The 139,063-nt window shown below is 44.6% G+C and overlaps 5 protein-coding genes and 2 pseudogenes across 7 annotated transcripts; 2 read left to right on the top strand and 5 right to left on the bottom strand.

Annotated features, from left to right (window-relative positions):
• Positions 1 to 1,046: 1,046 nt before the first annotated feature.
• On the bottom strand, positions 1,047 to 14,126 carry LOC311116861 (26S proteasome regulatory subunit 6B). Its single transcript, XM_084157459.1, has 10 exons — positions 14,075 to 14,126; positions 9,288 to 9,386; positions 7,606 to 7,792; positions 5,214 to 5,360; positions 4,803 to 5,006; positions 4,470 to 4,637; positions 2,576 to 2,652; positions 2,221 to 2,389; positions 1,756 to 1,811; positions 1,047 to 1,541 (listed from the first exon to the last, which is right to left on the bottom strand). Exons 1-10 carry the CDS (start codon positions 14,108 to 14,110, stop codon positions 1,428 to 1,430), a joined length of 1,257 nt encoding a protein of 418 aa, XP_084013585.1. The 5' UTR covers positions 14,111 to 14,126; the 3' UTR covers positions 1,047 to 1,427.
• A 49,103-nt stretch (positions 14,127 to 63,229) lies between these two features.
• LOC311123813 (sodium channel regulatory subunit beta-1-like) lies at positions 63,230 to 86,346 on the top strand (the record flags this gene model as incomplete). Its single annotated transcript, XM_084158221.1, has 5 exons — positions 63,230 to 63,281; positions 71,478 to 71,644; positions 83,108 to 83,345; positions 85,870 to 86,011; positions 86,280 to 86,346. The coding sequence occupies 5 exons, from the start codon at positions 63,230 to 63,232 to the stop codon at positions 86,344 to 86,346; spliced, it is 666 nt and encodes a 221-aa protein (XP_084014347.1).
• A 6,208-nt stretch (positions 86,347 to 92,554) lies between these two features.
• LOC311115886 (protein Aster-A-like) lies at positions 92,555 to 120,715 on the bottom strand. Its single transcript, XM_084157351.1, has 19 exons — positions 120,183 to 120,715; positions 109,039 to 109,261; positions 107,397 to 107,417; positions 106,435 to 106,519; positions 106,184 to 106,287; positions 105,766 to 105,861; positions 102,123 to 102,203; positions 101,659 to 101,777; positions 100,917 to 101,229; positions 100,112 to 100,268; positions 98,964 to 99,110; positions 96,602 to 96,723; positions 96,072 to 96,214; positions 95,349 to 95,452; positions 94,837 to 95,055; positions 94,389 to 94,467; positions 93,385 to 93,492; positions 92,957 to 93,077; positions 92,555 to 92,776 (listed from the first exon to the last, which is right to left on the bottom strand). Exons 1-19 carry the CDS (start codon positions 120,299 to 120,301, stop codon positions 92,675 to 92,677), a joined length of 2,463 nt encoding a protein of 820 aa, XP_084013477.1. The 5' UTR covers positions 120,302 to 120,715; the 3' UTR covers positions 92,555 to 92,674.
• On the bottom strand, positions 117,055 to 117,711 carry LOC311118163 (uncharacterized protein; the record flags this gene model as incomplete). The annotated part of the gene is made up of 1 exon (XM_084157599.1): positions 117,055 to 117,711. Exon 1 carries the CDS (start codon positions 117,643 to 117,645, stop codon positions 117,055 to 117,057), a length of 591 nt encoding a protein of 196 aa, XP_084013725.1. The 5' UTR covers positions 117,646 to 117,711.
• Positions 120,716 to 124,950: 4,235 nt separating the features above from the next.
• On the top strand, positions 124,951 to 127,671 carry LOC311112961 (sodium channel regulatory subunit beta-1-like; annotated as a pseudogene). The gene is made up of 6 exons: positions 124,951 to 124,996; positions 125,355 to 125,521; positions 125,732 to 125,957; positions 126,910 to 127,097; positions 127,328 to 127,385; positions 127,594 to 127,671. The product of its transcript is annotated as a sodium channel regulatory subunit beta-1-like (transcript).
• A 3,211-nt stretch (positions 127,672 to 130,882) lies between these two features.
• LOC311109036 (dnaJ homolog subfamily C member 28-like) lies at positions 130,883 to 133,643 on the bottom strand (annotated as a pseudogene). The gene is made up of 2 exons: positions 132,541 to 133,643; positions 130,883 to 130,948 (listed from the first exon to the last, which is right to left on the bottom strand). The product of its transcript is annotated as a dnaJ homolog subfamily C member 28-like (transcript).
• Positions 133,644 to 136,705: 3,062 nt separating this feature from the next.
• Positions 136,706 to 138,401, bottom strand: LOC311116856 (apoptosis-associated speck-like protein containing a CARD). Its single transcript, XM_084157458.1, has 3 exons — positions 138,002 to 138,401; positions 137,521 to 137,589; positions 136,706 to 137,102 (listed from the first exon to the last, which is right to left on the bottom strand). The coding sequence occupies exons 1-3, from the start codon at positions 138,264 to 138,266 to the stop codon at positions 136,840 to 136,842; spliced, it is 597 nt and encodes a 198-aa protein (XP_084013584.1). The 5' UTR covers positions 138,267 to 138,401; the 3' UTR covers positions 136,706 to 136,839.
• Between the last annotated feature and the right edge of the window lie 662 nt (positions 138,402 to 139,063).

The raw sequence follows: 139,063 nt of genomic DNA, 5'->3' as shown, positions 1-139,063 counted from the left end.
CTTTCTTCAGAATGTCCCAACTTCGACCTCACCTTCCTCCGTTCCACCCCTGGAAGACCCATTCCACCCTGGATGCTGTAGTGTCAGCAATGTGGCGCAGTCTCTGCCCTGGTCAAAGGATGCTACCAAACCATGACCTGGGACCAATCTTTGCCAAGATGTCACAGGACCTGGAGTCTGCAACCATGCCCCTCTACACCAACTACTTTGACCCCATCACTGACCACCTGCCCAACAGTTTCCCATTGGGACACAAGTAGGTACCATTCCAATAGATATACCATAAGAGGGGCCTTTTACTTTCTAAACCACAATCTTGCCCTTGATAGTAAATGTCTATCTCCAGAGAGCTTGACTGACTAACAGAAAGCCTTTCTCCCCCTTGTGGTGTAAGGCTGAACTTCAACCTGAGGTTGAACTGCTTTGACTCATGGGCAGACCAAGAGAGGGAAAGAGGGAGGGAGAGGGAAAGAGGGAGGGAGAGGGAAAGAGGGAGGGAGAGGGAAAGAGGGAGGGAGAGGGAAAGAGGGAGGGAGAGGGAAAGAGGGAGGGAGAGAGAGAGAGGGAAAGAGGGAGGGAGAGAGAGAGAGGGAAAGAGGGAGGGAGAGAGAGAGAGGGAAAGAGGGAGGGAGAGAGAGAGGGAAAGAGGGAGGGAGAGAGGGAAAGAGGGAGGGAGAGAGGGAAAGAGGGAGGGAGAGGGGGAAAGAGGGAGGGAGAGGGGGAAAGAGGGAGGGAGAGGGAAAGAGGGAGGGAGAGAGAGAGAGGGAAAGAGGGAGGGAGAGAGAGAGGGAAAGAGGGAGGGAGAGACGCCGCCATGTCCCCTCTTACGGAGGACCCCGCATCAGTGGTGCCTGCCTGTCTAGACTGACTAGGAACGGAACGCCAAGCGAGAGTAGAGGATCTATGACCAACAGTCAGTTTATCTATCAAATGTATGGATACCACTGCAGATGACCCTGGGCATGTTAGTGTGTTTGTCTTGTCACATCACTAGATTTTAAACCAATATATTTCAGTCCACGTGAAAAATAAAGACAGACTATGCATACTTTTCTTACATTTTTATGGAAAACTTCTTTAATGTTTTTTAGAGTACTGTTTTATCAGTGAGTACATTACAGGTACAAACTCTGCCATTATACTAGCTACAGTCAAGTAAAACATACTTAAGAACCTGCAGAGCACATCAAAAGACACTCCATTCACTATGTGTGTGTGTGTGTGTTCAAGGTTGGAATCACAGCCCCTGAGTTGACGATGGGCCTTTAGTAAATTAAGCAAAATTCAGTCCAAGGTCAATGTTAGTCAGAGTCTGGCAAACCACAAATCGACACGGTAGTAGACACAAACGCACATTAATCAAACAAAACTTGTGTCTGAATGCCTTTTCTTTTTTCAGGGAGAGGGGGGGGGAGAGAGGTTACTTTCTACTTGTAGAACTCATGCTCCTGCTCGTCCTTCTTGATAACAGTCTTGTAGGCCTTCTCAAAGTCCTTGGCCAGGACGATGTACCTATTTTCACGGACAGCCAGCATGCCAGCCTGAGTGAGAGGAATTAAAGAATTATAAGCACATCTATCAGAGAGAGTTTCCAGTTCTCACACCGACAACAGGTGATGTAACAGAGGATATTTAGTTATCTTTGGAACAAGAGTTAGCGAACGCAATAACTTGCTACTCTTTGACATTGAGTCTTTTGAGTAGTTTGACCCCCCATGGTAGAATCCCATCTGAACAGCCCGGGGTCACACTCACCTCCTGGCAGATAGAGTTGATGTCTGCTCCGGAGATCTTGTCTGGTCTGGCAACATCTACACACTGGTTAAGGACAACTGCAAATAAAAACTCATACGACACTGAACAATTTAGTGTTCTTTCGGTTACTTAGCAACCAAAGAAAGGTATGGGGAAGTGCATTAGACTTTACAAAGGCATTCAGTTGGAGTACTAAAGTCATGGTTCATTTGACCTTTAATGAGACTATTGTACTAGATCAGAGCGGTATTTAAGGAGGTAAATATTTGATGAAGCACACTCAATGAACCGGACACAGAATAGGATTAGTGCTCCTGTGCTTTGTTCTGAGCAGGAAAAGATTGCATGATGCTGCTTTTTTCTTGAGACACATTGATAAAAAGTGAATCCAATACAGACCTGCACCAATTAACACAAACACACACGTCATGAGACACTGTTGTAGGTAGGGTATAATAAGGATACAGTCCTCTAGATCCACCTCCTCAGAGAGGTTCATCTTGCTGGTGATGGTGGAGAAGACCAGGCGTTTCTGCCGGCGGTCAGGCAGGGGGAACTCAATCTTTCTGTCCAGACGGCCCGGACGCAGGAGGGCGGGGTCCAGGGTGTCGGCCCTGTTGGTGGCCATGATCACCTGACGAGGGAACAAACAGGTGGGTCAGAGAGGCAGGAAGTCACATGACAAAGGCTTTTTTTTACCTATTCTTTTTTTACCTATTCTCAATGTGACACACAAAGTTACAGGTTAGCTGCCTACAATAAGCCCTAGAGACAGTATGTCACAGAGGCGAAGCCCACAGCGCTCTCACACTTCGCTCACCTTGACGTTGACGGTCTGGTCAAAGCCATCCATTTGGTTGAGAAGCTCCAGCAGAATCCTCTGAACCTCCCTGTCAGCTGTTTGGGAAGGGAAGGAGAGAATACAATGAGGGATTACCAATGTCAGGGTTCAACCACAGTAATAACAGCTTAGTCTTATTTTCAGTCCTAATAATCAATCCCACTCAAGATACTACGGTCACAATTAAGTTGGTCTCTATTGTGGATATCTATGAATCTGTTCGCCTGGACGCTTTAAACAATGAAATTAACCGACATCTTTACAAGTAGTTCTGTTTTGTGGGCAACTTCCGATTCCTGATATCTGTCGTAGCCGGCCACGACCGGGAGACCCATGGGGCGGCGCACAATTGGCCCAGCGTCGTCCAGGGTAGGGGAGGGAATGGCCGGCAGGGATGTAGCTCAGTTGATAGAGCATGGCGTTTGCAACGCAAGGGTTGTGGGTTTGATTTCCACGGGGGGGGGGGGGGGGGGGGGAGTATTAAAAAAAATAATGTATTCACTAACTGTAAGTCGCTCTGGATAAGAGCGTCTGCTAAATGACTCAAATGTAAAAAAAATGTTAACTGCAACTACCCTGACCTTAAACTTATCCAACTCTATGGTGGTGGCAGTCAAAACAAAATGTGATAGTTATTTATTTTCCCATTGCTTTAGAGAAGCTGACAGACCAGGGAGCTGTTGTGTCCTTGTGTCTCCATCTGGGCCAAGGATAAATCATATCCTAGCTAACACTCACAGCAACTAGGGGGCCATTACGGAAACATGTTTCACCTGCTTAGTTGAGGCTGATTTTAAACATTGTTTGATTGAAATACTGCAATGTAAACAGCTCAAATGTGTGTTGGCATGACAAGACCCAGGGTTCGTACAGACAGTGGCAAGTCAAATTCAAGGACTTTCAAGTACTTTTTCAAGCACAAAAATATATTTTCAAGGTCCAGTTCATTTTATGTAATTGTTTCTAGTCGCCGCCAGATGGCAGTATATCGCCACAACCTCATAAAAAAGTAATAATTACTTAGCACTCATCAATAATACATTGTTTCACTACATAAGTGGTAAGTCAGTACTGATGATTTTGTAATTTGAGTAGTGATGAGGAGAGTTTTGGGAGATGCCTACTGGTGAACACACATTTCCTATTCACATTACTACCAATTGGTAGAGCATGGCGCTTGCAACGCCAGGGTTGTGGGTTTGTTTCCCACGGGGGGGCAGTATGAAAATGTATGCACTCACTAACTGTAAGTCACTCTGGATAAGAGCGTCTGCTAAATGACAAAAATGTAAAATGTACACAATTCCAGCTTAATGACGGTTTTTATTGGGCATTTGGGAATCTACTACTTAATAGCTACGATAAGTCAGCTTTAGTGTCGCCAGTCGGGAGAAGGGCGGGTGGGCTGTGTGAGGAAAACGGCACTTGAACGGCCACCAGAACGGCAACCACAGTGCGAAACACGTGAGGAAATAAAACTCTGTAGTCTGCCTGGAAATTAATTCGCAAGACCAATAAATTTTTTAAATATTTATCATAAACATATTTGATTATCTGTTCTCCTCTAATTTTAATTCAAGTACTTTTCAAGTACCAACTTGAGAAAATGTCTGATTTTCAGGGCATTCCAGTACTTGAACTTCAGAGTGCCAAATTCAAGTACTTTAAGCACCTCAATCACCTTGTGTGAACCCTGAAGATCACAGGTGGAGACATTTGATATCAGGAATGCCAATCTGTAAATCTGCTCTATTTTGCATGTCTTACTGGGTTTGGCTACTATGTGCAATACTAGAGATTAAAGAGTGACCAGTCCATTACATAGCCTATTCTGAAGTGCAGCTAATTCTAAAAGGTACACAATGGCTCATACCTCCGGTCTGTGCGTCAAAACGCTTGGTAGCGATGGCATCGATCTCGTCGATGAAGATGATGGCAGGGGCGTTTTCCTTGGCCAGCCGGAAGACGTCACGCACCATGCGGGGGCCCTCGCCCAGGTACTTCTGCACAAACTCAGAGCCTACCACGCGGATAAACGCAGCTGAGAGAGAGAGCGACAGAGAGAGAGACCGAGAGTCAGAAAATAACCAAATACTGATATGGTAGCATGATTACAATTATTTGCTGCAAGAAAATGACAATATAGCCTAATCATGTTAGCACCAGTGCATCCTATAGATAATGGTGAACATGGTGAATGGCCTACCTGTAGTGTGGTGAGCCACAGCCTTGGCCAGCATGGTCTTCCCACAGCCAGGAGGCCCGTACATCAGAACCCCCCTTGGCGGGTCAATGCCAATCTGTTTGTAGAGTTCAAAGTGTGTGAGTGGAAGCTCCACTGCTTCCCTCACTTCCTGCTTCTGGATATCCATCCCTCCGATGTCAGCATACATCACATCTGGCTTTTGGTCTGCAAGGAATGATACAAGAAAATAATGCTATAACAACATAACACAGAGGAGAGGAGCTGCACTCCAAGTGATAAGGTATCAATGAGTGGAATATGCATGCAACGTATGTAAGCACGCATGAATGCATGTTTGTTCCACTCATGACTGCGCAACATGTATTACAAAGGGATATGTATACCAGGGGGTAGAATAGTGTGCATGTGTACCTGATGTAAGCATCATGATGCTGCTGTCAGCCTCTGGGGGGAGCACATCCACCAGGGCATTGCTGTGCTTGTGCAGTGCCACCGACGCATTGGGCTTCAGCAGCTCTCTGTCAATGGTGCTTAGGATACGCACATAGTAGTTAGAGCCTGAGTCAGGGAGAGGAGAGGGTGGACAGAGACAGAATCAGAGAAAGAGGGTGGCACAGGGAAAGAGAGGGGGAAATGTCATTAGGGAATATTAGAGACATGTTTTGCCTATACAGTAAGAATGAGGCATTGGTGTTACAGTGCAAAATATGGGAGCTTATGGGAGTGTGGCTATTAGAGAATGACCTATATGGATTTTTTTTAGGGGTTAAAGAAGGAAGATGGATGATATTTTAGGCAGATATACAATATCAAAACATTTCCCAAAGACAGACATGTACGCATTAATGCATCAATTTAAAAATCAAACAATAAATTTGACCAATTTTTACCAGTCTAACTAAATAACAATATAATTATAATTGTATTTGAATGGGAAAATCTCTTGATAAACTGGGTCAATTAAGATGTCATAGGCATACTCACAATACAGGTGAATCTATATTCAATAGGAGTGTGTGCATGCATTGAGTTATTGAGTTTGTTTTGGCTGATCAGTGGAGTCTATGGTGCTACAGATGACAATCTGTTTGCCCTTCATTTGGGACTTACAGTATATTAGCCTACTGATCAACAACATTTGCATAGAAGCATCACTCCAGCATGTCACGCCTGTATGGAAGGACGTCATATAGGCACTGCTGTTAGTTTGAAAATATAAAATAACATTATTCAATGCAAATGGTTCCAACGTACCTTTATGATTTGTGATCACGGATGCTTATGAAACTAGTATTTGTATTTTGTCAACTAGTATTTTTTTTCAGCTGCCAAGCTGAAATTATAAACAACTCAATTGGCTAGCTCAGCTATTTATCAAGAAATGGGCGGGTGGTAACTTGATGGTCCTCTGTAGCTCAGCTGGTAGAGCACGGCGCTTGTAACGCCAAGGTAGTGGGTTCGATCCCCGGGACCACCCATACACAAAAAATGTATGCACGCATGACTGTAAGTCGCTTTGGATAAAAGCGTCTGCTAAATGGCATATTATTATTATTATTATTATTATTCTACTGCTACAATTGGATAGAACAAGGCTGTAACTCCGCTCCCTTTCACATCTCCCCAATGCTCATATCACTTGCTGCTGTTTACTGCTACTATGATAACTACACTGAACAAAAATATATAACGCAACATGTAAAGTGTTGGTCCCATGTTTCATGGGTTGAAATAAAATATCCCAGAAATGTTCCATACGCACAAAAAGCTTATTTCTCTCAAATGTGTGCACAAATTTGTTTACATCCCTGTTAGTGAGCATTTATCATTTGCCAAGATAATCTATCCACCTGACAAGTGTGGCATATCAAGAAACGGATTAAAATACTGGCGGCAGGTAGCTTAGTGGTTAAGAGCGTTGTGCCAGTAACCGAAAGGCCGCTGGTTCTAATCCCCGAGCCGACTAGGTGAAAAATCTGTTGATGTGCTCCTAAGTCGCTCTGGATAAGAGCATCTACTAAAATGTAAAATATCAAATATATCATTACACAGGTGCATCTTGTGCTGGGGGAAATAAAAGGCTACTAAAAAATGCAGCACAATGCCACAAATGTCTCAAGTTGAGGGAGCGTGCAATTGGCTTGCTGACTGCAGGAATGTCCACCAGAGCTGTTGCCAGATAATTGAATGTTCATTTCACCATAAGCAGCCTTAAACGCCGTTTTAGAGAATTTGCCAGTATGTCTAACCGGCCTCACAACCGCAGACTACGTGTAACCACGCCAGCCCAGGACCTCCACATCCGGCTTCTTCACCTGCGGCATCGTCTGAGACCAGCCACCCGGACAGCTGATGAAACTGTGGGTTTACACAACCGAAGAATTTCTGCACAAACTGTCACAAACCGTCTTAGGGAAGCACATCTGCGATTTTGGTCACTGTGTCAATTCATCTGTTTCTCAATACTGCACCTTTCTGTTGGAGGATGAGCTAGCTTGCCGCTGCTGATGATTTACCCAGCTTGATATTCATCGGCATTGTGCAGTGCTCGTGGCTCAGGCGGTGAGTGGCAGCTGGCATAGCAGCAGTTTTGCTATGTAGCGGGACTATCGGCAATGCCGATAGAGAAGGACCGATATCGGCCTGATATATCAACACAGCCGATTATTCTCTAGAAACTATAGTGTACAGTCAGAAGCTACCACTCTAAAGGAACGTATGGGATTAAAGTCTCCAGTCTCTGGTGCCGACTACCAGAGGCTTACCTACACTATGTGAGGACAGACAAGAGTGTAAAAACTACCTGTGGTGGAGCCCACGATGGCTGTGTTTTGGTCCACAGCCTCCAGGAACTGGCCGATGACCAGGGGGATACTCTGTATCCTCTTCACCTCCTCTTGGGCGTGGAGGAACTCCTTCTTCAGGTTCTTCTGTTCATCTTTAATGTACTCCTCCTGCACCTCCAGAAACTCCAGCTCCTGCTGCAGCTTCTATAATAGTGAAGGGGAGGGTGGGAAAGGTGTCATGGAGAATGTATGTTTATTGATGAATCATGGTGATATAGTGCCTTCAGAAAGTATTCAAACCCCTTGACTTGTTCCACATTTTGTTGTGTTACAGCCTGAATTAAAAATGTATTAAATGTATGTTTTTTCTCACCAATCTACCTACATAGCCCCATAATGACAAAGGGAAATTTTAGCAAATTTACTGAAAATGAAATACAGAAATATCACACTTACATAAGTATTCACACGCTTAAGTCAATACTTTGTAGAAGCACATTAGGCAGCGAGTCTTTCTGGGTAAGGTTATGGTCCTGCTGAAAGGCGAATTAATCTCCCAGTGTCTGGTGGAAAACAGACTGAACGAGGTATTCCTCTAGGATTTTGCCTGTGCTTAGCTCCAGTCCTTCACGATTACAAGCATACCCATAACATGATGCAGCCACCACTATGCTTGAAAATACAGAGTGGTACTGTGTTGTATTTGCCCCAAACATAACACTTTGTATTCAGGCAAAAGTTAATTGCTTTGCCACATTTTTTGTAGTATTACTTCAGTGCCTTGTTGCAAACATGATGAATGCTTTGGAATATATGTATTCTGTACAGGCGTTCTTCTTTTCACTCTGTCAATTAGGTTAGTATTGTGTAGTAATAACAACATTGTTGATCCATCCTCAGTTCTCCTATCACAGCCATTTAACTCTGTAATTACTTTAACTCTGTAGTCACCCTTGGCCTCATGGTGAAATCCCTGAGCGGTTTCTTTCCTCTCCGGCAAGAAAGGACGCCTGTACCTTTGTAGTGGCTGGGTGTATTGATACACCATCTAAAGTGTAATTAATAACTTCACCATGGTCAAAGGGATTTTTTCTTCCCATCTACCAATAGGTGCACTTCTGTGTGAGGCATTGTAAAACCTCCCTGGTCTTTGTGGTTGAATCTGTGTTTGAAATTCACTGTCCGACTGAGGGACCTTACAGATACTTGTCTGTGGGGTACAAAAATGAGGTAGTCATTCAGAAATCATATTAAACACTATTATTGCACAGAGAGCGAGTCCATTAAACGTATTATGTGACTTGTTAAGCAAATCTTTACTTCAGAACGTATTTAGGCTTGCCATAACAAAGGGGTTGAATACTTATTGACTCAAGACATTTCAGCATTTCATTTTTAATTAATTTGTTTTAAAAATTTAAAAACGAAACACATAATTCCACTTTGACATTATGGGGTATTGGGTGTAGGCCAGTGACCAAAAAATCTCAATTTCATCCATTTTAAATTCAGGCTCTAACAACAAAATGTGGAAAAAGTCTGTGTGAATACTTTCTCTGGGCACTGTAATAGTTAACATCTTTACTGTGATTGAAGAAATCACAGAAAGGGCCTGTACGTTTTTAAAATTGCTTTTCTTGTTGTGCTGACAGAAATAGACCTCAAGCACAGACATACAGAAGATGTTCCCAGTACAGACCTTGTATCTGCTGTAAAGGTCTTCAAGATCTTCTGGTTCTGGGGCCAGGAAAGAAAGCCCTGTCTGGGGTCGTGAGTTCAGCATGGCAGGCACTTCGTCCTGTGTAGACATAAGACAACACAAACATTTACACAAATTCTACGTTGTGAGCATAACCCCAAACCTGTGAAAACTCTGTAGCTAGTGTTAACGTTAATTTTGTGTTAAACGCTCTACAACAAAGCTTTCTTAGTGTCCTAACAAGCTTTCTCTGCCCTTAACCTTGTTCTGAACATCTCCAAAACAAAGGTCAAATCAAATCTTATTTGCCACATGAACCGAATACAACAGGTGTAGACATTACAGTGAAATGCTTACAAGCCCTTCACCAACAATAACAAATAGCAAATAACTAAAGAGCAGCAGTAAAATAAAATAACAGTAGGGAGGATATACAGTGGGGAGAACAAGTATTTGATACACTGCCGATTTTGCAGGTTTTCCTACTTACAAAGCATGTAGAGGTCTGTAATTTTTATCATAGGTACACTTCAACTGTGAGAGACGGAATCTAAAACAAAAATCCAGAAAATCACATTGTATGATTTTTAAGTAATTAATTTGCATTTTATTGCATGACATAAGTATTTGATACATCAGAAAAGCAGAACTTAATATTTGGTACAGAAACCTTTGTTTGCAATTACAGAGATCATACGTTTCCTGTAGGTCTTGACCAGGTTTGCACACACCGCAGCAGGGATTTTGGCCCACTCCTCCATACAGACCTTCTCCAGATCTTTCAGGTTTCGGGGCTGTCGCTGGGCAATACGGACTTTCAGCTCCCTCCAAAGATTTTCTATTGGGTTCAGGTCTGGAGACTGGCTAGGCCACTCCAGGACCTTGAGATGCTTCTTACGGAGCCACTCCTTAGTTGCCCTGGCTGTGTGTTTCGGGTCGTTGTCATGCTGGAAGACCCAGCCACGACCCATCTTCAATGCTCTTACTGAGGGAAGGAGGTTGTTGGCCAAGATCTCGCGATACATGGCCCCATCCATCCTCCCCTCAATACGGTGAAGTCGTCCTGTCCCCTTTGCAGAAAAGCATCCCCAAAGAATGATGTTTCCACCTCCATGCTTCACGGTTGGGATGGTGTTCTTGGGGTTGTACTCATCCTTCTTCTTCCTCCAAACACGGCGAATGGAGTTTAGACCAAAAAGCTCTATTTTTGTCTCATCAGATCACATGACCTTCTCCCATTCCTCCTCTGGATCATCCAGATGGTCATTGGCAAACTTCAGACGGGCCTGGACATGCGTTGGCTTGAGCAGGGGGACCTTGCGTGCACTGCAGGATTTTAATCCATGACGGCGTAGTGTGTTACTAATGGTTTTCTTTGAGACTGTGGTCCCAGCTCTCTTCAGGTCATTGACCAGGTCCTGCCGTGTAGTTCTGGGCTGATCCCTCACCTTCCTCATGATCATTGATGCCCCATGAGGTGAGATCTTGCATGGAGCCCCAGACCGAGGGTGACTGACCGTCATCTTGAACTTCTTCAATTTTCTAATAATTGCGCCAACAGTTGTTGCCTTCTCACCAAGCTGCTTGCCTATTGTCCTGTAGCTCATCCCAGCCTTGTGCAGGTCTACAATTGTATCCCTGTTGTCCTTACACAGCTCTCTGGTCTTGGCCATTGTGGAGAGATTGGAGTCTGTTTGATTGAGTGTGTGGACAGGTGTCTTTTTTACAGGTAACGAGTTCAAACAGGTGCAGTTAATACAGGTAATGAGTGGAGAACAGGAGGGCTTCTCAAAGAAAAACTAACAGGTCTGTGAGAGCCGGAATTCTTACTGGTTGGTAGGTGATCAAATACTTATGTCATGCAATAAAATGCAAATTAATTACTTAAAAATCATACAATGTGATTTTCTGTATTTTTGTTTTAGATTCCGTCTCTCACAGTTGAAGTGTACCTAGGATACAAATTACAGACCTCTACATGCTTTGTAAGTAGGAAAACCTGCAAAATCGGCAGTGTATCAAATACTTGTTCTCCCCACTGTATACAGGGGTACCAGTACAGAGTCAATGTGCGGGGGCACCGGTTTGTCAAAGTAACTGAGGTAATATGTACATGTGGGTAGAGTTAAAGTGACTATGCATAAATAATAAACAGAGTAGCAGCAGCGTAAAAGAGGGGGTTGGGGTGGGGGCAATGCAAATTGTCCGGGTAGCCATGATTAGCTGTTATTGCTTGGGGGTAGAAGCTGTTAAGAAGCCTTTTGGACCTAGACTTGGCGCTCTGGTACCGCTTGCCGTACGGTAGCAGAGAGAACAGTCTATGACTAGGGTGGCTGGAGTCTTTGATAATTTGTAGGGCCTTCCTCTGACACCGCCTGGTATAGAGGTCATGGATGGCAGGAAGCTTGGCCCCAGTGATGTACTGGGCTGTACGCACTACCCTCTGTAGTACCTTGCAGTCGGAGGCCGAGCAGCATTTTTTCCTGTAGTCCACAATCATTTCCTTTGTCTTGATCACGTTGAGGGAGAGGTTGTTATCCTGGCACCACACGGCCAGGTCTCTGACCTCCTCCCTATAGGCTGTCTCATCATTGTTGGTGATCAGGCCTACCACTGTTGTGTCGTCGGCAAACTTAATGATGGTGTTGGAGTTGTGCCTGGCCATGCAGTCATGGGTGAACAGGGAGTACAGGAGGGGACTGAGCACACACCCCTGAGGGGCCCCTGTGTTGAGGATCAGCGTGGCAGATGTGTTGTTACCTATCCTTACCACCTGGGGGCGGCCCATGAGGAAGTCCAGGATCCAGTTGCAGAGGGAGGTGTTTAGTCCCAGGGTCCTTAGCTTAGTGATGAGCTTTGAGGGCACTATGGTGTTTAACACTGAGCTGTAGTCAATGAATAGCATTCTCACGTAAGTGTTCCTTTTGTCCAGGTGGGAAAGGGCAGTGTGGAGTACAATAGAGATTGCATCATCTGTGGATATGTTGGGGTGGTATGCAAATTGGAGTGGGTCTATGGTTTCTAGGATAATGGTGTTGATGTGAGCCATGACCAGCATTTCAAAGCACTTCATGGCTACAGACGTGAGTGCTACGGGTCAGTAGTCATTTAGGCAGGTTATCTTAGTGTTCTTAGGCACAGTGGTTTGGTGTGGTTTGGTAAGAAGAATGCCCCTCTCCCCACCGATGTAATTACTACCTCTGAGGGTTTAGAGCTTGAGGTAGTCATACAAGTACTTGGGAGTATGGCTAGATGGTACACTGTCGTCCTCTCAGCACATATCAAAGCTGCAGGCTAAGGTTAAATCTAGACTTGGTTTCCTCTATCGTAATCGCTCCTCTTTCACCACAGCTGCCAAGCTAACCCTGATTCAGATGACCATCCTACCCATGCTAGATTACGGAGACGTAATTTATAGATAGTCAGGTAAGGGTGCTCTTTATCATTCAGCCATCAGATTTGCCACCAATGCTCCTTATAGGACACATCACTGCACTATATACTCCTCTGTAAACTGGTCATCTCTGTATACCCGTCGCAAGACCCACTGGTTGAATCTTATTTATAAAACCCTCTTAGGCCTCACTCCCCCCTATCTGAGATACCTACTGCAGTCCTCATCCTCCACATACAACACCCGTTCTGCCAGTCACATTCTGTTAAAGGCCCCCAAAGCACACACATCCCTGGGTCGCTCCTCTTTTCAGTTCACTGCAGTTAGCGACTGGTGGAAAGAGCTGCAAAAACACTCAAACTGGACAGTTTTATCACCATCTCTTCATTTAAAGACTCAATCATGGACACTCTTACTGACCGTTTTGGCTGCTTCGCGTAATGTATTGTTGTCTCTACCTTCTTGCCTTGGTGCTGTTGTCTGTGCCCAATAATGTTTGTACCATGTTGTGTTGCTACCATGTTGTTGTCATGTGTTGTTGCTGCAATGCTATGTTGTTAGGTCTCTCTTTTTGTAGTGTTGTGATGTCTCTCTTGTCCTATATTTTTATTCCCCCGTCCCCGCAGGAGGCCTTTGGGTAGGCCGTCATTGTAAACAATAATGTGTTCTTAACTGACTTGCCTAGTTAAATAAAGGTTAAATAAAACGTGTTGTTTGTTGTGTTGTTAGCTAGCTTGTTCCTTGCCTAATGCTGGGTGAGTGATGACCGATAGAAAATGTGAGACGTGGATTGGCAGATATTTAAATCCACGACATTGTTTCAGTGCTGTTCCGTTGGATAAGTACGTTACTGCGGTAGGTAGCAGAATTCTGTCTTGGCTAAGAATTTCAATAATAAGCCATTTAGAAAAAGTTCATGTTAACATTAGGCTCAGTCATATCCAATCGAATTTATCTCGCTAGCTAGTTAACTACTTCGCTAGCTCGCTAAGTAGCGTTTCATTCGGTTGTTATCTGACTTGTTAACTAGCTAGCTAACCTTAACCGCCGGCCGTTGACTTTTTGTGTTATTTTGTTGACGTTGTAGCTCCAAGCTTACCAGTACTACACTCACAACATAAATAGCTACGTAGCCACACCAATATGCAAACGTTTAGCTAACTAGCTAAAATTGCCTAACTTGCTAGCTAATGTTAGCTTGCATGACAGAGCATTTACAGTGCCGTGAATGAATTGGCACGTTTACTTGGATGACGGACGAATTAAATGTATTCAAAGAACACTTTAGATTAAAGATAGTACGTTTTAAATTGTCTATACTTTTTAAAGTTTCGTATAATCAAAAACAACGATGAAACGGCGTTAAGATGTACCGGGTCAAAATGAATCATACCTGAATTCTTTCAACAGTTACTCCAATCTCCTCCATGTTGAATTCCCTATCATGTGACGTTCTACGTAAGGACCCAAGTGACATTTGTGTGAGTCATGGGTAATGAAGTTTCTGTAGACAAGTGTCATCAACAAATGCAAATTAATGGAGAGATTGCGCCACAAATAAAATGTTGTATGTTATTCTGAGTAATTTGTTTTCAAAACCTTGCCTCCATCTGATGTAGTAAGCAAGCACAATTACATCACTATGAATAAGATGAATACTGATGATGATAGATATGATGGACAGCAGGTGAATGACTGCTCATGCTCTCTTTTGCAGAATCCTAGTTTTATGTGCAGAACAGTTGGGAAAAGGATGTTGACAGTGACTTTCAATAGGTTAGGTGAGGTTTGTGGATTTCCTGTCAGTTAGCTGGTGGCAATAATAGACTGTATTATCAGCAACCTGGAGAGGTTCCAACAAACTTAATGCACCAAGTAGTACACGTCTGTCAGGAGCTCCGTCGGGGCAGTCCCGTTAGTTCTCTTATGTACTGCTTACACAGACAAGATATATTTGCATGATTTACATTATTAATTATTCATGATTAATTCATCATTAACTTTTGGTTCATGCATGTGACCGACCAATACCTCACAGGGCTTCTTGTCTCCAAGCTGAGACCTTGAAACTGAGACACCCCTTTCAGATCTCAAACCAATTTTCTGGGCATACTGCCAAATTGCATTATACTGATAGTGAGGATTCCTCCCAGGCAAGCTCAATCATTCACTTGCATGAACCCAGTCGAATTGGTTATTAGAAAAGCACAAACATAAAATGTTCCTTCACAGTTTCCTGTCCAATGTATTCTATTATGAATAATAGTAATATTAACAATAATAATAAAAAATATAAGATTGAGTGGCTAACTTGAAAAGTCACAAATACATTTTATGGACATTTAGTCACAGAAATCCAAACATGCAATCAATAAATAAAGTGCAATGTCAACCATTGACGAATATTCATATTTTATGTGTATCGACATCAAGATAGGAGCCTATACTAAAAACACAATAATAATAATTGTCATCTATTACAGTGAGGGAAAAAAGTATTTGATCCCCTGCTGATTTTGTACGTTTGCCCACTGACAAAGAAATGATCAGTCTATAAATTTAATGGTAGGTTTATTTGAACAGTGAGAGACAGAATAACAACCAAAAAATCCAGAAAAACGCATGTCAAAAATGTTATAAATTGATTTGCATTTTAATGAGGGAAATAAGTATTTGACCCCTCTGCAAAACATGACTTAGTACTTGGTGGCAAAACCCTTGTTGGCAATCACAGAGGTCAGACGTTTCTTGTAGTTGGCCACCAGGAGGGATTTTGTCCCACTCCTCTTTGCAGATATTCTCCAAGTCATTAAGGTTTCGAGGCTGACGTTTGGCAACTCGAACCTTCAGCTCCCACCACAGATTTTCTATGGGATTAAGGTCTGGAGACTGGCTAGGCCACTCCAGGACCTTAATGTGCTTCTTCTTGAGCCACTCCTTTGTTGCCTTGGCCGTGTGTTTTGGGTCATTGTTATGCTGGAATACCCATCCACGACCCAGTTTCAATGCCCTGGCTGAGGGAAGGAGGTTCTCACCCAAGATTTGACGGTACATGGCCCCGTCAATCGTCCCTTTGATGCGGTGAAGTTGTCCTGTCCCCTTAGCAGAAAAACACCCCCAAAGCATAATGTTTTCACCTCCATGTTTGACGGTGGGGATGGTGTTCTTGGGGTCATAGGCAGCATTCCTCCTCCTCCAAACACGGCGAGTTGAGTTGATGCCAAAGAGCTCCATTTTGGTCTCATCTGACCACAACACTTTCACCCAGTTCTCCTCTGAATTATTCAGATGTTCATTGGCAAACTTCAGACGGGCATGTATATGTGCTTTCTTGAGCAGGGGGACCTTGCGGGCGCTGCAGGATTTCAGTCCTTCACGGCATAGTGTGTTACCAATTGTTTTCTTGGTGACTATGGTCCCAGCTGCCTTGAGATCATTGACAAGATCCTCCCGTGTAGTTCTGGGCTGATTCCTCACCGTTCTCATGATCATTGCAACTCTACGAGGTGAGAACTTGCATGGAGCCCCAGGCTGAGGGAGATTGACAGTTCTTTTGTGTTTCTTCCATTTGCGAATAATCGCACCAACTGTTGTCACCTTCTCACCAAGCTACTTGGCGATGGTCTTGTAGCCCATTCCAGCCTTGTGTTGGTCTACAATCTTGTCCCTGACATCCTTGGAGAGCTCTTTGGTCTTGGCCATGGTGGAGAGCTTGGAATCTGATTGATTGATTGCTTCTGTGGACAGGTGTCTTTTATACAGGTAACAAGCTGAGATTAGGAGCACTCCCTTTAAGAGTGTGCTCCTAATCTCAGCTCGTTACCTGTATAAAAGACACCTGGGAGCCAGAAATCTTTCTGATTGAGAGGGATCAAATACTTATTACCCTCATTAAAATGCAAATCAATTTATAACATTTTTTACATGCGTTTTTCTGGATTATTTTGTTGTTATTCTGTCTCTCACTGTTCAAATAAACCTACCATTAAAATTATAGACTGATCATTTCTTTGTCAGTGGGCAAACGTACAAAATCAGCAGGGGATCAAATACTTTTTTCCCCTCACTGTATATCAAAAGACCACACCTTACTGATAAAATGATATCTTTAGATACAGTACATGGAGAATATTTCACAGGTCAATAATAAAACTCATGTCTCATGTAGAGACACTACCAAAGCATTAGCACATCGAATAAAAGCTTTCTAAGTGGTTTCTAATTTGAGTAGTTTGGCTGTTACAACTGACCTCGCGCTACTTTGTGCTCTGGTCTCCCCTATCCCTCTCTACAGCAAAATGTTTGCCTTTCAACATTTGTTGGTCATTTACCCCTCATCAATTCCCAGAACACATTTCTAAATGCACAGCATAGTGCTTTTCACTGATGCTGCATACTAAATATTAAAAAGGAAATGGACCCCCATTGCCATGGGGATGTCCTCCAGCTCGGTGAGTAGCTAAATGGTTGCATCCTAAATTGGAGGGTGAGTAATAAAAAGGCTGAAATAGAATAAATAGAATCAGAATGGCTGCATTAGAGAAATGTCATGACGGATTATTGGGACTGAGGTCAGAGGAGCAGACAGTCAATTACATAACTAGAGATGGTCTTGTTATGCTGCTGGAAATGTCATGGAATAAACAATGCGAGAAGAAAATATTCAAGCCATCACATTATGGTCTAGGTAGGTACAATGGTGTAACATTTGTATTACTGTGTGAATTAATGTGAGTAGGAAAATTGAAGAACTCTTACATAGGGTAACATGGGGTAAGATGCCCCCCCTCCCCCCCATGATAACTTTCTCCATATTGGAAGACATTGTTTTCATTTTTGTCACGATCGTCGTAAGCAATGGACCAAGGCGCAGCGTGATATGCGTACATCTTTTAATGAGTACTTAAATACAAGACAACAAAACGATACGCGAAGTCCTAAGGTTAACAAACACAAACCTCTCCGGAACAAGATCCCCCAAATGACAAGTGCAAAACAGGCTGCCTAAGTATGGTTCCCAATCAGAGACAACGAGCCACAGCTGTCTCTAATTGGGAACCACCCTGGCCAACATAGAAACACATAAACTAGAACATAAACATAGAACACTAAACATAGAAACTAACACCCTGGCTCAACATATAAGGGTCCCCAGAGCCAGGGCGTGACAGTACCCCCCCCCCCAAAGGCGCGGACTGCGACCGCGCCAACTAAACCCAACAGGGGAGGGGCCGGGTGGGCATTCCACCTCGGAGGCGGATCCGGCTCCGGGCGTGACCACCACTCTCTCGCTACCCCCCAGTAGCGCCCCTGGTCTGGTCTGGCCCCGCTGGCTGGAGCTGGACTGGACATCATTTTACATTTACATTTTAGTCATTTAGCAGACGCTCTTATCCAGAGCGACTTACAGGAGCAATTAGGGTTAAGTGCCTTGCTCAAGGGCACATTTACGTCATTTAGCAGACGCTCTTATCCAGATAGATATCCCACCCTATAGCCAGTGGGATAACCACTTTCCAAAATATATATATATATATATTTTTTTTTTTTTTGGGGGGGGGGGTTAATTGATTACTTTATCCTATCCCAGGTATTCCTTAAAGAGGTGGGGTTTCAAATGTCTCCGGAAGGTGGTGAGTGACTCCGCTGTCCTGGCGTCGTGAGGGAGCTTGTTCCACCATTGGGGTGCCAGAGCAGCGAACAGTTTTGACTGGGCTGAGCGGGAACTATGCTTCCGCAGAGGAAGGGGAGCCAGCAGGCCAGAGGTGGATGAACGCAATGCCCTCGTTTGGGTGTAGGGACTGATCAGAGCCTGAAGGTACGGAGGTGCCGTTCCCCTCACTGCTCCATAGGCAAGCACCATGGTCTTGTAACGGATGCGAGCTTCAACTGGAAGCCAGTGGAGTGTGCGGAGGAGGGGGGTGACGTGAGAGAACTTGGGAAGGTTGAACACCAGACGGGCTGCGGCATTCTGGATGAGTTGTAGGGGTTTAATGGCACAGGCAGGGAGCCCAGCCAACAGCGAGTTGCAGTAATCCAGACGGGAGATGACAAGTGCCTGGATTAGGACCTGTGCCGCTTCCTGTGTAAGGCAGGGTCGTACTCTCCGAATGTTGTAGAGCATGAACCTGCAGGATCGGGTCACCGCCTTGATGTTAGCGGAGAACGACAGGGTGTTGTCCAGGGTCACGCCAAGGCTCTTCGCACTCTGGGAGGAGGACACAACGGAGTTGTCAACCGTGATGGCGAGATCATGGAACGGGCAGTCCTTCCCCGGGAGGAAGAGCAGCTCCGTCTTGCCAGGGTTCAGCTTGAGGTGGTGATCCGTCATCCATACTGATATGTCTGCCAGACATGCAGAGATGCGATTCGCCACCTGGTTATCAGAAGGGGGAAAGGAGAAGATTAGTTGTGTATCGTCAGCGTAGCAATGATAGGAGAGGCCATGTGAGGATATGACAGAGCCAAGTGACTTGGTGTATAGGGAGAAAAGGAGAGGGCCTAGAACTGAGCCCTGGGGGACACCAGTGGTGAGAGCACGTGGTGCGGAGACAGCTTCTCGCCACGCCACTTGGTTGGAGCGACCGGTCAGGTAGGACGCAATCCAGGAGTGAGCCGCGCCGGAGGTGGAGCGGATTGCTTAGGCTCCGGTGTGGAGCAGCTGACCGGTACCTGACCAGGCACCGGTGGAACAGGCACGGGCTGTGCCGGACTGACGACGCGCACCACTGGCTTGGTGCGGGGAGCAGGAATGGGCCGGACCGGGCTGGCGACGCGCACCACTGGCTTGGTGTGAGGGGCAGGAACAGGCCGGGCCGGGCTGGCGACGCGCACCACAGGTTTGGTGCGTGGGGCAGGAGCAGGCCGGGCCGGGCTGGCGACGCGCACCACTGGCTTGGTGCGAGGGGAGGAACAGGCCGGGCTGGCGACGCGCACCACAGGGTTGGTGCGAGGGGCAGGAACAGGCCGGGCCGTACTGGGAACACGCACCACTAACTTAGTGCGGGAGCAGGAACGGGTTGGGCCGTACTGGGAACACGCACCACTAACTTAGTGCGGGGAGCAGGAACGGGTTGGGCCGTACTGGGAACACGCACCACTAACTTAGTGCGGGGAGCAGGAACGGGTTGGGCCGTACTGGGAACACGCACCACTAACTTAGTGCGGGGAGCAGGAACGGGTTGGGCCGTACTGGGAACACGCACCCCTAACTTAGTGCGGGGAGCAGGAACGGGTTGGGCCGTACTGGGAACACGCACCACTAACTTAGTGCGGGGAGCAGGAACGGGCCGGACCGTACTGGGAACACACACCACTGGCCTTGTGCGAGAAGCAGGAACGGGTCGGACCATACTGGGAACACGCACCACTAACTTAGTGCGGGGATCAGGAACGGGCCGGACCGGACTGGTGACACACACCACTTGCTTGGTGCGAGGAGCGGGACTGGGTTTCCTCATAAACCTCCGCTCCCTCTGCTGCCTAACCAGTTCCTCTCGCCGTGCCTCTACACTCTCCTTCTCCCTTATCGCCTCCAGTAGTTCCTCCCTCTGACCAACTAACTCCTGCTCCCTCATGACCAATAGCCCCCGTAACCTGGTGGCCTCCTCTCCTATTCTGCAGATTCGCCCTGTAGCTGCCTCCTGCTGCCCCGTCGTCCAAGCCGTGTGCCCCCCCAAAAAAATTTATTGGGGTTGCCTCTTGCGTGTCCGACGTCGGCACGGTTGGCGCCGCTGCTCCTCTCTATGGCGCACCTCCACAGTCTCCTCCCACGGACGGCGATCCATTCCGGCCTGGATTTCCTCCCAAGTCCAGGATCCCTTCCCGTCCAGGATCTCCTCCCAAGTCCAGGCTGTCTGCTCCTGGACACGCTGCTTCGTCCTGTTATGGTGGGATCTTCTGTCACGATCGTCGTAAGCAATGGACCAAGGCGCAGCGTGATATGCGTACATCTTTTAATGAGTACTTAAATACAAGACAACAAAACGACACGTGAAGTCCTAAGGTTAACAAACACAAACCTCTCCGGAACAAGATCCCCCAAATGACAAGTGCAAAACAGGCTGCCTATGTATGGTTCCCAATCAGAGACAACGAGCCACAGCTGTCTCTGATTTGGAACCACCCTGGCCAACATAGAAACACATAAACTAGAACATAAACATAGAACACTAAACATAGAAACTAACACCCTGGCTCAACATATAAGAGTCCCCAGAGCCAGGGCGTGACAATTTTAGTATACACTACCAGTCAAAAGTTTTATAACACCTACTCATTGAAGGGTTTTTCTTTTCTTTTTACAATTTTCTACATTGTAGAATAATACTGAAGACAGCAAAACTGTGAAATAACACATATGAAATCATGTAGTAACCAAAAAAGTGTTAAACAAATCTAAATATATTTTATATTTGAGATTCTTCAAATAGCCTCCCTTTGCCTTGATGACAGCTTTGCACACTTTTGGTATTCTCTCAATTAACAGGTGTGCCTTCTTAAAAGTTAATTTGTGGAATTTATTTCCTTCTTAATGCGTTTGAGCCAATCAGTTGTGATGTGACAAGGTAGGGGGGTATACAGAAGATAGCCATATTTGCTAAAAGACCAAGTCCATATTATGGCAAGAACAGCTCAAATAAGCAAAGAGAATTGACAGTCCATCATTACTTTAAGACATGAACGTCAGTCAATACAGAACATTTCAAGAACTTTGAAAGTTTCTTCAAGTACAGTCGCAAAAACCATCAAGCGCTATGATGAAACTGGCTCTCATGAGGACTGCCACAGGAATGGAAGACCAAGAGTTACCTCTGCTGCAGAGGATAAGTTCATTAGAGTTACCAGCCTCAGAAATTGCAGCCCAAATAAATGCTTCACTGAGTTCAAGTAACAGACACATCTCAACATCAACTGTTCAGAGGAGACTGTGTGAATCAGGCCTTCATGGTCGAATTGCTGCAAAGAAACCACTACTAAAGGACACCAATAATAAGAAGAGACTTGCTTGGGCCAAGAAACACGAGCAATGGACATTAGACCGGTGGAAATGTGTCCTTTGGTCTGGAGTCCAAATTTGAGATTTTTGGTTCCAACCGCCGTGTCTTTGTGAGACGTGGTGTGGGTGAATGGATGATCTCCATATGTGTGGTTCCCACCGTAAAGCATGGAGGAGAAGGTGTTATGGTGTGGGGTGCTTTGCTGGTGACATTGTCTGTGATTTATTTAGAAATCAAGGCACACTTAACCTGCATGGCTATCGCAGCATTCTGCAGTGATACGCCATCCCATCTGGTTTGGGCTTAGTGGGACTATCATTTGTTTTTCAACAGGACAATGACCCAACATACCTCCAGGCTGTGTAAGGGCTATTTTACCAAGAAGGAGAGTGATGGAGTGCTGCATCAGATGACCTGGCCTCCACAATCCCCCGACTCAACCAAATTGAGATGGTTTGGGATGAATCAGACCGCAGAGTGAAGGAAAAGCAGCCAACAAGTGCTCAGCATATGTGGGAACTCATTCAAGACTGTTGGGAAAGTATTTCAGGTGAAGCTGGTTGAGAGAATGCCAAGAGTGTGCAAAGCTATCATCAAGGCAAAGGGTGGCTATTTGAAGAATCTCAAATATAAAATATATGTTGATTTGTTTAACACTTTTTTGGTTACTACATTATTCCATATGTGTTATTTCATAGTTTTGGTGTCTTCACTATTATTCTACAATGTAGAAAATAGTAAAAATAAAGAAAAACCCTTGAATGAGTTAGTGTTCTAAAACGTTTGACCGGTAGTGTACCTTCAAAAAGAACCCTATATTTTTATTACCAATCTCTGTTGGATATTCACTTTCTGCATCAATATTTATTAAATGTCTATTATTTTAAGATTAATGTGTAATGCTTTGGAGGGATCAATATGTATTAACTGGGTTGGCACTGTCTCAGTCCCCAGTAGATGGGGCGCTCCGTCCATAATAAGTCTGGCACCTGAGACAGCATACATTTACATTTAAGTCATTTAGCAGACGCTCTTATCCAGAGCGACTTAGAAATTGGAAACATGTTATAAACCAACAATTATTATCAACCTGAATCACTAAATCAATCACAGTTACAGTATAGACACACTGATTAGTAAGGACCTGGTACCAAGGTTTAATACAGAGCCTCATAGATGATGAGCAACATCACTTCACCAAGACATCCACAAGTTCTTAAATGTATAGTGTAGGGCTCTGAACTGGGCAGCTAGTAGGCTATTGGCTAATGGGCTAATTATGTTCTGGCCCACCGACTAGCTATAAGCTCAAACTACAAGCTCAGAAACAAATTGGCTGGAGGCCAAACCTAGTTTCCAACCCCGTTATACAGTGGGAGAAAAAAGTATTTAGTCAACCACCAATTGTGCAAGTTCTCCCACTTAAAAAGATGAGAGAGGCCTGTAATTTTCATCATAGGTACACGGCAACTATGACAGACAAATTGAGGGGAAAAAATCCAGAAAATCACATTGTAGGATTTTTAATGAATTTATTTGCAAATTATGGTGGAAAATAAGTATTTGGTCAATAACAAAAGTTTCTCAATACTTTGTTATATACCCTTTGTTGGCAATGACACAGGTCAAACGTTTTCTGTAAGTCTTCACAAGGTTTTCACACACTGTTGCTGGTATTTTGGCCCATTCCTCCATGCAGATCTCCTCTAGAGCAGTGATGTTTTGGGGCTGTCGCTGGGCAACACAGACTTTCAACTCCCTCCAAAGATTTTCTATGGGGTTGAGATCTGGAGACTGGCTAGGCCACTCCAGGACCTTGAAATGCTTCTTACGAAGCCACTCCTTCGTTGCCCGGGCGGTGTGTTTGGGATCATTGTCATGCTGAAAGACCCAGCCACGTTTCATCTTCAATGCCCTTGCTGATGGAAGGAGGTTTTCACTCAAAATCTCACGATACATGGCCCAATTCATTCTTTCCTTTACACAGATCAGTCGTCCTGGTCCCTTTGCAGAAAAACAGCCCCAAAGCATGATGTTTCCACCCCCATGCTTCACAGTAGGTATGGTGTTCTTTGGATGCAACTCAGCATTCTTTGTCCTCCAAACACGACGAGTTGAGTTTTTACTATTTTGGTTTCATCTGACCATATGACATTCTCCCAATCCGCTTCTGGATCATCCAAATGCACTCTAGCAAACTTCAGACGGGCCTGGACATGTACTGGCATAAGCAGGGGGACACGTCTGGCACTGCAGGATTTGAGTCCCTGGCGGCGTAGTGTGTTACTGATGGTAGGCTTTGTTACTTTCGTCCCAGCTCTCTGCAGGTCATTCACTAGGTCCCCCTGTGTGGTTCTGGGATTTTTGCTCACCGTTCTTGTGATCATTTTGACCCCACGGGGTGAGATCTTGCGTGGAGCCCCAGATCGAGGGAGATTATCAGTGGTCTTGTATGTCTTCCATTTCCTAATAATTGCTCCCACAGTTGATTTCTTCAAACCAAGCTGCTTACCTATTGCAGATTCAGTCTTCCCAGCCTGGTGCAGGTCTACAATTTTGTTTCTGGTGTCCTTTGACAGCTCTTTGGTCTTGGCCATAGTGGAGTTTGGAGTGTGACTGTTTGAGGTTGTGGACAGGTGTCTTTTATACTGATAACAAGTTCAAACAGGTGCCATTAATACAGGTAACGAGTGGAGGACAGAGGAGGCTCTTAAAGAAGAAGTTACAGGTCTGTGAGAGCCAGAAATCTTGCTGGTTTGTAGGTGTCCAAATACTTATTTTCCACCATAATTTGCAAATAAATTCATAAAAAATCCTACAATGTGATTTTCTGGATTTCTTTTCCTCAATTTGTCTGTCATAGTTGACGTGTACCTATGATGAAAATTACAGGCCTCTCTCATATTTTTAAGTGGGAGAACTTGCACAATTGGTGGCTGACTAAATACTTTTTTTCCCCACTGTATATTGTAAATTCAATCACCCCGTTCACCATCATCATCATCATCATCCTTCAGCTCATTCAAAAATGTGTGGATATAGTGGTAAACTTTAACACGTGTGGGTAGTGATCAATTCAATGACAATACAGAGTCCTACACTACACATTTAACACGTGGTTAGTGATCAATTCAATGACAATACAGAGCCCTACACTACACATTTAACACATGGTTAGTGATCAATTCAATGACAATAACATAATCATTTGGATCTGATTCCAGTGGTAGAATCACCAGTCAATTAGTAGGCCTACCTACTCTACTATTGAACTGCTCATATTCATAACCTTTAGGGTCTCTACATCCTTAGAGGGGGAAGGACCGGTGTGGTCCCTTATGGAAAAGCACTCATGTCAAACATCGTCCCCGGTCTCCTTAGTCTGTGCCCCACTACCATTGAGCAAACAATAACGCTCAAACAACCCTACTGGGAAAAGTTCCCTAAGGATATGGTCTCAGTTTAGGATCCGCTTTGGACATAGACAAGCTATCTCATCCATGCCTTTTATTTTCAACCCACTCTTCACACCCTCCCTCATAGACACAGCCTTCCAGATATGGGATGTATCTCAGTTGGTAGAGCATGGCGTTTGCAATGCCAGGGTTGTGGGTTTGATTCCCACGGGGGGCCAGTATGTAAAAATAATGTATGCACTCACTAACTGTAAGTCGCACTGGATAAGAGCGTCTGCTAAATGACTAAAATGTAAAATGTAAATATATGGTTTCAGACCCTCCCTCATAGACACAGCCTTCCAGATATGGTTTCACACCCTCCCTCATAGACACAGCCTTCCAGATATGGTTTCAGACCCTCCCTCATAGACACAGCCTTCCAGCTATGGTTTCACACCCTCCCTCATAGACACAGCCTTCCAGCTATGGTTTCAGACCCTCCCTCATAGACACAGCCTTCCAGCTATGGTTTCAGACCCTCCCTCATAGACACAGCCTTCCAGATATGGTTTCACACCCTCCCTCATATACACAGCCTTCCAGCTATGGTTTCAGAAATAACTGAAGAGTGTAAAATACCTTTTCCATGAGCGTATATTTACCTCCTTTGAACATCTAGTTAGACAGCGCAGTATACCCAGACACACTTCTTCAGGTACCTGCAGATTCCTAACTTTACCAGAAAGATGTTCCCCTCTTACCCATCTCTCCCACCCACCAGTTGGCTTGATGAATGTCTGAACCTGGATCCCTATGTAAAGGGACACATTTCTAAGCTATGTCACATTATTCAGAATATTGCATGCCCCACTCTTGACCGTGTAAAGCGTTCATGTGTAACCGGTGTGAAATGGCTAGCTAGTTAGCGGTGCGCGCTAGTAGCATTTCAATCAGTGACGTCACTCGCTCTGAGACCTTGAAGTAGTTGTTTCGCTTGCTCTGCAAGGGCAGCGGCCTTTTGTGGAGCGATGGGTAACGGTGCTTCGAGGGTGACTGTTGTCGATGTGTGCAGAGGGTCCCTGGTTCAAGCCCAGGTAGGGGCGAGGAGAGGGACGGAAGCAAAACTGTTACACATGGGAGGGAGAGTTTGGAAGTGAGATTTCCGATATCACCTGACATTCTGCAATTGACAGGATACACTCATCTGCTATCTACATTAGACTTGGGTTACTACAGTGTAAAGTATTTAATCACCTACACTTTAGCAGGAGTAGACTTGCCAGATTGTATCCAGATATAGACACAACCTGCTCTAGATGCCATCAGCCACCTGCCAATCTGTATCACATGTACTGGTCATGCCCCACACTAGTTCCATTCTGGTCCTCTATCTTATAGACTTTCTCAAACATATGCAATAAGGAAATTGCCCCAGATCCCTCTGTCGCTATGTTCTGGGTAGCCCCCGAAGGGCTCACTCACTGTAACACCCAACCAGATCCCTCTGTCGCTATGTTCTGGGTAGCCCCCGAAGGGCTCACTCACTGTAACACCCAACCAGATCCCTCTGTCGCTATGTTCTGGGTAGCCCCCGAAGGGCTCACTCACTGTAACACCCAACCAGATCCCTCTGTCGCTATGTTCTGGGTAGCCCCCGAAGGGCTCACTCACTGTAACACCCAACCAGATCCCTCTGTCGCTATGTTCTGAGTAGCCCCCGAAGGACTCACTCTCTGTAACACCCAACCAGATCCCTCTGTCACTATGTTCTGGATAGCCCCTGAAGGGCTCACTCTCTGTAACACCCAACCAGATCCCTCTGTCACTATGTTCTGGATAGCCCCTGAAGGGCTCACTCTCTGTAACACCCAAGTAGAGGCCATAGCCTTCTCATCCCCTCAGGCCCGCCCACTTATTATTTTGAAGTGGAAGTCAGGTACCCCACCATCGCATGCTCACTGGGTCAGGGATATTATGGCCCATCTTAAACTTGAGAAGCTAAAATATTCCATCTGTGGCTCCTCTGAAAAGTTTTATAAGGTCAGGTATCAATTTCTCAACTACTTTGAGGGTAACCTCTGCGCTGAGAACTTAAATAGCCTCTGCAACCCTCCATCATATCCTTTTATTATTTTTATGTACTATTTCTATTAACATCCAGATACTTACTTATATGGTATATTTGTTTTATATATTTGTTATTATTATTATTATTACTTATATAGTATATATATTTGATATATATATATATGTATATATATTTTTTGTATTACTATTATTATTATTTTGTATTATTGTCCAACAAGCATAGCATAGACAGGGAAACAGATGCAGTCTACATTTTGCCTACTCACAAATTGGTTTAGAACATCATCATTTGGGATATCAATGAAACTCCATCGGGAGTACAAACATTTTAGCCTTTTAAGTTTAGTTAACAGAAAATCATGTTCAACATTCATTACTATGGGGTTTATTTCAAAATGCATTACCAGGCTGGAGGAAATCTTCTAAGTGTTTATAGTTTTATTGGTTAGGGGTAAGTCTGGTCCCATAACTTATCATACCTCAAATTATTCATAAAGGGACCACTCTGAACATTTCTCAGAATACTTTTTACACAACTTACGTATGTCTACGTGTGGGTGTGCAAGTTGTATATATATTTTTTTTCTATTGTCATTTCATCAGATCATCATAACAACCTATTATACTCAATAGTATGTTACTTTATCTCTAGTAACCCATTATACATTGGTGTTACATCACAGATTCCTCATCTAGACTAGTGTTCTATTCATACAACATCACACAACTTTCACATCCACATTCACTTAGTACTGTTCCCAAACACACTCGGTAATCTCCCTCATTACCCCATGTGCATCTTCAACGATTCTCTTGTCGTTACTTGCTATGCACCATATGTATCTTCAATGGTTCTATTGCCGCTACTTGCTATACATATAAATAACACCCCGTATTCAAAAATACCTTGTGTTATTTTGTAGTGGCTGCAGACCACGTAGACAGTTCTTATAAATGCCTACACACAGCTTTCAGCAGGGCTTTCCATGGTACCATTATGCCCTCGCTCTAGTTTTCTCATAAAACTAGTGAATAGTCTTCTCTCTATAAGACTATGGGTACCTTTTTATGCGTTACTCGCCTTGATTTAATTTTGTATCATGTTTATTTTTATTTTTATACAGATTCATTTAAATTGACTTACTGAAATCAGTTGCCGTCCCTCAATTGTTCGCAGATGATGTGTCTCCTCCTGGGCAGCTCACAGTAAAGGTCTGGTCTGGGAGGGTCTCGTCGTCTTTTGGTCAGACGGGAATTTCCCTCACATAAAATGCGTCACCGGTTTTTCTCGCAGACCCCGACTGGAAAGCTCCGCAGGCAGAATCCATCATCCTGTTCGTTGACGCCAAATTGTCCTGGAAATTCTTATACATGGACACGTAGTCAAACTTAAATGAATCATTGTTTATTGTCAGCGCACTGGAAAGGTTCCAACAGTAATGCACCATAGTGAACGTCTGTCAGAAGCTCTAACAGGGCAGTCCCTTAGATATACTGACAAGTTATATTTGCACGATTTAGCTTATTCATAATTAATTAATCATCAACGTTTGCTTAATTAATGTGACCGATCAATACTGGGTTATGCATGTGACAGACCAATACCTCAAGAGGCTTCTTCTTGTCACGATCGTCTGGGTAAGGAGTAGTAGACCAAGGCGCAGCGTGTGAAGTAAACATGACTTTATTTAATTAAAGTTCCTAAATATAAACAAAACACGATTCGTGAAGTCCACGGTTAAACATACCGTCACGGAACAAAAACCCACAAACACAAGGTGAAGACACACAGTTTAAATATGGCTCCCAATCAGAGATAACGAGCCGACAGCTGACACTCGTTACCTCCGATTGGGAGTCACTCAATACAAACATAGACATCGACAACCTAGAACACCCAACATAGAACATGAACACATAGAATGCACACACCCTGGCTCAACATAATGAGTCCCAGAGCCAGGGTGTGACACTTCTGTCTAAGCTGAGACCTTGAAACTGACTTATCCCTTTCTCTAAACAAGGTTCTGGGTGTACTGACAAATTGCAGACACTGATAGTGAGTATTCGTTCAATCAGTCACTTGCATGAACACAGAAATTGGTTTATAGAAAAGCAAAAACATAGAACATAGAAATTGGTAAATAGAAAAGCACCAACATAAAATGTTACATCACAAGGCTCTTACAGAAGTTGCACACAGGGTACATTTTTAGTAGCATAATGTCCAGGAAAATGTTGGCCTTTTATAAACGCATTTCATGCAAATCTACGTCATTTTACATGACTGGAGACTTTGACTGAATCTTTGTTAATACCACACAAATGATCGAAATAGCAGGCTACTTTGACACTGACAAACTGAGAATCAAAGATCAATAAAAATGACATTGTCTTGAATTCATCAATAGCCTAGGCCTAGGTGTGTGGAGACACACATTGTTGGCTACAATATGAGGAGGAAATTATATTCCTAAAAGTGCTTTCCAGTTTCACTGACTCACCCAATGATGCGCAGCTCACTCACTGGTGATGGCCGATGCACTCGTGCCAAAAGCCTTTCTCTCTCTCTCTCTCTCTCTCTCTCTCTCTCTCTCTCTCTCTCTCTCTCTCTCTCTTCTGTAAAACAATATTTGGAAGTTGATCAAATATTTTGGTGGCCTACAGCATAAATAAATGATTAAGTGCAAGGCTTGAGAGATGAGAGTTCAGGCTCATGTCTATCGGAGCAGAGAGCGAGAGAGGTCATAGAAAGTTAATCTTTTTCTAGAAACAGTGCATTGGGAAAGTGTTCAGACCCCTTTACTTTTTCCACATTTTGTTACGTTGCAGCCTTATTCTAAAATGGATTTAATAGTTTTTTTTCCCCTCATCAGTCTACACAAAATACCCCATAATGACAAAGCAAAAACAGGTTTTTATAAATTTTTGCAACTCTATTAAACCTGAAATAAAACATTTACATAAGTATTCAGACCCTTTACTCAGTACTTTGTTGAAGCACCTTTGGCAGCGATTACAGCCTTGAGTCTTTTTGGGTATGACGCTACAAGCTTGGCACACCTGTATTTGGGGAGTTTCTCCCATTCATCTCTGCAGATCCTCTCAAGCTCTGTCAGGTTGGATGGGGAGCGTCGCTGCACTGCTATTTGTAGGTCTCTCCAGAGATGTTCGTCCGGGCTCTGGCTGGGCCATTCAAGGACATTCAGAGACTTGTCTCGAAGCCACTCCTGCATTGTCTTGGCTGTGTGCTTAGGGTTGTTGTCCTGTTGGCAGGTGAACCTTCGCCCCAATCTGTGGTCCTAAGCGCTCTGGAGCAGGTTTTCATCAAGGATCTCTCTGTACTTTGCTCCGTTCATCTTTCCCTCGATCCTGATTAGTCTCCCAGTCCCTGACGCTGAAAAACATCCCCACTGCATGATGCTGCCACCACCATGCTTCACTGTAGGGATGGTGCCAGGTTTCCTCCAGATGTGATGCTTGGCATTCAGGCCAAAGAGTTCAATCTTGATTTCATCAGACCAGAGAATCTTGTTTCTCATGGTCTGAGATTCTTTATGTGCCTTTTGGCTAACTCCAAGCGGGCTGTCATGTGCCTTTTACTGAGGAGTGGCTTCCCTCTGGCCACTCTACCATAAATGCCTGATTGGTGGAGTGCTGCAGAGATGGTTGTCCTTCTGGAAGGTTCTCCCATCTCCACAGAGAAACTCTGGAGCTCTGTCAGAGTGACCATCGGGTTCTTGGTCACTTCCCTGACCAAGGCCCTTCTCCCCCGATTGCTCAGATTGGCCGGGCGGCCAGCTTTAGGAAGAGTCTTGGTGGTTCCAAACTTCTTCCATTTAAGAATGATTGAGGCTACTGTGTTCTTGGGGACCTTCAATGCTGCAGAAATGTTGGGTTACCCTTCCCCAGATCTGTGCCTCGACACAATCCTGTCTCGGAGCTCTACGGACAATTCCTTCGACCTCATGGCTTGGTTTTTGCTCTGACATGCACTGTCAACTGTGGGACCTTATATAGACAGGTGTGCCTTTCCAAATCATGTCCAATCAATTGAATTTACCACAGGTGGACTCCAATCAAGTTGTAGAAACGTCTCAAGTATGATCGATGGAAACAGGATGCACCTGAGCTCAATTTCGAGCCTCAAAGCAAAGGGTCTGAATACTTATGTAAATAAGGTATTTTTGTTTTATACATTTGCTAACATTTCTAAAAACCAGTTTTCACTTTGTCGTTATGGGGTATTGTGTGTAGATTGATTAGGATTCGTATTTATTTAATCAATTTTAGAATAAGGCTGTAACATAACAAAATGTGGAAAAAGTGAAGGGGTCTGAATACTTTCCAAATGCACTGTATGTGAGAGATACTGGCGCACTTCTCACACAGCCACCGTCACGAGTTGGTCTCCAACATATACTATGCCCACATACTCTAGTATAGCTGTGGGGCTTACAAGTCTGAATTTCTTATAGCCTAATTTTGAAGACATCAATGTACAGCAACATTTTTAGGTGTCATTGCAGAACACCCGCCATATACATATGCACACATACTCAGCTTTGGGGCTTACAATACTCGAATTTCATATACTTTTCAAGACATCAATGTAGCAGTAGAACAAACATATCACAATCATTTGATTTGATATCAGAATATACTTCAAATAAAATAAATCAGGCTACAGCAGAACACATATTATAATGTATAGGCCTCCTGCCTGTGTGATAATATGAAGTGCATATTCAGATTAACTTCACAGTACAGAACAAGTTTGTCAAGGAAAAACGTGTTCCTACCTTAGTTTTCCAAAACCTCCCACAACACAGCTATTTCCTTGTTTTTTGTTCCGCGTCTTCTCCTCCCTATTTCTTGTTTTGCTCCTGGTGTCTGTGACACATCTGTGTCCTTTAGCAATCCAAGACCTCACATATGGAACTGGGTTGAATTTGGTCAGGGGTGGGCCAACAAGGTACAGAAAGAGTAGCCCTGATATGGTGGAGGTATGCAGAGAGGCGCGGGATGAGGTGCAAATCCTCGCTCGCATTCTGCACTGGAGATTGGGATGGTGCTGACCGCCATCAACAGCTCTTTAAGTCCATCTGGAATGTCTCCTTTATCATTACCATTAGTGTCCCTGTACTGCCTGTTGGCCCATATGATTGTACATGGACTGTCAATGCCAAACCGCTGGCAGAGAAATTCTATCTGTTTCTCCATACAGTGATCCTGCGTCCTCCGGCCAGTATTGCGCATAAAGCACCTTCAGCTCCTCTATAAACTGGCTGTATTATTATTATTACATTATTAGTCATTTAGCAGACGCTCTTATCCAGAGCGACTTACAGGAGCAATTAGGGTTAAGTGCCTTGCTTAAGGGCACATCGACAGATTGTTCACCTAGTCGGCTCGGGGATTAGAACCAGCGACCTTTCGGTTACTGGCGCAACGCTCTTACCCACTAAGCTACCTGCCGCCATCCTGTATTGTCCACCGCCCGTCCTCCTTGAAAGAACATTCTAGCCTCCATGTTCCTCGCCAAGCTCTCGGAAAACTCCCTCTGATTAAGGACTCTGTTGCTGGGTCTTCCACCATTCAGTTTGATGCCTTGGAAAGAGTTCTCCTGAATCACTCTCTGGCTCAGTTGTGTGTGTTGGCCTGGCTGCTCTGCCATTGCACTGAACACCCTCGCTTCCCTGGTGACTGCCCTGTGTGCAGTAATAATTGTGCAGTCTCTCTTTTGGAGCTCGAGTGACAAATCAGATAGTTCTTGAAGTGCTTCACACATAAGGCCTAGATTAACAAACACATGCGAGGATATGCGCATGGCAAGGGCACTATGGCTCTGACGGGTCACGTCGTCGCGGGAGGCATCCTCAGCTGCTGTGGTGAAATGCTTGTGAAGAGCCGGGTTATTTTTCCACACAGACTCTACAGTTCTACAACTGGTTGCCACCCATCTAGTGTCCAAGATCCTGCCGATTTTGCACAGCTGAATGTCTAAACTCTCTGTGCACTCCCTCAGCTCCATTCGTTTTTTGTTGGACAAGCTATAAAGCTCATATAGCTTGTCCATAAGTATTTTTAAATGATTGATAGCTCCCATCTCTTTTATCACATCGCCTACTGCGAGCTCAAGCCTGTGTGCCGAGCAATGCCAAACAGTTATATTAGGGAAGAGGGCCTGGAGCCTTGTTGCTACCCTGCTCTTGCGTCCCAGCATGACAGACGCTCCATCACACGTAATTCCAATGAGGGTTTTGGAGAGAAAGTCCTCAGTAAACTTTACACCCTCTAATGCAGATAACAGATCACGGACAATTCCCCCAGCAGATAAATCATCCAGTTCCACAAGATCAACAAAAATGTTTGCTGGTACGTCCATGTCTGCCAGCTGAAGTCTGATCAATCAAAGCACTCTTTTTATTCAAACTAGTAGCCTCATCGAGCATTAGGCTGATTTTGGCTATTCTTTCAAATAGTTTTTGCTTCATTTTGGATGAAATATGTTGCTGTATGTTGGAGCAAGCAACATTGGAATGGAGAATTCTCCCCATGTCAAGTCCATTTAACTCCTGACAGTCCATTTCTTGCTCAGAACAGTGAGTGGGTCTGTGATGTTTAGCCTCCTTGTAAGCTGTTCGGAAGACTCTGGCTGTAGTGTCTATGTTTCTATTTTGAGTGTTAACTACAACCTGTGTTAAGGTGTCCTCTTTAGCCTGGTCTACAATGCTTGCTGCCACTAAATGGGCCTTGGTTTGCGCATGTTCAAAAACCATTTTTTCTGAGTGCTCTTTGTTGCTTTTTTACGTCGGAGGCAGAGGGTGTTATGTACATTAACACCCACTCTTTTGCTAGTTTCATCCCTCCAGTCTTTTCCGGGCCCAAACTCCCTACCTTTTTGCATGTTGTACGGCCCAGTTTAGAATTTTGCTTTACAAGCCAGGGGTTATAAGTTTGCTTGGTCTTGAACTGAGCCTCCGTCCAAATTGCACCTGCTCCGGGCACTTCGTCGGGGGATGCACTGACCTGCTTGTCTCGGTGGCGCCTCAGTGTTTTGGGTGGCAGATTAAAAGCAGGGGCAGCTGCCTTAATGCCCTGCCCATTTTCAATTGCATTTAGGGCACAACGAAGCGCCTCTTCGCCATAGCAACCACGATCAGATATTTTCTTTTAAACGCTCATCTGAAAAGAAAAAAAAGAAAAGCATTTTAGGAGCAGTGGAGAACTGACCCCTAATCTAACCCTAGCCCAAACTCCTATTCTGACCCTAACCTAACCCCTATTCTAACCTTAACCCCTATTCTGTCCCTAACCTAACTCCTATTCTAATCCTAACCCTGGCCCCTATTCTGATCCTAACCTAACACTATTCTAAAACAAAGCAACAAGGCCCTCCCCCGCCCTCCCTTCGGCAAATCAGATCACAACTCCATTCAGCTCCTCCCTTACTATAGGCAGAAACTCAAACAGGAGAAACCCATGCTAAGGTCTATTCAATGCTGGTCTGACCAATCGGAATCCAAATTCGGCGCATTACATATGAATCTCAAAATAATAGACATTTAATAAGTGTGAAGCAGAAAGTGAATATCCAACAGAAATTGGTAATAAATATTAAGAGTAACATTGTTAGGGTAGACTAAAATGAAAACAATGCCTTCCAATATGGAGAAAGTTCTCATGTGTGTTTTGTTTGTTTTTAAACCTTGCAATAGGGGTAAAAGCAGAACATTGTTTGAGAGTGATCTGAGTGTATTAGTAGTAGTGATTGGGAGGGTCTTGAGAGTCCTAGTTGAAGGAAACAGATATGGAGACTAGTGAAAATAACATTGTGAATGGTAATATTAGTGGCTTTCAGATATCACTCTAATTATGCAATATTTTAGTAAATTTGAAGATGCAGAGGTTTCTATACAAGGTCACATAATGAACAGATGGATTGAGCATTGGGACTGATATTAAATTAGACGCCGCCATCTGGTGTTTGGGTTAGAGATAAGTTTCCTGTGGACAAGTAGATGGGCCAGGACTCACTGAACTCAAACAGGCTGTAAGGTACACAGTGGGAAATTTGGAACAGAGGTATGAATAATTGAATAAGATAAGTTTTTGACCATTTCCAATTATTATTACTCAATTCTGTTGTTTGGGTAGCACCAGTGATTTAAGTAAGAAGGTAATGTCATCTAAAACAATAATCTGTTTCCATTACGTGGAACTATGTCCAAAATTGAAGTAGATCCAAGTACCGAATATTGAGCTGATAAGCCAGCACCAACTTTTTGAAAGACCTAGCAGATTTGTTAAACAACAGGTTTCATATTTTGACTAGTTGATCGGACAGTCAGTACAGGACATATGCCAATGCAACAGGTCAAAATGATATGATTACAAGAAAGGGGCTCTGGGATTGTTTACTTTAGAAGGTGCCTATTCAGGTTAACAGGACACTGTATCATCTGATGTGTCTGAAGTATGATTCTGTATACGCATGGTTTTATCAAGACTTCCTGCCCAAGATGCAGTAATCTCGATTAAGATTAAGAATTTTTAGGACTGATTAAGATGTTGCAAGAGTAAAAACTAAGTCCATGTTTATTTTCTTTCTTCCAGGACTAATGGAATGTCCACTACCAAGTTTTCTGATGAGTTTACCAATGATTATGTATCTCTCCCTTTGAAATGCTTTCTGAGGCAGGTGCCTTGGGTATAAAGGTACCCGGAACCGGCTGTTAAGGGAGCTTAAGTAAGGCCTTGCCATTTTGTTTGTTTTTACCCTACGTTTTACCACAAACGCCAGCACCCACACACAACCCACCTGTTATGAACATTTGTTAGTGGTGTTAATATTGTGATTGATTTATTGTGTGGGGTCTTTTTATTTTGGTTTTAGTGTTTTTTTCACAGGTTAGAAAGGATGCACCTTAAAGGGGCACACAAATGAGATTTTCTGAAGTATCTATTGTCTGAGTTTTGGTTGCACACATTCTCTTGATAAGAAATGTACTGAAAAACCCAATGTAAACCTGGTACACAAAATGTTTGAAATGTTTGAAATGTCTTTAAATAATGAGTCTGAGGTACAGGGAAAGAGGAGGGAAAGAAACAATCACTTAATAGGGTGAATATGACCTCTGACCTCTGTTCTGACTTTCCGGTGAGGCCTGATCACCATCACTAGAAAGGCTAGAGACATTGGGTGAGATTTAAATGTAATATGTAAACACTGATAATTAGGTAGAAGTTTATAATTGATCAATAGTCCTATGTGTGATTTGGACCACGAGAAGGCGCGAGAGAGACTTTAAGATAACCTGCCTAAATGACTACCGACCCGTAGCACTGACGTCTGTAGCCATGAAGTGCTTTGAAAGGCTGGTCATGACTCACATCAACACCATTATCCCAGAAACCCTAGACCCACTCCAATTTGCATACCGCTCCAACAGATCCACAGATGATGCAATCTCTATTGCACTCCACACTGCCCTTTCCCACCTGGACAAGAGGAACACCTACGTGAGAATGTTATTCATTGACTACAGCTCAGCATTCAACACCATAGTGCCCTCAAAGCTCATCACTAAGCTAAGGATCCTGGGACTAAACACCTCCCTCTGCAACTGGATCCTGGACTTCCTGACGGGCCGCCCCCAGGTGGTAAGGGTAGGTAACAACACATCTGCCACACTGATCCTCAACACAGGGGCCCCTCAGGGGTGCGTGCTCAGTCCCCTCCTGTACTCCCTGTTCACCCATGACTGCATGGCCAGGCACGACTCCAACACCATCATTAAGTTTGCCGACGACACAACAGTGGTAGGCCTGATCACCGACAACAATGAGACAGCCTATAGGGAGGAGGTCAGAGACCTGGCGGTGTGGTGCCAGGATAACAACCTCTCCCTCAACGTGACCAAGACAAAGGAGATGATTGTGGACTACAGGAAAAAAAAGAGGACTGAGCACGCCCCCATTCTCATCGACGGGGCTGTAGTGGAACAGGTTGAGAGCTTCAAGTTCCTTGGTGTCCACATCACCAACGAACTATCATGGTCCAAACACACCAAGACAGTCGTGAAGAGGGCACGACAAAGCCTATTCCCCCTCAGGAGACTGAAAAGATTTGGCATGGGTCCTCAGATCCTCAAAAAATTATACAGCTGCACCATCGAGAGCATCCTGACTGGTTGCATCACCGCCTGGTATGCAACTGCTTGGCCTCCGACCGCAAGGCACTACAGAGGGTAGTGCGTATGGCCCAGTACATCACTGGGGCCAAGCTTCCTGCCATCCAGGACCTCTATACCAGGCGGTGTCAGAGGAAGGCCCTCAAAATTGTCAAAGACTCCAGCCACCCTAGCCATAGACTGTTCTCTCTGCTACCGCACGGCAAGCGGTACCGGAGGGCCAAGTCTAGGTCCAAAATACTTCTCAACCGCTTCTACCCCCAAGCCATAAGACTCCTGAACAGCTAATCATGGCTACCCGGACTATTTGCACTGCCCCCCCCCACCCCATCTTTTACGCTGCTGCTACTCTGTTAATTATTCATGCATAGTCTCTTTAACTCTACCCACATGTACATATTACTTCAACTACCTCAACTAGCCGGTGCCCCCGCACATTGACTCTGCACCGGCACCCCCCTGTATATATAGCCTCCCTACTGTTATTTTATTTTACTTCTGCTCTTTTTTTCTCAACACTTTTTTGTTGTTTTATTCTACTTTTTTATTTAAAATAAATGCACTGTTGGTTAAGGGCTGTAAGTAAGCATTTCACTGTAATGTCTGCACCTGTTGTATTCGGCACATGTGGCCAATAAAATTTGATTTGATATGATTTGATTTGCCCCGAATGAGGGAAACCTGTCTCTAGTCTATTTTACTATTCGTTGAATTACCTTACGGGATACAATTATTTTAAGATAGAGTTATCAAGGGTTGTAATTCTAATTGAAGAAGTGTATTGTTGCTGTTGTTTTGTTTGTTTTGTGTGTATTGTTGTTGCTGTTTTGTTTGTTTTGTTTTTGTCTTGCTTCAATACAAATCTTACCAGATTGGGTCTGCTGGATGGTTGGGATTTCTCCCTAAGGATTAGCCCTCTAACTCCCTGACCCTGTAACTCTGCGGTGAGATCGCCAACATGATAGGGGAGTATAAGCCAATTTGCAAAAAATGGTTTCAACTGTGTGTTGTTATTCTCTTTGACATTCCTCTTAGAAATCTGTATTAAGAATATTGGTTGTGGTAATAATTTGTCATGCAGTAAATAGTTTGTCAGGATTTCCTGAATCAGAAATGCCCTAAACTAAATTGTTGTTCTGGTCTGTCCTCTCTCGAGGTTGTGGCGAAGGTGACCCCAGATGGTATCCAATGCATGGAAGGGATAATTCGACCAAGAACAGTGTGAGCCTCACCCCCTCTAACCGGCTGAAGTAATGGAGAAAATGGCATTCACCACTTCTACCGTGAGACCTGAGTCCGAGCCAGCAACCTGTACACAGCATCCAATCAAAGCTATCAACTGCCTTTTATCTCATGCCTTTTCTCTCAGGAGTGCGATATGAGTACTATGGATTGAGCATGGAGGGAGAACCCGTCCAAACTTCTCTCATGCTGCTGGTGTACTGGTCGGAAAATGAACATAATGGACCGTAAAGGATGGTGGCGGCTCAGGTGAGAGTTTCATCTAATGGGGGAAATCAGATTATTCCCCAGATATTGGAATCGGGACATTATCAAGGGCCATCCACTTTGAACATGTGCCTTTGGAAGGATGAACTGAAACACAATCTGAAGAAGAAAATGAAGAAACGCCAGAAGAATGAGTACCGGGAGGGAGGGGGTGGTCAATGTGGCCGAAATTGATTTAGGCTTGTTCAAAATTGTTTATTTGGGGTATCCAGTTGATTGTGGAGGTCTGCACACCGTGAAATGTATAGTAATTTAGACTAAAAATGCATTAAGATACCGATCTGTCATTAACATGCCACTCGCAACAAAAGCTCCAGCTGAAATGTCATTGCCAGAATCCATAAATGAAATTGTGTGATGAAGCATATGTGTAACTGTATGCAGTGAAGGTATTAAGTTAAAACATTCTACTGCAATGGTTTTACAAGTTGGATTGTACAACCTAGAAGGAAGGTTTTGAAAGGATGGTGTCTGGTTTTATGTGCTGATTTTGTTTACAACTCAGAATGAAGTCTGTGGTTTTATGTGTTGATTTTGTTTACTTACTCCTTTGATAGTTTAAGTAATAACCAAATGAATAAAATGTAATGATAATTATCACAGAGTGAGTGATAAGAGGGGGGAATGTGCTGAACATTTTTATGTTTGTGCTTTTCTAGTAACCAATTTCTGTGTTCTATGTTTGTGCTTTTCTAATAACCAATTTTGTTCATGCAAGTGACTGATTGAACGTGCCTGGGAGGAATCCTTACTATCAGTATAAGCAATTTGACCGATTGTTTTGAGATCCGAAAGGTATCTCAGTTTCAAGGTCCCAGCTTTGGAGAGAGGAGGTCTCGTGAGGTATTGGTCAGTCATGTGCAGGAACTAAAGTTCATGATGAACTAATGATGAATAATGAATAATGTAAATCATGCAAATATAACTTGTCTGTGTCAGCAGTATATAAGTGAACTAAAGGCACTGTCCCGGTGGAGCTCCTGACCCACATGTGTACATGGTGCATTGAGTTGGTTGGAACCTCTCCATAATAAAGGATGATTAATTGAATATTGACTTCAGGTGTCCCTAGTGGTAATTTCCACGACATGGTGTTGAATTTCCACGACAGGGCTCTCCTTCTCGGTGGCCGACGTGAGTAAGACATTTAAGCGTGTTAACCCTCGCAAGGCTGCCGGCCAGATGGGTGAAAGTGTTGTGGTCAGATGAGACCAAAATGGAGCTCTTTTGCATCAACTCAACTCGCCGTGTTTGGAGGAGGAGGAATGCTGCCTATGACCCCAAGAACACCATCCCCACCGTCAAACATTATGCTTTGGGGGTGTTTTTCTGCTAAGGGGACAGGACAACTTCACCGCATCAAAGGGACGATGGACGGGGCCATGTACCGTCAAATCTTGGGTGAGAACCTCCTTCCCTCAGCCAGGGCATTGAAAATGGGTCGTGGATGGGTATTCCAGCATGACAATGACCCAAAACACACGGCCACGGCAACAAAGGAGTGGCTCAAGAAGAAGCACATTAAGGTCCTGGAGTGGCCTAGCCAGTCTCCAGACCTTAATCCCATAGAAAATCTGTGGAGGGAGCTGAAGGTTCGAGTTGCCAAACGTCAGCCTCGAAACCTTAATGACTTGGAGAAGATCTGTAAAGAGGAGTGGGACAAAATCCCTCCTGAGATGTGTGCAAACCTGGTGGCCAACTACAAGAAACGTCTGACCTCTGTGATTGCCAACAAGGGTTTTGCCACCAAGTACTAAGTCATGTTTTGCATAGTGGTCAAATACTTATTTCCCTCATTAAAATTCAAATCAATTTATAACATTTTTGACATGCGTTTCTCTGTATTTTTTGGTTGTTATTCTGTCTCTCACTGTTCAAATAAACCTACCATTAAAATTATAAACTGATCATGTCTTTGTCAGTGGGCAAACGTACAAAATCAGCAGGGGATCAAATATTTTTTTCCCTCACTGTATGTAAGAATGCTGTTCATTGACTACAGCTCATCCTTCAACACCATAGTACCCCCCAAGCTTATCATTAAGCTTAGGGGCCCTGCGTCTGAACCCCGCCCTGTGCAACTGGGTCCTGGACTTCCTGACGGGCCGCCCCCAGGTGGTGAAGGTAGGAAACAATACCTCCACTACGCTGATCCTCAACACAGGGGCCCCACAAGGGTGCATACTCAGCCCCCTCCTGTACTCCCTGTTCACCCATGACTGCGTGGCCATGCACACCTCCAACTCAATCATCAAGTTTGCAGACAACACAACAGTAGTAGGCCTGATTACCAACAATGACGAGACAGCCTACAGGGAGTAGGTGGGGGCCCTGGTGGAGTGATACCAGGAAAATAACCTCTCCCTCAACGTCAACAAAACGAAGGAGCTGATCCTGGACTTCAGGAGACAGCAGAGGGAGCATCCCATTGACGGGGCCGCAGTGGAGAAGGTAAAACGCTGCAAGTTCCTCGGTGTACACATCACTGACAATCTGAAATGGTCCACCCACACAGACAGGGTGGTGAAAAAGGCACAACAGCGCCTCTTCAACCTCAGGAGGCTGAAGAAATTTGGCTTGGCCCCTAAGACCCTCACAATCTTTTACAGATGCACCATCCATTGAGAGCATCCTGTCGGGCTGTATCACCGCCTGGTGCGGCAACTGCACTCCCCACAACCGCAGGGCTACTCTGAAGAATCTAAATGATTCCATATGTGTTATTTCATAGTTTGGATGTCTTCACTAATATTCTTCAATGTCGAAAATTGTAAAAATAAAGAAAAACCCTTGACTGAGTAAGTGTGTCCAAACTTTTGACTGGTACTGTATGTATATATTTATACTCCGGACTCCGACATTGCTCGTCCTAATATTTATATATTTCTTAATTCCATTCTTTTACTTTTAGATTTGTGTGTATTGTTGTGAATTGTTTGATATTACTGCACTGTTGGAGCTAGGAATACAAACATTTCACTACACCCTCGATAATATCTGCTAAATATGTGTATGCGACCAATAAAATTGTATTTTATTTGACATTGATTGATGGCATTGACTATCATCAAGTAAAAGCTGAGTATGTGCTGTGCTATCAGCTGCAGTGATTATGACAAGAAAGTTCTATAGTGAGCTTTAAGATTGTCTTCCTTTGGTCTGAAATACAGAACAGGCCGCCCCAATACACCAGCCTGAAACACATACTGTAGGTCCCATTATGGCTTATGTGAGCACACAGGCAGCGCCACTGAGGCAATTTCCATTTTGAAGTAGTCCATTTTCTTCTTCTACTACTTCTATAAGTTGGAAAGGGTGCACACTGCCACTTAGTTTTTGCATCTCAGATGTCCTCTGGAAACAATGTTCACTATTACTGTATGTGTAACTCTCTGAGGTTGCTTTAAAAGGACATTTCACTCAAAAACTGTATATTTTTGGGACTGTATCAACAGTGGATTAATGAAACAAATACCAAAAGTTTTGTGAGTGAAATGTCCCTTTAATCCTCTGACCTGGAAAGATGTCAGTGAGTCACAGACCAGCCAAACTGGAGAGGGGGTGTGTTTCCTATAAAATTCTCTAGAATAGATGACACAACTTTATCATACAAACAGTTACAGGAAATTATACTTTTCAGCACAGCTCACTTTCATTTGTGCTGACAAACTCAGATCATTATTGTTGTAAAAAGGAAGATGGCAAAGGTTTTGATGGCCTCAAATTCAAAGACAGATTTGTGGAACATTGTGAGTATTGTCCTCCTCATCGCTGCAGGTGAGATTTTTAAACACCCTTAAAAATAATTTGTATTTAAAATGTTATGGCAAGATTGATTAAAGGTCCAATGCAGCCGTTTTTTTAAATCTCAATATTAAATCATTTCTGGTAACAATTAAGTAACTCACTGTGATGCTTTTCAATCAAAATGGAAAAATAAATACAAATAATAAGCTTATTAGCAAAGAGCAATTTTTCAAGAATTTTGCTAGGAGTGTCTGGGAGTGGACTGAGTGGGGAAAAGAAAACTGAAAACTAGCTGTTATTGGCAGAGAGGTTTGGACCTCTTTTTCTTATTGGTATATTAACTAATTTACCGCCTGACCAAAACAGGCAGACATTTTCACACAGCTCTTACACTAAAAGGGCATTATCATAATTTTCACAATTTCACGGTATTATTCCAACCTCATAGTGTGGAAATATATATAAAACACAGGACAATCACGTTTTTGACTGCACTGGGCCTTTTAAAGTTTGAAATAATTCTGACTGCTTAATTATTACTAAACCATTGTAAGCGCAGAGCCATAAACTGTATATTAAGAATAAACTATGTTAAGTCTGTCACGAGTAAAGGATAATATCCATAAATATCATGGATAGTTACGGGTACAGACACATCTGAAAATATAAACGCAACATGTAAAGTGTTGGTCCCATGTTTCATGAGCTGAAATAAAAGATCCCAGAAATGTTCCATATGCACAGAAAGTTTATTTATCATAAATGTTATGCACAAATTTGTTTACATCCCTGTTAGTGAGCATTTCTCCTTTGCCAAGATCATCCATCCACCTGACAGGTGTGGCATATCAAGAAGCTGATTAAACGGCATGATCATGACAGAGGTACAGTTGAAGTCGGAAGTTTACATACACCTTAGCCAAATACATTTAAACTCAGTTTTTCATAATTCCTAAACATTTAATCCTAGTAAAAATTCCCTGTCTTAGGTCAGTTAGGATCACCACTTTATTTTAAGAATGTGAAATGTCAGTATAATAGTAGAGAGAATTATTTATTTAAGCTTTTAGTTCTTTCATCACATTCCCAGTGGGTCAGAAGTTTACATACACTCAATTAGTATTTGGTAGCACTGCCTTTAAATTGTTTAACTTGGGTCAAAAGTTTCGGGTAGCCTTCCACAAGCTTCCCACAATAAGTTGGGTGAATTTTTGCCCATTCCTCCTGACAGAGCTGGTGTAACTGAGTCAGGTTTGTAGGCCTCCTTGCTCGCACACACTTTTTCAGTTCTGCCCACATATTTTCTATAGGATTGAGGTCAGGGCTTTGTGATGGCCACTCCAATACCTTAACTTTGTTGTCCTTAAGCCATTTTGCCACAACTTTGGAAGTATGCTTGGGGTCATTGTCCATTTGGAGAACCGATTTGCGACCAAGCTTTAACTTCCTGACTGATGTCTTGAGATGTTGCTTCAATATATCCACATAATTTTCCTTCCTCATGATGCCATCTATTTTGTGAAGTGCACCAGTCCCTCCAGCAAGCAAAGCACCCCCACAGCATGATGCTGCCACCCCCATGCTTCACGGTTGGGATGGTGTTCTTCGGCTTGCAAGTCACCCCTATTTTCCTCCAAACATAACGATGGACATTATGGCCAAACAGTTCTATTTTTGTTTCATCAGACCAGAGGACATTTCTCCAAAAAGTATGATATTTTTCCCCATGTGCAGTTGCAAACCGTAGTCTGGCTTTTTTAATGGCGTCTGGCTTTTTTTTTTTGGAGCAGTGGCTTCTTCCTTGCTGAGCGGCCTTTCAGGTTATGTCGATATAGGACTTGTTTTACTGTGGATATAGATACTTTTGTACCTGTTTCCTCCAGCATCTTCACAAGGTCCTTTCCTGTTGTTCTGGGATTGATTTGCACTTTTCGCACCAAAGTACGTTCATCTCTAGGAGACAGAACGCGTCTCCTCCCTGAGTGGTATGACGGCTGCGTGGTCCCATGGTGTTTATACTTGCGTACTATTGTTTGTACAGATGAACGCGGTACCTTCAGCCGTTTGGAAATTGCTCCCAAGGATGAACCAGACTTGTGGAGATCTACAATTGTTTTTCTGAGGTCTTGGCTGATTTATTTTGATTTTCCCATGATGTCAAGCAAAGAGGCACTGAGTTTGAAGGTAGGCCTTGAAATACATCCACAGGTACACCTCCAATTGACTCAAATGATGTCAATTATCCTATCAGATGCTTCTAAAGCCATGACATCATCTTCTGGAATTTTCCAAGCTGTTTAAAGGCACAGTCAACTTAGTGTATGTAAACTTCTGACCCACTGGAATTGTGATAAAGTGAATTATAAGTGAAATAATCTGTCTGTGAACAATTGTTGGAAAAATTACTTGTGTCATGCACAAAGTAGATGTCCTAACCGACTTGCCAAAACTATAGTTTGTTAAAAACAAATTTGTGGAGTGGTTGAAAAATTAGTTTTAATGTCTCCAAAGTGTATGTAAACTTCCGACTCCAACTGTACATCTTGTGCTGGGGACAATAAAAGGTCACTCTAAAATGTGTAGTTTTGTCACACAACAAAATGCCACAGATGTGTCAAGTTTTGAGGGAGCGTGCAATTGGCATGCTGACTGCAGGAATGTCCACCAGAGCTGTTGCCAGATAATTTAATGTTAATTTCTTTACCAACGTCATTTTAGCTAATTTGACAGCATGTCCAACCGGTCTCACAACCGCAGACCACGTGTATGGCGTCGTGTGGGCAAGCGGTTTGCTGATGTCAACTTTGTTAACAGTGCCCCATTGTGGCGGTGGGGTTATGTTATGGGCAGGCATAAGCTACGGACAACAAATGCATTTTATCGATGGCAATTTGAATGCACAGAGATACCGCAACAAGATTCATCACCTCATGTTTCAGCATGATAATGCACTGCCCCATGTCGCAAGTATCTGTACACAATTCCTGGAAGCTGAAAATGTTCTTCCATGGCCTCCAAACTCACCAGACATGTCACCCATTTGAGCACGTTTGGGATGCTCTGGATCGACATATATGACAGCGTGTTCCAGTTCACATTAATATCCAGCAACTTTGCACAGCCATTGAAAAGCAGTGGGACAACATTCCACAGGCCACAATCAACAGCCTGATCAACTCTATGAAAAGGAGATGTGTCGCGCTGCATGAGGCAAATGGTGGTCACACCAGATTCTGACTGGTTTTCTGATACACGCCCCTACCTTTTTCTAAGGTATCTGTGACCAACAGATTCATATCTGTATTCCCAGTTGTGAAATCCATAGATTATGGCCTAATGAATGTATTTAAATTGACTGATTTCTATATATGAACTGTAACTCCGTAAAAACTTTGAAATTGCTGCATGTTGCGTTTATATTTTTGTTCAGTATAATTCACCAATACATTTCTTGGTAGTCAAAAAAATATTTTTATCACCTTGTAAATCACAGCTGGCTTGGTACATTGTTTGCTGCCTCCAACCATTTGTGATACACTGTTTCAGTTTCAATTACTAAATATTTGGATCAAAAACTGACAACTGTAACTAAGGCTGGGAATGTCAATGTAATCACATGTCAGTCATAATGTGGCTAATAGGTTAGCGCACATGTGTCAAACACAAGGCCCGTGGGCCGAATAGGACACACAAGCCAGTATGAATGAGTCAACAGTTGAGTCATCTACTTTATGAAATTACAGCCTTATGCGCTTGCATTGGTGAATTCAACTTCAACTGCTCTGCTTTTGTGTGTCCCGTTTACAGCGCGCAGCGGAGGGAGAGTGTACAGACACATGCCACAATCCTAGCTAGGCTACTAAAATGTTGCAGTCTGGCTTTGGTTTTTAAAGCTTGACAATGAATAACTAAAAAACAAAACCTGCAACAAACACCATGCAATGGAGAAACGTGTATGCATATTACAGCAACATTTGAGCAGTAGCCTAGGCTGGCTACTCAACTACAATACATTTTGAGTGCACCATACAGCAATGCTGCATTATAGCGAAACGCTATAATCCTCTGTCGTGGAAATTCTAATCAATAATGAGGAGAGACAAGGTTAATCACCAATCAGGATATTACTTTATTCAAAACGTATTAATAAGGTAGTAAGTGAGGCTGGTCGACCCAACACTCTTGACTGTTGGGTTGAGAGCTCTGACATACAAATATATTTTATAGCACGATACACCCTCCCAGTCTACATGACAAACAGCAGATGTGTGGAATAAGTCAAAAGGTGAGACTTGATGTATGAGAAAGGAGTATCTCCCATCCAGATAGCATTTGCTATAAAGACTGTTCTTATTGCATGGAAACCAGAGTTTGGCCCCCAAGACAAGGTTCCTCTCATCATTATCCATACCCGAGCCATCTCTCCCTGGTACCTTATATTACACAAACACCAACTCATTCTATGGAACAGTGGCGGCTCCTGAAAAAATTCTCAGGAGGGGCAATTTTTCTGATGATTTAGGTGACCTACACACATTTAAAAAAAGATATGTCCAGCAACAACATGAAGACAGGGGCAGCATATAAGTCAATACCAGAAGCATTTATTGACTGATCTGGGGAGATGGATTCCAGTTTCTGTGACAGATTATAAATAATCTCTGATGCCTTTGTTATGTTAGCTTTTGGTTGAATGTACTGTCGTAGTAAATATATAATGTTATAGCTTGGTCTGACTAAAATCTTGTGCATGACCCATTTTGTGTTGGGCGTTTGTTTTCAATCAATGCTGTTCCTATCCTATAACAATGGACAAACGAGTCCTATCTTGTCAGCCTTATCAGCAGGTGGCCAAGGACAACTGGTCCTCTGTAGCTCAGCTGGTAGAGCACGGCGCTTGTAACGCCAAGGTAGTGGGTTCGATCCCCGGGACCACCCATACACAAAAAAAAAAATGTATGCACGCATGACTGTAAGTCGCTTTGGATAAAAGCGTCTGCTAAATGGCATATTATTATTATTACAACACCCACGCCATAGGTCTCTCAGTTCTTCCAACTCACGAGTTCTTGCTCTGAGGACACACACACACACACACACACACACACACACACACACATCATCACTGTTAAACACACACACACACACACACACACACAAAAATCCCCTCTCTTTAGGCTGAACATTTGAAGACAGAGAACCCGACTCAGAGCCAATGCAACAGTGGAGTGGACCTCGCCCAACTCATCAGGACCAATCAGAAGATCAGAACTACTAGATTCAACCTACATCATTTATTGTATAAAATGTCTGCACACAATGTTTTCAGGGCTCTCTTCTCCCTAAGAGTTTGACGAACGAGTCCGTGCACGCGATTCCAGATATCTTTACCTCTGAATAAACTGCCTTTATTATACCATTATCCACCCTGTCCAAAGTCTCTACTTGGTCTCAGTTCTCCAGTAAACTTGTGATTATCAACAGTACACAACGGTAACAAACAATTGGGGGATCTCACGGGGCAGATAGTAAGGTCGCAGTGACACAGAAAGCAGTTCAATGTCGGGGTACAGAGTCGCTCTCTTACCAGGATCGCGGTCCGCTCTGACCAGGGTGAAGGTGGCCGGCTCCACTTCTCTGTCCGGGACTCTGTCATCCAGCAAAGTCTCCCAGCTGTATTGGGATTCAGCTGCCAGCAGCGTTTTCATTATTTAGTCCGTTCATAGCGGGTATGTACACGATCAACAAGATCAGTCCAAAACCAACCACTGGAAATCCATGGTTGGCAGAATGTTTGTAAACTAAGTCTACAAATTAAAAACATAAAATAACGCCACACTGCAGGTCGTGCTAGCCGCCATTTTCTTAGCTACGTTCATGGTTACGTCACGTATGACGAAAGCGCGTAAGTGCAAGCCCACAGACACCCATAGAGATTGTATTGAAAGCTTTGAAATTTGAAAAAAATAGATTTTACATGACAGGCTATGAGAGACTTCTGGGCGATTTTCAACTTGACTGAAATCGCCCCAAAAACGGGCGGGGCCATTTGAAGCACGACTTTAGCCTGATTTGACATTTAGTGGCTGGCAGATCAGACGTGAACACTGATAACTACTGTTGCCGTGATATAATTGATTAGAAAAAAAATCCCTTCCTTTTCCCGTTTGGCAGTGCGTCGCCCATATCGCCCTATTGAACAAGCCGTCCCTGCTATGGAATGCATGCTGTAGGTTTTATCACCAAACCATTCATAAATCAATTGTCAGCTCCAGATACCCCTATCTCAAATTAAACCCATGTCCTTGATCACATGCCTAGACTAGCTGCAGGGAGCTGGAGTAGAAACCATCCCTTTACAAAAACACAGCATTAGTAGAACAGTATATAATTGTTAATTATTAATATTAAACAAGGCAGGTAAACATGTTACATGTTAATTGTTCTCTCAAACCTCGCAGGGGGACGTGCACAAATTATTGAAAACGAGGTGACAATGATTTTGGCACCTCTCTTTTTTAGATTGTTTTTATTACTTGTTTTTTTTTTAAAATTCTCAGAGTGATTGTATTAGAATAAAATAATATAATTTCTCAATTTTTTGGAGCATACAATAAATCTCAGTATTGGTATTATTTATTTGATTCAGTCTTTTTTGATCATCTTTATCAAGGCTGCCAATAATTTCAGACTGTATGTTGTAGGCTAAACATTTACTTTTTCTGGAATAGAGCCTCCATATACAGTACACTTTCTTTCTTAGGAGCCTGGGCCCAGAGAGTTACCCAGAGACCTGATGAGGTTGTGTATAAACTAGCTCAGGATGCCTCATTTGACTGCCAGTTCATCCACACTCCAGACCAGCAGGTGGCAAAGAATCCCATTCTCTATTGGCATCAAATTACCAGCAGAGAAAGTAAGACCCAAATGACAAAACTGTGGCCTGACCCAGAGTTACCGTACAAGGATCGTGTGGAGGTTCTGGACAGTGACCGCAACTCACCAAACAGATCTGTACTTCTGAAGAATGTCCAGTGGGAGGATAGCAGTGGAAAGTATGAGTGTAAACTTTCTTACAGGTCCGCCGGACAAGCTAAGAGGACGAAAGGGAGCGGCGTTAATGCTGCTGATACATGGTAATGATACAATTTCTATGCTTTGCCATGTTGTCCACTAATTGCAGTTTTTCATGTCCTATACCACACCATGTTATGATACAGATGTGTGTGTGTGTGTGTTTGTGTGTGTGTGTCTTTCTGTATGTCTAATACAGATTCCATGTTCTTTGGGCTTGACCCTGAGAATAAGACCAAACTCATGTGTGCCGTGAATGTTTCCCAGGATGATCGGTTTGTCTTATTCTTGCTATAAGACGGATCTAAATTATTCCAAAAGAACATTGATCCTCTTTACCCCAACATGCCACTGTCTATTACACTGTCTGTGATCCTCCCCTTGGAGAAGGACAAGAACTATGAGTGTCAAATCCACCTGGGCTCCACCATGATAATGAGCCAGCACTTCCAACAGACGGCAGGTAGTGTTTTCTCATTACATACACAGACCTTTCTGTTACAGTGTGCCACATCTACTGAATACTGCCAAGTCGACTTATATTCAAGTATATCATACAGTATACAGCCATTTGGGTCGGTGTATTGCAATGAAGTTTAACTCTCGCTCCGTATCTACAGTATCACTCAATGGCACCACCAGCCACATCCACACCCCCACCCCTGTTGTCTGGACCTATGGCAGTCTCTATGGGGGTGCCACAGGGTTCAATTCTTGGGCCGACACTTTTCTCTGTGTATATCAATGATGTCGCTCTTGCTGCTGGTGACTCTCAGATCCACCTCTACGCAGACGACACCATTTTGTATACATCTGGCCCTTCATTGGACACTGTGTTAACAAACCTCCAAACGAGCTTCAATGCCATACAACAACAATCCTTCAGTAGCCTTCAACTGCTCTTAAACACTAGTAAAACTAAATGCATGCTTTTCAATCGAACGCTGCTAGCACCCGCCCACCCGACTAGAATCACCACTCTCGACGGGTCTGACCTAGAGTATGTGGACAACTACAAATATCTAGGTGTCTGGTTAGACTGTAAACTCAACTTCCAGACTCACATAAAGAATCTCCAATCCAAAGTTAAATCTAGAATCGGCTTCCTATTTCGCAACAAAGCCTCCTTCACTCATGCTGCCAAACATGCCCTCGTAAAACTGACTATCCTACCGATCCTTGACTTCGGCGATGTCATTTACAAAATAGCCTCCAACACTCTACTCAGCAAATTGGATGTAGTCTATCACAGTGCCATCCGTTTTGTCTCCAAAGCCCCATACACTACCCACCACTGTGACCTGTACGCTCTTGTTGGCTGGTCCTCACTACATGTTCGTCGTCAAACCCACTGGCTCCAGGCCATCTATAAATCACTGCTAGGCAAATCCCCGCCTTATCTTAGCTCATTGGTCACCATAGCAGCACCCACCCGTAGTCTGCGCTCCAGCAGGTATATCTCTCTGGTCATTCCCAAAGCCAACACCTCCTTTGGCCGCCATTCCTTCCAGTTCTCTGCTGCCAATGACTGGAACGAATTGCAAAAATCTCTGAAGCTGGAGACTCTTATCTCCCTCAATAACTTTAAGCATCAGTTGTCAGAGCACCTTACCGATCACTGCACCTGTACACAGCCCATCTGAAATTAGCCCACCCAACTACCTCATCCCTATATTGTTATTTATTTTGCTCTTTTGCACCCCAGTATCTCTATTTGCACATAATCTCTTGCACATCTAGCATTCCAGTGTTAATACTATTGTAATTATTCTGCACTATAGCCTATTTATTGCCTTACCTCCATAACTTGCTACATTTGCACACACTGTATATATATTTTCTGTTGTATTTCTGACTTTATGTTTTTTTTTTACCCCATATGTAACTCTGTGTTGTTTTTATTGCACTACTTTGCTTTATCTTGGCCAGGTCGCAGTTGTAAATGAGAACCTGTTCTCAACTGGCTTACCTGGTTAAATAAAGGTGAAAAAAAAAAAATAATAATAATAATAACACCCCCCAAGTCAACCATGCCCACACCCCATTTAGGCCCCCTCAGATCAGACCTATGCCCCTCCTACCCATCCCATGCCCCCCACTCCCGCAAAGAGGGCCTCAACATGAAAGTCACACATATGCCCAGGGCGTGAGCAGGCAAACAGGCCCAACCCCCACTCTTACACTAGCCCAAGCCAATGGGATGTATTAGATGCTCAGCAGGCTCTGCTCACAATTACTGGCCTGAGGCCAAACCACACGACCACCAACATTAGACACTTTGTGGAACACAAAGCCTTCACTATTTCATCCTGGAATATCCAAGGCCTGAGGTCATCTGCCTTTGGCCTAAAGAGCAGGAACCTGGACTTCACCAAATAAATTGGAAATACAGACATTGTCATCCTACAAGAAACATGGTATAGAGGAGACGGACCCACTGGTTGCCATCTAGGTTACAGAGAGCTGGTAGTCCTATCCACCAAACTACCAGGTATGAAACAGGGAAGGGACTCAGGGGGTATGCTAATTTGGTATAGAGCAGACCTAACTCACTCTATTAAATTAATCAAAACAGGAACGTTTTACATTTGGCTAGAAATTCAAAAGGAAATGATCTCAACAGAGAAACATTTCCTCCTGTGTGCACCCTATATCCCCCCACTAGAATCCCCATACTTTAATGAAGACAGCTTCTCCATCCTGGAGGGGGAAATCAATCATTTCCAGACCCAGGGACATGTACTAATCTGTTGCGACCTAAATGCCAGAACTGGAGACACAACCCTATGTCTGCTCCTCGTGTTTTTCAGCAGTAGAGAAGGTGCTTCCAGAACCAGTTTTCCTGTTTGTGGCCATCCTCCTGGTCCCCATCACCGTGCTCCTGGCTCTGCTCACAGCCCTTCTTGTCCTATGCTGATCAGACAGGAGACAGTAAGTGCTGTGGTCTGGATGTAGGTCGGGGGGGGGGGGTTCCCGCAGGTCTGGGAGAGTGTCTCGCTGGTCTGGGCGGGGTGTCTGTTGATCTGTTGCTCCTGTGTGAGCTGTTGGGTCTGCGGTTGAGGGCGATATCCTTTAGGGTCTCTCTCTCTCTCTCTCTCTCTCTCTCTCTCTCTCTCTCTCTCTCTCTCTCTCTCTCTCTCTCTCTCTCTCTCTCTCTCTCTCTCTCGCTCGCTCGCTCGCTCTCTCTCTCTCTCTCTCTCTCATGCGCCTTACCGTTCTTTTCCCTTCTCTTTCTCAACTTCTCTCCCTTTATCACCATATCCCCACACTCCATCCTTGAAACCCAAATCTCTCTTTTTATATTTTCTATCTCTGCCTTCTCTTTTTCTATCTCAGCCTTCTCTTGTACTATCCCAGCCTTCTCTTTTTCTATCTCAGCCTTCTCTTGTACTATCCCAGCCTTCTCTTTTTCTATCTTGGCCTTCTCTTTTTCTATCTCAGCCTTCTCTTTTACTAACTCGGCCTTCTCTTTTACTATCTCAGCCTTCTCTTTTTCTATCTCAGCCTTCTCTTTTTCTATCTCAGCCTTCTCTTTTACTATCTCAGCCTTCTCTTTTTCTATCTCGGCCTTCTCTTTTTCTATCTCAGCCTTCTCTTTTACTATCTCAGCCTTCTCTTTTACTATCTCAGCCTTCTCTTACTATCTCAGCCTTCTCTTATTCTATAGGCTTTCTTTCTTCCTATCTCAGACTAGTTTTTTCTTCAACTGTTCCCCTTTATCCTCCAACCACCATTTCTCTTCCTGGGTCTCATGTTGGGTGCATCTACCATCATGTATGGTCTTGAAGCTTATCTCCTTATTTCTGACCATATCCTTCCACTTTTTCTCTCTTTTCTTTCACCATTTCTCCATCATCTCTTCTTCTCTGTCCATCTTCAACTTCCAATTCTCCTCTACCTCATTAATTCTTCTTATTTCCTGTTTTGCTCTCTCAAAGATTTATTTCATTATCCATTTTCAACTCTTCTTCTTCTTCGGTCCTCTCTCTGTCTCTCTTCCCCTCCTACTCTTTCTCCTTGAAACAAGCCTCCCCATCTCTCTCCATCTTCTCTCTCTCCTTTTCCTTCTGCCTTTCCTCCCACTCTCCCTATATGTCCCTTTGCTCTCTCTTTACCGCCATCTCTGTTTTATCCCTGTCTGTCCCTCTTGATTTCCTTTTGGCCATGCCCTCTCGTATCGTGTCTAACTCCATCTCTCTGTCCATTCTCTTCATTCTGTCAACCATGGACTTGCTTTCCACTTATACTTTTGTTTTGATCGATCCACTGACCTCATATAAACTGCTTGGTTTAAGCAAAAATGTGTTCTTGTTGTAACGGTAATGGTGATTGCCTCAAGTTTTAGAATGACCTAGCAAATGCCCATATTCATTTATACGGCTTCATATCGGATTTACGGCATTTATATGGCCACCTTACAAATAGTGTTTACCAACTTTTTTCCTGCATACACCTTTTACACCTCTCTGTACATGCCGGCATGTCGGGACGAGTGGTAGTAGTGGTGTGCAGATGTGGGTGGGCGTCTATTTTAATAAATCCATTGAGAATACACACCATCTAAAATAAATCCATTATTAATTCGTTTAGGCATGTCCTAAGAAACATTATACGACTAATAAAATGTATTTTCAAAAGAATAGAATAGGATATTTTGAGTTTAATTAGGACTATGTTACAGGTGCAGCCATGCGCCATCCATATGAAATCAATATTTATTTTGTTAATTAAACAGACAAGACACACCTACCCGATCACAGTCAACACACATTCAGACCCGTTGACTTTTTCCACATTTTGTTACGTTACAGCCTTATTCTAAAATGGATTAAATAAATAAAAATCCTCATCAATCTACATACAATACCCCATAATGACAAAGTGAAAACAGGTTTTTATACATTTGTGCAAATTTATTAAAATAAAAAAACAAAAAAACCTTATTTAAATAAATATTCAGATCCTTGCTATGAGACTCGAAAATTGAGCTCAGGTGCATCCTGTTTCCAGTGATCATCCTTGAGATGTTTCTACAACTTGATTGGAGTCCACCTGTGGTAAATTAAATTGATTGGACATGATTTGTAAAGGCACACACCTGTCTATATAAGGTTCCACAGCTGACAGTGCATGTCAGAGCAAAAACCAAGCCATGAGGTCGAAGGAATTGTCTGTAGAACTCCAAGACAGGATTGTGTAGAGGCACAGATCTGAAGAAGGTTACCAAAACATTTCTGCAGCATTGAAGGTCCCCAAGAACACAGTGGCCTCCATCATTCTTAAATGGAAGAAGTTTGGAACCACCAAGACTCTTCCTAGAGCTGGCCGCCCGGCCAAACTGAGCAATAGGGGGAGAAGGGCCTTGGTCAGGGAGGTGACAAAGAACCCAATGGTCACTCTGACAGAGCTCCAGAGTTCCTCTGTGGAGATAGGATAAACTTCCAGAAGGACAGCCATCTCTGCAGCACTCCACGAATCAGGCCTTTATGGTAGAGTGGCCAGACGGAAGCAATTCCTCAGTAAAAGGCACATGACAGCCCGCTTGGAGTTTGCCAAAAGGCACCTAAAGACTCTCAGACCATAAAAAATAAGATTCTCTGGTCTGATGAAACCAAGATTGAACTGTTTGGCCTGAATGCCAAGCGTCACGTCTGGAGGAAACCTGGCACCATCCCTACGGTGAAGCATGGTGGTGGCAGCATCATGCTGTGGGGATGTTTTTTAGCAGCAGTGACTGAGAGACTTATCAGGATCGAGGGAAAGATGAACAGAGCAATGTACAGAGAGATCCTTGATGAAAATCTGCTCCAGAGAGCTCAGGACCTCAGACTGGGGGGAAGGTTACCTTCCAACAGGACAACGACCCTAAGCACACAGCCAAGACAACGCAGGAGTGGCTTCGGGACAAGTCTCTGAATGTCCTTGAGTGGCCCAGCCAGAGCCCGGACTTGAACCCGATTAAACATCTCTGGAGAGACCTGAAAATGGGAGAAACTCCCCAAATACAGGTGTTCCAAGCTTGTAGCGTCATACTCAAGATGACTCGTGGCTGTAATTGCTGCCAAAGGTGCTTCAACAAAGTACTGAGTAAAGGGTCTGAATACTTATGTAAATGTATTTTTGTTATTTGTTTTATATAATTTGCTAACATTTCTAAACCTGTTTTTGCTTTGTCATTGTTGTCACGATCGTTGAACGGAGTAGACCAAGGCGCAGCGTGATGAGCGAACATACTTTATTATCTTTAGTGATAACAAGAACAAAACAATAAACGAACAACGTGACGTCCTAGGTTAAACAACCAACACGGAACAAACCAAACGGAACAAGATCCCACAACTATTGTGGGAAAACAGCCTGTTAAAATGTGGTTCCCAATCAGAGACAACCAGCCACAGCTGACACTTGTTGCCACTGATTGAGAACCACACTGGCCAACATAGAAATAGAACACATAGAACTACAACACAGAACTCAAACACATAGAATATACACACCCTGGCTCAACAAATAGAGTCCCCAGAGCCAGGGTGTGACAGTACCCCCCCCACCCAAAGGCGCGGACTGCGACCGCGCCTCAACATAAACCAAACAGGGGAGGGCTGGGTGGGCATTCCTCCTCGGAGGCGGTTCCGGCTCCGGGCTTGCCCACCACCCTCCAATAATTCCCCCGTAGCGCCCCTGGTCCGGTCTGGCCCCGCTGGCTGGAGCTGGACTGGACATCGTAGGAGCGGATTGCTTAAGCTCCGGTGTGGAGCAGCTGACCGGTACCTGACCAGGCACCGGTGACCCAGGCACGGGTTGTGCCGGACTGACGACGCGCACCCCTGGCTTGGTGCGTTGAGCAGGAACGGGCCGGACCGGGCTGACGATGCGCACCCCTGGCTTGGTGCGTGGAGCAGCAACGGGCCGGACCGGGCTGACGATGCGCACCCCTGGCTTGGTGCGTGGAGCAGGAACGTGCCGGACCGGGCTGACGATGCGCACCCCTGGCTTGGTGCGTGGAGCAGCAACGGGCCAGACCGGGCTGACGATGCGCACCCCTGGCTTGGTGCGTGGAGCCGGAACGGGCCGTACCGGGCTGACAATGCGCACCCTGGCTTGGTGCGTGGAGCAGGAACGAGCCGGACCGGGCTGACGATGCGCACCCCTGGCTTGGTGCGTGGAGCAGCAACGGGCCGGACCGGGCTGACGATGCGCACCCCTGGCTTGGTGCGTGGAGCCGGAACGGGCCGTACCGGGCTGACAATGCGCACCCCTGGCTTGGTGCGAGTGGCAGGAACAGACCGGGCCGGGCTGGCGATGCGCACCGTAGGCTTGGTGCGAAGGGCAGGAACAGGCCGGGCCGGGCTGGCGACGCGCACCGTAGGCTTGGTGCGAGGGGCAGGAACAGGCCGGGCCGGGCTGGCGACGCACACCGTAGGCTTGGTGCGAGTGGCAGGAACAGGCCGGTTCGGGCTGTGGAGACGGATAGGAGGCCTGGAGTGAAGAGCCGCCACAACCCGTCCTGGCTGAATGCCTACCTTCACACACTCTGTGTGAGGCATCAGCACAGGACGTACAGGGCTGTGTACCCGTACTGGCATAACAGCACGTGACACTGGCGCAGGATATCCGGGACCGAGGAGAGGCACTGGAGGCCACGAGCGCTGAGCCGGCACACTCCGTCCTGGCTGCATGCCCACCTTCGCACGACACGTGCGGGGTGCTCGCACAGGACGTACCGGACTATGCCGGACCACTCGTGGCACAGTACGCAGCTCCGCATACCCCGGAACCTGCCCAGTCTCATGCTGCCATGCCTGAGTACGGGGAGTTGGCTCTGCTCTCCATCCAGGCTCCGCCAACCTGCCTTCTGGCCCCCCAAACCTGGTGGCCTCCTCTCCTAATCTCCCAATTCGCCCTGTGGCAGCCTCCTGCTGCCCAGTCGCCCATGCCGTGTGCCCCCCCCCTAAAAAATTTTTGGGGTTGCCTCTCGTCCGTCCGACGACGACACTGTTGACGCCGTTGCTCCTCTCTCGCCAGGGCCTTAACCTTAGCCCATGGCCCTTTTCCTCCGAGCATCCTCCCAGGACCACAATTGGCCCACCTGGGCCATCGCCAACCTCTCCAGCTCCTTACCCGGCGCTTCCTCCCATGTCCAGGCTGCCTGCTCCTGGACACGCTGCTTGGTCCTGGTATGGTGGGATCTTCTGTCACGATCGTTGAACGGAGTAGACCAAGGCGCAGCGTGATGAGCGAACATACTTTATTATCTTTAGTGATAACAAGAACAAAACAATAAACGAACAACGTGACGTCCTAGGTTAAACAACCAACACGGAACAAACCAAACGGAACAAGATCCCACAACTATTGTGGGAAAACAGCCTGTTAAAATGTGGTTCCCAATCAGAGACAACCAGCCACAGCTGACACTTGTTGCCACTGATTGAGAACCACACTGGCCAACATAGAAATAGAACACATAGAACTACAACACAGAACTCAAACACATAGAATCTACACACCCTGGCTCAACATATAGAGTCCCCAGAGCCAGGGTGTGACAATTGTGGGGTATTGTGTGTAGATTGATGAGGATGTTTAAAAAAAAGAAAAAAATATATATATATATATATATAAGGCTCTAATGTAACAAAATGTGGAAAAAGTCAAGGGGTCTGAATACTTTCCGAATGCACTGTATACACTGAGTGTATAAAACATGTCCATGCTCTTTCCATGACATAGGCTGACCAGGTGAATCCAGGTGAAAGCATTTCACTGTAATGTCTGCACCTGTTGTATTCGGCGCATGTGGCCAATAAAATTTGATTTGATTTGATCCACTTCAATCAGTGTAGATGAAGGGGAGGAGACAGGTTAAATAAGGATTTTTAAGCCTTGAGGCAATTGAGACATGGATTGTGTATGTGTGCTATTCAGAGGGTGAATGGGCAAGACAAAATATTTAAGTGCCTTTGATTGGATAGGTGCCAGGCGCACTGGTTTGAGTGTGTCAAGAACTGCAACGTTGTTGGGTTTTTCACGCTCAACAGTATCCACTGTGGATCAAGAATGGTCCACCACCCAAAGGACATCCTGTCAACTTGACACAACTGTGGGAAGCATTGGAGTCACCATCTACATACACCTTGTAGTCCATGCCTTGACGAATTGAGGCTGTTCTGACGGCAACAGGGGATGCAACTCAATATTAGGAAGGTGTTCATAATGTTTTGTACACTCAGTGTATTTTATAATAAGAATATAATGGAATATAACAGAATAAAATACAACACATATTTTTCCCATACAACTTGTGGAACGTGTGGAACCGCTGTCATATAAAAAAATGGATATTTTGAAACAGAGCCCAAGCCCATGCTTTTTTGATTGCACGTTTCATCTCTTTCCTACCTTCACTCTGCTTTGTTGGGGAACAGGCGTAGGGTCTTACCTTCATCATGATACCCATCGAAAGTAATAGCAACCCTATTTTCAAAAGCATGTAAGTCTCATGTTCATATTTCACAACCTCTGCGGGCTTTTGGAGTTTGCCTATACTCAATAGAGCAAAATAATAGGCCTACACATGCTAAATGTTTCTGATCAGTGATAGATGAGCAAACGAATACATGCGCTATACCATTTCCACTTATTTGCCCAGCCAAAAACCAATTAACCAAATAGCCTATAGGCCTACAGATGGAGATTCAGTGAAACAAAATCACATTGATTATCAGACAAATCAGTGAAGTCACAGGCTTTTGGTCGGGAGTGGGCCTAGGCTACTAAGCGACTGCGAGTGAAGGGCAAAATAATCCACTTGTTAAACTAACAATAATAAACAAAAATATAAACGCAACATGCAACAATTTTAAAGATTTTACTGGGTTACAGTTCATATAAGGAAATCGGTCAATTGAAATAAATTAATGAGGCCATAATCTATGGATTTAACATGACTGGGAATAAAGATATGCATCAGTTGGTCACATATACCTTTTAAAAAAAAGGTAAGGGCGTGGATCAGAAAACCAGTTAGTATCTGGTGTGACCACCATTTGCCTCATGCAGCGCGACACATCTCCTTCTACATACAGTTGATCAGGCTGGTGATTGTGGTCCTGTGGCATGTTGTCCCACTCCTCTTCAATGGCTGTGCGAAGTTGCTGGATATTGGTGGGAACTTTAACACGCTGTCATAAATGTTGATCCAGAGCATCCCAAACATGCTCAATGGGTGACATGTTTGGTGAGTATGCAGGCCATGGAAGAACTGGGAAATGTTCAGCTTCCAGGAATTATGTACTGATCCTTGCAACATGGGGCTGTGCATTATCATGCTGAAACATGAGGTGATGGCAGCGGACGAATGGCATGACAATGGGCCTCAGGATCTCATCACGGTATCTCTGTGGATTCAAATTGCCATTGATAAAATGCGATTGTGTTCGTTGTCCGTAGCTTATGCCTGCCCATACCACAACCCCACCTCCACCATGGGGCACTCTGTTCACAACGTTGACATCAGCAAACCACTCGCCCACACATTGTCATGGTTGTGAGGCCAATTGGACGAACTGCCAAATGATCTAAAACGACGTTGGAGGTGGCTTATGGTAGGCAACAGCTCTGGTGGACATTCCTGGAGTCAGAATGCCAAATGCATGCTCCCTCAAAACTTGAGACATCTGTGGCATTGTGTTGTGTGACAGAACTGCACATTTTAGAGTGGCCTTTTATTGTCCCCAGCACAAGGTGCACCTGTGTAATGAAGATGCTGTTTGATCATCTTCTTGATATGCCACACCTATCAGGTGGATGGATTATCTTGGCACAGTATAAATACTCACTAACAGGGATGTAAACAAATGTGTGCACAAAATTGGAGCGAAGTAAGCTTTTTGTGCATATGGAACATGTCTGGGATCTTTTATTTCAGCTCATGAACCATGGGACCAACACTTTACATGTTGCGTTTATATTTTTGTTCAGTGTACATAACATGGCAAAATGTTCTAATAAATGAGACAACTAGACTGGATGATCATGGGCATTATTCACCTCGACTCCATTTTCCCAGCCTAATTGTAGCCTAACCAATATCCAAACGGAGATTCTGGGAAAACAAAAATCTGAAATATATTGATTTATCAAGACGAGTCCCCACGCTTGTCAAAGCAGCGCGATGGTGCTGTCCCAATCAAAATGGTGCTGAAATGATGATCTCGTTGACCACATGCGGGTAAGCTTTTGCTTCAAATGTATTACAATTATTGGATGACTTTGGAAGTTTCCGTAAGCAACAATTTGATACATGCCTCCAATTGCATTAGCCTATTTTATTCCAATATTGTCGTCATTCAGTGATATTTATTCACACAGTAATTATTTATGGATGCATTCAGTTGTGTTTAAGAAAACAGTGCATGCTTAGTGGTAGCCTATGCGAAGAGATGGGTAGAGTGACATGCCTTGCAAAGTTTAGAACTGGCAGGAGGATGGTTAACGGGCCGCTATAGCAACCATCAAGAGTTTAAGAGCATAGTGCGTGCCAAAGCCGCCTCAGCCTTATGCTACGGCGACGTTTCATAGACCTATAGGCTCTGATTTGCCCTTTACACTTACTATAGGCCATGTTCAGGAAACACACGTGGGTTTTGCATGGGATGAAAACAGCCCATTAAATCAACGTTGCCATAACAACAACATCCACATCCACAAACCTTTCCTATCCTCCCTCTCCAACCCACTGCTGTAATACACCACTCCTCCCCTCCTCCTATTCACCTCCCTCCCCAACCTTTCTTAGCGCTCCCGGTCCCAAAGAGTGATATAGCCTAGATAGGCTGCAGCTTTCCATGTAATTTCTCAGGCTCATCGTTTTTTTTTCCTCGGCGCTCTGGTCACCTATTCAATAGCAAATTATGTTGAAAAATAGCCTGTTCGTAGGCCTACTGTGGATATTATTTGAAAGTGCCTAGAATGGGAATTTTCGCTTTTTATTGCTAAAATTCTGTGCCACGCTTTCCGCGCGGCGGCAGGTTTCTCTCAAACGCACGGAATTGCCTGGGAGGCAACGGTTGACCGAAAACGTTGGAGTAGATGGAGAATATGATCTAAAGCGGAAAACATGGGGAAAGAAAAAAAGGAATAAGAGGATAGCGTACGTAACGACAGATATTGCTCATAAACGCAGCATTCTTTTTCAAATGTGAAGTTGCCAGAATCGGAGAAAATCAAGAATTGTATTCGGTTTTTAATTAGGTATTTTGATTCATTAATTCTGTGGGTATGTATAGTCATATCTAATAATATATCGGAATGTAGCTTAGTAGGGTATCTATACGACCACTGCTATAATAACCAATGGTAAAAAGTTAGATAGGTCAATAGGCCTACTGTAAAGTTATTTCTGCATGCCTTCTTGGCCACAATCACTCTTAATTGTTGTGTATGGAATGACCTGTTATCCTGACCTGTAGGAACTAGTGTTACCATGCACCGGTTTATTGGTATGAACAAGCACGAAAATGTATAAACAAAGTAGGCCTACTGTAAGTCCTCTGGATAAGTACTTCTGCTAAATGACTAAAATGTAAATGTACAACATCAATTATCATAAGTGTTGTGGAATGATTTGTTGATGGACCTGCATCTTCCTTACCTTGAATAGTGCATTACATCACTCAAACTCATTACACAATTATCTGTCTTCCATGATATGCACTAAATTTATCAGACACACTAATGTTGTCATCTACTTTTTGAGCCTAAACTCAACATGTCTTCCAGAAAAATCTAATCACAGAATCATTGATCATATCAGCTGCTAGTCTATTTACCACACGTTGCTTTTTTCTGCGCACACCCAGTCACATTGCCACCCAACGCGTCCAGATTATTAATAGTTGAAAATAAGCTTTTAATGAACAACCAGGGTTACTGAAACCTGAGGCGCAGGGCATTATTTCTTCATCATTGGTAACTGAATACGATCGTGTGGAGACTGTGGACTCTGTAGACTATCAGCTGGACAGGCACGAGTCTGATTTAGAACGGAGGCCGTTGAGGTAAGGAGGAGGCTGCATATTCCTGACGCTAAAGGGGGACTGACAAGGACGCAGCCTAGAGCTGACCTCCACCTCACCTGGCCGCTCGCCCCCCTCCCCCCACAAAGGGACGCCTGCTAGGCCGAGCACAAGCTGAAGAGGAGGACGAGAAAGAGACTCTGCCAGACTGTGCCCTGCGCCTCACCAGAAGAGGTCCTGCCTCAGAGCTCCTCTCCCAGACTGGTTGGGACGCTCCAGTTGTGTTTTGACACTTTTCTCTTGAGTTTTTTTACACATCCTCATTGGAGTGAGAGCGTGAAGACCTTTTGAAGACCCAGAGCTTTTTGCTGTGGGAGCACCTTTACTTGGAGTAGCTGCTAATAGCCTGAGACCTACAGTCTTGCTTTGTCTTTCCCTGTCTGTGGTGTTTGTGGTGTGTGTGTGAGAGTGCTTGTGGGTTGGCAACGGTGAGAGACATCTCCCTTCCCTCCGCCAGGATGTCTGCAGTTCAGCTGCTGCTGGTCCCGCTGGCGCTGTGGGCTCTGCAAGGTGAGTGGACAGTGGGTGTTTGTCATGGTCACAGTCCAGTCTCCACTCTTTGTCTGTTCTTAAAGGGGCCAATAAGCATAGCGGCCCAGTACTGTGGGATGTTCAGAGGGCCCTGCTGTGTATGGTCAGCTTTTGTGAGGAGAACGGTGTGTGAATCTTTGTTGATTTAGTCTTAGTTACAGGGACTCTGACTGTTGTTGTTACACTGATTGTAAAATAATAAAAATTCAGTATATTGAATGTCCTGGGCACTGTTTAACCAAGATTTCCTTTCCATTGACTGCAATAAACAAGTGTGTGTGTGTGTGTGTGTGTGTGTGTGTGTGTGTGTGTGTGTGTGTGTGTGTGTGTGTGTGTGTGTGTGTGTGTGTGTGTGTGTGTGTGTGTGTGTGTGTGTGTGCGTGTGCATGTGCATGTGCTTGCCTGCACCCTTGCGTGTGGGAGTGTTTCCCTCATTTTGCCGGATTGCTCACTAAAAGCCAAAACCAGCTGTTCTTGTTTTCAGAGCGAATAATGAGATGAGATGAGGCCATGCATTTGGAGTTAAAATGGAGGGCTCAGTAGCGGCAGCATGGAACAGTCTAGAACAGTGTAGATTAGTACCTGTACTCACTGTTGCTTAATCTGTCACACAAACCCACTGTGTCTACCCCCCTAGCATCATGGAAAACAGAATGGACTGTGCTGTGAGGTGTGCTTTACTATATGGCCTGCATACAGCAAATCTATTACAGTATGCACGAATGCACATAAAGTATTCTGAATCCATATTACATGTACAGTGCTATGAAAAAGTATGAACTATTTTATTTTTACTACATTATAGAGTAATAGTGAAGACATCAACACTATGATATAACACATATGGAATCATGTAGTAATCAAAAAAGTATATTTTATATTTGAGATTCTTCAAATAGCCACCCTTTGCCTTGATGACCGCTTTGCACACTCTTGGCATTCTCTCAACCAGCTTCACCTGGAATGCTTTTCCAACAGTCTTGAAGGACTTCCCATATATGCTTAGCACTTGTTGGCTGCTCTTCCTTCACTCTGCCGTCCGACTCATCCCAAACCATCTCAATTGGGTTGAGATCGGGGGATTGTGGAGGCCAGGTCATCTGATGCAGGCACTCCATCACTCTCCTTCTTGCTCAAATAGCCCTTACACAGCCTGGAGGTGTGTTGGGTCATTGTCCTGTTGAAAAACAAATGATAGTCCCACTAAGCCCAAACCAGATGGATGGCGTATCGCTGCAGAATGCTGTGGTAGCCATGCTGGTTAAGTGTGCCTTGAATTTTAAATAAATCACAGACAGTGTCACCAGCAAAGCACCCCCACACCATAACACCTCCTCCTCCGTGCTTTACGGTGGGAACTACACATGCGGAGATCATCCGTTCACCCACACCACGTCTCACAAAGACATGGTGGTTGGAACCAAAAATCTCAAATTTGGACTCTTGGTCTAAAGGACACATTTCCACCGGTTTAATGTCCATTGCTCGTGTTTCTTGGCCCAAGCAGGTCTCTTCTTATTATTGGTGTCCTTTAGTAGTGGTTTCTTTGCAGCAATTCGGCCATGAAGGCCTGATTCACACAGTCCCCTCTGAACAGTTGATGTTGAGATGTGTCTGTGAACTCTGTGAAGCATTTATTTGGGCTGCAATTTCTGAGGCTGGTAACGCTAATGAACTTATCCTCTGCAGCAGAGGTAACTCTGGGTCTTCCATTCCTGTGGCGGTCCTCATGAGAGCCAGTTTCATTATAGCGCTTGATGGTTTTTGCGACTGCACTTGAAGAAACTTTCAAAGTTCTTGAAATGTTCCGTATTGACTTACCTTCATGTCTTAAAGTAATGATGGACTGTTGTTTCTCTTTGCTTATTTGAGCTGTTCTTGCCATAATATAGACTTGTTCTTTTACCAAATAGGGCTATCTTCTGTATAATCCCCTACCTAATCACAACACAACTTATTGGCTCAAATGCATTAAGAAGGAAATCAATTCCACAAATTAACTTTTAAGAAGGCACACCTGTTAATTGAAATGCATTCCAGGTGACCATTCTCTCAACCAGAAGCTGGTTGAGAGAATGCCAAGAGTGTGCAAAGCTGTCATCAAGTCAAAGGGTGGCTATTTGAAGAATCTCAAATCTCAAATATATTTTTATTTGTTTAACACTTTTTTGGTTACTTTATGATTCCATATGTGTTATTTCATAGTTTCATGTCTTCACTATTATTCTACAATGTAAAAAATAGTAAAAATAAAGAAAAACCCTTGAATGAGTAGGTGTGTCCAAACTTTTGACTTGTAGTATATATATTTGTTGTTGTTGTTTGTAAAGTCAGGTTCCCTTTATCTAATATTAGGTTTTGGTTGAAGATCTGATAACATTCAGTATCAAAAATATGAAAAAAATCGAGAAAATCAGAAAGGGGGCAAATACCTTTTCACGGCCCTGTAGTAGCCTTCACAACCTCATTAGGCAATGCAGGAGGCAAGGTAAAGAAACATGCTCTTAGGGAATAAGGTCCTGGTTTACAACGCTAACGCCCCAGTTGGTAATATGGAGAATGTCCACTATGGTGCTATTCATACACCTGTACATGTGTGGAACTGTGGAACAGTGTCATCCATCTCTCCCCAATAACAGATTTTATGAATAGGCTAAACTGACCCCCTATGTCAGGGTTCCCCAACTGGTGGTTTTATAAATAAAATAAAATGTTCATTGTTGGACATAAAAGACTGTAATAACCCAGGAAATCAGCTCCAAGTGATTTTGAATACTAAAGCAGCTATGACATTGTAATCTGGAATGATTACAATGCCATAGCTGCTTTGTGGGGCTGAGGCTCTGAATACAAAAAAGGAAGCGTTTCCTTAAATGGGAGATTTACGGAGAGCTTATCTCCCCCAGCCAACCTCTGTCCCCCTCTAACCCTGCCCCTGTAAACGAAACAACCAATGCCACCCCTCGTTGTCCCTAATGTAGGACAGCACTACAGCCAAATCTCTTAACATGATGTCAGTGCACCAAAAGAATGGAGGGAATGGAGAGAATGGAGAGAGGTTGCACAAAGAGAGCTGCGGAGTGATGGAGAACAATGAGAAAAATAGTTTTTGAGAAAAAGGGAGAGAGGGAGAGCGAGAGAGGGGAGAGAGAAAGAGAGATTGGGGTGGAGGTAAGAGCGTTATGCAACTGCACTTGTGTAACGGGTAAATAAAGCAGCCTATCTGTCTACTGGACCGGCCAAGTGAGGGCAGCCCAAATAGAGACAGGGTCTGGCGTGCTGTGCACATCTGTACCCATTCAGGGAGAGGAGATGAGAGAGGACAGACAGGGAGATAGACAATGGGTGAGGATAAGGACAGACAGACAGAATCCTAAAATAAGTCTGGTCCACAAATAGATAAGAGTGAGACAGGTAGATGAGAGTTGGACAAGCAGATGATTGAGACAAGTAGATGGGAGTGAGACAAGAAGACCAAAATGGGCCGATCTCAGTTTTCCCCGATATGACTAAACTGCATACTACCTGCCTCGTTTGTCCTTGCTGTTGACAAGAGTGTGAAACATAGACACATCAAATCTAAAGAATGGCAGCCTTGAGGAATCCTCGCTGTTAGAGAGACATACACAGGCCCATAGACCCATAGCCTGTCAAATGGACAAACAGGAATTGCTAGAGGAAGAGGTCAATGTTAATGGGATACTGGAAGTTCCAAGCCTCTCCAAACTCTCAAGCACATTGGAGATGAGATCAATTCAATAGTTTATAGCTTCATTTAAGATCAACATAATTTCTTCACTTGCCCATTGCAAATAGCCCTCCCAAAGGCTTTCCTAATTGATGGGCTCAATTTGTGTGTGCTAACATCTGGGGAGGGAAGACCACCGAGAGCACTGGAAATGGAAATGCAGCAGCCATTGCATCATTAAAATCCTTGCAGTTGTGATCTGGTTCAAGCTTCTCCTAGGTGTTCAGAATAGCCTCAAAATGAAATCAATTATTCAAATCTGTAAATTTGATGGAAGGTGTAATCCATCCCTTTAATCTAATCCACTAATCTGGACCATGACTAAATGATCTAATTGCACACACACACACACCCACACACCCACGCACGCACGCACGCACGCGCACACACACACACACACACACACACACACACACAACAGTGAATGGAGTGTTTTTATAAGCTCTTTGCAGGTTCTTAAGTATGTTTTACTTGACTGTAGCTAGTATAATGGCAGAGAGTTTGCACCTGTAATGTACTCACTGATAAAACAGTACTCTAAAAAACTTTAAAGAAGTTTTCCATAAAATGAAAGAAAAGTATGCATACCCTTTATTTTTTGATTGAACTAAAATATTTGTTTCGATCTAATTACAATAATTGATGAGACAAGAGAAACAACACAAGACAAACACATGCCCAGGGTCATCTGCAGTGGTAGGCATACATTTGATAGATAAACTGACTGTTGGTCATAGATCCTCTACTCTCGCTTGGCGTTCCGTTCCTAGTCAGTCTAGACAGGCAGGCACCACTGTTGCGGGGTCCTCCGTAAGAGGGGACATGGCGGCGTCTCTGCCTCCCTCTTTACCTCTCTCTCTATGGGTCTGCCCATGAGTCAAAGCAGTTCAGACACACATAGCCAGCGTATTGGGCCTGGAGACAGAGAGACCAATGAGGAGGGAGGAAAGTGCTCCAAAGTGATTTTCTGATGGGTGTCTCATGACAATTCCTTCTCACTCAGCAGTGACGCACTGATTACATCTGAGATGGTGTGTGTGTGAGAGAGAGAGAGAGAAACAGAGCAAGAGAGAGAGAGAGAGAGAGAGAGAGAGAGAGAGAGAGAGAGAAAAACGGAGCGAGAGACAGCGCGAGTGAGAGATAGTTTTTATAAGCTTAAGTATGTTTTACTTGACTGTAGCTAGTATAATGGCAGAGTTTGTACCTGTAATGTACTCCCTGATAAAACAGCACTCTAAAAAACATTAAAAACATTTATTGTTTATTTCACTTTGGTTTACTATCTACTTCACTTGCTTTGGCAATGTTAACATACATTTCCCATGCCAATAAAGCCCTTAAATTGAATTGAAATTGAATTGAGAGAGAGAGAGAGAGAGAGAGAGAGAGATATGGAGTTGAGCAAGGGCAGACGAGGACAAATGATCATTAGTGGGTTTGGTATCCATTAAGCAGGGAGGTAGTGGTTTACGGGAGAGCATTTAGTTAATTAATATACTTTAGTCTATTGATGACTAAAGTATATTGGACAAATGGTACTACTAGATAGATATTAGACAACAAACACTGCAGGCTGTGTCCCAATCGACAGGATGCTGCCTTTTGAGCATTTAAAGGCAGGACGGTGTTTCTATAGATGTGTCATTTAGGGCAAGTGACATGCTCTCTTTCCCTGAAATTATAGAAGTCCCCAGACCACAGTTCAATGTACAGTACTATAGACACAACTCCTTCCCTGGAGATTCTAATTCAAAGATAGAAAAGGCCTAAGGGAGTGTCAATAGGGCATTTTCAACACAAATCCAAGAATTCTTCAGGCATCCTCAACTGCAGTCACTTCACTAGCTGCCAGCGACGCTGGTCTAGATGTGGCAATTCCTCTGAGAAAATGAATGAGACAAACAGTACACTACACGTGTTTGTTCCTATGGAAAGTTCCTTTCTTGATTAGTGTCCAGGGACATGTCATGGATGTTTGCCATTTCCCCAGGTCGAGGGTGTGTGTGTGCATCTCCACCGTAAATGGGTGGTAACCTTGTCATGGAAACTGACGTGATCTGCTTCCCTTCTGTCTCTCTCTCATTCTATCTCTCTCTCCCTCTTTCCTTTGCTCTATAGATCCCTCTTTCATTCTCTCTTTCTTTCATTCTCTCCCTCCTTCCTTCACTCTACTGTAGATCGCTCTATTTTATACTTTCTCGCTCTCTCTGCTCTTTCTGTCTATCTCCTCTCTGTCTATTTCTCTCTGGCTCAGAGAATGACCTCCATCCATCCTCATGCAATCCCTTCCGTTCCTAACAGTTGACTTACCAACATCAGTCTGTGGGGACTGACAGACAGACAGCCTTTTCAGGGACGGAACTATAACTCATCATGTTGTATTGTTGCATTCAGACTGAGGGCATTCAGTAAATTGATATCAACAGTTAATCCCCCACACTGCCTCCTCTCCTAATCTAATCTGCAGTTTCTGGAATATTAGTTGCATAAGGCGAATCTCTGCCCAACCGTCAACAGATTATGCAATGGATTTGGATATAGCATGCTATGTCTGTCACATTACCGGAAATGAGTTTGCAGAAGGTTAATGATAGGTTGCTGAGTCTGCACTTTGTTTGCATGTTCTGTTCCTCTCCTGCCATCTCTTCTCGCTGTCTCTGCTATGAACAGCCGGCAGCAGCATCCACTCCTCCCCACTGTGCCTCTCTCCTCTCCTCTCTTCACTCCTCGTCAAACAACGGTCTGCCACTGTTTGTGTACTATAATTACACAGCACTGTGTCAGTTTTCACCACTCTCCCTCTCTCTCCCTCCTCTGCTGTTTTACAGCAATGGTGCATCAGCATTATCTCCTGTCTTTTGACCTCCCCCAACCCCCAACACCCTTCCAACTCTCTCATTTGCTGGATGATATGGTGGTAGTGTGAAATGTGACAGCGTTGTGTGTCCTTATGTCTGTGTTCCTTCCAGGCCTTTTCCTTTCTGAGCAGTCAAAACCAGCCATCTCAGTCCCCTTTCTACATGGGCTCTCTCCCCCCCCCCCCCCCCCCCCACCCCAATGTGGAAGTAGCTGATGTGATGAAACTGTTGTGATGTTAACTTTATCTCCCCCTCCCCCTCTCTCTGAAGTGAAGCATTAAGCCTGTCCCCTCCTCTGCCTCTCCTAGAAATGTGTTGCTGTAGAATGCTGTGTTAACTCTCTCTCTCTTTTTCCTCCCTCCCTCCCTCCGTTTCTCCCTCTTTCTCTGCAGTATTTTGCAGCGTTCTCTCGCTCTGTCTTCATCTGTATCAGTATTCAGTGTTGCAATATTTATATCAGAGAGTTCTGTAAGAAAGGAACATTCTCACATTGGTGTATATCAGGTAGTAAATTATGAACTGTGACAATGAATTAGTTTATTTTCAAGTCACTTTTTATCTGACAGCCTATGCTATGTGTCTCCTGTCCCCTCATCCCATTACGGTTTAACAAAAAAGCATCGCCAGAGGTCAAAGTTGAAAATAGCTCAAGATCATTGGTTGAGAGCGATACAGGTGCAGATGTCTTTGTGGAAACTGCAGGGTGCAGTGTGAGAAAGAAACACTTGGAGTTACAGGTGTGTTGCTCTCGGCCGATGTACAGTATGTGACATGATGGCATATATAGACTTAAGCGTCTATATATGCAAGTAGCTCACTTATATATACCTCGCAAACAGGCTGCAAGGAGACTAGCATCGCTCACTGCAATCTGTTTATTTCCCCTCAATTTCTGCATCCAGATCACCCTTAGCCATTGTAGCTTTTTTAACTAATCCGTCAATAGACTATACCAATGCGAAAAATTTAACACAATTGACCAAAATGACAACAAAACGTATATTGAAATTATGAGTGGAAATAAAACAAAATGCAAGTAAGAAGCTATGCTCTGATATTGAAAACAATTCAAGCATGCTATGAACGACGGGAGCAAGCACACAAAACAAAAACTCAGAATTATACATCACCATATCATTATCATATTATCTACCAATTCAATTGATAAGCATTAGGACACAGTTTGCCTGCAATGTGTAGAGATAATATCACTAGAGTGTTGGCCTTGTGTCAGCCTGTTTTCAAGCCATGGATCAATGAACAAGGATCATCACCCATGACGGCTCTCAGGTCTACTTCAGATTTACTCGTACAGTGCACTCCATTTTTAGTGAACGTGGTTATAGTGATCAACCATTTATAGTGATCAAATTGTCCTGCTGCACGATGTGATCAATGTAAGAGGAATGCACTCACACTGGGCACAGACGTCAATTCAACATCTATCCCACGTTGAAATGACGTGGAAACAACGTTGATTCACCCAGTGTGTGCCCAGTGGGCTGTAGAGACACATCTCCATGGCTAGCACCTCTAACTCTATATTTGTTGTACTTTATCTCTCCTCAGCGTCTTTGTGCCATGGAGCGTGTGTGGAGGTGGACTCTGACACTGACGCGGTGGTCAACGAAGGCTTTAAGCTGGGTTGTATCTCCTGTAAAATGAGGGGCGAGGTGCCCGCCGAGGCCACTGTTGAATGGTCCTTCATGCCCCAAGGGGAGAGCGAGTTCACAAAAGTGAGTAGACACGGATCTAAGGGCCCACAGGGACATTAGCGGGATATATCCCAATTATCTCTACTTCCTCCCAAAATGTGCACCTGTTCACTTTCCTTCGCTGATTTGAAAGGAAATGACTGGTAGAATAAATATGGTACTCCCACTAGCGCATGACTGCACCAATCCAGTGCTTTTAGATTTGTGGGAAGTAGTGAATGAGTGTACACTTCAGGAGAAACTAGATTCTCCACACTTCTCCTACACTAAAAAACCCTTGGTCGCTATTGGTTGACCTAGCTAACTATAGCTAGGCTACTCATGATGTATTGTTTGACCTAGCTAACTATAGCTAGGCTACTCATGATGTATTGGTTGACCTAGCTTACTATAGCTAGGCTACTCATGATGTATTGGTTGACCTAGCTAACTATAGCTAGGCTACTCATGATGTATTGCTTGTTTGTTTTTTGCTTTTGGAGCGCTTTGAGATTGTAATGAAAGGACTATAGAAATGTAATAAATTATTATTATTCAACTGTGCACTTGCACACTCACCGACATGGATTTTAAAGCATTAGATTGGCTAGAGGGAGTTTTCACCGCTGTTAAATCCATGACAGGGAGTGTGCAAGTGCACAATAAGTGCTCCCTCCCAGCTGAGTTTCAAAAGTGTCACCATTCATTCTGTGGGGATCGACCCCATGGGGACTCAATGAGGTAGCCAAGCAGGTTGACTTGTCTGTTGTATCAGCAACAAAGGCAGGTCTTTTAGTTTCAATTTGGATTACGTAACGAGGTTTCATAAGCAATTCATGAATGGGAGAGCCCCACTGAACACAATGACTACCAAGTCATCACACCAATGGGTGCTGTACAAAGGAGACACGTCAAGATAGATCATTTTAACTAATTCAATAAAAAGTCTAAACACATCAATCAAAACAAGCATGTATACATTTCATAGGCACTTTCTATGTCAGCAAAACAAGTAGTCTCTTCTCCAGTGAAATGGGAGCTATGCATTTATCATGAGAAAGAGCATCACAGCCATGCATTTTTCATGACGGGCTCTTTTCCTGTCACGTTAGTTTAAGGACGGGTCAGACCAAGGCGCAGCGTGAAATGCGTACATGTTTATTACAACGATAAACACACTAACAAACCAACGAAACGGGAAGTCCTAAGGCTAAACACAAAACAAGCCTACTCACAGAACAAGATCCCACAACTAATGATACAAACAGGCTGCCTAAGTATGATCCCCAATCAGAGACAACGAGCGACAGCTGTCTCTGATTGGGAATCACACCCAGCCAAACATAGAATTACAACACCTAGACTGAGAACATAGAAAATACAACATAGAACTCCACACCCTGACTCAACATACAAGAGTCCCATGAGTCAGGGCGTGACAGTACCCCCCCCCCCCCCCCCAAAGGTGCGGACCCCGACCGCACCAACCTGACATAACAGGGAAGGGTCCGGGTGGGCATTCCGCCTCGGAGGCGGATCCGGCTCCGGGCGTGACGACCCCATACTCTCAGCCTCCCCGGTGGAAATCCCGCAACAGGGAGGGATCTAGGATATCCCTCACCGGGACCCAGCACCGTTCCTCCAGACCGTACCCCTCCAACTCCATGAGGTACTGAAAGCTCACCACCCGACACCTCGAATCCAGGATGGCACGGACAGAGTATGCCGGGGGCCCCCTCGATGTCCAGAGGAGGTGGAGGAACCTCCCGCACCACAGACTCCTGGAGCGGACCAACCACCACCAGCCTGAGGAGAGACACATGAAACGAGGGGTTAATACGGTAATCAGGGGGAAGTAACAACCTATCAGTAACCTCGTTGATTTTCCTAAGGACTTTGAACGGCCCCACAAACCGCAGGCTCAGCTCCCGGCAGGGCAGGTGGAGGGGCAGATTCCGGGTCGAGAGCCAGACCCGAACCCCCGGTATGAAAACCGGGGCCTCACTGCGGTGACGGTCAGCGTTGGCCTTCTGATGACAAACGGCGCGCTGGAGGTGAACGTGGGCAGCGTCCCACGCGCCGAAACCAGTCATCCACCTCAGGAGCCTCGATCTGGCTCTGGTGCCAGAACCGGTTGGTAACCTAAAACACATTGGAATGGTGTTAGGTTACTAGAGGAGTGGCGGAGAGAGTTCTGGGCATATTCTGCCCATGGCAAGAACACTGACCACTCCCCGGCCTGTCCTGGCAGTAGGACCGCAGGAACCTACCCACATCTTGATTTACTCGTTCCACCTGCCCATTTGACTCGGGGTGGAACCCAGAGGTCAGGCTGACCGAGACCCCCAGACGTTCCATGAACGCCTTCCAAACCTTGGACGTGAACTGGGGACCTCGGTCGGACACGATATCCTCTGGCACCCCGTAGTGCCGGAAGACGTGAGTAAACAGGGCCTCCGCAGTCTGCAGGGCCGTGGGGAGACCAGGCAGAGGAAGGAGGCGGCAGCACTTGGAGAAGCGGTCCACAATGACCAGGATGGTGGTGTTATCTTGGGAGAGGGGAAGATCAGTCATGGTCGTTGTGGAACTGGTAATGGTTGTAGCTTACCCGTTGGGAGGTGCCTAGGTGCCTTACTCTGGGGGCACACCGAGCCGGAGGAGACGTACACCCTCATGTCCTTAGCCAAGGTAGGCAACCAGTACTTTCCGCTCAAGCAGCGCACTGTACGGCCGATACCTGGGTGACCAGAGGAGGGTGACGTGTGTGCCCAGAAGATCAGACAATCCCGGATAAGAGCAGGCACGTACCGCAGCCCAGCTGGACAATGCGGTGGAGATGGATCTGTGCGTAATGCCTGCTCTATATCCGCGTCCATCGCCCATACTACCGGTGCCACAATACTGGAGGCTGGGAGTATGGGGGTGTTGTCTCTGGGCCTCTCCTCTGTGTCATAGCCGGGACAGTGCGTCTGCCTTCACGTTCTTCGTACCCGGAACGTATGATAGTGTAAAATCAAACCGGGTGAAGAATAGGGCCCACCTGGCCTGGCGAGGATTCAGCCTCCTCGCTGCCCGGATGTACTCCAGGTTACGGTGATCCGTAACCTGGAGGAGGTTGTCGGTGAGGTCGTCGGGTAAGCTTGGCTTTATACATAGTTTGGGCTTTGTCGAGTAAGGCTTAAACTATGTGTTTAGATTGTAGTTAGGTATTGTAGTTAGGTATTGTAGGTAGTTATCGTGGGTTGTTGTATGTAATTATTGTAGGTTAGTATTGTATTTGGCTGAGCCCGGTGAAGCACGAAGCTAGCTGGCTAACCCACTACCTAGCGGGTAGCTACTGGCAACTATTAGCAACGGTATAGTTGTTTCACGCCTGAGAGTGCCTGTAATTACGCCAGCTGGCTGCCTACAATAATTACATACAATAACTTCCTCTGCCCGGTCTCCCGAGCTGTTTTCTAACCTCATTGTCTGAACCGTTAATGTTAGGTAGTAAGTGGCTACTGTGCTTGAAATTTAGCTAGCTTGTTGCTACCTGGATAGCAACTAGTAAACAATAGCAGGAACGACCTAGCGAACAGACGCGAACTGGCTGAGTCAATTCAGTGGCTAGCTTTGCACTTGGCTAGCTAACAGTAGCTGCTAGGGGTAAGTCATAACCTACATTTGTGTTTTATTTTTACATATTGGTAGCCAGAGTCGTTCAAGGAATTTGGGACATGGGTGACTAGTTAACGTTAGTTTGGCTCTCTCTGTGTGTTCGTGCCGTGAAAGGAGGGGTTTCTTCTTTGTCTGAAAGCAATGGCTAGCTAGTATGCTATCTATTCTAGCTAACTAGCTGGCTGAATAAGTTGACGACGGACTCGCTCAAGCTGTCGGGACTAACCCACAACGTTAGACACGGACACGAACGATCTGCTTGGCGTGTTGACACACTGGTGGTTTGTTGTGGCCGAGTATTGGTGCTAAACCGTGTTGTTGGAGTCCAGCATGCTAGCTGGCTGTGGCGTATTATGACTAGGTGCCCTGGACGATTTTCACGGAAGAATACTGTACCTAGTTAGCTAGCTGAATAAACTAAGTTAGTCTATTCCTAGAAAACATTGAACCGCTGTAGTTTACAACAATTATAGTTTCTGAGGTGGAAGTTGGGAGAGTTATATTTGGGTGTTGTGGTGAGGGAGGCCCCGGTCTCTCCTTTCCCAGATGTTTAGTTCATTTCATTCCAATCTCCTTTGCATTATTGTAGCCATTTTCTGCAGCCTGTCAACTATGCCTCTGTCTATCCCTGTTCTCTCCTCTCCGCACAGGCTATACAAACGCCTCACACCACGTGGCTGCTGCCTCTCTAACCTGGTGGTCCCTGCACGCACCACCCACCTGGAGTTCCAGGTCTCAGGCAGCCTCTGGAACTGCCGTTCTGCTGCCAACAAGGCAGAGTTCATCTCAGCCTATGCTACCCTCCAGTCCCTCGACTTCTTGGCGCTGACGGAAACATGGATTACCACTGAAAACACTGCTACTCCTACTGCTCTCTCCTCGTCTGACCATGTGTTCTCGCATACCCCGAGAGCATCTGGTCAGCGGGGTGGTGGCACAGGAATCCTCATCTCTCCCAAGTGGACATTCTCTATTTTTCCCCTGACCCATCTGTCTATCTCCTCATTTGAATTCCATGCTGTCACAGTCACTAGCCCATTTAAGCTTAATATCCTTGTCATCTATTGCCCTCCAGGTTCCCTTGGAGAGTTCATCAATGAGCTTGACGCCTTGATAAGTTCCTTTCCTGAGGATGGCTCACCCCTCACAGTTCTGGGGGACTTCAACCTCCCTACGTCTACCTTTGACTCATTTCTCTCTGCCTCCTTCTTTCCACTCCTCTCCTCTTTTGACCTCACCCTCTCACCGTCCCCCCCTACTCACAAGGCAGGCAATACGCTTGACCTCATCTTTACTAGATGCTGTTCTTCTACTAATCTCACTGCAACTCCCCTCCATGTCTCCGACCACTACTTTGTATCCTTTTCTCTCTCGCTCTCCTCCAACACTACTCACTCTGCCCCTACTCAGATGGTAATGCGCCGTCACAACCTTCGCTCTCTCTCTCCCGCTACTCTCTCCTCTTCCATCCTATCATCTCTTCCCTCTGCTCAATCCTTCTCCCTCCAATCTCCTGATTCTGCCTCCTCAACCCTCCTCTCCTCCCTTTCTGCATCCTTTGACTCTCTATGTCCCCTATCCTCCCGGCCGGCTCGGTCCTCCCCTCCAGCTCCGTGGCTTGATGACTCATTGCAAGCTCACAGAACAGGGCTCCGGGCAGCCGAGCGGAAATGGAGGAAAACTAGACCCTGCGGACCTGGCATCTTTTCACTCCCTCCTCTCTACATTTTCTTCATCTGTTTCTGCTGCTAAGGCCAATTTCTACCACTCTAAATTCCAAGCATCTGCCTCTAACCCTAGGAAGCTCTTTGCCATCTTCTCCTCCCTGCTGAATCCTGCTCCCCCTCCCCCCTCCTCCCTCTCTGTGGATGACTTTGTCAACCATTTTGAAAAGAAGGTTGACGACATCCGATCCTCGTTTGTTAAGTCAAATGACACTGCTGGTCCTGCTCACACTGCCCTACCCTATGCTTTGACTTCTTTCTCCCCTCTCTCTCCAGATAAAATCTTGCGACTTGTGACGGCCGGCCGCCCAACAACCTGCCCGCTTGACCCTATCCCCTCCTCTCTTCTCCAGACCATCTCCGGTGACCTTCTCCCTTACCTCACCTCACTGATCAACTCATCCTTGACCGCTGGCTATGTCCCTTCCGTCTTCAAGAGAGCGAGAGTTGCACCCCTTCTCAAAAAACCAACACTCGATCCCTCTGATGTCAACAACTACAGACCAGTATCCCTTCTTTCTTTTCTCTCCAAAACTATTGAGCGTGCCGTCTTTAGCCAACTCTCTTGCTATCTCTCTCAGAATGACCTTCTTGATCCAAACCAGTCAGGTTTCAAGACTGGTCATTCAACTGAGACTGCTCTTCTCTGTGTCACGGAGGCTCTCCACACTGCTAAAGCTAACTCTCTCTCCTCTGCTCTTGTCTTTCTAGACCTGTCTGCTGCCTTTGATACTGTGAACCATCAGATCCTCCTCTCCACCCTCTCCGAGCTGGGCATCTCCGGCGCGGCTCACTCTTGGATTGCGTCCTACCTGACCGGTCGCTCCTACCAAGTGGCGTGGCGAGAAGCTGTCTCCGCACCACGTGCTCTCACCACTGGTGTCCCCCAGGGCTCAGTTCTAGGCCCTCTCCTATTCTCGCTATACACCAAGTCACTTGGCTCTGTCATATCCTCACATGGCCTCTCCTATCATTGCTACGCAGACGACACACAACTAATCTTCTCCTTTCCCCCCTCTGATAACCAGGTGGCGAATCGCATCTCTGCATGTCTGGCAGACATATCAGTATGGATGACGGATCACCACCTCAAGCTGAACCTTGGCAAGACGGAGCTGCTCTTCCTCCACGGGAAGGACTGCCCGTTCCATGATCTCGCCATCACGGTTGACAACTCCGTTGTGTCCTCCTCCCAGAGTGCGAAGAGCCTTGGCGTGACCCTGGACAACACCCTGTCGTTCTCCGCTAACATCAAGGCGGTGACCCGATCCTGTAGGTTCATGCTCTACAACATTCAGAGAGTACGACCCTGCCTTACACAGGAAGCGGCACAGGTCCTAATCCAGGCACTTGTCATCTCCCGTCTGGATTACTGCAACTCGCTGTTGGCTGGGCTCCCTGCCTGTGCCATTAAACCCCTACAACTCATCCAGAATGCCGCAGCCCGTCTGGTGTTCAACCTTCCTAAGTTCTCTCATGTCACCCCGCTCCTCCGCACACTACACTGGCTTCCAGTTGAAGCTCGCATCTGCTACAAGACCATGGTGCTTGCCTACGGAGCTGTGAGGGGAACGGCACCTCCGTACCTTCAGGCTCTGATCATTCCCTACACCCAAACGAGGGCATTGCGTTCATCCACTTCTGGCCTGCTGGCTCCCCTACCTCTGCTGAAGCACAGTTCCCGCTCAGCCCAGTCAAAACTGTTCGCTGCTCTGGCACCCCAATGGTGGAACAAGCTCCCTCACGACGCCAGGACAGCGGAGTCACTCACCACCTTCCGGAGACATTTGAAACCCCACCTCTTTAAGGAACACCTGGGATAGGCTAAGTCATCCTTCTACCCCCCCCCCCCTTACCCCATCCCACCCCCCAAAAAAATAGAATAATATATAAATAAAAATATTGAAAAATGAAAAAAATAAAAACAAAATAAAAGAAATTAATAAAAATGGTAAAGTGGTTATCCCACTGGCTATAAGGTGAATGCACCAATTTGTAAGTCGCTCTGGATAAGAGCGTCTGCTAAATGACGTAAATGTAAATGTAAATGTCCGTCCAGATGAGGAAAGGGTGTTTCGCCCCTTTGAGCCAATGCCTCCACACGGTCAAGGCTCGGACAACAGCCAACATCTCCCGATCACCAACGTCATAGTTCTGCTCCGCCGGGCTGAGCTTCTTAGAGAAGAAGGCACAGGGGCGGAGCTTGGGTGGCGTACCCGAGCGTTGAGACAGGACAGCTCCTATCCCAACCTCGGACGCATCCACCTCCACTACGAACGGTAGTGATGAATCGGGTTGGGCCAGTACTGGGGCTGAGGTGAACAGACCCCGCAGTTTGCTGAAGGCCAGGTCAGCCTCAGCAGACCAGCGGAGCCGGGACGGCCCACCCTTCAACAGGGATGTAATGGGAGCTGCGACCTTGCCAAAGCCCCGGATAAACCTCAGATAGTAGTTGGCAAAGCCAAGGAAGCGCTGCACCTCCTTAACCGTGGTTGGAGTCGGCCAATTACGCACGGCTGAAATGCGATCACCCTCCATCTCCACACCTGAGGTGGAAATGCGGTATCCAAGGAAGGAGACGGACTGCTGGAAAAACATATACTTCTCTGCCTTAGCATAAAGGTAATTTTCTAACAGTCGGGCCAGCACCTTGCGAACCAGGGACACATGCTCGGCACACGTAGCGGAATACACCAGGATGTCATCGATGTAGACCACTACACCGCGATCAAGCATGTCCCGAAACACCTCATTCACAAAAGACTGGAAAACTGAGGGAGCATTCATCAAACCATAGGGCACCACCAGGTATTCATAATGCCCCGTGGTTGTGCTGAATGCTGTCTTCCACTCATCTCCCTCTCGGATACGCACCAGGTTGTACACACTCCTGAGATCTAATTTGGTGAAGAAGCGCGCTCCATGCATTGATTCAATCACCGAAGGAATGAGAGGGAGAGGATAACTAAATCTTATCGTCTCCCTGTTCAGTGGTCGATAATCAATGCACGGGTGCAGACCTCCGTCCTTCTTCTTCACAAAGAAGAAACTTGAGGATGCGGGTGAAGTGGAGTTACGTATATACCCCTGGCGCAGGGATTCGGTTACATAGGTTTCCATATCCACCGTTTCAGCCTGTGACAGGGGGTATATATGACTCCTGGGAGGTACAGCGTCTACCCGGAGGATTATCGCGCAATCCCCCGCCCAATGAGGTGGTAATTTAGTTGCCTGCGTTTCAGAGAATGCTTGCGCCAGATCGAGGTATTCAGGGAGAATGCGCACGGTGGAGGTACTGTCTGGACTTTCCACCGTGGTTGCACCAACGGAAACATCTAGACACCTACCCTGACACTCTCGCGACCACCCCGTGAGAGCCCTCTGCGGCCATGAGAAGGTGGGGTTGTGGAGTGCTAGCCAAGGGATACCTAATACCACAGGGAAAGCAGGAGATTCAATTAACGAAACAATAACCAGGGTGATCATGGTGACTGGTATAGTGACTTCCGTAACAAACCCGGACCCTATTAGTCGACTATCGAGTGCTCTGATGGGGAGGGGAATGGATAGGGGAACCAATGTTATGCCTTGACGGCGTGCGAATGCCCTGTCCATAAAGTTCCCAGCTGCGCCTGAATCGACTAGCGCCTTACACTGGGGTACTACCATGAGATCGGGAAAGTGGATAGGTAGGGTACAGTGCGCAGCAGAGGGCTCTGAACAAGTGTGGGTGTTCGATACCTGGGGTGATGCATGAGTGCCCTGCCTGCCACCTCCTGGCCCAAAAGAACGTTGACTACGACATGTAGTGTATTGTCCCTTCGTGCCACCAGAGTAGCACTGTCGCTGTCCTCCTCCGCTCTGTCAGCCGGCGGCTCCACCCAGCTCGGGATCCGAGTCGTCCGGGGTGGAAACGGGCAGACCCCTACCAGGACGTCCTCTGGCTGCCAGCAGGTTGTCCAAACGAATGGCCATGTCCACCAGTTTGTTGAAGGACAACATGGTGTCTCGGCAGGCTAGCTCCCGTCGGACGTCCTCCCGCAGATGGCACTGGAAATGGTCGATCAGGGCCCGCTCGTTGCACCCGGACCCTGCTGCCAGCATCGGAAACTCCAACGCGAAGTCCTGCGCAGTCCTCATCCCCTGCCACAGATGGACCAGTCGCTCACCCGCCTCTCTACCCTCGGGCGGGTGATCGAAGACCGCCCGAAAGAGGCGAGAGAACTCCCTGTAGTCCTCCAACGCGGCTCCTCCTTCGTTCCACACCGCGTTGGCCCACTCCAGGGCTTTCCCACAGAGGCAGGAAACGAGGACGGACACCTTCTCCCGCTCCGATGGTTCCGGCCTGATGCTGACGAAGTAAAGCTCCAATTGGAGGAGGAATCCCTGGCACAGCGCCGTCGTCCCATCAAACGCCCGTGGTCGGGATATCTGGATCCCTCCGGGTGCTGGGGTGTATGTAGGTGGCTGGATCCGGTTGGCCAGCTGGTCTCGACAGATCGGGCGTTGGACGACCTGAAAAACCCGATCCATCGCTTCCCCCAAGCTGGCCAGCATCGTGGAATGCTCCTGAACCCGTGCCATGACTCCAGGCATGCGCTCTTCTCCCGCTGACTCCATATTCGGGTGGGTGATTCTGTGATGAGGTGGAGTTGAAGGAGGTCAGGCGCAGGAGGTTAAATCACTGAATAACAGGCTTTAATCCGCAAAATACAGGTTTACACAGAACTGCGTCAAACACACTCCAGGGCACAAAACAGGTGCACAGGAAAATACAAGGCACACGGGAAAATACTCCCGTCCAACAAAATACACGAGCTCCACCGAGCTTCACTAACCTTCACAATAAACAATCACCCACAAGGACAAGGGGGCAGAGGGAACACTTATACACTGACTAATTAGGGGATTAGAACCAGGTGTGTGTGATAACGAGACAAGACAATTGTGATGATGATTGGGGCGGCAGTGGTTAGTACTCCGGTGATGACGAACGCCGAAGCCTGCCCGAACAAGGACGAAGTCATGACAATGCATCGATAGCCCCTAGTAGGGGCCCCTGTACTATTCCATCCAGTAACTTCTAACAAAAGAAAGCTAAGATTAATCTTGTGAAACAGAACCCCAAGGAGAGGTTAGGGCTGGAGGTCAAGAGCAGAGTGACAAGGGTTTGACCTCTGACCGTGCTATTCAGCCTGTTGTTCCATAGGGGTCAAGGGGCAGAGTCAGAAGATCTTTAGACCAATAGAACAGTCACTTCACCTGTCACTGTATGTGGTCTTGTGTGGCTCTGTTGGTAAGAGTGTGGCACTAGTAACCTCAGGGTTGTCATTCGATTTCTGCTGGGGTCACATATTCTAAAATGTATGCATAGTCTACTAAAAGTCGCTTTGGATTCAAACGTATACACTAAATGGCATATATTATTATATTATTTTACTGTAAAAATAAAAATCCCGGTTATAGACATGCATGCTTTACCAAGAAGAACACTGCAAATGATACTTATACTGTAATACTGTAATAACCAAACTGCTTTAGAAATCACTTCATCTTCTTTTTTTTATCACTCCATAATCAAATCATGACAGAACCAAAGTACCTGATTGAGCACTTAGTCCAGAGATAAAAGCCCTTGTTAGTCCAGAGATATGAGCCCTTGTTGATGGAAAACATTGGTGCTTTGACAAAAGTGCTGCACAGATTCATCCAGTAATGTAAAAATCCTAATATCCTAATATGATCTGCCCAGGATGAGTATGTTTGCCCACCAAACCCTATCTCATATAGCCTAGAATCTAAATTAAGTAATCTTGTCCAAGCCAGAATAGCAGGAGCCTATCTCCTGTTTCTGTAGCGTGAAGCAGCTCAATGTACAAGAACACCCTTGGACAGGATGCTAGTCTATCGCAAGGCCTTACCCCCAATCCATCTCCTTAATGCTTAACAGTCTTTGGTATGACATGACCAAGGTTCAAACCACCTACCTTCCAATTTCAGGGCATACCCTCTAACCACGAGGCCAATCCAAACTGATATGCTCCATTTAATGGGGAAACAGCACATTAGTTAGGATTGCAGGCTCTTATGTCTCACTTTCCCCCATTGTGTTCTCCAATAGATCTACAGCTACGAGGATCTAATGAGCGACATCCCGGACGAGCGCTTCTACGGGCGTCTGGATTGGAATGGCAGCAAGAAGACCAAGGACCTGCAGGACGGCTCCATCTACATCCTGAACGTGACGTGGAACGACACGGGCACCTACCGCTGCTCCTTCAACCGCATCCTCACCTTCCCCTCCTACGAGTTCCAAACCAACGCCACCAAGATCGTCCACCTCAATGTGGTGCCAAGACGTAAGGCTTTGGCTTTGGGTTCACAGGGTTAGGCTTAGGCCTTGACACAAACAAACATACACACACACACACACACACACAGTATAGTAGACACACACCCTCATCTGGAGATAGGGGAGAGGGAGAGAGGAGTGGAGAGAGGGTGGAAGAGGGAAAGAGTACACTAAGATTACCCTCATGAAAGTAGTGGTCCTCTGTAGCTCAGCTGGTAGAGCACGGCGCTTGTAACGCCAAAGTAGTGGGTACGATCCCCGGGACCACCCATACACAAAAATGTATGCACGCATGACTGTAAGTCGCTTTGGATAAAAGCGTCTGCTAAATGGCATATTATTATTATTATATTGGCTTACTTACACCCTACATGGGGAGGGGGAAGAGTTGGAGGGGAGAGAGAATGGTGGGGTAGGGGGGGGGGGGAGGGGCGGGGCGGGGTAGAGGGAGGGAAGGAAGGGAAGAAGAGAGGAGGAGAGTGGACCGACACTCGATGTCCTTGCCTGAATTGAAAAGTGCCAATATTGTTAGAGCGGATGATTTACAAGGTGCGTGAGTCATATGATTTTGATTTAGGGTCAGGGTTAGATGGCCCATGATAGATTGGACCATGTTTCAAAATGGAAGCATTGATATCAAATTCAAGGACATATGACAGGAAACAGTCATACATGTCATTACCTGTCTTTACCTACACAGCTGTTGATGGATGGTTAGTAGTAGTAGCCCTGCCACAGAAGCCGTCACAGCTGTCATTCATTCTCAGATTTCCTAATCCAAAGACTCAGCCACAGCCACAGCCACGCCAATGATTATCCAACACATCACTGTCAATGACAGCTGACCATTAAGGAGATACTGTATCAAGAGAGACATACAGTAGAGATATACATAGAGACATAGATACAGTGCCTTCAGAAAGTATTCACACCACTTTACTTTTTCCACATTTTGTTGTGTTATTTTAAATAGATTAAATTGAGTTTTTTTGTTACTGGCCTACACACAATACCCCATAATGTCAAAGTGGAATCATGTTTTTAGACATTTCTACAAATTAATAAAAAATGAAAAGCTGAAATTGTTTGAGTCAATAAGTATTCAACCCCTTTGTTATGGCAAGCCTAAATAAGTTCAGTAAAAATTTGCTTAACAAGTCACATAATACGTTTCATGGACTCACTCTGTCTGCAAAAAGTGTTTAACATGATTTTTGAATAACTACCACATCTCTGTACGCCCCACATACAATTATCTGTAAGGTCCCTCAGTCGAGCAGTGAATTTCACACACAGATTCAACCACAAAGACCAGGGTGGATTTCCAATGTCTCGCAAAGAAGGGCACCTATTGAAGAAAAAAAGCAGACATTGAATATCCCTTTGAGCATGGTGAAGTTATTAATTAATTGGATGGTGTATCAATACACCCAGTCACTGAAAAGATACAGGCATCCTTCCTAACTCAGTTGCCAGAGAGGAAGGAAACCGCTCAGGGATTTCACCATGAGGCCAATGGTGACTTTAAAACAGTTACAGAGTTGACTGGCTGTGATAGAAGAAAACTGAGGATGGACTAACCTAAATGTCATAGTGAAAATAAGGAAGCCTGTACAGAAAAAAATATTCCAAAACATGCATCCTGTTTGCAATAAGGCACTAAAGTAAAACTGCAAAAAGAATGTGGCAAAGAAATTAACTTTATGTCCTGAATACAATTATGTTTGGGGCAAATCCAACACAACACATCACGGAGTACCACTCTTCATATTTTCAAGCATGGTGGTGGCTGCATCATGTTATGGGTATGATTATCACCGGCAAGCACTAGCAAGTTTTTCAGGATAAAAAAAAAATGTAATTGAGCTAAGCACCTGCAAGATCCTGGAGGAAAAACTGGTTCAGTCTGCTTTCCTACAGAATTCACTTTTCAGCAGGACAATAACCTAAAACACAAGGCCAAATATACACTGGAGTTGCTTACCAAGACATCAATGAATTTTCCTGTGTAGCTTAGTTAGTTACAGTAACACAGGCTGTAACACAACAACATGTGGAATAAGTCAAGGGGCATGAATACTTTCTGAAGGCACTGTACATACATACATACATACAGATACCTACTGTACTGCTTTAATGGACCTGCATTTGGATGAAGGATTTTTCTCCTCAAGAGAGGAGAGGTCAAAGACTTCCAAGAGCTAAATTGCTTTCATAATCCTAAGTAATTTTTTTAAAGCTTCCACAAAGATTGATGCAGTGTCTCTAGAAAGTTGGTTTAGCAGCAAGCTTAAGTCAGCTCACCCACTGCTTGAGGTCATTCCAACAGTTTTAGTTGAGATTAATGTTGACCTTGAAAAACTGGGCCATTTCCAGTGAAACACTGAACCCTTGTGGATGTCTGGGGATAATTGTTTCATCATGTTTTATAGGAGGCATCAGAAACTCATTCATTGAAACAGCTTCTAATTTATTAATAATTAATGTATCCCAAGGCGGTCTCTTTCTTAACCACTCCTCTCTCTCTCTAGTGACCAGGGGGTTAGCGTCCATCTTGTCTGAGGTGATGATGTATGTCACCATCATTGGGCTGCAGGTATGGCTGGTGGTGGAGATGATTTACTGCTACAGGAAGATATCAGCACAAGGCGAGGAAGCATTGAGAGAGAGCGCGTGAGTAGACAAACACACACACACACACACAGGTACAATTCATTGCAGACACACGCACAAGAGCACACTCACTTACACACTTTTTCCTCAATCTTCCTCTGAAAATGTTATTTTCTTGCTATGTAATTTCCTAGCTAAAACTGCTACTTTCTAACTGCCTGTTCTCTTTCTTGCACTATTCTCTATTATCTTTTTAACTGCCTCTCTATCTCTTATTCCTCACCTTTTCTCTCCTCACCTGTCTTCCTTTTCTCTCTCTCCTTCTCAGGGCGGAGTACTTAGCTATAGCTTCGGAGAGTAAAGAGAACTGTGCAATGGTGGCAGTGGCAGAATAGCACTGGTAGGTTTCCCCTCCTACTAATCCATAACTGGACTCTTGGCCGTTCGTTGTCTGTTCTTTCCTTTCCTCTTGTTCTGTCACTGATGTCAACTCATATCAGCACACAGAACCAAATCACCTACATTTGAATTTTAAAGGGGAAGTTCAGGATTTTACAACTTGATATTAGATGGTTTCTCCCCCTAAAATAAATCCAGGAGAAACTGTAAAATCCTAAACTTCCCCTTTAAGGCAGTCACAAGATGACTAGTGGACTCATGGCATCTCCATGTTTTCTTACAAGCTTCGTTTTCATTTCAGGTTAAAGAATGGCTCCAAATGACGAATAGCTCTCGATAGCCCTTCAACACTTCTCCACTTCACCCCTTCTTCCGACTTCCATTATGACACCATCTCATTACCCCATCCTCCCCCATCCAGGAGGACAAGCAGCCAAGAGCAGGAGAGGAACATTCCATCAAGGAAGACGTCAAGGACCACGGAGGAACACATAACATTCATTGATAGTGCAAGATGTTTTTTTCATTTCCAGAGAACAGACGGATGAGAAGTGAAACAGCCAATGAAAAAGGACTTTACTGTAGTTAAATGCAAATATACAGCATGGGTGTACTATCTAGCAGTACTATAATATCAGAGTTCTATATACAGTATGTATGCTTAATTATACAATCCAAATCTTCATTATAATGTATGAGTATTACAATAAGTTTGTTCATACATAGCATTGTACATTCAGTATAGCTGCACGTTTAGTGATACATCATAACTATTGGCATTAATATGTTTCTAAAGGTAATTTTCATGATTCTAAAGTGTGCTTGTATCAAAGCAATTAGCGGTCAGAACTCAACTGCAATCTTGCCAAATGGCGTTAGTAGGCAATGTCTTGATCAGACATTCAATGGCTATTATGCTCAAATCCAGCCTACCGGTATATTCAAAAACATTCCAAGAAAACCTTAAGAAAGTTATGTATTCAGGTTAGTGAAACGAGTGCCCTGAGAAGTAGAAGCCTATTTCTACCAGTAAAGTTTAAAGCATAAATGTTCCATTAATGTTACCAATAGTCTTTTTTAGATGGGGATCACTCAAACTCAAAAAGTACATAAAGCACATGAGTATCATGGCACATTCACTATCCAGTATCTAGTATAGGACTCACGTCCGTACATAGTTAGATACAGTCCTTCTCTATTAATGAAATGGAGTCATTTTCATGTAACCGGCTAGTCTCATTGAGATTTTGCAAGAGAAACTGATGGTTGTGATTTCATCTACATTAATTTGGACATCAGCTTGTGAGGGTTGCTTATGTCAGACGATTTAAGGTAATTAACATTGTCAATTCCTCACAAAGCTATAATTATCCACCAAAGTATCCTTCTAGAAAGTGTCTCAGAGTATCGAGAGAGAACGATGCCCACATTATAGCAGTGCCCTTTTTAATGTTTAAACTATCATTCTACCGTTGATGTGACTGGAAACCTCAACATGCAACATCCGTACATTATACATATATTTATTGCAGTGTAATTGCATTCTCTCTATTTTTCATCAACGCTTTATTTGCTAGATTTTCCTTACCATATTTACAACAACCAAGGGTTTGTGATATTAGCTACCATTTTACTGCCGTGGGAAACTGTACCACAATTTGTCCAGTGTGCTAAGAGCAGGAATGTCTATGACTGGTCGAAGACCTGAAATGGTTTAGACTCTAAACTGGTTTAAACAAGTTATTTCATGAAGATACCTAATGTGAGCAGAAACTATACTATATACAGTGTTGGCTTAGTGCTCATATCAATCAATCCCTATGGAGCAGAATACAGTGAGCTGCTATTGAAATACTGACATCCCTGTCATTCCTATTTGGCAGTCAATTCTGAATTATACCTCCAGGGGCAGCATAATACTGCCTAAAGTGCACTGCAATCTTGCATGCATACTTTCTTTTATAATGTCATTGGGATCTGGGTTTAACTACTAAGGGGTCTGGGTTTGCTACATTTGAAGTACGGTAAAGTGAAAGAATAATAGGATTCTTATTGCATGATAACTGCCACATATGAACAAAGGATAATTAATTAGAATTAATGTTCAAGATTCTGCATTATTCGAAATTCCCTTTAAAAACCTTGTCGAAGCTGATTTGGTCAAATTAGAGTTTCAGCCTGGAGGTGTGTTGGGTCATTGTCCTGTTGAAAAACAAATGATAGTCAAAACTGTTCGCTGCTCTGGCACCCCAATAGTGGAACAAGCTCCCTCACGACGCCAGGACAGCGGAGTCACTCACCACCTTCCGGAGACATTTGAAACCCCACCTCTTTAAGGAATACCTGGGATAGGATAAAGTAATCCTTCTACCCCCCCCCCACCCCCCCAAAAAAAAAAGTAATAATAAAAATATATATATAATTAAAACAATTTATTTGTAAAGTGGTTATCCCACTGGCTATAGGGTGAATGCACCAATTTGTAAGTCGCTCTGGATAAGAGCATCTGCTAAATGACGTAAATGTAAATGTAAATGTAGTCCCACTAAGCCCAAACCAGATGGGATGGTGCATCACTGCAAAATGCTGTGGTAGCCATGCTGGTTAAGTGTGCCTTGAATTCTAAATAAATCACAGACAGTGTCACCAGCAAAGCACCCCCACACCATAACACCTCCTCCTCCGTGCTTTACGGTGGGAACTACACATGCAGAGATAATCCGTTCACCCACACCGCGTCTCACAAAGACACAGCGGTTGGAACCAAAAATCTCAAATTTGGACTCCAGACCAAAGGACACATTTCCACTGGTCTAATGTCCATTGCTCGTGTTTCTTGGCCCAAGCAGGTCTCTTCTTCTTACTGGTGTCCTTTAGTAGTGGTTTCTTTGCAGCAATTTGACCATGAAGGCCTGATTCACATAGCCCTCTCTGAACAGTTGATGTTGAGATGTGTCTGTGACTTGAACTGTGAAGCATTTATTTGGGCTGCAATTTCTGAGGCTGGTAAATAATTAACTGCAGCAGAGGTAACTCTGGGTCTTCCATTCCTGTGGTGGTCCTTATGAGAGCCAGTTTCATCATAGCACTTGATGGTTTTTGCGACTGCACTTGAAACTTTCAAAGTTCTTCATGTCTTAAAGTAATGATGGACTGTCGTTTCTCTTTGCTTATTTGAGCTGTTCTTGCCATAATATGGACTTTGTCTTTTACCCAATAGGGCTATCTTCTGTATACCCCCCTACCTTGTCACAACACAGCTGATTGGCTCAAACGCATTAAGAAGGAAATAAATTCCACAAATTAAGCTGGGATCCAAGGTGAGACAAGTCAGAAAGATGACATAATTACACTGACTGTTTTTAAATACTTTTTTAGTTCAACTTTTTGTGAAAATGGTCAATATGACAGGCACTTTAAAAATAAGACTCAGATGAATTGTTGCATATTTTAGAACTTTTCATTTCTCTCCGTGGCAATGTGTGCAATCAAATATTTTACAGTACATTCGCTCCTCCCGACCCCCTCTCCTCCCTGACCTTAATAAATATAGTACACCCTTTGATCACTCAGTTTGGCCATGCACAGCAAGGCTCACACACTTACACAGCTGACTTACTCATGCACAGGAGAGAGACAGAAGGAGAGAGGGGGGGGGGAGCACCACAAGGAGAGATAGGGGGGAGGGAGCACAACAAGGAGAGAGAGAGCACAACAAGGAGAGCGAGAGGGGGGGAGGGAGCAAAACAAGGAGAGCGAGAGGGGGGGAGGGAGCAAAACAAGGAGAGCGAGGGGGGGGAGGGAGCACAACAAGGAGAGAGAGAGAGAGAGAGAGAGAGAGAGAGAGAGGGGAGGGAGCACAACAAGGAGAGCGAGAGGGGGGGAGGGAGCAAAACAAGGAGAGCGAGGGGGGGAGGGAGCAAAACAAGGAGAGCGAGGGGGGGGAGGGAGCACAACAAGGAGAGAGAGAGAGAGAGAGAGAGAGAGAGAGAGAGAGAGGAGGGGGGATGGAAAGGAAAATGATGAGAAAAAGAGAAGATAGGTTTTTGATAGACAGATAGTGACAGAGGGAGTCAGAGAAGGGGGGAATTGGCAGAAAATAAAATTAGATGACCTTTCGACGAACAAAAACAATAAGAAACAGGATAGACTACAAAATAAGGATATACAATGAAAAGGAATAACATATAAACACCAAGTTGAAATCACAAACACAATAGTTTCCCTTTATCTTTATCCAGGCCTAGAGTTCTGGTTGGTCCTTTTTAAGTCCAGCCCAGTTCCCATTACAAAATTACTAGTTTATTGCATCTCTATGTTTACCTGGTCTACAGAGTCTATGTCCCAAATGTCACCTTATTTCCTATGTAGTGCACTACACTATAAATGGAATAGGGTGCCATTTGGGACGCAGCTGGTGTACAGAGTCTACAGTCAGTAACCCTGAAACAGTTCAAGTCCGATCCAATAATACAATTAGAAGTTGACCAAGTGCGAAAACAAACAAAAAGTCTCAGACAAAAATAAACTCATGATAAAACAAATCTTAATAATACCAAATGTAACATTGACGACGTAACATTGAGGACACTTCTTTCTAATACATACATATCTCAGTCTTCTTGTCCAACTCCAGATCTTTGCTTGCTTGTCTCATTTTGCCCTAAACACACTTTAGTAATATACTACTTTTTACACATTCAAAAGTAGTATAATCACCAAATATCATTATTGCCATGACCAGTAAATATCAAATTTTCACTTTATAGCTCTTTCTTGGTCCGTGCTGAAGTATTAACACAGAGCACAAAGCACACAGAAGAAAAAAAATCACTCGTATTGAGAGTGGGACAGGACTTTTTGAAATCAAAGTCGTGTTAAATAAATACTGTAATGGTCTGCCACCCACACATCATTCGCTCGATCTCAATTCTCGAAACGACCCAGTCACCCTCAAAAAGACACCTAATGATTAAAACGAGCTAGTAGAGGATTTAGGAGGAGTCTTTCTGTATTATTCACGTAGAAAAAAATGTTTGTCTTGTTTTGAAATGATTCTCCCCCTAGCAGAGGACATGCTGCCTTTGTCAGGGATCAAGTCTTTAAGATGGAAGCTGCTGATCCCAGATAGATGGGGAGAGAGAGAGAGAGAGAGAGAGAGAGAGAGAGAGAGAGAGAGAGAGAGAGAGAGAGAGAGAGAGAGAGAGAGAGAGAGAGAGAGAGAGAGAGAGAGAGAGAGAGAGAGAGAGAGAGAGAGAGAGAGAGAGAGAGAGAGAGAGAGAGAGAGAGAGAGAGAGAGAGAGAGAGAGAGAGAGAGAGAACAAAAAAAAAAGAGTTGGATTACAGAAGATCTCCTGTTTCTATCTCGTCCCAGGCTCAAGGGGGACTTAGTTGAGCGGACCCCTCACACCGAGGCACATAAGTCCCCTAGGCTGGCTTCGGCTGGGAGCAGAGCCATAACTGGTTCCCAGGGCTGGGAAAGCTCCCAATTTCCCAAATGTCAGAGTCCATTTTGAAATGCAACGTTAACCCGGATTGGCCCATTTTGAAATGCAACGTTAACCCGGATTGGCTCATTTTGAAATGCAACGTTAACCCGGGTTGGCCCATTTTGAAATGCAACGTTAACCCGGGTTGGCCCATTTTGAAATGCAACGTTAACCCGGGTTGGCCCATTTTGAAATGCAACATTAACCCGGGTTGGCCCATTTTAAGAAATGCAGTCAGTCCAAGTCAAGTCGGTCAATTTTGAAATGCGTTGGACCCGGGGTCTGTCCATCTGAAATGCAGCAGCAGATCGTCTCTCTGTCTTTTTTTGAAAAGCAGCCGCCCATTTTCAAAATGTGTCTTGGATTCTCAGGCAGGGGAGATGGTTCAGGGAGTGCAGCATGGTTGGTTGTATGTGAGGAGTGGATGGTACTATACAAACTGGCCATCCTTTAGCCCTGACTGTGGGAGATATGGTTGGCTCATCATGGTATGTTATTGCTGTAGTCCTGAAGAGATTCCCAGTCTGTCTGGATGTGAGAGAAGGTGGAAGTTTGCCATTGCAGGTTGCTCAGACTGAGGCGTGAGGAGTTATGGGTAGTGTAGGTCCCCTACAGGTAACTCCCACTTCCACGTGCTCCTCCCCCCACATCTCTCCCTGTCTGTTTTGAGTAGAGAAGCAGGAGTGGAGCTTGGGGTCGGGTGAGAGAATCACTCTCCCTGATTGGCCCAGCCGGACCCTCCCCCTCTGGACACCTCCCCCCTGGCACTCTCCCCCGTGGTCTATTCTTACCCACTGGAGGGCTTGTGAGGGCTGGAGGGTGGAGGGAGGGAGGCTCAGTGCTCAGTGACAGACTCCGAAGTGGGGTTCGAGGGGGGATCCTGCTGGACTTCTGGAGTGACGATGCCTCGGTGGAGCTTTTCCAATGACTGTTTCATCTGAGGGAGAGAGAGGACAGAGAAGGAGGCTAATGTCATTACAACCGTCATAATGAATTATTCATGAATAACAGTGAAGCCATTTGTAAGCCTTGTGTATGCTTTGCAAATGATTTGCGCACATGCTTGGACACACGCACACAGAAAGTACACAAACACACACATATGACACACACACACCTGGTCTAGCAGAGTGACTGAGGACTGGAGGATCTCTTGCCATTTGCCCAGCTGGGCCTGATGGAACTGTCTCTGGAGCTGCAACACCTGGGCCCACTCTCCTGCAGACTGGGGTAAAGGACTGGATGGAGAGGAGAGAGGAGAAGAATGACAGGGAGGGAGGGAGAGAGAAAGAGAAGAGGAGTTAGTTCACATGCTATAAATGCATCTCTGGTAGTAGGTCATATCCAATGAAAGTGTTTGTTTTTGAGAAACGGAAGAGAACAAAACAAAATCATAGAACAAAACAGGAAGTCGGAATCAGAGGTGCATTTAGTTCTAGATTGCAAATCAAATCGCAAATCTAGTTGCAAATCAATAGGAGAATAGGACAAAGTAAGGGTAAGTAGTAATGACTATAATATAAAGATGTATCCTGGTTTAGTTACCTGTCAGACAGAGAGAAGGAGTGCCACGTCTCCAGCGTGTGTGCAGCTCTCTCCAGAGAATACAGCTTGTAGAACAAGAGCATGTTGAGAGCCACCAACACCACCAGACTAGAGGAGAGAGGAGAGAGGAGAGAGAGCGGGGGAGAGAAAGAGAGAGAGAGAGAGAGAGAATAGGAGAGAAAGAGGAGAGAGAGAGAGAGAGAAGAGAGAGAGCGGGGGAGAGAAAGAGAGAGAGAGAGAGAGAGAATAGGAGAGAAAGAGGAGAGAGAGAGAGAGAGAAGAGGAGAGAGAGAGAGAAGAGGAGAGGAGAGAGAGCGGGGGAGAGAAAGAGAGAGAGAGATTAGCGAAAGAGATGGTGAGAGAGGAAAAACAACAAAGAAAGAAAGAGAGGGTAAATGTATTGAGATAAGTATGGGCCAAAAACAGAGGGAGCGAGACTAGGTTAGGAACAAAGGGACAACATTCAGGAATGAGAACTCAAAGCAGGAATGGAAAAGTGTTTGTACAACTCAAACTGTATACAGCACAAATGTTTTTGAACAAATGATACTAGACCATCAAATGATACTAGACAATGCAGACTTCACAACACGAACAGTCATTCAACAAGAAAGACATTGACGATGTGACATCCAGTCTCTTATTATACGGTACCTGACACAGATCCTATGCACATGAAGCCAAAGAGATAGAATATAAAAGGAGAAAGAAAAGGGGCAGTGGGAGGACGTTAGTAAGCAGAGGAGATATTCATTTAATTGAATCCACCCCCAAACACTTTGACGACATGGATTACAGAAAAAGATAGCCTACTAAGAGAAACAAGCATTCACAGACTCATTTGTACACTAGCACTTCATCCTAAAGCTCTCTGACAAGCTGGACAAGATGAAGACATTGATAATTGCCTTGGTTTTTCTCCTACTAAGGGATAGGGGAAACGATCAACAATCAGTGTTTCTTTTCACGCACGCACGAATACACACGGAGAGGTCTGAACTCACATGAAGCTGACTATGAGCAGTATGGTAGAGATGCGGTTGCCTCCTCCACGCGACCGCTCTCCATGCTTGTACTGACCACCTGTTCAAAGGGAGAAATACACTACTTATTGCCAGAAGAGCCTGGATGCAGTTTCAAATCACACCACCAGATGTCAGTGTATTATGGAAAGTGGAGCACCAGTGGTCTCTGACATTTTGTTGTATGTTTGATCATAAACTTTCAATGACACACTTGAGGTAATCATTGAACTCTCTTCTTGACAATCTTTTATATGGGTCGTATTTATTAGGCATCAAACTGAAGAAAATGAACTGAAAAGGGGAGGGACTACCTGAACTTGTCCAATAAGAAACGTTCATTTTAGTTTTTGTTGCAAAATGTTTGGTTTCAGTGTGCCCTAATCAATAAGACCCCGATGCATCTCCTGACACCGCCCCGTCGACTCACCCGCCTCTCTCCTCTCCTCTCCCATCCCTCGGTCCCCGTGCTCTCCACCTCCCGCGCCCCCTCCCTCTCTCTCCCGGTCCCCCTGGCGCCGGGAACAGGTGCGTTTGCGTCGCCGCAGGGCCGGGGGTGTCTTGGCAGCGTCTGCCCCCACCGCATCCCCAGAGGTCACCACTGACACCTCCGACTGGAGCAGGGTCTCCAGCTTACACACCTCACTCTCTGATAGGGAGGGAGGGAGAGAGAGAGAGAGAGAGAGAGAGAGGGGGGTGGGGGGAGAGTGAGAGAGAGAGAGGGAGAGAGAGGGGGGGGGAGAGAGTGGGAGAGCGAGAGAGAGAGAGAAAGAGAGAGAGAGAGAGAGAGGGAGAGCGAGAGAGAAAGAGAGAGAGAGACAGAGAGAGAGAGACAAAGAGAGAGACAGAGGCATAACCAGAAAGAAAGAGGTAAGCAATTAGAATACAGACACTACTTTATCCAGAGTAGGAGAATAAGACTACAATGTATGCCAGTCTCACCCATGTGTCTGTAGTACTCCTCAATGCCGCTCCAGGTGTTCTTCTCTATGAGTGCCTTCACCAGGCTCCACGGCTGCTTCTTATAGCAGATATCTGATGACACCCTGCAGACACACAACCAGCCACAACTCAGAGTCCATCACACTGTAACCAGTAACCCATCCCTGAATCACTAGACATAATGCATTGTACTGCACATACCTGGGATCACCACAGAATTAAATAGAACATATTATATAATAGTATTATATGACATCTCTAAAGGATCACACGGTCCATGAACGTCAGAAGCTATAAACGTATTATAATGAATACCGATCCGCCACTGAACTGATGGCGCCGACAAACATGGCAGCTCTGCTTCTAGCTCCGAAGTAACACCCGCAATAACATCTGCTAAATATGCGTATGTGACCATTAAATTAGATTTTGAGTTAACTGCACCTCTTAGAACAGTTTAAAAGGACACTTCATCCATATTGGGTGCATTTTATTTTAAAGTAAATTACTGTGTTATGTGACGTAAAAACATAAGCTCTTGGTTTCTAAGAGCTTATGTTTACCTGATACATCCAACATTTAGTAGGTTAGCAGTCAAAAAGTAGTTTCAAACAATTCAATGTTTCTATTTCCCCCCCAATTATTTGATCTGCACAGGCGACTCATACACAAACTATTAGTCAAAAAGCCTTCTTTAGTGTGTGGGGTGGTGAAAGTACGTACCGGAGTCTGCTCTTGTTCTTGTTGATGGAGGTGAGGCAGTAGCGGTGAACGGTGTAGAAGTAGTCCTGGTAGGGGATGCCCGAGGTAATGACCTCAGAGTCCACCACGTAACACTCACCCGGCGCACTGTTCTTATACAGCGTCTGGATGGAGCGAGGGAAAGAAAGGGGTTAGCATTAGCAAATGACCTATGGGGTGTGTCCCAATACTCGGAAGGCAAGTCAAGTCTTGTTCTCCAACTCTAACGTTTCTGTGCTGTGACCTAGAATTCGTTTTTGTGAACCGGATATTCAAACCAGAACATGGAGGGCAATGGAGGCTGGTGTCACTTTAAAATCAGAGGACAGGTTCATTGTAATGGCTGGAATGAAATGAATAAAACAGTATCAAACACATCAAATCCATATGTTTGATACAGTTCCATTTATTACCATGAGCCTGTCCTCCGATTTAAAGTGACACCAGCCTCCACTAATGTCGACCAAATGTTTTTAAACTGTAAAATCCAACGCTCTGACTGTGTGACTGACCTGAGTTTCCACTACGGGGGCGGTCTTGGGGCCCAGGGGGTTGTTGATGGCGATGGTGTAACTCAGGATGCGGTTGGTCTTCCCACTGCTGCTGTCCTGCTGCCACTCACTAACTGACAGGTCTGACAGAGGGACAGACAGAGAGAGGACCATGAAAAGATTGAGAGAGAGAGTGTGTGTAAGAAATAGAGAGAGAGAGGGCGAGAGACAGTAAGTGCGAGAAAGTAGGAGTGAGAGAGGATAGAATGAGAGGAAGACAGAGGGAGAAAAGTGAAAGGGACACAGCAGCGCTTCACAGAGGAAAATGCACTAATTAAAGCCACACAATGTCCACAAAGCTGGCAGGGGCACAAACCAGAGAGGCCACCAACCAACCAACACTACGCCTCTATGGCAGCATCTAATAAATGACAACTTTAGGGAATTGTGCTAAGAACAATGAATATGCAGAGCCCTGTCCTGCTTCTCTCAGAACAGACAATAACATTTGAGGTGTTGAAGAAAAGAGAGAGAGAGAGAGAGAGAGAGAGAGAGAGAGAGAGAGAGAGAGAGAGAGAGAGAGAGAGAGAGAGAGAGAGAGAGAGAGAGAGAGAGAGAGAGAGAGAGAGAGAGAGAGAGAGAGAGAGAGAGAGAGAGAGAGAGAGAGAGAGGTTAACACAGCGTAAACAAATACTGCGGACTGCTCATTAGCACTACAACACACTGGCCTATGTCTGAGAAGAGGAAGACCCTGACTGCATCCCAAATGGGACCTTATTACCCATGTAGGGAATAAGCCAGGGTGCCATTTGGGACAGCTCCTGTCTAAGCACTAGGAGGATAATTAAGCAATAAGGCACGAGGGGGTGTGGTATATGGCCAATATACCACGGCAAAGGGCTGTTCTTATGCACGACGCAATGCGGAGTGCCTGGATACAGCCATTAGCCGTGGTATATTGGCCATATATAACAAACCCCCGAGGTGCCTTATTGCTATTATAAACTGGTTACCAACATAATTAGAGCAGTAAAAATAAATGTTTTGTCTTACCCGTGGTATACAATTCCCTAAAGTTGGCCCCGTGTAGCTCAGTTGGTAGAGTATGGCGTTTGCAACGCCAGGGTTGTGGGTTCGATTCCCATGGGGGGCCAGTATGAAAAATGTATGCACTCACTAACTAAGTCGCTCTGGATAAGAGCGTCTGCTAAATGACTAAAACAATAAATAAATAAATACGGTCTGATATACCACGGCTGTCAGCCAATCAGCATTCAGGGCTCGAACCACCCAGTTTATAATAAGAATCATTCCATCCCCATATATGACAACAGCCATACTGTGGAGCAGCAGAGATGTCCTGCAGATGAGCACCAGTGCATAAGGAGAAAGACGGTGGAGTGGAAGAGCGTCTCACGCAGTAACACTCCTAGGCAGCATCCCAAATGGCACCCTATTCCCTACATAGTGCACTACGTTTGACCAGGGCTCTGATCAAACGTAGTGCACTATATAGGGAATAGGGTGCCATCTTGGACGCAGCCCTAAATGTTACTGTACAAACCCTGGAGGAGTGGACTTTAGGGAGGGCCGGTCAGTCACATGGAATAAACTTGAGCATTTTGCATCCTATCGTGTTGTAGCCTATCCATGTTTCTAGGCAGACTATCACTAGTACTGGGAAACAGTGGTGTGTACTGGAATGTACTCTAAGAACAATATTTATACTTAAGAGATTTAAGGAGATAGGTGGAAAGAAAACAGAATGAACAGAAAGGGAGAGTTCAAGTGGAAGAAAAACGAGAACGTTGCCAATGCCAACCATGTGAAAGATCACCAGATGTATGTGTGTGTCTGTGTGAGCGTCTGCGTATGTACAATACCAGTCAAAATTTGGGACACACCTACTCATTCAAGGCTTTTTCTTTATTTTTACTATTTTCTACATTCTAGAATAATAGTGAAGACATCAAAACTATGAAATAACACATATGGAATCATGTAGTAACCAAAAAAGTGTTAAATCAAAAAGTCTTTTAGATTTTAGATTCTTCAAAGTAGCCACCCTTTGCCTTGATGACAGCTTTGCACACTCTTGGCATTCTCTCAACCAGCTTCATGAGGTAGTCACCTGGAATGCATTTCAATTAACAGGTGTACCTTGTTCAAAGTTAATTTGTGGAATTTCTTTCCTTCTTAATGCGTTTGAGCCAGTTGTGTTGTGACAAGATAGGGGTGGTATACAGAAGACAGCCATATTTGGTAAAAGACCAAGTCCATATTATGGCAAGAAAAACCCTGGAATGATTAGGTGTGTCCAAACTTTTGGCTGATACTGTATGTCAAGAGCAGGTGTGTGAGATTTCCGCATTTGTGCACGGACCTGTGAAGTGGCGCTGGGAGAAGAGATGCTGGATGAAGTGTGTGTCGGCGGAGAAGAGCAGGTCATGCAGCTTGTCCACGCTCATGCGCACCACCATGTTGATGTGCAGCCGGCCAGCCAGGTCTGCACAGAACGACTCCACCTCGTCTGGACGGGGACAGAGTTACACACCAGTCACAACTATAGTAACGCACAAGTTAGCAGAGATACCACAGTTGAGATAAAGTCTATCATCAGAATTTCTATGATTTTCTATTTTTTTTGTATCCTCCCAGGGTTTGTTGCAACTGCAGAGACAAAGGGGGGCTAGATACGTTGGCTTTTCAAGCAACTTCACTTCCATAGTGTCAGATAAAATGGCTTTTCAAGTCAATTAAATAAAATATAAAAACGTCAGCGATAATGGGGGGATAATGTACTTTTTGTTCATGAGACACAGTTTAACAAAGTTCTGTTTGAGCAGAAGAGAACTGTAAAATACTCTCCTTGAGGCTCTGCCTGACAACCATAGCCTGACGGTTCAAGCACTTTACCGGACTCAAAGAAAATACATTGTGGTTGCTAGCACTAGTACAGTTCAGACTTCTGTAACGTGAGCTCTGCCCTTTATCGGTCAAATCACAGTCACCAAAACATCAACATTACTTTTTCTGACAATATCTTGTTTTTCTGCTTCTAGTACTGTATCATCTGCTAAGTGAATGCAGACGTCTTCAGTTTCTCTTGAGTTTTGCCTTTAATGCAGCAAGTCACACAGTCTGTTGTCAGGAGAGTCAATGACCACCGTAATGTAGGTCCAACTAGACTCCTGGTAGACTACTAGTATGGTATCAATAGGAAGGGTGTATTACAGTAGTTTGAACTGGCTTTCTCTTCTGCATCTGCACTGATCTGAGAAGAAAGGATAGCTGAAAGCAGCAGAGCAGAAACCTATCGCTTTCACCTGTCACGTTCTTTCAGATTAGTGGGAATGAAGGAATGGAGAGAAAACCACCTTACGGACTATTCGAATTTCACCTTTGTGAAAAGTGTCTACATTCCCTCTCAAATCTCCCATGTCTGCATCAGATCAAAATGTATTTTCTATGTTTGCCTAAATTTGAATGTTTTTCCAGGAAATGATGCTCCAGTGGGCTCCAGGAACTCACCCTCTTCCTGTGTGTCTGATGAGTTGCTGGGGTCTGTGGGCAGCTCGTCATCATTGGTGAGCTGGTCCAATGAGGAGAGGTTTCCCAGGCTGGTGGCAGACGGGGGCATCATGTGATTGGCCGACTCCAACAGGCTGTCCCCGCCCTCCTCCACATACTAGGAAATGGCATGCGAGGGGAGAGAAAGGGGTAGTTAGTTACCACCCGCCGTGAGGTCATTAAGACAGCAACACACACAGCAATCACACCACCCTCACATGACTGAGGAGCCTTGGCAGACTGGTATGACCTCAAAGCCTCTACTTCTCTACTCTGCCTTGGTCAGACACAACAACACTGGCTTTTTTAGATATAGCATGGGCGGCGTCCCAAATAACACCCTATATAGTGCACTACTTTTGACTAGGGCCATGGCACCCTATTCCCTATAGTACACTATATAGGGAAGAGGGTGCCATTTGGAACGCAGACATTAGCTTTTCATCCGAGACGGATGGCCGTTTAGAGCCAACAAGCGACTCATTGATCTACTGGGGTATATTTATCCTATCAAGATAAACCATGGAACAGTCATAAGAATTATGAATCTCTCTCTTGAGTAAGTTCAAAGTTAAACATCCCCCCCTACCTCCTGATGCTCTGGGTCATATTCATTAGGCACGAAACGTTAGACAACGTTTTGAAACGTTAGACAACGTTTTGAAACGTTAGACAACGTTTTTAAATGTTAGACAATGTTTTGAAACGTTTCTCCCTAATGAATACGTCCCTGTAGTTCCCTGGCATGAAATCAAACGAAACTCACGAAAGAGGCAGCAGCCGAGGCGGGGGCGGACAAGGAGGCGGTGTGTGTGGAGTGTGTGGTGGAGGGCAGGGAGCTCTGAGAGCTGGGCGGGCTTGGATCCGGGGGGTCGAGGGAGGTGCTGCCGGGGATGTCTATGGGCAGACAGGTGGATGAGGAGGAGGGGGGAGAGAAGCCCAAACCACCGCTGGCTAGGAGGGGGCCACTGGGGAACAAGGCTGCCATGGAGGAGTGGGGCGAGCTGCCCAGAGAAGCTATGGCCCCCAAGGAACTGAGGTCCAACAGGTCAGAGACAGAGACTGACTCATCCACTGGCCTGAGATGGTGGGGTGGATAAGGATAGGGATGGAGAGAGGTTGAATGAGACACACAGAGACAGACAGACAGACAGACAGACAGACAGACAGACAGACAGACAGACAGACAGACAGACAGACAGACAGACAGACAGACAGACAGACAGACAGAGGACAGAAAAAGGGCAGTATAGGGAGAGAGAGGGGAAGAGAGGGAGAAAATGAGAGAGAGAATGAAGGATGGGAAGAGAGGAGAAAAAGGTGAAAGAACAGCATGATTAACAATTCACAATCACAGTAGTGGCTTTTAATTGAAGAGATCAATAATCCAGAGAAATCAAAGTTAATGGACAACAGTTCTCATTTAATGGACAACGCCAAACTAAATGGTCGTACACACACGTCAACAGACTCTCTCTCACACACACACAGCAAACATGTAGACTCACAGTAGGCCGTTAATGTGCTCGGCGGTGGGGGAGACATAATCATCGTCTTCACTGGTGAGGCCCAGCTCAGTGCCGTAACACTGATGGACTATGTGCCACAGCTCCTTTGGGGACAGAGGCTGAGAGGAAATACACAGACATTAACCTTCTCAATGTCTCACTAACTTCTTGGAATTTCCTCTTGTAGGACATTTAACCTCAATCAATCATTCAATCAATCAGTAACCGATTGTTTTGTTCAGTGTTATATGAATTTTGGGTCCTGTTGCATTTTGTTATGTTATATTTCATCACTGAATAGTTATATTATCCAATAAACAATATACATAATATTGTTTGCCCCCTCTCAGTATTTGAAAGTGCCTTTATTCCGGCACGGTGATATATTTGCCCAGCTAATTTCACACTGGCAGAGAGCAGGAGTGTGAGAGCTGGAGGTGGGAGGAGGGAGAGGAGGTGGGTACCTTGTCCATCAGTGCGTTCTGCCACAGTCTGAAAATCATCATGTAGCTGCGATCCCTTGCCCCGAAAGATGTGAAGAAGTGCTGGATGAAACGACAGAGAGAGAGAGAGAGAAAGAGAGCACAGAGGAAAACAAATTGAGTGAATGATGGAATGATGGCTAGTGGTCATTGCTATTGATTCAGCGTTGGCTTGTCAAAAGCCATGACAGAAATAGTCTATTTTGCCATTTGTCAAGCATTGGGAGCATCTAAACCAGTGGTTCTCAACTGGTTTTGCCTTGGGACCCAAATTTGACTATGACAATTGAGTCGCGACCCAATATTATGGACTGTTGATGATTACATTTTGTAACGTTGTATTCCAGCTGCCTTCTTGGGCAGGCTTCACTTGCAAAATAGACTCTGTCTCAATTATGGTATTAAAGAAAGTCATTACACAGCCATATTAACTGAGAAAACATTTATTGTCAATTCAAGAGAATAAGCCATTTAATTAGGCGACCAGTTCAGGAGTGGGGTGTAATAAATGATCAGACTCAGAACATGACATCAAAACCAGTCCAATAATGTTAATGAACAGTAACACATACCAGTGTTTAAAATTGAAAAAACAACAATCATTAGGGATTCTTAATCAATTACAATGTCAACAGTTTCACAACCTTTACGTTTTTTTAAAAGGTGTAAGTTTAACCAGTTCAATAAAGAGTAATATGAACGTCAGAATTAACTAACAATAATAATTCACATATTGAACAATAACTAATTAACCTGTTTATTTATTGTGTGTGTGTGTGTGTGTGTGTGTGTGTGTGTGTGTGTGTGTGTGGCCTATCTGTGGGAAAGCTGGGGGTGTTTCTTCAGTTTGATAAGTTATTTGAAGTCTGGGGTGATGGTTGACAGGGCAACTCGGAGGTCATGCTGGCTGTCCAGTTTGTTTCTGCTTTTAGTTTTCAACACGGCCATAGCAGAGAAGCCACTTTCACACAGATAGGTAGTGCTGAACGGTAGCATGATTCTGATTGCATTTTTTATTTTATTTTATTTTAGTCATTTAGCAGACGCTCTTATCCAGAGCGACTTACATCAGCAATTAGGGTTAAGTGCCTTGTTTAAGGGCACATCGACAGATTTTTCACCTAGTCGGCTCGGGGATTGGCACAACGCTCTTACCCACTAAGCTACCTTGCATGACAAGCGAGAGCAGGATACTCTCCCATTTCGGTTACTGGCACAACGCTCTTACCCACTAAGCTACCTTGCATGACAAGCGAGAGCAGGATACTCTCCCATTATGCTGCACCAGAACTGTGTCAGTGCCATTTCAGGGAAGCGCATGCTCAGTCTGCGATCAAACGACAGCTACACCAGCTGATCCTCTTCGTTGCTTGGCAACGTGACGCTTCCCATCTCCACTCGAAAGGGGTCCCGTGGCCAGTCATCTTGTCTCCTGTTCTCCTCCAGGAAGTAGTCGCAAAACTTTCCCTGCAGCTTGACAAGATGCTGTTTAACGGGTTTCTTTCAGTGTGTCGCTGTGCGCTTTGTTGATCAGATTCTGAATCTCGAAATCAGCATTGGGAAACATGTCAATCCTCCAGTTAGAAACATGATTTGCCCAAACGGTAAGCTTCATAACGATTGTGCCCCCTCCCTTGCATTGATACATTGAGAGAATTCAGATGATCAAAAATATCCGCCATTCCTTACAATCGAAATGTTCGGGCAGAGATTACTTGTTTTCCGAAAGAAACGCAGCAATCTCCGCTCGAAGCTCATAAAAGCGACAACACTTTACCCCTGGAAAGCCAGCGGACCTCTGCATGATAAAGCACCTGCTGGTGCTCGCTCCCCATATCCCTGCAGAAGGCCTGAAACACCTGCTTTTCGTGGAACTCTTTTTGATATAGTTGACACACTTGATCACATCCTGGAGAGTGGCGTGGAGCTCAGGCACCATGTCCTTCGCTGCCAATGCCTCCCTGTGTAGGAAGCAGTGGTTCCACGTCGCACTCGGTGCTCTCTCCAGGATCCGCTTTACTACCCCGGAGTGCTTTACCGTCATGGCAGCTGCCCCATCAGTGGTCACACCGACGCACCCATCCCAGGCCAGTCCCACAGAGCCCAGGTACATATCCATTGTGTTAAGACAGGCTCTGCAGTGTTGGTGGTGGGCAAATCATCTATAATGTAGAGTGACATTTTATGTCATTCCATTAGTGGACGATAGTGTTGTCACAGAATATTGAGGCACGGCTATCTGCTAGTACAGATTAGCATGGCTTCTATTCTGATGATCTGCCCACTAGTCATTGGCATTGCCATTGAGCTAGATGGGGCGGGTCTATAACCGATGACGCGGTATATTGTGACGCCCGGAAGGGTTTTTTAGTCGCAGTACTGCGGGAATTGGTTGCAGCCATTGCTGGGCTTGACCTTTTTTCATTTTTTAATGGGAAGTGTCAGGCTCGGCAGGGAGTACATTTTGGAGCGTTTCGCTCCGCCTTAAACCACTAGGAGCAGAGCTCCCCTATGGGGCGGAGCTCCACGATATAGAACGATTAGTTACCGGAGTGTAACTCCAGTTCTATGAGTGGAGCGGAGCCCCATAGGACTTAAGGCCCTGCCGACCCTCTCTAGTCTCGCTGAAGATAAATATCTCGGGAGGCAGATTGAGGGAACGGGTCCCTTCTTATAGGGGCACCTGTGCTCCCATTGGCTGCAGGTGTGTGCATAAATTTGCTTCAGGCTGTTTCTGCCTTAGGGCAGAGGGTATAAGCCGACGTCTGGCACTGCAGGATTTGAGTCCCTGGCGGCGTAGTGTGTTACTGATGGTAGGCTTTGTTACTTTGGTTCCAGCTCTCTGCAGGTCATTCACTAGGTCCCCCCGTGTGGTTCTGGGATTTTTGCTCACCGTTCTTGTGATCATTTTGACCCCACTGGGTGAGATCTTGCGTGGAGCCCCAGATCGAGGGAGATTATCAGTGGTCTTGTATGTCTTCCATTTCCTAATAATTGCTCCCACAGTTGATTTCTTCAAACCAAGCTGCTTACCTATTGCAGATTCAGTCTTCCCAGCCTGGTGCAGGTCTACAATTTTGTTTCTGGTGTCCTTTGACAGCTCTTTGGTCTTGGCCATAGTGGAGTTTGGAGTGTGACGGTTTGAGGTTGTGGACAGGTGTCTTTTATACTGATAACAAGTTCAAACAGGTGCCATTAATACAGGTAACGAGTGGAGGACAGAGGAGCCTCTTAAAGAGGAAGTTACAGGTCTGTGAGAGCCAGAAATCTTGCTTGTTTGTAGGTGACCAAATACTTATTTTCCACCATAATTTGCAAATAAATTTATAAAAAATCCTACAATGTGATTTTCTGGAATATTTTTTTCTCATTTTGTCTGTCATAGTTGACGTGTACCTATGATGAAAATTACAGGCCTCTCTCATCTTTTTAAGTGGGAGAACTTGCACAATTGGTGGCTGACTAAATACTTTTTTTCCCCACTGTATATTGTCTACAACAATCTATAATAAAAGTTATTTTCCTTTTTCTTTACATATCATTGACACCTGTTACCTACTGTTCTTACACTACTCTGAACCATCATAGTGGGCTGTGTGACTGAATATCGAGCCCCCTGGCTCACCTTGTCGTGGTCAGTGCTGATCTGAATGGCGTTGGGGATGACTTTGGCAGTCTTCTCCTTGGTCAGGGTGGTCACATCTTTCAGCAGGATTGTGATCTGAACAGAACAGGGAGGGTTAGTGTGTGTGTGTGTGTGTGTGTGGGGGGGGGGGGGGGGGTCGGTTCTTCTATCCTTGTGGGGACCTAAAATCCCCCAAAGTCCCCATAAGGATAGTAAAAAAGGAATGAGGTGTTAGGTTTAGGGTTACAATTAGGCTTAGAAATAGGGTAAGGGGTTAGTGGTTAGGTTTAGGCTTAGGAGTTAGGTTTAGGGTTAAGGTTCAGATTAGGGTTAGGGAAAATAGGATTTTTATTGGAAATCAAATGTAGGTCCCGACGAGGATAAAAGAACAAAATGTGTGTGTGTGTCTATAACTTACAGTGGTTTCCCAGCGGAAGATATTGCTATAGAAGCAGAGCCAGTTCTCTGACAGATAGAGTCGCCCCTGAAGTAGGATGTCTTTCTGCAACGCACACGAGTAGTCTGGGGAGGAGGAGAGGAAGAAGAAGAGGAGCGACATCAGGCTGACAAAGCAACAGCATCGGCCCTTCACTTCCACAGTGTTAGTACAGAGATGCAAACTCACACACAAAGTGTGTGTGTGTGTGTGTGTGTACGCGTGTCACTCACCCACTATGAGGCGTTCCGTGTCTGGCAGCTTCTTGAAGAGTTTACGGAAATCCTCATTGCGCTGTTTATAAGTGGGACTGAGAACCTGAGAGAGAAATAAAGATTACTTTGTTGCTCTTCTATGCTTTATCAAATATAAGCTTGCAGAACCAGACGTGTGTCTATGAATATTGTATATACAGTGAGGTCCAAAAGTATTTGGACAGTAAGATTTTTTGTTGTTTTGGCTCTGTACTCCAGCACTTTGGATTTGAAATGATACAATGACTATGGAGGTTAAAGTGCTGTCAGCTTTAACTTGAGGGTATTTTCATCCATATCGGGTGAACCATTTAGAAAATACAGCACTTTTTGTACGTAGTCCCCCCCATTTTAGGGAACCAAAGGTATTTGGACAAATTCAATAATATGTGTATTAAAGTAGTCAAAAGTGTAATATTTGTTCCCATATTCCTTGCATGCAATGACTACAACAAGCTTGTGACTCTACAAGACTCACAGTCTGCACTTTCACCTCATAGTCATTGTATCATTTCAAAATGATATGAGCCAAAACTACTAAGAATGTGTCACTGTCCAAATACCTTTGGACCCCACTGTACATCTGGCATGTGAGATTACATCAGATACTATGTCCCTGAGGTAAAACTGACAGACTGAGTAGGTAAATGAGAAGACCACTAAGGTGATTGAACAGTTAAATCAGCTCAAAGCTCAGTGAAGTGGTGAAGTTCAAAGCTCAGTGAAGTGGTTAAGTTCAAAGCTCAGTGAAGTGGTTAAATGAGGGGGGTGGCAATTTAACAGAAACCGTTTCCGGCATAGATTGGTGCCATTTCACTGTGAAGTGCAATTTCATAGTGTACTGTGCACTCCAACCAGGAAACAGTGTAGCTACCCTCAGCAGAATAAAGTGCACCAGAGTGTGAGCGCCTAATGAACTATTTCTTAAAGTGTATACGTACATTGTACCAGCTCTGCATTTTCTGCAAGGGAAAGAAAGAACAGCACATAATCAGTGATGAACAGCATCCAAAAGGTTTCTCCAACATTAAACAGTAAATGTAGAGTCTTATACATTTTGACATTCATGTAGTTCGGGAATAGGTTAAAGGGACACTGCGTAAAAACTAGCTATTAGGTCTATATGGTGTTCCTTGATGTTCTGGTCATTTTCACCTTGCTGTGTGAGCTTCTATCATCTCTGACTGTTATGTGTGTAAAGGTCCAACGCAGCTGTTTTTATCTCAATACTAAATCATTTCTGGGTAAAAATTAAGTACCTTACTGTGATCGTTTTGAATCAAAATGGTCAAAAATAAACAAAAATAGCTTCTTAGCAAAAATAGCAATTCCTCAAGCAAGAATTTTGCTAAGACTGTCTGGGAGAGGGGAGGGAAAAACAGAAAACTAGCTGTTATTGGTAGAGGGGTTTGGAACTCCATCCCACCAAAACAGGTTGATATTTCAAATGTAATAAAATGTCATAGTATTATTCCAACCTCGTGGAAATATATATAAAACTCAGGAAAATCTTGTTTTGACTGCACTGGGCCTTTAATGTTAGCCCATGATTCATGCACTGACAATCTGCCCACAGTCAATCTATTACAATTACATTTTACACTGTTGCCGTGTCCAAAATCTGGCTTGCCTACTCCTTAAGGCGTCCGCATGCTTCCCAGCCGAAACAGTTTGTGCATATATTATGACAACATTTTGTGACGTTTTTGTTCGTTTTGGAATTTGTGAGTTTTTGGGGGGGACTTCGGCTGTTCAGGCACACATTTTTTTCTGGAGGCAAGGCGAAGTTCGGAGACGAAGTCTACGCCCCTTCGTCTGTGATTGGTCAACAGTAGGGATTCTTCAATAAACTCTTTGTTGTCATTCTCATTCAACGAGAGACGACTCGTATTCATGCAAATTTTTTCTTTAAGAAATACGGCACCAAACATCTTAGTTAGATGTCAAATTGCGTGACTAAGATCGCCTCAGCAAAAACTTCAATTAATTACAGATTTCTTGAGTTATCTTAGATTAATTCTGACTATTTTGAGGAAGTGTATACTGGCTACAGTGTTTCAAAATGGACAAACAGTACCTTTGGTGCTTTTTTCTAGTTTTTCAAGCTAAGGTCTTTTAAGGGAGTCGGCAAGCACACTTGTTCGGTTTGGCTAGCCGAGTTCAGCTGAAGCATGCTGACGCCTTTACTTAAACTACATACTATTTAGAACGTACTGTTTAGTAAAAACAAATGCAGTAAGCAACAAATATCAGCATACTAGACTAACCCTACTGAGAACGTATCATCAAATGGCAATTGCGTTGATTCCCGTCATTCATTAATTTTGGTACAGCGCATCCCATCAGCTGATTATCAACTGTTGTCAGACACACGTGGGTCTTGAAAGACGATTCTCTTCCTCAATAGTGTGCAGCGAATTCTACTAGATGAAATTACGAAATGAGTAGGACATCCTGGCATTTAAAGCACAACATTTGACATACTATAAAAGTTATTTATTTTTTTCTTCGCCTACCCAAAATGGCCCCGGAATATTGTTGACATATAAAATGATTAAGTGGCATTAGACGGGGCACCCTTACCTTGGCGTTGCGGCTGAAATGGCGTGAGGCGATGGGGTAGGCGGAGGCGGCAGCGGAGGAGGATGGTAGGGGGCTGTCCGAACCCCTCCTTTCCCCGCTGCGCTCCCCTGGGCCACCCTCTGCGTCGCTGGTCCTGCCTCCACCCCCACCACTACCCCCCAGCACCCGCTGGCGCAGAGAGGGGGAGCTGCCAGGGGTGCTGCGGGGAGAGTTACTGGCGGTACTGAAGAGAGAGAGAGCGAAGAGGAGGAGAGATTAGTGGTAGGCTAAGTGAAAGAGTATGGACATTCATAATCATCATCAAGATTTCAGAATGGCCAGGGACGTAAGTACTTAAGCCTATCTGGCCTGTACTGTGCTTTGTATTTAGCTAAAAACGCACTAATCACCAACTCTAACCTTTCTCCCAAGTGATTGGTGGCGATTATAGCGGTCAGTCACTGTCCATTCCTATATAGCCTAGATATCCTACCTGTGGCAGTGCTGTGGTATGAACCTTGTGGATCCTTCCTCTACCATCAACATAAATGAAAAAAGCACTGCTTGGTAATCCTACAGTAGGTAGGTGCTGTTTCTCAATTGATCTTATTTCCAAGGCACTGGAGCAAAAATGAATACGCCTATATGAGAAACACAATAGGGGAGAAAATGTTCACTGGTTTTTATTAAGAGCATTTTTATCAAGTTAGGTGTGTAGTATGCTTCCACGGCCATGCTGTTGTCTTCCTTCTAGTGAAAGCAGACATCCTGAACTCAAAGACAAGGTCAAACCTATATTGCTGCCATAATATGTGCATCTCAAAGTTCAGGTAATGGCCCCGTAAAAATGGCTATATTGATGCCATAACAAATGTTGCCATGGTTGCAGACTTACGCTTCATTTGCAGTTCGGTGAAAACTGACAACCGCCTTCTGTTTGGACTCTCAGAATCACATCGTTCTAACTAGCTATAAACACACATAAACAAACAAACAGTCTCTTTCAACAGACACTGTGGTCTACTGTGTGAGCTCATTTGATCATTTTGTTAATCTCAAACAATAACTCATAGCCCACACACAGATGCTGAGTAATCACTCCACTGTATACAGCCGCAAGCATTTACACATTACCACCAACCTCTAGCTCGTATTGTTCACCCCTTCTTTTGCGTCTGCTTCTATCTCTCTCTTCCTGCAACTTCTGTTCCTCTTTCCTTTTCTCAGTGTTCCCCTCCTCTTTTGTTCCAGCATTGTTTCTATCCATAGCCTCAGTTCAGTCATCTTCCCCCTCTCCCTTGCAGTCTCCCTTCCCTTTCCTCTGCCCTGTCCTCCAACTCTTCTCTCATTACTGCCAAAATGCATTGAAACCACACTGGTCCAACTGCTGGTTGTCGAGGTGACCAGAGGTAGGGGGGAGGAGGGACTAGGGGTAAATATCGGCATTATCGAAGGTAACAACCCCCTTGTGAAATAACCCACCAATCGTAGCTGTGATTCTGAATAATGAAATCATTGGAATGAGCCAACACTTGGGGTGATGCCTGCTGCCAGATTTGTGCATTCAGAAATCATGTACAGTGCAGTAGGGTTTCCCAAACTCGGTCCTGTAGTGCTAGGGCAAAAACCAAAACATGCACCCAGGGGAGGCCCCAGGACCGAGTTTGGGAAACCCTGCAGTACAGTAGAGTTGGGTGAGGATTCAGTGGCATTATGGCGACTTAATTTAGTGTACAGTCGAAGTACAGTAGGCCTAATTATATCCACATACAGGCCTACCTACCTACACTAATAGGCTTGTTGTTGTGTTCAGTCTGGGAGAATGTGACCTATAGAGATCCTATTCAATTACTAGAGGGGATATGTAATTGAACACTCAAAGTTCCAGAATGTAAAATGGCAGCCATATTGGTCAGGGAGAATTGCAAACCAGTCTAATTGGAATGAATGACAGTAGAGGCATAATCCTGATTTTCCTTATACAGGAAAATAAAAGTAAGGTATGTGATATATCAGAAATTGTGTGATAGAATTGTCAACCTAAAATATTGTAATATAATTATAAATACAGTTTCTAAAGGTTTTATGGACATTTTCGGTATAAATAGCCTCTAAAATATATATATTTCACAACCATAAATGTCGACATTTTTGTTTTCCTGGGAAGCTGAGAGTGCTATTATATGATACAATATCAGTAGGCCAACGTGTTACATTTACAACTTGTCTAAATCTTATCATCAACTGATTTCAGCCAGTGCATGGCTGTGGATTGACTGCATTGATTGAATGGGATGTTACAATATTGGCAGTTAATTTGACAAATTAATGGGATCATTCCTTTAAAAAAGGCTGGCTGGCTGGCTAGCTAACAGTGCAGATAAATTCTTCAAATTCATGATTTTACACAATATCTTATCACGGAAATGGCAAACCATTGTTGACCAACTCCCTGACCAAAATGGCTTATGTTTATCTCATCATAATAAGGTTAATGTCCTTTCTAGTATTCTAAATCTATGGGGTCTGACCCTTCCTATACAGTCACTGGTGTGACCGAACGGGACAAGTATCGCGCGCGTGCTCGTGTCAATCTGTGACAGTGAGTTTAAAAAACTAAAATCACACATCATGCTATGTAGAGATGCAAACAACTGTCAAATGGAACTACCACAATATTGCATTCATTTTATTTAGAGCGCTGTTTTTTACTTTCATCCAAGCACAGCCTACTATCAATGACAGTCAGACGCGAAATCAACGCTACCACCATTCATAGCGCCTGTCAGACAACATAATGTAAACAACGACCTGGTTAGAATGCAACTCCGTCAACTCGCTCTGTCTACGGGAGATATGAATAATACAAGCACAATAACAGATGCTGTCAGAAATTAGCCAAATCAGATCGCTGATTTCCGACTCCTATAGACGCACAAGTACGGCAGCCACGGATGCCGAGTGGTCATTCGAATCAAACGACGTTCATATCCTTTCTACCAGCCCATCTTTCAATAGGCAATCACTGACTGCCCACAACCACTGACCCTCCCAGTTTCCCACCCACAGGGATACGAGTGTAGCCTATACCTTTATGAAAGGCATTTAAATACGAGAACAGGCGAAATATTTCCATTTGGAGGGCAGACAGTCCTATTACGTAAATAATAATATTGCCACTTACTCGAACATGTCATGAGGTGTTTTCAATTTGGACGTGACGTCCACACGCTGCTTTATAGTATCTGTATCACTATGGCACCGGTCCTGTGTGCACTGCGCAGAGCCAGCCGACGCTACACTGTCCATCCCGATGTCTTTTTTGTCGGATATAAAAACGCACAGGGGTCCCCTAATAGAAACGCGCACGTCATGTGCGACCTGTTTCACTTCCCCATCACCAACAACCTTCCCTCGCATCCAGGCGGGTAGCCCGACCTCAACCAGTCTCCTACTCCGTGTCTGGGCAAGCTAGCGTTGACAAACTGCGCCCATAAATAATCCGTACTGAACACACAGGCAGCAGAGACAGAGGGGGGAGGAGGAGGCACAAGAGAGGCCATGCACGGATGTACAGTAGCAGTGCACTCTTGGAGAAAAAAAAAAGGTGCTCTTCTAGAACCTAAAAGGGTTCTTCGGCTGTTCCCATTGGAGAACCCTTTTTGGCTCCAGGTAGACCTCTTTTGTGTTCCATGGTCTTTGTTCCCTGTGTAGCTCAATTAGTAGAGCATGGCGCTTGTAACGCAAGGGTAGTGGGTTCGATCCCCGGGACCACCCATACATAAAAATGTATGCACACATGACTGTAAATCGCTTTGGATAAAAGTGTCTGCTAAATGGCATATTATGTAGAATCCTTTGTGGAAAGGGTTCTACATGGAACCAAAATGGTTCTACCTGGAACCAAAAAGGGTTCTCCAATGGGAACAGCCGAAGAACACTTTTGGAACCCTTTTTTCTAAGAGTGTAGCGTTGAACTGGGAGAGCCAAATAAGATTTTAGAGGACATGTGAGTTATTTTAAAATCAATAAAGATGGTATTGGGAAAGGTTATGAAAGAGGAGTAAATGCAAGAATGAATTAGGGCCAGTTGTAAACAGATTATATATAGGCCTAACATGGTGTAATAAAATGGTGTAATAATGAAATATCACAGCCCGTTTGCTAACATGGTTTATCACTGATTGTAATTATCCAGTTCTAAACAGTGCTGCCCGCAGTGTCCACCTGGCCGAAGCCCACCCAATCCTTTAACCCTCAATCGCTCTGTCCATCTCTGGATTAGAGACCCACTGAGTAGGCTACATCATAATCCATGCTGCGCAGATCCCCCCCCCCCCCACCCCTTCTCTTGCTCGCTCCCTCTCTCTCTCTCTGTAATCTGCTTTTCTGAGGTCCAGGAGTGCCTGCTGTAATCTCTTCAACTCATAGGGGGGGATGAAGAAGGGAGCAAGAGAAAGAACGAGAACATGTGAAGACAGAGAGAGAAAAATAAAGAGTGAGGGGGGGGGTCAAAAAAGATGGTGCTCAACTCTGATCCCTGGTCCATTCAACAGAAAGTTACTTATTAGCTCAGGTCTCCCACTCAGCACATTTTCAGGTGAGGCTCTGTTCCAAACTATCTAGCAGAAAAATGTCTGAGTGGCAGCCCTTCTGCTGAGTGGGAGACCTGAGCCAAAACTCATTGGTCAACAAGTCAACGTTAATCCAAACATAAATATGATGAATTGAGGGCGACGCCAAAAACCTCAAATACAGGCTACAGAGAGACAATGGCCTGCAGACAATTGATCTGCAGTTGTTTTTGTGTGTCAGTGGATTATCAACTGGGATTATGTGGCCAGCAGAGAGGTGAATGGGGGGCGGAACAACGCCAATTACTCAATTAGATATCCCTCTGCCAAGCAGGTCAGGCCTAAACAGACAGGGAGGACATGTATCAGCTAGTAGTTTTCCCTTCACCTCAGTTAGCCTAACCCCAGTCTGCAAGTAATGTTTGACAACCTGTTAACAAAAAACAGCCCAAGGGTGAAGAGCATATGCCTAACCTACTTTTTTAAATGTGATGGTTTTAGTTGTTCAGCATCAAGTGTGCATTCAACACTGGAGGAAATATGAACCCCTCCCACCCACCCACTACATTACTGTCATCCATCCTCTGTTACCCAACAGATTATGGAGAAAGGTTACTGGGTAATTTACACGTCACGTTTGTCTTACATTAGCACCTTGTTAAACCAGCAAAGGAAGTGCAATCTTTAAAATAACTGATTTCATGACTGTGGTGTTGAGACCTGATAGGCAACAGTTCTGTGTTAGGCTATTTACTAGCCTTATATTGGAAGAGGTTGCCGCGCCATCGCTCAGACTATTGCTCCAATTATGCTACTGCTGAGACAGTTGTGCAGTCAGTGTTGTGCAAGTGATTGTGAGGTTTTAGTACTGATCACTCACATGTGCTTTTAAACCACTGAGAAATCCAACATGGTCTCTGATAGATAAACGCACAACACAGCTGTCCCCAACCAACAAAGTGTTGGAGTCAGCCAAAAAGAGTTATCCTATAGTCTATGTAGCCTGTCTGAGGTTTAAGGTAGAGGTAATATCACCTTAGTAGACTAAGGCTAATATTTAGCCTAACTAGCAAGTCTCTACAATAGAATGACTGGGAGATGTGGCTACACAGCATCTTGTAGGAACATGCCTCGCATATCATATCTCGCATTTCTTGTATTAAAACTCATTATTTGCATCAGAATTCTTCCATGTTGTTCCAATGCAAATCGTTATTCAGATCCCCATAGAAAACAGTCGTCTGTTGAGACCACCACAGTTGTCACGCAGAAGTCATTAGCCTAACCATAACTAAACCCCTTCATTGGCCTTCATCGTCAGTTCCCGTCAAGGTGTGGCTGTCAATGGTCAATTATTCTCATCTACACTGTGGGTTTATTTCATGCAACAGGACAAAAACAACGGTAACCAAAGACATGAAATGAACTGGCTAGTGTTTTAATGATAAGAACTGTGCCTCATTGTATTAATGCATCCAGGCTAAATGGGAATGAGTCCAAGGAGTCTCAGGCCTAATAATTTCACGCGTCCTCTCAAACATCAGAGAGGGCTGGATAGAAAAAGATTCAAATTTAGAGTCAGTTTTACAAAACACAGAAACAACACAGAAAATGCCTGGATTTCACCACAACTTGATCACTGAAGTGTTGATGACAAGATGACTGTATCGTTCACAGCCATAGGCTTTTCTGTTGCATATATGAATACCATCAGCACTCCCATTTCTCACTGTTTGTATTACATGCCTGATGCTCTGATTGCCTCTAGAAATGGATTCACTCAGAACCTACTGTATTGTCAAATACAACAGTGGTATATCATTTGACAATAGCAACATTCAGGTAACAACAGGAGTAGGAGAAGTGCATAGATCCTTGTGATGTGTGTATTGTAGATAAACAAAGCCCTTGCTTTTAGATGATGCATGTAGCCTAAACAAACAACACTCAGGTGTGTTTGCAGTGAACGGGTGTCGTTCAAACTAACAATAGTGGTACACTGTTTTCATTTAGGCCTGTACACTTGCATTTTATGTTTTCTGTAGTGAACTGTATGGAGCTTAACATTTCCAACTGTAAATCCATCATTTAAAAAAAACTAGAATCCTTAGTTGCTATATACATTTTTTTTTACTTAATTTTTGAATTAATGATTCAATGATCAATGAAATCATTGATTAAGCATTGAATTAATTACATATAGCTATTGATTCTTGACAAATATAACTTATGAGCTTAGTTCAACTGTCGTACCCCATCAGAACCCAAAAGTACATGTTTTTTGTTGCTGTAAACACTGTAAATGCAAAAAATATCATTTTGATAGCATTGATGGTCAGTCCTTATATCCATAGCTCCGTCTATGAATTTGAAAGTGGTTACATTTATCCTGGCTCATCCCTCAGCTTTTTACCAAAACAGAGGCTGGATGCCCGCTTTGTTATTGTTTCAACTAAGGAATATAGCTTTAACCACCTTATATAGAAAATACAGGCAATATCATTAAGTCAGAGGTCTATCTAAGTAATATGTTTCATTAAACAAAACTGGGTCAATAAAACTGGTTGGTAAATGAACAGGACAAGGGCACAGCTGTTCATGTGGAAATGAGAGAGGAAAACCCGCTGCCTGCCTGGATGGCCCTTTAAACAGGCCCACTGAGCACACTGCAGGCTCTGCAGCACCACCAGAGACCCCTCCAATTGGACGGAGGTGACATCATCAGATGAAGCGTGGGCTCCTATTGGCCGGCGGTGATGTCATGCATTCTAAGCAGGATGAGCGGTGCACGCAATCCCGCCTCCTTGTGACTGACCAAGCAGAGCTCTCTTTCTCTCTCTGTCAACTACTACAGATAGACCTCTCATTTTCCCTAACAACTTCATTTAGCCTACTCTCTTTCCAGCCTCATGCCTTTGTTTTCATATGCTTTTCTCAGTCCCTGTCTCTACATTTTACAATTAATCTAGAATAGAATTTAAGATGCAGGCCAACTTCAATTATGGCGAGGTAAGACTTTTAATATTGTGACATGGGCTAATGGTTTGGTTCTCTGAAATACTATCTGAAATATTAGAAGAGCATGATGAACATGCTCCTCTGCCTGCCTGACCAAATCAAACTGTGACATAACCCAGATTGGAGTTCACCAGGACTTTAACAGCATAATCTGCCCTCTGCGGTTTTAGTGCTTAACCAATAAGCCCTGTCTGCTGTGCCCTCTCCAAATAGTTAGCTTGTGGTGTGCCATTACAGAAAACTCCACTCCAATCGCTGTCAAACAATAACATTTATTTTATATCAGTCTCCTCGTCTTATCTAATGTAATACCAGTGATGTAGCCTGTGAATGATCATTTAGCCTAATGCTTAGATATAAAATGCACTAAGTGCCTTGAGTTAACAGTTCCCTGATTCAGTACATGACAAGGCCATGAACCAAAGTGCTGCAGCTAGCAGATAACCTAGCCCATCCCTAGATGGGAGGGCCTTGAGGGAGTCTGAGGTGAGTCTGCAGGGCTGCTGAGGCCTCTGGCTGCCCTAGAGAGGAGAGAGATAGAGAGAGAGCAGAGCACTGACCTGCAGCTGTCCCAGTCAGCCTCCCTGCTGAGCAGACTCCTGAGGGACCAGCGTGAGCGCCGGCCGAGAGACGAGCTACGTGACCAGGAGGTGCGAGACGACGGGGGCAGCAAGAGGTCCAGGGAAGGGCCCAGGACCGCGTCCTCCACATGGGGGGCCAAGAGGGGTGAAGGGAGAGGTGAGGGGCTTCTTTGAGGAGTAGTGCTCCCCTTCACCCTCTCCTCCTCAGTGCCTTCCCACCGGGGTTTGGGTGACCCTTCTTGTTCTCCGTCACTCATCTTCTTGGTCCGGGCTCTGCTCCAGTGGGGGCGAGGGTGGCGGCGGCGGCGGTGTGGAGGCTGGGGGCTGGGAGAGCGGGACCAGGCCTCGGTGTCTGAGGACGGGGGGAGGATGTTCAGTGTGGGGATGGGGATAAGCTGGGTCATGGAGACGCCGCTTTCTGGTCCGGTGGTGGCCAGCACAGACATGGTCATCATTCTCAGAGCTTCTTCAGACCAATTGTTTTACTTCAAAACACCCCGGTGAAGGCTTGCTGTGGCAAAGCAAATGATGCTAACACCAAGCCAGCATGTTGAGGAAGTTGGTCTGAGATTCGATGAAAACTTCTGCTTTTTGGTAAATATCAATTGTGGACTGGTCCTAGACCAGCCAGACTAACATTTCTGAATGTACCTCATGTTTCCAGTGACATCCAGATGGTGCAGTAAGAAAGATCCCTTTATGGAAGGCAAGTTTTATTCTCCATGGTAGTGCAGGGCATGACAGTACTACACTAGGTTACAGCCGTTTAGCTTCTCCCGCTAATGCCAGTCAATAATGTTGCAGCAGGAAACCAGGGGTGAGGCCCTCACAGAATTAAAAAAGCTAATACAATGCAGTCTTCTCCCTCTCTAATATTTTCCAACTATCCACCTCATGCTCTGTGCATGGGGTTTCTTTGCATAGTTTTGTTCCTCACTTCCTCCTCTTCCGCACCTCTCCCTCTGTCTGATGTCTCCGTCTCTCCTTCGATGTGCCTGCTCTCCCTCTTACCTTGAGCCAAGTTCACATGGCGTGCAGTTTCACAATTGGTCTCATCATAGCAACAGTTGAGAGATAACGATCTATGTCCGGCTGTAGCAGGGGGCTGAGGAGAAGAGAGACTGTAGTATTGGCTAACAGTCTAATTCTCCCTTAATAGACAGAAAAAAAACTAACATTGTAGAAGATACATTTTCTAGACAAAAGATGATCCCAGTTATTTTGACACATGTTGATGGCTATTTCTATTGGTTTTGTGATCTGACCTCAAATGGTATCAGGAAGTATTGCATGACACAGACAGATCGATGGAAGTGATGTATTCTGTGTCCAATAGCAGTGGTGTCTGATTGCTTTTGACGCATTGTTTGGTTGTAAATTGCTGTGAGGCAGATTTTGCAGCTTTGCTCCCTTCTGGTATTAAGTCAGTAAAAGTGATTATAGTGTGCACTTGTAGTCGAATGCTGAGAGATGAAGCTATTCAAGTACTTTTTAAAAACAAAAAACATACACAATATATACAACAATCCTTTATCCTATCTCAAAGATCAGCTCAAACACCCCAACAACACATCAACATCTCCCCTCCTTCAAATCTCAAGGTCCAGCTCAACCACCACAACCACATTAACATCCCCTCTTTTCATTCTTAAAGCTGCAATATGTTACTTTTTGGGCGACCTGACCAAAATCACATACAAATGTATATTTATATGTCATTCCCACAGAAAGCAAGTCTAAGAAGCGGTAGATCTGTTCTATGTGCGCTATTTCTATGCTTCCCGTTCTTACGTTTCGTTTTTGCATCTTTTACTTTCGGTTTTCTACACCAGCTTCAAACAATATTTTTGATTATGGAAAATATACTTCATAGCAGTTAGATGGTACAATGATTCTCTACACTATACTCGCTTGTTTTGTCACAAACTCAAATCAGGCAAACTATTAGAATTGTAGCAACCAGAAAATGGCGGAGCGGTTTCTGCATAGTGCAGAAATCGACAAAGACAAACAAAGATCAACCATCTCAGCCAGTCATGGCCAGCACTGATGATGCAGAACATATGTTATATTGTCACAGACATACAGACAGTATAATATGTGTGTGTGTTTGGGTCTATTGTCTAGCTGCTTTTGACCACTTCAATGCAGGCACCTGTTGTCAAGGCCCATGCCCTACAATGTATTTGCTCATCTGTTTGCACAAGAGAAATCTTGGCATGCTCTTGTTTGCTCAGAGTAATCCATGGTAATACTCGTGTGACCCTCTGTCTTTTCTTCACACACAGCCATATCTTGTAAACTAGCAATAAAACACACCACTGAGAGATTCAGATAGGCTATAAACAATCATCAACAGAAAAGACTTCCCCAAATCATGTTTCTGTAGGTGCGATACTTACCTGGCTCCAGACTTAAACGTTATGATGACACAAATGCATGGATAAAATAGGATCATGGCATGGATGACAACAATTCTGTTCAGGCAGGGCCAAGAAGTTATCCAGTAACAGTTGGGTTGCTATTATTCACAACTTCAACGTCGTCACGTCAACTTCTAACGGTTTTCAATACAGTAACGTTATCCAGCCTGTATTCAATACAGTCTGTCTAGTTAGCTAACGTTGGCTAGCTAGTTCCTTCGATGTCTTTGGTCAGTACAATAGAAAAGCTATTAGTATGAAAAATGTATGCACTCACTAATTGTAAGTCGTTCTGAATAAGAGCGTCTGCTAAATGACTAAAATGTAAATTAGTATTGTAACTAGTTAGCCTAGCTAACTGGCTTGCCAAGCTTATAATATCTTCAGAGCCTCTGAGGAAGTTGCCAACAACGTGCTTCTACATCTGCATTGCTTGCCGTTTGGGGTTTTAGGCTGGGTTTCTGTATAAGCACTTCGTGACATCTGCTGATGCAAAAAGGGCTGTGTAAATAAATGTGATTGATTGTACAACAGAAACTAAACGGTTAACCGTTGCATTCAGTTCCTACCTCCCATTTGATGAATTTCCCCCATTTCGATTATCTTGCTCGGCTTCGAAGACAAGCCGAGCGACGGTGCGAGGAGTGATATTAAAATCCACTTTTTCACAGGATCCCATCAGCAGCATCCTTTTGAGATGTAAAACCCTCCACTCCTGCTGCCAACACAGCAGGCAGCTCGCCGACAGAGACCTGACAAGACTGCAAGCTAGCTAACAAAACCTCCTGGCTACGCGTAGCTAGCTACTGGTGGAACATAAAAGCAGTCAACGTATTGTTTATTCAGACATTTGCCTAGTTGTAGCCAGCTAACTGTTGTTGGCTGACAACAACACCCTTAGCTAGTTATGCTAACAACGTCGTAAGCTAGCTTGCTAAACACCGGGTAACGCGGTTTGTTGTCTGCTGGTCTGACTGGCTTGCTAACGCTAGCTACATTGCTTGCTGGTATTTCTTGTCCTTTTATCTTGCTGTCTTAAACATCGCTGATGCGTCTTATATGGGAAACTTTATGTTTCCCATTTTTGTGTGTAGCACTTAAGTTGTTCGATCGAACCGAAAAACGGAATCTCAACAGAGCCAAACAAAAACTTTGAAGAGGGGGGCATCAAAAGTAATATATGTTCGTATATTTCCTGACTATTTCTAAAATGTAACATTATGTTCCGACGCAACAAAAATATCAAATTGTAGGTTGATGTTCCTCTAAATGCGTTAAAATGTTGCTAAATAATAATACATTGGTACATAATACTTTGAAATTATAACCCCTTCCCCAAAACTTGTGGTACAGTCTCGTGATAAGAACGCAGGAGGAAAAATAAAGGCTTCTCATGATGATGGGAAGCACTTTAAGCGAATCAGACGAAGCTATATCCTAGTAGGGCGGGCTTAAAACTGTAAAACTTTATTCAGCCGAATCAACGCCATCTGAACGATCAACACTAGAATACAAATTCCATGGATAGCGCCCACAACAATCTGTGAATCTGTAATGCCTCTCAATTAATGACTTAATACCAAGGGAGCTGTTTAAACCATATCCAATAATGCAGATGCAAATTTATAGAAAAGGGGAGGGAATAGACTTGTTGCGCCCTCTTGTGATTCAAATGTTTGCAGTCACAATAATTATATGCGACATTATGGATTTAACCATGCTTTAAATTTCACACACAATAATGATATGCTACATTATGGACTGAACCATGCTTTACATTTCACACAGAGCAAAAGTACAACTAAATACAACAATATTTAAATTATTATGAAACAACCTTGTTATTATTGATTAATATAGGTGTATTAGTCCGGATCTCACCTTTATGAGGTAGGTCACACTGGCCCACCATTGCTGCAACGCGTGTGTGTGTACAGTATGCTGCTATAGGCTACTCTCTCTCTCTCTGCGCTGAAACTGATTAATTTCGGGCGGAGCTGAGAGATATGATAGCCATACAGTCGCATACTTCGCGGCTGCAGGCGCCTGGGCGAAGGACAGGTCACGTTGTTCTGGTAGAAGACTGAATGCAAGAAGGGGATATTGACAAGGAACAAGAGCATTTGGTGTCACCACATGGACGTTATATCAGAGAGACAACAGACACGATACAGTAACCTATTTTTATAACAATAATAAATAATAATACATAATAAATAATAATGATAATTGTAGTAGCCTAACAAGATGTATGGTATGAAAGTATAATATTTAGGTTACTATGAAAGTGCAATGGTCAACAACAGATAAATGTTTGTGTAGCTTAGTGGTTAAGAGCGTTGTGCCAGTAACCGAAAGGTCGCTGGTTCTAATCCCCGAGCCGACTAGGTGAAAAATCTGTCGATGAACCCTTGAGCAAGGCACTTAAGCCTAATTGCTCCCGTAAATCGCTATGGATAAGAGTGTCTGCTAAATGACTGAAATGTAAAAGTGTAGGGCACCTAGACAGGGGCAGTGTTCATGAACGTGACAATATTTATTTACACCAGTAAAATCAATATGCTCTCTCTGCTCACCCTAGTTTCTATGTGTAGGCCTATATTGTATATGTACATGTCTAACTAGGCTATAACGTCACAAATAAGTAATGCTGTCTTAGCCCTTACCTCAAAAACCTGTGATAAAGTTTTTCAAGAAATAAACTGATTGATACTGCAGGGACAGGTGGGCTACAGGACTGTATGTAAAATGCATAAAGATCAAATAAATTGTCTAATAAAAAAATACATTGGTATGTTCGTTTGGTACATTTAATATGATAAATAAACCACTTTAAAATGAAACATATCTATCACACTATTATACGTCCATACCTGAATTATGTTGCTGGTAAAAGCTGCTCCTCTCACAGGTGTTTATTAGTTTCACTCGAGCTTCAGTTTATCAGACTATTTCACAAGATAATTATCCCGGAGAATAGCCAATAGTGGTCGCAATGACTTTGCATTTTCAGAATTCCCCCTTTGGTTAGCATTTTCGCGCTTCATGGTAATTACATCCCGTTATAAACACCGGGACAGGTCCAGTTCCATTGTGCCAACAACTCAACGAGAATCTGAGTTTATGCCTGCGCAAACCACTTCAGGTTACGGAGAGATGGGTTGCTGAACGATTCCCGTCGCAGAATGGGGAACTAGAAACCCGATCTGGGCTAAAAATAAAAAAACACCAGCATGTGTGGTTTGGAATAAAGAGAGGGGAGGTGTGTGTGTGTGTGTGTGTGTGTGTGTGTGCGTGCGTGGTTACATCACATGAGAATGTCCTAGACATCCAGAACATACAAATATGACCTAGACATTCCCTGACAGAGATGAATTGCATCTCTTGTTATTGTGCATATCAAATTACAGAGTACATCTTTAAGCACATTTCATTAACCAGCTGAGATTTCATCACATATCAAAGACATTTGAAAACATGTGAGGTAGACATGTGTACATACAGACAAGGTAAAGAGGTGATGGATGGCATGTTATTAGATCCTCATAGGCTATCTGCTCCTTGGGTCTTTTCGTCATCATGTTGTCCTTCAGTCATCTGTTTTGTTGACCTTGCTTTCTATTGCAATAGCCTTGTGTTTCCAAGTAATTTGGCATTGAATGAGCTTCAGAATCCTGATAACAGATATCTGATGACATCTGATACATCTTGCACATCTATCATTCCAGTGTTAATACTAATTGTAGTTATTTTGCACTATAGCCTATTTATTGCCTTACCTCCATAACTTGCTACATATTTTTTCTGTTGTATTTTTGACTTTGTTTTGTTTTACCCCAAATGTAACTCTGTGTTGTTGTTTTTATCGCACTGCTTTGCTTTATCTCGGCCATATCGCAGTTCCGTGGTCCTCTGTAGCTCAACTGGTAGAGCACGGCGCTTGTAATGCCAAGGTAGTGGGTTCGATCCCCGGGACCACCCATACACAAAAATGTATGCACGCATGACTGTAAGTCGCTTTGTATAAAAGCGTCTGCTAAATGGCATATTATTATTATTATAAATGAGAACTTGTTCTCAACTGGCTTACCTGGTTAAATAAAGGTGAAATTAAAATAAAATAAAATAAAATTGTTGATGCTGACTCAACCCTGCATGTGCATCAGACTGACAGTTGAATACATTTTTGCTTTTGCCAAGGGAGCTATAAGAAATAGAATAGAATCTAATACAATAGAATAACTTCATTTTCCATCCCACTTCTGACACTAATAGGAAAGGCCAACAATGACAAATACATTCATGGATTGTTTGATATTCTGGAACATTATAGAGTTGTGCATCATGTTTGTCCTACTGTATAAGCAAACTATAGACAGGCACACATTTGAATACACATAGGCATGTCTATATCTTGCTTCATTTGCTTAACAAATTTGACCTTATGTCACATTTCCTTGTCAGTGATAATAAACTGAATACTTATTTGTTTATTTTTTTCTCTCAATTTAGAGTGTGGACAAAATGTTTATCAAAATAATTATCCTTCATAACCAAACTGTTAATTGGGCAATGTGCATTACAACTGCAGTTTCATTATTGCTTATAGGGTCCATCTATTCTCAGAGATTAAAACCAGACTGATCATTGACAGACCATTCAATCAAAACCATAGGCCACTGAAAGAATTCAAACAAAGAACAATTTAATTGATTGATAAAATAACAATCGGTTGCTGGTTAAAACAAAGCTTAAATGGTGTGTGCAAAAAACAGCACCATATGGTAATTAGTTGGGTATGATTTGCATTAGACAAGTTTTGTTGGCTTGGCTATCATGCAATAGTACATCGATTTCAACTTCTCCTATTTCGCCTTGGCCTGGATGCGTTTAAAATGTTGGACATTCAAGACAGGCATGGATTCACACGGTGTAAAAATAGCATTGTAAAATAGGAACTCATACTGTAGAGTGTAGGCTGAAAACTGCATCCGTAGCTTCTGTATTGTTATTTTTCGCGTAGTTTGAAGCAAATTAATAGGTAATAAACTCCGATTAATTGATAGATATCATACATAAACTCCAATCCGTCTTTATCGGAACAGTTATCAATTGGAAATGTCAAACCAACTCTAATTAAGCGGAAATCAGAACATGCCAGAAGAAGGTAGAAAAAGTATTGATTAACAATGGCGAAGTTAACAACATAGCAACCTATTGGAAATTAGTTAACTTCGTTTCATGCAAGAAGAAACTCGTGGGGAGTAAAACAAAAAGAAAAGAAAGAAAAGGTGTATTTCGTTCTATTCATTTGCTGGCAAGAGTTGTGGAAGAAAAATGATACAACAGTTATTATCGTCACTCCTGGTCTTTGTTCTTCGTGGTAAGTTTTCCCTTACATTTGAGACCAAAAAGATAACAGATCCGCCTGCATAACATATTATAAGGCTATGGCCTAATGCAAAAGTCAAGTGTGTACTGTTGTTATAATATGATATGTAGCCTACAAAAATTGCAATATTAGCTTGGTTATTATATTATACATGATTATGATTATCAATACGATGTATTGTTCCTGTTCCTGTTAGTGTTGTTGTTGTTATTTATAACCCCATTGATCTTGGCGAGGACTTCGTCTTCATGTCAAACGGCTGTCTAATTCCTTGCTCTTCTCTCTTCTGACCCCAACTCCCCGCTCCTCTTACTCTGCCTCTGGCACCATGATCCCCTGGTTACCCAAGTGCCACATTGTCATGGGGGCTGTGCGGAGGTGGACTCCATGACCGAGGCCGTGGCCGGGGAGAGCTTCCTCATGGTCTGCATCTCCTGTAAGAGGAGAGAGGAGGTCCAGGCCCATGCCACGGTTGACTGGCACTTCAGAGCTACAGGAGAGGAGGATTATGTAAGTGTATATTTTTTTTGTAAAGTGTAATGAGACTTGTTAAATGCACTTTAAATAAAATGCGACTTGACTACCAAGACAGTAGAAAGGCTAAAAATGACGATATGGAACAATTTGGTATAGAGGAATGCATGTGTAATACCATGGTTGAAATATGACATTACTTATACTCTGGGAGTGTATAAACACTGTGTGGGTGTTCTACTTTCTTTTTAGATCTTTCACAATGACCACCCACACCCCAACACCCTCCATGAGGACTTTAATGACCGGCTAGAGTGGCAAGGAACAATGGGGAGTAAGGATGTACAGATAGGAGCCGTCTTCATTCACAACGTCACATTTAACGACACAGGCACCTACGGCTGCACCTTTCCAGCGCACCCTCTTCCTCCCATTGGATAATGAATATATCACCGTGGAAAAGGAGGTGGAGCTCCCAGTGAACGATGTTTCTTCTATCTATTGATTTTTAAATCAATCTCTGTTTAATGGTCTTTGTTGTGTTGAGACAACGTCCTGAAGTTCTTCCTACTAGTTTTTCAGTCAGTCTGACCACGCTGTGTATTTAGACTCTTTTCCCACAATGGTCTCTTTTGTCACACACATTTATGTGATGATAGGATGAATCCAAAAATACTGTTAAATATCCACATTTCCTTTTCTTACTTCCTCATCCCTACCAATTTTAAAATGAGGCCTGTTAACCTGCTACTTAAAAGTATTCAGATTCTCCTTGAACTCTACATGCGCTCTATATAAGGAGAGTTTACAGTCTAACCAGACACCTAGGTATTTGTAGTTGTCCACATACTCTAGGTCAGACCCGTCGAGAGTAGTGATTCTAGTCGGGTGGGCGGGTGCCAGCAGCGTTCGATTGAAGAGCATGCATTTAGTTTTACTAGTGTTTAAGAGCAGTTGGAGACTACTGAAGGAGTGTTGTATGGCATTGAAGCTCGTTTGGAGGTTTGTTAACACAGTGTCCAATGAAGGGCCAGATGTATACAAAATGGTGTCGTCTGCGTAGAGGTGGATCTGAGAGTCACCAGCAGCAAGAGCGACATCATTGATATACACGGAGAAAAGAGTCGGCTCAAGAATTGAACCCTGTGGCACCCCCATAGAGACTGCCATAGGTCCAGACAACAGGCCCTCCGATTTGACACATTGAACTCTATCTGAGAAGTAGTTGGTGAACCAGGCGAGGCAGTCATTTGAGAAACCAAGGCTATTTAGTCTGCCAATAAGAATGCAGTGGTTGACAGAGTCGAAAGCCTTGGCCAGGTCGATGAAGACGGCTGCACAGTACTGTCTATTATCGATCGCGGTTATAATATCGTTTAGGACCTTGAGCGTGGCTGTAAAGTACACATGATCTCTGCAAAGCACTCCCTCTGCTCCTCCTAGCCAATCGGGAGCTGTTGTCGGTGGTGTCAGAGATCATGATGTACGTGCTGATCGTGGTGCTGCAGCTGTGGATGATCGTGGTGCTGATCCACTGCTACAAAAAGATCTGGGCTGAACACAAGGCGCGGGACGCCCACAAAGCCCTGAGGGCCCAAAAACGGGCCCTAATAAACCAGTGAGAGCCAGTCTTATGTATCTGCTAATGTATACTTTATACTGTGCAAATATACATACCATAGAGATTGTACAATTTGTAAACGATGTCTATGGTACATATTCTCCATTCTACTCTATACCAGATACAGTAACTTTTCACTTTCTATGTCTTTACTATTTCTCTCTCATCATTCCTCCATCTCTTTTCATTCCTGACCATTAACTCAGTCTATCTTTTGACATTTCCAGACCTTTGGACTCAAAGGACAATTGTGATGGAGTGCTTCTGGAGTGACTTGTTGTTACGGTGAGTTTGTTTTGAAATCCTCTCATGATCTTATAGGCTTGATTGTATCGTAGATATGACTGTAGCTCGCTGACTATGGAGAATAAGTTGAATTACTTTCCTTATTCTAAATAAGGGCACATTTCACTGCAATCAAAAGCTTTTTTGCATTGCTATTCGTAAAGCAGATCATCGATCTTAATGTATTTTGTTTGTGTGTTTCTAACAGGTAAACATCAAAGGTGGAGAACTCTGTCACAAGCAACTGTTACCACTACACTACAAGGCTATTACATCTTAGAAATATAATTGGAATGTCTTAGCATAGTGTGGAACACATTTTACAATGTACTTGATTTACTGTATGAGGTAGTTGCAGCTGGTGTGAGTGGTGATTAGATTGACAGGTGGTGCCGAATAGCCTTTAGCGTGTCAACACAACAGAGAATGTCATCATGTGATAGATCAGCAGTTCGGACAAAGCTCTGATTACAGATGGTTCCACCTGAGCTACATAGAACTCTTTGGCAGGAACAACCGTGCATCTGCAACCATCTTATTATTTGATATGATCAACCTATACTTTGGCTTGCCTAAGCATGTCATGTTTTAGGAATGTAATGAATGTTGAGTTGCAGGTGGAAGTGTTGTGTTAACGTCTAGACCTGCAACTGTATATTTCTTCGTAGTGTTTGTAGGCAGAATTGTAGCTGTCATATATGGAGCAAGTCAAAATCAAATCAAATTTGCTCACATACTCGGGCTTGTGTATGAAGGATGGATCTGTATTGTTTTGATCATTTGCAACAGAGACAGCGGTCCTCTGACACAAACTAATCCAAAACGACCAGCAGGTGGCAAACTCTGCTAACGGATGAGAATTCAGACCACACAACCTTCATATTCATCGTAGTCGGCAATAGTAAGATATGATCAATAATGATAAGAGGTCACAGAGAAAGATACAATAAGATTATAGGATATTCTTTTTGTATAGGCTTACACCAAACATCTAAAGGCATAGTCAAACAATATTTTATCTGGAAATTATGAGATTGTCCCAAGGACTCCTTAGGATCAGATTGCCTGGGGTCTACTCACTGGGATGTGTTTATCATGCAGAATGGAGTATTGACACAATTATATGTTGTACATTCTGTCTGCAATGCTGAGTATTCGCTCCACTGCTTAAGCCCCTGAAGGTGAGTCTCCAGGTAACATGCACGCACGCACGCACACACACACACACAGACACACACGGAAAGAGCAGTGGGATAGCTAGAAGGACATTTGGAGGTGATTTGTGATTTGCTCCTGTTGTAACTTAATCTTGTCTGAGCAGCCCAGTGGTCTCGCCACTCTCCCTCCTGTCTGAATGCTGCTTTGTTCTACAGCCTAGCTCCATCACAACCACATATGAACACAGACTGACCATACAGATATGACAATACAGACGTGACCACAAACTGACCAAACACCTTACAACACTGAAGCATGTTGACCAGGTGATCATAGCTATGGAGACACAACTATAACATTGTTATTACGACACAGGTTTACCTGTACTGAAGTGTCCGTAACTGAACCACGATTTCCTGCGGTCATAAGAGTAAACCACACAGCACCACTACTAGACCATGTGGAGGTTCTGACCTTGACCTCTGACATGACATCTATGTCTCATTAAACGTGTTGACATGGATAAGCTCTCTGTGTCTGTCTCAGTGTGTGTATGTATGTGTGTGAGGGAGAGAGGGAGAGAGACTGAGCGAGAGAGAGAGAAGGCTTGGAGTGGAAGTGTATGTGGAAGCAGATTACGTTACAGTTCATACCCCTATGGGATCTGGAGACCTCGAAGTCAACGGAGTACTCTATTTAAAAGGTCACCATCATCGTCTCCTACCAGCGCCTTTATGGCAAACAATAGCTTGAGCTTCCAAAGGTATTTGCGCTCTTGATTTTACATTTTTCTTCAAAGATTGCGAATTTGTCCTAAACTTGTGTCTCAGATGTGTGACACCAAGTTCTCTCAGGCAGGTCAACAGAAACTGAAGCAGAAGCCATAGGAGCAACCAGAGCTTAAATACTTTTATCCACAGCAAGAGAACAGAGGTGAGGTCCGCAACATTAGTGTGTGTGTGTGTGTGTGCACATGTTGAATTGGCTGTGGTGTGTCTGTGTTAGACTTTCTGCAGTGTGTGTTTTTGTGTGTGTCTCGGGCGAGTGTACTGACCAAGGCTCTCCTCCCTCATCAGTTTACAGAGTGGCAGTTCCCTTCCACAACCAGCAGAGGTCAGCAATGCTGCACTTGGACGGCACAGAGCTGCAGACTCTCCTGCTATCCTTCCTACAGCACTGTCTGAATGGCACAGGTTTACTGGGCCCAGTACTCCCTCAGAACTACACTACCCAGCAGGCCGTTCTCCCAGTGGGCGGAGCTATACCTAAGGCTCAAGCTCAGGGATTTGTGTATATTCTACTTATGGTAGGTATGTTTAGTTTCTTCACGTTTGGTATCATGCTGAGCTACATCCGCTCCAAGAAGCTGGAGAGCTCCCATGATCCGTATCACCAGTACATTGCTCACGACTGGACCAAAGGACTCACCCTCCCACGGGCTGTCACACAGGCACTGCATGGGGCAGACACACGTATTGGAGACAACGGGAAGAACCCCATGGTCATCTGCAACCCTGCTGCATTGGAGCTCCCAGGATAGGTTGGGATGGATAGTGAGGAGTTAATAGTCTTGATGTTCTCAATCATAATATAACATATTATAGTCACGATGACAAGTGAGAAAGAGATTGAGTTAGAGTACCTATTTTATTATAATGCAATCATAGGCAGAATGTACCGCACACCCATAATCGATTAGTGAAGGTGCTGGAGGCAAAATGCAAAACTGGAAAAAGTCACGCACACTTCCACTCATAGTAGCTAAGCATTCGGTCAGTCGACTCTGATGAAGGTCGACTGACCGAAAGCTTACTTGCCATTTAAAGAGATTTTCATCTGACTGGAAGTGTGTGAAAAAAGGTTTCTGTTTACCTGTATTTGAGTTCAGAGCAGTTTCAGTCAACTGCTCATTCATAATGAACATTGAGTAGGCTATGCTTTCATTCCTTCATTCAGCAAAGAAACAAATACATGTAATTAGAATCACTTAGCTTATAAACGTAGATAAACAGTATTTCATTAAATTGATTATTGTAGTCTGATACCATTACCATTGTGTCCTAAGGTCCAGACACTGACACTGTGTAGCATTATTGTAAAGCACAGTTGAGTTCCAGTAAGGTGCTATAGTAGTGGCTTGTACTTGTTTTCTGTGTGTTATAACACGCTACTGTAATCAACCTAATGTAGCATAAACACTGCAAATGACATAACAGACAAAGGATTCAACACCTCTGTCTTATCCTCTTCGAAGTGTGTTGACACCTGTGTAAATGGATTATAAATAAAAGTTTGATTTGAAATATCCTTTATCTCATTTTGCCCTCATGGTCCATTGTTTATTTGAGTAAATTCTGCATCCATGCCAGCAGGCCGCCTTGCCTAGAGTGTTGAGGTGTTTTAATCTTACAGTGGGGAAAAAAAGTATTTAGTCAGCCACCAATTGTGCAAGTTCTCCCACTTAAAAAGATGAGAGAGGCCTGTAATTTTCATCATAGGTACACGTCAACTATGACAGACAAAATGAGGAAAAGAAATCCAGAAAATCACATTGTAGGATTTTTAATGAATTTATTTGCAGATTATGGTGGAAAATAAGTATTTGGTCAATAACAAAAGTTTCTCAATACTTTGTTATATACCCTTTGTTGGCAATGACACAGGTCAAACGTTTTCTGTAAGTCTTCACAAGGTTTTCACACACTGTTGCTGGTATTTTGGCCCATTCCTCCATGCAGATCTCCTCTAGAGCAGTGATGTTTTGGGGTTGTCGCTGGGCAACACAGACTTTCAACTCCCTCCAAAGATTTTCTATGGGGTTGAGATCTGGAGACTGGCTAGGCCACTCCAGGACCTTGAAATGCTTCTTATGAAGCCACTCCTTCATTGCCCGGGCGGTGCGTTTGGGATCATTGTCATGCTGAAAGACCCAGCCACGTTTCATCTTCAATGCCCTTGCTGATGGAAGGAGGTTTTCACTCAAAATCTCACGATACATGGCCCCATTCATTCTTTCCTTTACACGGATCAGTCGTCCTGGTCCCTTTGCAGAAAAACAGCCCCAAAGCATGATGTTTCCACCCCCATGCTTCACAGTAGGTATGGTGTTCTTTGGATGCAACTCAGCATTATTTGTCCTCCAAACACAACAAGTTGAGTTTTTACCAAAAAGTTCTATTTTGGTTTCATCTGACCATATGACATTCTCCCAATCCTCTTCTGGATCATCCAAATGCACTCTAGCAAACAGGAGCAGGGGGACACAGCAGGGGGACACGTCTGGCACTGCAGGATTTGAGTCCCTGGCGGCGTAGTGTGTTACTGATGGTAGGCTTTGTTACTTTGGTCCCAGCTCTCTGCAGGTCATTCACTAGGTCCCCCCGTGTGGTTCTGGGATTTTTGCTCACCGTTCTTGTGATCATTTTGACCCCACGGGGTGAGATCTTGCGTGGAGCCCCAGATCGAGGGAGATTATCAGTGGTCTTGTATGTCTTCCATTTCCTAATAATTGCTCCCACAGTTGATTTCTTCAAACCAAGCTGCTTACCTATTGCAGATTCAGTCTTCCCAGCCTGGTGCAGGTCTACAATTTTGTTTCTGGTGTCCTTTGACAGCTCTTTGGTCTTGGCCATAGTGGAGTTTGGAGTGTGACGGTTTGAGGTTGTGGACAGGTGTCTTTTATACTGATAACAAGTTCAAACAGGTGCCATTAATACAGGTAACGAGTGGAGGACAGAGGAGCCTCTTAAAGAAGAAGTTACAGGTCTGTGAGAGCCAGAAATCTTGCTTGTTTGTAGGTGACCAAATACTTATTTTCCACCATAATTTGCAAATAAATTTATAAAAAATCCTACAATGTGATTTTCTGGAGAAAAAAAATCTCAATTTGTCTGTCATAGTTTACGTGTACCTATGATGAAAATTACAGGCCTCTCTCATCTTTTTAAGTGGGAGAACTTGCACAATTGGTGGCTGACTAAATACTTTTTTCCCCCACTGTATCTCTCTTCTCCCTTTCTCTTTCTCTTCTCTGCTCCTCCCACTCCCTCACTCTTTCCATCTTCCTCTCCTGTCTGCCTTGAAGGGCTGCTTTCTCTGCGCGGTCGATCTCGCGCTCCAAACTGAAGTGGACCATTTGCATGGTGAGCATGGGCGCAATCAGGTTTAAGTTATCCACCGTCTTATTGAGCTTCTTAAGGTCCTCCGCCACCGCCCCACACAGCTGCTGCCACTGAGCATGCTCCCTGGGGGTCATGGGGTCGGCGAGCCGCGCCCGGCCCTGCAGCAGTCTCTCTCGGATCTGCGCGATGTCCTCTCTGATGTTGCGCTGCGTGACAATCCAGGGTGGCTGGTAGCCGTTGTCTATGAGGATGCGGTTGAGGTTGTGGGTCATGGGGTCGGCGTACGGGTTGTGCTCAAACTTGTTGATGGGCTTCCCGGCGCCACTCAGGTTGCGGAAGTCTCCCCGGGACATGGATTCCTGAATGAGGTCTTCCACCAGCCTCTCCACCGCCTGCGTGACCTTGATCTGCCGGCTTCGCTGGCGGACGCCCTCTCCACTAGCGCCCCCTCGGCTGCAGCCGCCGTCTCATGCTCCTTCTGGCGGTAGTCAAGGACCTGCTCCACCGCCCAATCCACTCTGAACTGCCGGTATTGGCGCTCACGCTGGCTGGGCGTCCCCGAGCCCACGCCCTCGTAGCTCAGGTAGTGGCGGTGCTGAGGAGCCACGCCTTTCACCTTCTCCTCGTCCTCCTCGTCTTTCATCGAACTCCCACGGCTCTGAAGCCGGGACTGGTGTGCCAGCACGGCGCGGTATGCCTCCTCTACCAGTGCAAACAGCGCCTTGTCTGCCGTAGCAGCGCCCGAGTCTGGATGGTACAGCTTGGCCATGCGTAGGTAGGCTTCTTTCACCTGCGCAGGGCTACACTCGCCCTCATCCGGAAGCTCAAGCTGTAGCAGCTGGTAGCTCTCCCGAAGGCTGCGGCTCACACGGGGACCTGAACTCAGCGTGCGGAGAAGGAACATGCGGGCCAGGGGGAGCAGTGCGCAGCCATGACATAAATCCCCACGGTGAATCAACAGCTGCATGGCGTAACTCATCATCTCTGCTGGTGGCACACAGAGGCACACCCCTGCCCAACAGTGACAAGAAACATGATGTTGCTTGTTGTATTTGTTCCCACACTTAATTGTTAGCATAGGGATGCAAATCATGCATTTGAAAAGGTCATGGGATGCTTTTGATCCATTTTGTTGGTAGTGGTCTAGCCTGAAATCCAGAACCCGTTTTGCTAACATGCCCCTCCTTGTACTCCGTGAAATTGCCAAGGATTGGTAAGGAGTGGAATGATAGCAGAAAACGATTGGTGGTACCCAGGCTGGTAGTGGTCCATTATTTGATGGAATTATGCACTTCTTAATTTGACACCTACTGTCACATGCATTAAAGCTACAGCACCTTACCTCACAGACATGTAATCGGTGACTACAGTAACTATGCCAGTGTTATGAAAGAACACCAGTGGCTAGCTGTCATCTTTATTACCCGGACAGCTAGAAGCTAGCTAGCTAAGCTAATTCATGCTAGCTGAGCTCCATGGCTTACTGCATCGTTCTTGGCGCGTTTTAGGTAAACACAGTATCTACCTAACAAGATACTAATTGCACTAACCTTACTCAAATTTATTCGTCCTTCACATTAGTTTCAGACAGTGTTATTTCACACTAGTTTCAGCGTCGGTGTCACGATCGTCAGGGAGAGACCAAGGCGCAGCGTGATGAACAAACATACTTTAATTAGTTAAAGTTTAAACATGATACAAAACAAGAAACGACTCGTGAAGTCCACGGTATCAAAGACCGAACACGGAACAAAAACCCACAAACACAAAGGGAAAACATACAGTTTAAATATGGCTCCCAATCAGAGACAACCAGCCAACAGCTGACACTCGTTGCCTCTGATTGGGAGTCACTCAGGCAAAACATAGAAATCAACAAACTAGAACCCCCAACATAGAAATAAACCACATAGAATGAACACACCCTGGCTCAACATATGGAGTCCCAGAACCAGGGTGTGACAGTACCCCCCCCCTAAAGGCGCGGACTGCGACCGCGCCTCAAAAACAGCAAAACAGGGGAGGGCTGGGTGGGCATACCTCCTCGGCGGCGGTTCTGGCTCCGGCCTTGCCCACCACCCTCCAACAAACCCCCCATAGCGCCCCTGGTCCGGTCTGGCCCCGCTGGCTGGAGCTGGACCGGACGTAGCAGGAGCGGTTAGCTTCAGCTCCGTAGTGGAGCCGTTGACCGGTACCTGGTTAGGCACCGGTGACCCAGGCACGGGTTGTGCCGGACAGACGACGCGCACCCCTGGCTTGGTGCGTGGAGCAGCAACGGGCCGGACCGGGCTGACGATACGCACCCCTGGCTTGGTGCGTGGAGCCGGAACGGGCCTCACCGGACTGACGACTCGCACCCCTGGCTTGGTGCGTGGAGCAGCAACGGGCCGGACCGGGCTGACGATGCGCACCCCTGGCTTGGTGCGTGGAGCCGGAACGGGCCTCACCGGACTAACGACTCGCACCCCTGGCTTGGTGCGTGGAGCAGCGACGGGCCTTGCCAGGCTGACGACTCGTACCCCTGGCTTGGTGCGAGTAGCAGGAACGGGCTGGACCAGGCTGATGACTCGCACCCCTGGCTTGGTGCGAGTGGCAGGAACGGGCTGGACCAGGCTGACGACTCGCACCCCTGGCTTGGTGCGAGTGGCAGGAACAGGCCGGGCCGGGCTGGCGACGCGCACCGTATACTTGGTGCGAGTGGCAGGAACAGGCCGGGCCGGGCTGGCGACGCGCACCGTAGACTTGGTGCGGGGAGCAGGAACAGGCCGGGCCGGGCTGGCGACGCGCACCATTGGCTTGGTGCGAGGGGCAGGAACAGGCCGGGCCGGGCTGGCGACGCGCACCATTAGCTTGGTGCGGGGAGCAGGAACAGGCCGGGCCGGGCTGGCGACGCACACCGTAGGCTTGGTGCGAGGGGCAGGAACAGGCCGGGCCGGACTGGCAACGCGCACCGTAGGCTTGGTGCGAGGGGCAGGAACAGGCCGGGCCGGGCTGACGATGCGCACCATTAACTTAGTGCGGGGAGCAGGAACGGGTCGGGCCGGACTGGGAACACGCACTACTAACTTAGTGCGGGGAGCAGGAACGGGCCGGACCGGACTGGTGACACACACCACTTGCTTGGTGTGAGGAGCGGGACTGGGTTTCTTCATAACCCTCCGCTCCCTCAGCTGCCTACTCAGTTCCTCTCGCCTTGCCTCTACTCTCTCCTTCTCCCTTCTAGCATCCAGTAGCTCCGTCCTCTGACCCACTAACTCCTGCTCTCTCCTTACCAATAGCCCCCTTAACCTGGTGGCCTCCTCACCTAACCTCCCAATACGCCCTGTAGCTGCCTCCTGCTGCCCCGTCGCCCATGCCGTGTGCCCCCCCCCTAAAAAATGTTTGGGGTTGCCTCTCGTCCGTCCGACGACAACACTGTTGACGCTGTTGCTCCTCTCTCGCCAGGGCCTTAACTTTAGCCCATGGCCCTTTTCCCGCGAGCATGTCCTCCAAGGACCACCATTGGCCCACCTGGGCCATCGCCAACCTCTCCAGCTCCTTACCCGGCGCTTCCTCCTGGACACGCTGCTTGGTCCTGTTTTGGTGTTCTGTGCTACGTGTTTCCCTCCGTTGTTTGGAGAGGTTTTTCGCACATGTTAGTGCGCCTTTTGTTTGACGCCTGTGTGCGCCTTTATTTCGCCTCCGGGCTTGTTGGGCTCGTGTACTACGTGAATATTTCACTAAAGTCTTTTGGACTTAGTTTCTGCGTCCTGCGCTTGATTCCTGCACCACACCCACCTTCAGCACCCATTGACAGACTCCAACCTAAGTATATGTAAACCTCCAACTTCAACTGTATATATATAGCTAAATTAGCATGAGATAATAAGATATGGGGCTTTTTTCACTTTGCGCACCTTCCACTCCAAAGGTCTGTGCACGGCCCTGCATAACACAATGTTACTTCATGTATGTGTATGTTTTCTATTGTTGAGTTCAAAACAGCTAGCTGGTTAAAATTCACAACTGAGTATTTGTTCATGAAAAGAAAAAACTGCCATCAATAGAAAATTCTGTCATTTATTGCAAACTTTGGAGACAATTCATTTTTCCAATTTAAGAATATACTGTAAACCAGTGTGCATTATTATCATCACATTCTTGTCCCTTGCCTTTAAAAAAATCTGAAATGGCCATTATTCCCCTTTCAGGTCAATGATTAGCCATGGCTCCAGAGCTATCAGGATATCTAAGAATATATCTTTGCCTTTGGTCCCACATGCTTTCAAAGGGCCATCGAAGAGCTCCCTCATTCTTTTCTGGTTGGTTTTTTCAGCCCTCACGTCACTGTAGGCATTTGCGGTGATGATTTCCTTCTCCAGGAGTCTATCCAAGATGGGTTCCACCTGGGTCACTCTGTCGATCAGGGCCGTCCGGTGATGGTCCACAAAGTGTTTGTCTGAGGTAGAGATAGGACATGGTTTGGGACTTTTGGAGGTGATGGAATGCAAAGCATACATAATGTATTTGATAGGGGGCTATATCTCTACACGCCTCCTTTAATGTTGCTTGTTTCTGTGTGTGCGTGCATGTGTGTAGGGTGTGCAAATTGGAGGATAGGCGTGATGCACTTTTTCTAATTCAGACAGGATTAAATAGGCTATGGGGAGTGAAAAATACTGTTGAAGACTCTAGAGGGCAGCAGTTGCACCAACAGTATGTTGGAGAATAAATTAAAAGGAAGGACTTTTGTGATAGAATACTTTAGGTATTGAATGATTCCCCATAAACCATTACTAATTACAGTAAAATATTTGTTTAAATAACGTAGGCCTATTTGAGACATTAGGCTATATAACACCTGGTTTAGTGTTTACCTTTGATCATGTTCTTTGGTCCAGGTGCACTTGCCATTGCAGCACCCGATGTTACGCAAGATCCTTGAGCTGTAAAATAGGCTTCATGAGACACCATCAATCGAATACAAATATGAATAGTAGGCCTAAAGATAAATCAAAATCAGCAAGCAATCGAAATGTGTGTTTATTGCATAATGTATTATGCTTATTTTGAGTTGCAAATGTATATATATGCTACTGTATGCTATCATTCAGCCCAGATGAGCAAAATAGAATGCACTCATAAGTGAAAGTAAAACTGTCAACTTCCTTAAAGTTTTCCTTACATTCGTTATGGACATTTCAATGCAATTTATTTTCGCCCTTGGTCTAATAAAGTTTTCTAGCCGACTTTTGCGTTAACTTTAGTGGTTTTTAAACCAGTCAAAGATATGAAATTAAATATATATTTTCTTTTTTAAATGTCCAATGGACGTGCCTCCTACTTTATTCGACTTACATTTCTTGAATTCTAGCAGTTCCTCTGCGACATTCTGGCAGTTAATTGCACCCAAGACCTCTATAGCCACATTCAGAGCCCCGTCTTCAGTGAAAGTACGGGTCAGAAGGTCTACCAAATCCACTGGGTCCGCGTTCTCAACATTACCCTTGCGAACTTTTGGTTCCTGCTTGCGGTCACAGAGTTTACGTCTGAACCTCTTCAATTCAGCCTCTTCCAAGTCATCAAGGACACCAATTAATGTATCGCCAACGGTTTTCGACATATTTTATGCCAAACGGTAATTTAGACTAGGTTTTGTGAGATGAGGATACGTATCTTCTATTCTATGTTGTCTATAGGATACTGACTGTCTTCTCTCCAAGATAGGCTACTCTATCGCACCGTTCACGTCATAGGCCTCGTCATAGGTCCATCAGCACTCCAGGACAAACAGATTAACCTCGTCCCCACTACATTTGACAGAAATGTCGTTTAGAATTTATCTTAACGAATTCATTATTTATTATCATATTCTTTTTATATATTTGGGATTGCTATTTTTTATATATAGGCCGTTATACCTTTTGAAATAATAGGCTACAGTTATAGTTTTTTCAATTTATGTAGTTTATTTACACACATCATTTGACAAACAACATTGTCCCCTACAATCATGTAAATCACACACATTATATTGAACAGAACAAGCTTTGTCCCTCTTCGCTTTATGTTGTCAGCAATGAAAAGGGTAGATAAATATTTATATAAAAGTAGATCCAAACGTTGTTCAACAGCATGGGTGGTAAGTCATACACTAAAACCAAATAACATTTAACGATACTAGGCTACTGTATTACCTGGTAATACAAGTGTAACACTAGCGACATGTTCAGTAGCCAAACGGTGTCGAACGTTGCAGATAGAAATGCCATGAATAGAGCTGACGTGATTCCTGTTTTACATGTCAGAGAGGCATGTTGTTCTACATAAAATATTTCTATCTGAACATTCCCAAAATGTTGCGTCCTACTAAACACACCCCAGTATAATACCCAGCAACACGTCAGGGGGCTCTTTAGG

This window comes from Coregonus lavaretus, assembly GCF_964263955.1.
Source record: "Coregonus lavaretus genome assembly, chromosome: 3".
Lineage (NCBI taxonomy): Eukaryota > Metazoa > Chordata > Actinopteri > Salmoniformes > Salmonidae > Coregonus > Coregonus lavaretus.
This window is presented reverse-complemented; position numbering and strand designations above follow the sequence as displayed.

Coding starts and splice junctions, on each gene's coding strand:
- LOC311116861 (XM_084157459.1), bottom strand. CDS start 14,110: ATGGAGGAGATTGGAGTAACTGTTGAAAGAATTCAG. Junction 4,638..4,802: donor TGTGGCTCACCACACTACAG/GTAGGCCATTCA, acceptor TCTCTCTCTCAG/CTGCGTTTATCCGCGTGGTA. Junction 1,542..1,755: donor TCAACTCTATCTGCCAGGAG/GTGAGTGTGACC, acceptor CCTCTCACTCAG/GCTGGCATGCTGGCTGTCCG.
- LOC311115886 (XM_084157351.1), bottom strand. CDS start 120,301: ATGCTGCTGATGGGATCCTGTGAAAAAGTGGATTTTAATATCACTCCT. Junction 107,418..109,038: donor ATTTCAGCCGCAACGCCAAG/GTAAGGGTGCCC, acceptor TTTCCCTTGCAG/AAAATGCAGAGCTGGTACAA. Junction 96,724..98,963: donor CTCCCAGCGCCACTTCACAG/GTCCGTGCACAA, acceptor TCCCTCTGTCAG/ACCTGTCAGTTAGTGAGTGG.
- LOC311116856 (XM_084157458.1), bottom strand. CDS start 138,266: ATGTCGAAAACCGTTGGCGATACATTAATTGGTGTCCTTGATGACTTG. Junction 137,590..138,001: donor ACTGCTAGAATTCAAGAAAT/GTAAGTCGAATA, acceptor CCTATTTTACAG/CTCAAGGATCTTGCGTAACA. Junction 137,103..137,520: donor ACCAAAGAACATGATCAAAG/GTAAACACTAAA, acceptor TCTCTACCTCAG/ACAAACACTTTGTGGACCAT.